The sequence below is a fragment of the Astyanax mexicanus genome, chromosome 10 (genome assembly GCF_023375975.1).
Source record: "Astyanax mexicanus isolate ESR-SI-001 chromosome 10, AstMex3_surface, whole genome shotgun sequence".
Classification (NCBI taxonomy): domain Eukaryota; kingdom Metazoa; phylum Chordata; class Actinopteri; order Characiformes; family Acestrorhamphidae; genus Astyanax; species Astyanax mexicanus.
In genome coordinates this window covers 10,754,219-10,898,397 of record NC_064417.1, presented here as the reverse complement: position 1 = coordinate 10,898,397, position 144,179 = coordinate 10,754,219, and the positions used below count along the sequence as shown (strand labels likewise).

The 144,179-nt window shown below is 39.3% G+C and overlaps 4 protein-coding genes across 7 annotated transcripts in view; 2 read left to right on the top strand and 2 right to left on the bottom strand.

Moving 5' to 3' along the window:
• wwp2 (WW domain containing E3 ubiquitin protein ligase 2) overlaps nucleotides 1-24,295 on the bottom strand; it is a 50,803-nt gene extending 26,508 nt beyond the window's left edge. The window contains exons 1-10 of the mRNA XM_049483806.1: nucleotides 24,209-24,295; nucleotides 22,544-22,625; nucleotides 21,239-21,395; nucleotides 19,746-19,867; nucleotides 15,292-15,426; nucleotides 10,364-10,442; nucleotides 7,100-7,221; nucleotides 5,908-6,109; nucleotides 5,159-5,248; nucleotides 1,698-1,872 (exon numbers count right to left, since the gene is read on the bottom strand). Of these exons, the coding sequence (XP_049339763.1) occupies nucleotides 1,698-1,872; nucleotides 5,159-5,248; nucleotides 5,908-6,109; nucleotides 7,100-7,221; nucleotides 10,364-10,442; nucleotides 15,292-15,426; nucleotides 19,746-19,867; nucleotides 21,239-21,395; nucleotides 22,544-22,613 (1,152 nt within the window). The 5' untranslated portion in view covers nucleotides 22,614-22,625; nucleotides 24,209-24,295. The remainder of the gene's footprint in view (nucleotides 1-1,697; nucleotides 1,873-5,158; nucleotides 5,249-5,907; nucleotides 6,110-7,099; nucleotides 7,222-10,363; nucleotides 10,443-15,291; nucleotides 15,427-19,745; nucleotides 19,868-21,238; nucleotides 21,396-22,543; nucleotides 22,626-24,208) is intronic.
• A 24,109-nt stretch (nucleotides 24,296-48,404) lies between these two features.
• frs2b (fibroblast growth factor receptor substrate 2b) lies at nucleotides 48,405-63,135 on the top strand. 2 transcript variants are annotated; one of them, XM_022683926.2, is made up of 8 exons: nucleotides 48,405-48,789; nucleotides 53,891-53,991; nucleotides 54,079-54,170; nucleotides 54,390-54,576; nucleotides 57,832-57,990; nucleotides 58,584-58,747; nucleotides 58,917-59,259; nucleotides 59,448-63,135. In XM_022683926.2, exons 3-8 carry the CDS (start codon nucleotides 54,105-54,107, stop codon nucleotides 60,134-60,136), a joined length of 1,608 nt encoding a protein of 535 aa, XP_022539647.1. In that variant the 5' UTR covers nucleotides 48,405-48,789; nucleotides 53,891-53,991; nucleotides 54,079-54,104; the 3' UTR covers nucleotides 60,137-63,135. The 2 variants fall into 2 exon arrangements, with proteins under 2 accessions (XP_022539647.1, XP_015459558.2); XM_015604072.3 differs by lacking the exons at nucleotides 48,405-48,789; nucleotides 53,891-53,991; nucleotides 54,079-54,170 and adding an exon at nucleotides 57,042-57,062 and having other exon boundaries at nucleotides 54,488-54,576.
• Nucleotides 63,136-66,739: 3,604 nt separating this feature from the next.
• nup160 (nucleoporin 160) lies at nucleotides 66,740-120,084 on the bottom strand. Its single transcript, XM_022684356.2, has 36 exons — nucleotides 119,968-120,084; nucleotides 101,960-102,116; nucleotides 100,896-101,004; nucleotides 98,238-98,448; nucleotides 97,781-97,985; nucleotides 97,153-97,228; nucleotides 95,366-95,480; nucleotides 93,868-94,107; nucleotides 93,541-93,638; nucleotides 93,248-93,332; nucleotides 92,780-92,848; nucleotides 92,604-92,687; nucleotides 92,134-92,304; nucleotides 88,916-89,018; nucleotides 87,873-88,038; nucleotides 83,920-84,056; nucleotides 83,512-83,672; nucleotides 83,143-83,279; nucleotides 82,511-82,581; nucleotides 81,146-81,305; nucleotides 80,749-80,818; nucleotides 80,570-80,668; nucleotides 80,216-80,335; nucleotides 76,461-76,556; nucleotides 76,285-76,379; nucleotides 76,059-76,155; nucleotides 75,793-75,898; nucleotides 75,371-75,531; nucleotides 74,788-74,848; nucleotides 74,093-74,203; nucleotides 69,949-70,072; nucleotides 69,237-69,338; nucleotides 68,680-68,821; nucleotides 68,428-68,553; nucleotides 68,146-68,241; nucleotides 66,740-66,954 (listed from the first exon to the last, which is right to left on the bottom strand). Exons 1-36 carry the CDS (start codon nucleotides 120,082-120,084, stop codon nucleotides 66,871-66,873), a joined length of 4,362 nt encoding a protein of 1,453 aa, XP_022540077.2. The 3' UTR covers nucleotides 66,740-66,870.
• LOC103034439 (transmembrane and coiled-coil domain protein 3) lies at nucleotides 111,932-133,930 on the top strand. Of its 3 annotated transcripts, none has more exons than XM_022683928.2 (4): nucleotides 111,932-112,177; nucleotides 127,757-128,658; nucleotides 128,795-128,930; nucleotides 132,347-133,930. In XM_022683928.2, the coding sequence occupies exons 2-4, from the start codon at nucleotides 127,757-127,759 to the stop codon at nucleotides 132,647-132,649; spliced, it is 1,341 nt and encodes a 446-aa protein (XP_022539649.2). In that variant the 5' UTR covers nucleotides 111,932-112,177; the 3' UTR covers nucleotides 132,650-133,930. The 3 variants fall into 3 exon arrangements, with proteins under 3 accessions (XP_022539649.2, XP_022539648.2, XP_022539651.2); XM_022683927.2 differs by having other exon boundaries at nucleotides 111,932-112,194; XM_022683930.2 differs by lacking the exon at nucleotides 111,932-112,177 and adding an exon at nucleotides 112,204-112,271.
• The last annotated feature ends 10,249 nt before the right edge of the window (nucleotides 133,931-144,179 follow it).

The window sequence follows — 144,179 nt, the reverse complement described above, 5'->3', positions numbered from 1 at the left end:
AAATTCTGTGGCATGATCTTAATTTATGCTGGAAAACTCACCAATGTGGCTGGATTAAAACAATGCTGCAAAAAAAAAGAGAGGATCAAAATTCTCTACAGAGAAAAATATCACTTCACATGACAAAAAAGCAAAATCAAAAGAAATCTGTAGGGGGGCAAATACTTTTTCATGCCACTATATAAACTCAATAACACACAAACACAGATCTGCTGCTATCAGCTGTGGATCACATCTAAAACAGGGTGTCTATCATTCAGCATACAGCTGAGAGGGCGGAGGCTATTCTCGTTTTGACCTCTGGGTGGAGCAGCAGGAGGCGGAGCTAGAAATAGCTCTGGATCAGACATTTAGCAAAATTTACAGTAATTAGCTCTCAACAACCCGCCCACAGCAGCTTATTATTCGAATCTCCACACCCACACAAACGGCACTGAGTCAGACACATGACAAGTGGAAAAGTACTGACACAGTCTGAGCAAATATGACAAAACAAATGATGGGGTCATTCAGACCATGCTCACAGAAAGGTTGCTAGGATCGGGTACAGGTGCTTCAGTGCTTCATTAACTGTTCAGTAAGTCATATATGTGTAGCACATTTTTAAATCATACACAGAACATAGCCAGTTGCACCAGCTGAAAAAAAGTTGGATCATAGGAATTTATAATTCTGCTTCCACCTAAGAGACTTAACCGTATGTCCATATTAGTACTAGTGATGCACCGGAATACATTTTTTTGGGCTGAAACCAAAACCGAAAAAAATAAACCATTTGGGCAAGTACTGAATGCCAAACAAGTATTGAAGTATTCAAGTATCGTTAATATTTAAATTCTGCCATCCTAAGAACCTTTTTTCTGGCTTTTCAAAGGAAAAACTAAACTAATAAAAATATTTAAACCCTTTTTTAACATCCCCAAAGACATGCCAACTAAGCAATAGTGTTTCCTCAGTGGTGAGGCTTTCAATTCTTTCAATTTGTTCTACCTTGTCAAACCATGCTAGAACACTAGATTTATTGGTCAAGCTGTCTAAATAAACTGGTAGATAGAATATTTTAATTATACATTAAAAACATTGCTTCAGAGAATGCTCACAGCAGACGTATAAATACATGGTATGTGTAAATCACTATATCAGATGTTCTTTTTTTGTTTTAAGCATAATTAATAACACTAAGCAAATTTTATTATGTAAAATTGAAATATCATTAAAAACACAAGAAACCATTCAAAATTTTGGGTCTGACCATGGTGCAGAGTCGTTAAGTAGATAATCATGACCCATTTATGTCAAAATATATTTGTAAACTATTGTGATCTACTGGCTTCTGCATTCGTCTTATTCTTCAAGGATCAATACCTTAAAAAATGCTTAATGTAGAAACTTTGTTGCATATGATTTTTCATTTATGTACACTCTGGAGGTCTGGAGGTCTGTGGATTGACTATGACTATGATATATTTAACTGAATTGCCGATCTGAACAACCAATGATTTATAAAGAAAAATCACGAAAATGATTAGGGGTGCACAAACCTTTTTCATACCACTGTAAAATGAAAGAAAAGTTACTTGGTTGGCTTGATTCAACCGATGAAATTTTAGTACCTTGTAAATTGAAAGTAGGTTCAGTAAGACCCAACTTATGTTTGGCTGGTGTTAAGACATGATGTTAATTATTCTAATGCATACTTGGTACAGGTATCTCTGGTTGAACTGGTGCATGGCCCCCTGTAGCTGGCTCTGCTGGCTCTGCCACTGCTCATAGTTCCTGACCGATTCGGGAGTGGGCCGCTGCCAGGTGGTCGTCCGGGTGTTGTGATCGACATAGTAGAACCGCCCACGCTGGTCCACACGCTTCTCCCACCTACACACACATAGGGATGAAGTGTTTAGATTAGTTTAATAAATAGCAGGGGGAAAGTGAGAAAGAATACCTGACTGTAGACACTCTCATTATTCATAATCTAAACCTCTCAAAGCTCCCTCGCAAGTTATTACACCAAATGATTATAAATACACAAGTTATTTGCGTATAAAATCTTAAGCAGCCAAGAGGCCCATGGTCACGGCAAGTAGGGGAATCTGTCTACCGACTAAAACTATTAGTCGTACACTCCACAAAACTGTCCAAGAAGAAAACCATTGTTGAAAGAAAGACATTTCGGCAATTTGCCTAAAACCATGTAGGGGACACAGAAAACATGTTGAAAAAGTTGCTGTGGCTAGATAAGATCTAATTTGAACTTTTTGGCCTAAATGCAAAGTGGAAAAAGTAACACTGCTCATCACCCAGAACACACCATGCTTACTGTGAAACATAGTGGTGGCAGCATTATGCTGTGGGGATGCTTTTCTTAGCAGGGACAGAGAAGTAGGTCAGATTTGATGGAGCTGAATACAGAGCAATCCTGAAAGAAAACCTATTGGAGTGTACAAAAGAGTTGAGACTGGGAAGAAGATTCACCTTTCAGCAAGACAATGACCCCAACCATAAACAGAGCTACAGTGAAATGGTTTAGATCAAAGAATATTAATTTATTAGAATGGCCCAGTCAAAGTCCTGACCTAAATCCCATTGAGCTTCTGTGACAGGAAAATTGTTGTTCACAGATGCTCTTCATCCAAGCTGGCTGAGCTTAAGCTGTTTTATAAAGAAGAATGAGCAAAAATCTCAGTCTAGATGCGCAAACCTGGTAGAGACATAATCAAAAGCCTTGCAGTGAAAGGCTCTACTAAGTATTGATATAAAAGGCCTGAATACTTATGTACGTCATACTTTTCAGATTTTTATTTGACAAAAATGTGGAAATCATTAATCATTTTCGTTTCACTTCACAATTATGTGCTATTATGTGTGTTGGTCCATCACTTGTATCCGTGTTGTAGTCATGTTGAACAAGGCCTGATCCAATTTAAGCTTTTTGTCTCTCTACAGTGAAGCAAATTTTTACAATAAACCCTCAGTGTGTTTCTCTCACATTTGGAAAAATGCTTTGAAACTGTGGATTTTGAAAGGTAAACAAGGGTCCCTTTTTATCTATATATTTGATCATCATTTTTATAAGATCCAAATGATACACACACACATACACACACAGAGATGGGCTTTTTTAGTCTGCCCCCATGTATGGAGCTTGTATATAAACACACGTAGTTGGGGTGGTTGGAGGCTGCAGCTATTCTCATACCTCTGACCTCAGCACAGCAGAATTTGGAAGAGAAAACAGTGGAGTTCTGTGAGGTTTCTCACACACACACAGGACATATCCCTTTCTTTGGCTCTCCCACAGAGCATGATGGATTGTGTGTATTTTTGCGTTTGTGTTTTCTCATGTACGTGTATGTGTGTGTGTGTATGTGTGCATGCCAGTTACAAAACTTTCATCTCATGTAGCTTAAACACACCACACACTCCACCACAAACCCCCATCGCTGCAACACCCCCTCCCCCGACAAGTGGACGTGGCCCTGGTGATGGTGTGTTCTCAAAGAGCTTCTGTTCTCCTCCGGCTCAAACTGCAGCGGAAAAAGTGAAGCTGGCCAACCTTTACACTTCCCCACCAAAAACACACCAATAAATGTCCAGTACTTTAAAGGAATACTTTAGAAAATAGGAGAATTCACCAAGTCCCCCTTGGAAGGTAATAAGGCACTAACTGCATGCATAAGATAACCATATGTCCTCTTTTAACGGATATGTCCTCTTCTTTAGTGATGTGAAAGCTGTGTACAGCCTTAAACATTTATTTTAAAGTTCCAACTTCTCACCATCATTACTGGCCTACATGCACTTGCATCCACATCAACAGAAGGGCCTGTAGTGGACAGTAAAAAGCCTACAACTGCCTAAATATAAATGTAATTGAGATAGTTTGAGTCTGTTATAAATGTATTTAATGTTGTTTTAGTTGCTTTTTTGCAGGCCCTGTATTATTACTTTCTAGGCATGTCTAGAAGAGGCATTTTTGCTTACTATCTGACTGAACTACACACTTTGTTGATATGCACATGGACTGGCTTTTGCCACTAAGCTGAAGACAAGAGGTAACGTTAGGTTACATTTATTCAGAAAGTTCCAGTCAAAATTCATTTTTTTGTCTTTTTATATATTTTTTTATGTTGTAAACATAATATTGAAGAGATTAACGCTATACAGGAACACATTGAATTATTTCGTAAACAAAAAGTGATAAACAAACCAGAATATGTTTTATACTTTAGATTCTTTTAGGTTCAAATAAGTATTTTAATCTCAGTGTCTTCATGAGGGAGAGTCACCTGGAAAAGTTTTCTCAGCTTCTTGAAGGAGTTCCTGGAGGTGCTGAACAATAGCTGCTGCTTTTCCTTGATACTGTAAAGCTCCACCTCATCCCAAATCACTCAAATCTCAGGTTTAGGTCAGGGGATTGCGGAGGGCAAACACATTTTTTTTTCACTGTTTACTACGTAATTCCATATGTGTCCCTTAACTTTCTATTTTTTAAATATTAATCTACAATGTAGAAAATAATTTAAATAAAGAAATAAAGAACAACACTAAATGAGAAGGTGTGTTAAATTTTTGACTGATACTGTATGTCGGTTTATGTTTTTGCTTGGAATATTATTGTAATGAAAAGTAGTGTGAAGACATAATATGACAATAATATGAATGCATTTGTCACCTCCGCTAATTATTGTGAATCATAAGAATATTCTTTAATTTATCATACTGCCCTCCCTCACTTAAAAGCTTAAGCTTCACCTCTTTGAATAAATGGTCTACTGCACTGTTTAAGGTGGAATGGAAAAGAATTAGAAAAGAATCGCAATTTGATGCTCTTTGATGCTCATTTCAGATTAAGGTCTGGTCCAGCATGGAGAGAAACAGTACAGTGCTCCTCCACGATGGTACAGGTGGTGCTAACACTCTGGCTGTGAGATAGAGAAAGAAGAAAAAGGGGAGAGCTGTAGCAGTGAACTTACTCTCTAATCAGGTTCTCCTAATATACACTGCACACCTGGGCAGCAACATAGCCATCAGCCACAATACCCGGCCCACACCAAGCTCAGGGCAGTGTAAGGTATAAATAACAATGTAATTAGTCAAGAGATAGATGGAGACAGAGAGACAGACAGGGGGGAGAGTGTGTAGGGGTATAAATATGTACCCTGGTGGAAGGGGCCGCTCCCAGGTTGTGGTTTTGGTGTTGTGGTCGACGTAATAAACTCGGCCATGAGACAAAACCCTCTGCTCCCATCTGCAGAACAGAAAATAAGGTTAAGATAGTAATTCTGATATAAATACAGATTGCAGCAGCACAAACAACATATATACTGCATATTTTAAAAATAAAAAATATCTAATCCCTGCTTTTAAGCGGTGGTGTAAACGTTGTTAGACTTACCATGTCTGATAAGCTAACCTGTATTCAGGTCAGAAAATATTGATTAGTCAAAGTATTGCACTGTTGTGTTATGCAATCATTTTGTGTTTAAACTAGTGGTGTAAATCGATTAACAAATTAAATCAGATTAATCATTAATCACACTTCTTCATTTTATAGCAGATATTTAAATGTTAATGTTAAAATAATGTCAGAAATGTAAAATACAATTATATATATTTATATAAGTGGTGTCAAATAAAAAATCTGGTATATACTTTTACGTTTGAGGAGACATAAAACCAACGTGGGGTGTTGAAATATAGAATGCATGACAAATTGAAAAGAGGAAATGTTTTTTTTTCTTTTTATATTTCTATTATATTATAGATTTTATAAATATATTTGATAGCTGGGTAGAACAGAATCACCATCCACAATTCTTTGGATTATAACCACTGTATTATAATAAATGTCATATTGCAAAATAAATGGCCGATACACAGCCCTACTGGCCTGACAGACAGACTCACCCTGCAGGTAAGGACTCCACCACAGGCTCTGTTGGTTGGTCATCAGCAATGGGTGGGGCTGTATCTGCTGGGGGCGGGGCTAAATTGTCTGGACCAGGTGCACCATTTCCTGCAGGCCTGAGAGATGGGGATGAGGGAGGAGGGGTGTGGCCCAGACTACCACGTCCATTCTCCAACACCTCTACTGGGAGTTCACCTTTACCTAAACACACACAATGAGTTTCAACTTAATACAAACATTCATATGTATTATATATGCCATAGGATACATAATACGTAATAATAATTATGCGCTCTGTACGTATAATTTCTCTGTTAACATTAATACATTTTAATAATTTATCTCATATCGTATTTTTTGCAATCCGTTGCACCTTATGTATAATCTTTACCAGTCAGGTTGTAAGGAGCACTAAAGCCACTCTACTGAAGTACAGGGGTGAAAGGTGTTCTTTGATAAAGCGCAGAGGGTAAAGCAGCTGCTAACCGCAGCTGGTAGCGCTGCAGCTAACCACGGCTAGAGCTGCTGCTAAGTGTGGACAGAGCAGCTGCTAACCACGGCTAGTAGCAATATTCCAGACCTTTTCCGAAGGAATTGTGCAAATTGTGCAAGTGCAAAAAGAACCATCCAGACGGTTATTAGAAACAAGCCCAAAGGCCAAGGTCTGGTATTGGATTTTATGATGGTAGCATTAATGCAAAAAAATACAAAAAAAGATCTTAGAGCTACATATGCTGCCTTCAAGATAACATTGTTTTCAGGGATATCCATGCATTTTTCCAAAATCACTTGCGGCACACAGTCAAAACTTGTTTTTTAATAAGTAATGTTAACATTACAAAGTGATGTTATCTGATATGCAGAAATAGATGTTTATTAGCAAATGAAAAAAAATCAACCAAAACATGTCTTAGGAGTGTCTGTACACATCTTCTAAATAGCAGTTTCACAAAAGAGAAGCAAAAATTTAAAATTTCAATATATATTTTGAAGCATTTCTATGGTCCAAGTGGAAAACAAATAAGACAATACAAGACAGCACTTCATAGCAAATATATGTAATACAAATGTACTGTGAACTATTTACATGTAAATTTAATGAATACATCAATAACAATATGTACTTGATACATATCCAAGTATTTATATGCATTATGTTTACAAACATAAAGGACATATTAGTAAGCGTACCTGTGTGGCGGGGTGTGTGTGAGGAGGTTTCTCCATTTAATTCTCGGTTAGAGATGAGAGCTGTTCCTCTGGAGCCACTGGGAGATTCTGCACGAGATCCAACCGCAGAGTGTCTCTGTGTTCTACACACACACACACACACACACACACACAGGTGTGTATATACACAAAAACACATGCAAAACAATAGATTAGTTAGATAATTAATTCTCAACTTCCTGTAATGCGGCATTTATCTTTCCCTCTATCCTGACGTCTGCCAGTTCCTGCTGCTGAAAAACATCCCCATAGCATGATGCCGCCACCACCATGCTTGACTGTAGGGATGGTATTGGCCTTGTGATGAGCAGTGCCTGGTTTCCTCCAAACATGACGCCTGGCATTCACACCAAGGAGTTCAAGCTTTGTCTCATCAGACCAGAGAATTTTGTTTCTCATGGTCTGAGAGTCCTTCAGGTGCCTTTTGTCAAATTCCAGACGGCTGCCTTGTGCCTTTTACTAAGGAGTGGCTTTCGCCTGGCCACTCTGCCATAAAGGCCTGATTGGTGGATTGCTGCAGAGATGGTTCTGCTCTCTCTCCACGGAGGAACGCTGGAGCTCTGACAGAGTGACCATCGGGTTCTTGGTCACCTCCCTGATCAAGGCCCTTTTCCCCCCAATAGCTCAATTTAGATGGCCGGCCAGCTCTAGGAAGAGTCCTGGTGATTCCAAACTTCTTCCATTTACAAATGATGGAGGCCACTGTGCTCATTGGGACTTTCAAAGCAGCAGAAAGTTTTCTGTATCCTTCCTCAGATTTGTGCCTTGAGACAATTTTTTTCCTCTGACTTCATGCTTGGTGTTTGCGCTCTAACATGCAGTCAACTGTGGGACCTTATATAGACAGGTGTACCTTTCCAAATCATTTCCAATCAACTGGATTTACCACAGGTGGACTCCATTTAAGCTGTAGAAACATCTGAAGGATTATCAGTGGAAACAGGATGCACCTGAGCTCAATTTTGAGCTTCATGGCGAAGGCTGTGAATACTTACGTAAACGTGATTTCTTAGTTTTTTTATTTTTAATACATTTTCAGAACTTATGTATGGTCATAATGGGGTATTTTGTGTAGAATTTTGAGGAAAGAGATTAATTTAATACAATTTGGAATAAGGCTGTAACGTAACAAAATGTGGAAAAAGTGAAGCGCTGTGAATACTTTCCGGATGCACTGTAAATGCTCTGCAACATTGTAAATAAGGGTCACCCTCAATGTTTACCCAAGTGAAAATAAAGGCTGATTGATTGATTGATTTATTGATTAGGCCTGCTGTAAATAAACACAACAGCTGGATTATGTGGTATATAAATTTCCAAAATACAGAAGAGCTTCAAAAACAGAAGGTTATTAGGCCACACTGATGGTTTTAGCCTTTCTGGAAGATGATGGGCTGCACACACTCACTTGGAAGGCTCAGTGTGTCATGGTAGAGTGAAAGGTCAGTGTAATGAGAAAACAGACAACACACGTTCTTCTCTAACAACCCCTCTCTAATGCTAAATGGCTAAAGTTGGTGAGAGAATTTATAACTCCCCAAGGTTATAAAAAAATCCCTCTAAACACACAATAAACATGTCATTCACCTTTCAGTGTACACTACAAAAACACACATTGAAAGTGTAATTAATTATTTAAAATGTTGTGCGTGTGTACAATAAAACTAAAACCTACGTTATGTAAAACTAAAGCGGTATAAAAAAATTTGCCACCCCTGATAATTTTTAGAAATTTTCTTTATAAATCATTGGTTAAATATATTATACAGCAGACAAACACGGTGATATTTAACTACTGAAATTAAGTGTATAGGATTTATAGAAAAAGTGAAATAATTCTTTAAACAAAATTAGGCAGGTGCATAAATTAGGTGTGAAAATTACATCAATATTTAGTAGATCCTCCTTTTGCAGCTTAAGCAAGCTTCCAATGAGAGTCTGGCCTCTTTCTGAAGGTATTTTGGATCATTCTACTTTATAAAACATCTCCAGTTCAGTCAGGTTTAATGGTTTCTGAACATGAACATCCCGCTTTAAATCACATCACAGATTTTCAGTAATATTCAGGTCTGGGGACTGAGATGATCATTCCAGAACATTGTACTCTTTTCTCTGCATGAATGCTTTAGTAGATTTTGAGCAGTGTTTAATGTTTAGGGTCGTTGTCTTGATGACGTATCCAGCCCCGGTGCAACTTCAACTTTCCAACTGATTCTTAAACATTGTTCTCAAGAATCTGCGGATATTGACTGAAATCCATGAGACTCTCAACAAGATTTCCAGTCCCTGCCCTGATCACAGGCCCACAGCCTGATGGAACCACCACCAAATTTTACTGTGGGAAGCAGGTGTTTGTCTTGGAATGCTGTGTTCATTTTCCACCATGCATACCGCCCTGCAAATAACTCAATTTTAGTTTCATTCCTTAGCACCTTATTCTAAAATGAAGCTGACATGTCCTAAAGTGCTTTAGCATACCTTAAGCGACTCTGTTTGGGGCGAAAAAAGTCTTCTTCTGCATTATTCTCCCATACAGCCTCTCCTTCTGCAAAGTGTGCTGAATAACTGAACAATGCACAGTGACTCCATCTGCAGTAAGATGATGATGTAGGTCTTTGGATCTGGTCTGCGAGTTGACTGCGACTTTTCTCATCATCCTTTACTTATCTGAGATTTTTCTTGACCTGCCACTTCAGATCTTAACTAGAACTGCGCGTGTGGTCTTCCATTTCTTCACTGTGTTCCTCACAGTGGAAACTGACAGCTAAAATCTCTGAGAAAGCGTTTTGTATCCTTCCACTAAACCATGATGTTGATCAATCTTTGTTTTCAGGTCATTTGAGAGATGTGTTTTGAGGCTTCAATGTTGCCACTCTTTAGAGAAGATGCAAAAAGGAGAAAATTGGAACACTAACCCTTTCTCATAATTGGATTCACGTATATAAGTCAAGGGTTAACAAGCTTACCAAACTAATTTTGTGTTCCAATAATTAGTGCTAGAATTTTTCAAATCAATAAAACGTCAAGAGCGCCCAAATTTATGCACCTGCCTTTATTATTGCTCACTTTCTGTAAATCCTATAAACTTCATCTCTCTTCTCAAATATCAATGTGTTCATCTGTTATATGATATATTTAATTGAAATTGCTGATCCAAAAAGAAAAACTTTGAGGCTCAAACTTTTTCGTACGACTGTATTTGTGGGTGTTTGTGCATTTCCTCACCTGTTACGGGGGCTTGCATTGCAGGGCGTTTCATCACTTTGAGTCCTGCGAAGGTTGGGCCGATCTGTGTGTAGGATCTCTGTGCACACAAAAACATTATATTTATTATAAAATTTTGTTCACTTTTCTTTCCCCCTGTTTCTGAATCCCCATAAATGTCAGCCTAAACTCTACTGAACTGACCTGACTACATAATAAGTGACAGGGTTGAAAGTGTGTGTGTGTGTGTGTGTAGAATATAGCAAATATTATAATACCAATTTATTTTATATAAAAATGGAAAAAGGAAAAGCAACTTTTGTGTAAATAAAGGGCAAAAATTCATCCTCTGCAGAATAATTCTTAGTGAATACTAAATAAATAATGGTAAACAAGTAATTCATGAATAAATTATTAATATCACTAAACACAATTACTAATAGATAATATTAATAAATAAGTATTATCTATAATAATACTAAACAATACTAAATAAAACTAAATAATTAACAAGGGACACTACGCATTTCATAGTGGACTCTAAAGATTTCATAGTGGATATTGAATACTTCATACTAGTTACAGAAAATAAAAAACTAATAGATATTAAATTTATAAAAGTGGATACACAGTAATTACTAGCAGATAATTGATAATGCATGGTAAATCCTAAATAACTCAGAACATACTATTTATTATATAGAAACATTTATAGAAGAGAGCAATTATTCAGTTGCATACAAATAATTATACAGTTAATTATAGTAATAAAATAAATAAAGAATAACTCAGTTTAGATTCTTTTTACAGTATATTACAGGAGTAAACTGTAAATAGGGGAGCTGGTAAGAAGCTGTGTGCGGATTTGCTTTGGGCTCAGTGGAGGAACGTTACTGAGTTTTTTCTGACTGCCAACAAAACAGCTGTGGGTAGAGAACAACCTCTCCAAGATACACACACTCACTCGCACACTCACTCGCACACTCACTCGCACACTCACTCGCACACTCACTCGCACACACACTCGCACACACACTCGCACACACACTCACTCGCACACACACTCACTCGCACACACACTCACTCGCACACTCACTCGCACACTCACTCGCACACTCACTCGCACACTCACTCGCACACTCACTCGCACACTCACTCGCACACTCACTCGCACACTCACTCACACGCTCACTCACACGCTCACTCGCACACACACTCGCACACACACTCGCACGCACACTCGCACACACACTCACTCGCACACTCACTCGCACACTCACTCGCACACTCACTCACTCGCACACTCACTCACTCGCACACTCACTCACTCGCACGCACACTAGCACACACTCGCACGCACACTCACTCGCACACTCACTCGCACACTCACTCGCACACTCACTCGCACACTCACTCGCACACTCACTCGCACACTCACTCGCACACTCACTCACTCGCACGCACACTAGCACGCACGCACACTAGCGCACACTCACTCGCACACTCACTCGCACACTCACTCGCACACTCACTCGCACACTCACTCGCACACTCACTCGCACACTCACTCGCACACTCACTCACTCGCACGCACACTAGCACGCACGCACACTAGCGCACACTCACTCGCACACTCACTCGCACACTCACTCGCACACTCACTCGCACACTCACTCGCACACACACTCGCACACTCACTCGCACACACACTCGCACACACACTCGCACACACACTCGCACACACACTCGCACACACACTCGCACACAAACAGACGCTCACTCGTACACACTCACACTGACGCTCACTTGCACACAAACTCGCATGCACACATATTCACACACATTCACATTCACACTCACTTTCACACTCACTTTCACACTCACTTTCACACTCACTTTCACACTCACTTTCACACTCACTTAGACGCTCACACTCACGCACGCACACTTACCCACAGGCAGACGCATTCGCAAATGCACTCCCACACACTCCCTTATTCTCACACACACACACACACACACACACACACACACACACACTTACACACACGCACTCATGCTTGCACGCTCACACACGATCACTCACAAATACACTTGATCACACACTCAGCTGTGAACAGATGTTCTCTTCTGTAATACTTAAAGTTTTTTTCTTTAGAAGGAGCAAATCATTGGAAATGACATTATTGATTTATGATCTCCGCCTCGGTATATCATCTCTTTCAACACACTCAAAACACACACTAACAGTGTCAGACCCAGGGCCAGGGTTAGAGCTAAGTTTGAATTTTAGGTTGAGGTTAGATTAAAAATGAGTAGATCAGATTAGATTTGAGGTTTTACGTTAGGCTTAGATTAGGCCTGCTGCATGGATGATAAAGATACAAATTCCAGTACAATTTGTTCAATGTTATCAACATTATCACTGTTCTGTGCCTAAGGATCATCATGAGGTGAAGCTGAAACAGATCACAGCATGTCTAGTAAAGCAATGTTCTGCAGAGTTTAGTAAAATTAGAGTGTAAGACGTGGTATCCACAAACACATGAATACACACACGCACACTTCAGGACACGTATTTAGGATCTGAACACTGCACTCACACACAAGGTGAGTGTGTTCTGTCTAAATCGGCTTCTGAAACTACAGAACAAAGGCCTGTTTATGTGAGTGTGTGTGCGCTTGTGTGTGTGTGCGCTTGTGTGTGTGTGTGTATGAGAGCATGTCAGAAAGACTGCCAGGGGAAATGAGGGAAAAACACTAAACTAACAGCAGTCTTCAGACAGAACACAGAGACCCTCACACACCTAACCCACACACATACACACACACACACACTCCATTTCCTCCTCAAAAACCCAGGAGAGCGGGCACTCAAGACCTTTATTCACTCTTATTCCAGACACACACACACAGTAAATTGCCTTCATTTTTTTGCAGCACCTCCCTCTCGCTTATTCTCACACACACACACACACACACACACACACACACACAAACACACACACAAGGCTAAAAGACATTACTCTCAATTATGCAATTTCTTAGAAACAAACTACAGACCTGCTCCCTGAACTAAATGTGTGTGTTACCTGATATGGTGTAAATCAAGAAACAAAAATTATGAGGAGAACTATTCATCCCTCCTTCACACAGCACACACTAGCACAAAGCAGCAGTTATATACACACACTTCACAGATGCAGCATTGAGTGTTTAAAAAGGGCTACTGAGCAACCCAGCATCACCACTGCTCTGTACGTGTCTATTAGCACTAACCAACAAGGCTGTCAGAAGAGGGTGCCAGAAGCAGCGCTGTACATTGAACTGGTTTTACGGGCAACAATTCAAAACCCATCTACCAGAAGCTATCGCAAGCTTTATTTCAAAAAGAAAGATTAAACCAACAGAATTTACTGAAAAATTACAGCACAAAGTCTGTAACTAATTAAGGCACTAGAGGGCACAACAAGTAGGACAGCAAAGTACATAATAGGTAATAGTACTGATCTAACAACGAGGTACAACACTGCTATCTAGTGGTCAAGGTTTACCCCAACACAAAACGAACCACTTTCTGACACCAATCTTGACTAATGTATACTAATAATTAAAAATCTTGTGTGAGAAACAAACAGTGTTTGACTGATAGTAGATGATGCACCTTGACATTATCCTGTTGTGAGAGCTATCTGTAGGTCTGTGATGATGTTTAGGATCATTGCCTTGGGGCCTGCCCTTGGGCCTCAACTTGCTTGAACGCCCTGACCTGGTCATGTTGGTAGCTATTTTAAAATGTTCTCTACTTGTACATCACGTTGTAGACAGTGGATCTTTTTACAAGAACTTTTTAAATCCCTGCCCAGACTCATCTTCATCTACAACCATCTTTCTGAAGGCCTCGGAGAGCTTTTTAGATCTCACCATGTTAATCCACTCACTTCAACCATCAAGATCAACAATCACTTCAGCAAACCAAACTAATATCTGTTATTTGAAAAAGACATGCCGCTCCTGCAAAGAAAATATCAAAAACCTGCTCAAGATGTGAAAACTGAAATGCTGATTAATGTGTACTGTCCCTTTTAAGCAAATATGAATAAGTAAGTAAGTAAGTAAGTAAGTAAGTAAGTAAATAAGTACGCTGATGAGTGCAGTTTATTTGATTTACAGCAGTTAAGGGTCCTGTAAAGATGGGGACACATTAAAACAAATTCTGGGTCTCCTAGATTATGAGCGGCGTGCATGTTTAGGTCCATGTTTGGCTCAGCATCGTGTTCATGTTGTGTAGTGTGTGACTCTAGTTGTTTACTGAATTATGTTTTTTGTGGCAAAAAAAAACATCAAAACTTTGTTATGGGGAATGTAAGATAGCCAGTCTTATAGAATTATCTACAAGTTACAGTTAAGCAGTGTTCTAGTACAGTTAATCATCCTGAAAATAGGTCAACTGTGCAGGACATTCTATGAATGACTTGACAGAACTAGTCAAGGAGGAGGAAGGGCAGCCTGCTGCACCCAGACGACAGAGGCCAGGCTTAGCCATCTGCACTCTGCAACTCTGGAGCTCCTGTTCAACAGTAAATGTGAACAGATACATCCGGGTAAAAATCTGCTACACACGTGGTCAACTGGAAATCAATGTCGTTGTTGGATTAAAAGCCGAATCGGGTCACTTTTTCCAGCCCTTCCTGTCTGAGCGTTGGGTGGAGTCCGTCCGTCCACCCACCCACACAATTTGACAGCAGAGTAATTTGAGCTCAGTGGTACAGATTTTTAAGCGTGAGCTTCCTGTCTTTCTACAACAGTGAAGTGCATCCACCAGCCCCTTAACAAAACACACTGATTTGGTGTGTGTGTGTGTGTGTGTGTGTGTTTGTGTATGTGTGTATGCGTGTGTGTGTGTGTGTGTGTGTGTGCGTGCGTGCGCACTGAAAGGCAAAACTCACTGTCTGTTGCTGATATGTTGGGCAGGGATCCCAAATCAACAACCAAACCGTCCAGACACACATTCAGCTCTCCACCCGACACAACACTGCCTTTATTCTCCGTCTGCAGAGCCAGACTGAGCTCCACATTCTCCACTGAGAGAGAGAGAGACAGAGAGAGTGTCAGAGAGAGAGAGAGATAGAGAGAGAGAGCAGAAATAGAAAGTATAGACAGAAAAAGAAAGACAGAGAGAGAGAACACAGTACGACAGACAAGAGAAAAGAAAGAGAGACAGTGAGTGGTGGGTGAAAAGATTACGGTTCACAGACCAACTCAGCATTACAGACTCCTGTATTTATTATTTAATTAAGCACTGAACTGAAGTGCTTATTTAAGAATTTTGTGTAAAACTGAAACATAAAAACTATATTACTACTTTTCTTCCGATGTTTAAGCAGTTCTGGTACAATGCTGCTTTTAAGATGCAGCACAAACTGGAAGACTGTTTTCATCATGATCGAATACTACATGAACCACAGGATCGTAAATAATAATAATAATAATAATATATAATTACATAAGTTAATAAATAATATACAATGTGTATGTTAATTTTAACACTAAGAAAATAATATTTATTAAACTAACACAAATAAAATATTTATTTGGCGCACGCGCACAGTGTGACTAATGATCATGCTCACATAGCTATACAAAATACTGCGAAGGCAAACACCCAATAAAAGTAACAAATTTTTTACTGTTCCAGTTTTTTTAATTGGTCTGTAATTTTCACCATGTGAAAATTAATTTAATACACCCGCGAAGAACAAGTGCATGTCCGCACTTCCACTTGTATTCAGTATATATTAATACTGAACGTTAATTGCATATTGGAATATTACTATAATTACTCAAATATAGTACAAACAAAGTTGGTAATTGAGATATAGATATAGTCTGATGAGGAATGCTCTAATTTTCTGAGATTATCGTTTAATCTTTACAGAGTTTCAATATGAAAATACTAATTTGTTCATGTGGTTTGTCTCATCTGCAAACTCATGCCCTGCTTCTGACAGTTTTATCTGGACGGACAGCCTTTATGGTTTGTGGTTTGGATTTAATGTGATTGTTGCCAGAGCTAGGCTTCATAAAAAATCTATAGGGTACTGATGGGTTACAACAGCTACTTTTAAGGAGAGCACTGGTCAGAGCAGCAACAAAGAGGGCCATGGTCACTTTAGAGAAGCTGCAGAAATCCACAGCTCAGGTGGGAGAATCTGTCCACAGGACAACTATAATAAGACCATGGGAGAAAGACATAAGAAGTGCTGTTTGCAGTTTGCCACAAACCATGTATGGGACACAGCAGATATGTGGAAGAAGGTGCTGTGGTCAGATGAGTGCAAAAAACGGAAACGGAAAGCGCTATGTGTGGCATAAATTTAACACTGCCTTGGAAACACCATCCCCACTGTGAAACATGGTGACAGTATCCTGCTGTGGGGATGCTTTTCTTCAGCAGGGAAAGGGAAGATAGTCAGAGTTGATGGGAAGTAGGATGGAGTTAAATACAGGGAAATCCTGGAAAAAAACTAAAAACTGTTGGAGGCTGCAGAAGACTTGAGACCGGGAAAGAGATTCACCACATACAGCCAGAGCTATAGTGCAATAGTTTAGATCAAAGAATATTCATTTGTAAAAATGGCCAAGTTAAACTCCTGACCTAAATAAATCCCATTGATTGTCTGTGGCAAGACATGAAATTTGCTTTTCCCAGATCCTCTCCATGGAACCTGGCTGAGCTTGAGCTATTTGGCAAAGAAGAATAGGCAAAAATCCCAGTCTCTAGATGCATAAAGCTGGTAGATCCATACCCCAAATACTTAAAGCTGTAACTGTAGCGAAAAGTGACTCTACTATGTATTTTTACAGGGGGACTGAATACTTCTGCACATGACATTTTTTCTTATTTTTATTTTATTACATTTTTGAAAACCATTAATCACTTTTGTTCCACTTCACCAGTATGTGATATTTTGTGTTGGTCTATCAAACAAAAAAAAACATATAAAATACATTTAAAGTTTGTGGGTGTAAGGTGACAAAATGTAAGAACTGCATGTTGGTACATGCATGTTGGTTTATTCTCAGGTGCTAAAATAACACATTCAGTATTTGATAATACACAATAAAAAAATTTAATGTTGCATACTTCCTTTATAATTTAATTTATGATTCAATTCAGTGATTACATCTGTATTTTCCATTACAGTGCAGAAACCATACAGTGATATGAAAAAGTTTGAGCACCCCAGATAATTTTCATGATTTTCCTTTATAAATCATTGGATGCTCAGATCAGCATCAATCTCAATCAAATGTATAAATATATCATATAGCAGACGAAGAAAGTGACATATGAGAAGTGAAATTAAGGTCATAAATTTAGGCACTCTTGTCATTTCGTTTATTTGAATACCTTTAGCACTAATGTTTTACCCTGTTTTTAATTTTAAATGACTACCCAAGCTCAATTATTCCAGTAGTCATTAGTAGTTATTTTTAGAAATGCCACTAATCCACAGAAAACTGCACTTATAATGCAAAGAGTAATCTTAAAAGTAAAAAAAAGAGAAAAGGTTTAGGTATAACCCAATAAATGTTAGTAAATAAAATTCTAGCTGCACAGTCTGATCCCGATATAATCGTTTTAACAGACACCTGGCTTAGACATTGTACCAATGATGAAGTTGTAGCTTTAAATAATTTGTAAAAAAAAAAAATCTCCCATAGAAAAGATAGAATTTCAAGGGGAGGGGGGAATTGCTATTTACACCCGAGTAAATATACAAACTACTGTTTTATGTGCAGTAGCTGAATTTACTTGGGTTCTTTGGACTGATGAAACTAAAATTGAGTTATTTGGAGGGCGGTATTTATGATGGGAAAAGAACACAGCATTCCAAGACAAACACTTGCTATCAGTTGAGAGTCACATGAATTCCAGTCAATATCAGCAGATTCTTAAGAACAATGTTCAAAAATCGGTGAGAAAGTTGAAGTTGCACTGAGGCTGGATACTTCAACAAGACAACGACCCTAAACACTAAACACTGCTCAAAATCTACTAAAGCATTCATGCAGAGGAACAAGTACAACATTCTGGAATGGTCATCTCTGTCCCCAGACCTGAATATTACTGAAAATCTATGACGTGATTTAAAGCGGGCTGTTCATGATTAGAAGCCATCAAACCTGACTGAACTGGAGATGTTTTGTAAAGAAGAATAATCCAAAATACCTTCAACCAGAAGACAGACTCTTACTGGAAGGTATAAGAAGAGTTTAGAGGCTGTTATTTCAAAAAAGGAGAATCTACTATATATTGATGTGATTTTTCTGTTGGGGTGCCGAAAATTATGCACCTACTTATTCACAAACAACCATTGATTTATAAAGGAAAATCATGAAAGTTTTCAGGGGTGCCCTAAGCTTTTAATATGACTGTATGTCTATTGCCGCCTCACTTAAGACTATTTTATTTTACTTATTTTATTACAGTAATTTTAGCATCAGTTCCCATTAGTCATGATAACATCTGTGCATACACAATCTGAAGTAGACTATTGCTTTAGCTGATACAGGCTGTCTCCAAACTCCAGAGCAGAATGTGTGAGAGAATACTGCTCTGGAAAGAAAATAAAGTGCCTGTGAAATGACCAAACTGAGACAACAAACCCAAAGCTGATAACTGAGAATAGTATTTACAGAACAGGGGAAAGAAAAACTAATTATACAATGAGCCAATTTGTGCTTGGGTTATTTCTCAACATAACTAAAAAAGTGAAGGTATGAACAAGTAAATCAGAGTAGGTTTGGTGTGAAATACTCCATTCTACACATATATCTAGAATTCTTCACGTTGGTGGTTAATGCAATCATACATCTGAACCTCTGACAGTCCCCTCGCAGAAATGCATTACACCAAATGTTTATGAATATGTTGCTTAATGCCTCAGCATGGTTTATAAAACTTAGAAGACATCCGTAGGTTCACTGTTGGGAATTAAAATAAAATATATATTTTCTAAATATATTTGTGTTCTGAATTTCTGGTTCAACACCAGTGTAAAGAAATCCATAAGTCCATAGGTTTCTTTACAATAATGCACAATTACACACAAACCTCTTATATTTGAATAAGTTCAATCTCAAATGCTGAATTATGCTCTGGAAAACAAGCTGCGATAAAATTATTATTTTGTAAGCGACTTTAGAAAAATTGTAATAATGTCCTGTGGTAAACGAGCACTCATTACATCTACAGAACATACAAATAAATAACGATGTGCAAAGAAGCATTCTTTCATTTAAGTTCAAGATGTGTCAAGTGTCAACACTGAAGTTTTCCTTTAATTATTCACCCTGCCAGTAAGTGTATCTGTGATCAGTGTGATGAGCTGCTCACTTCTGCCATCATGTGTTCGGAGAGTGTCCAGCAGGTCAATAGTGGCACTGCCCAGCAGCTCTTTTCTCAGAGTGTGACAGCTCCAAAGTTTCAGATCCAACTGACTGTGAGGAGTCACATTCCTGTAAATACAACACAAGACATATCCCACACACAAGCTCAAATTTGAATCATTCCAGGTCCAGATTACTGTTAATAAAACTGTAAATATTAATTATTACTTGTATTTTGTAGAATATCACTGCATTTCTAAACAGTCATGTAATACTGCAGATTTCAAGTATAAGCATTATTACAAAATAAACAAATAAAAAGAAAATATATGTACATAGTAGTAATAAAGTCAGTTCTTAATAATTAATCCAAACACTTTTGATTCCCACTAAATACAAAAAAAATCTTCAAATCTTATTGCAGCATCTAGTGCATGTGTTTAGTCAATACAAATGTCATCTAGACTCTGTCTCAGTGTAATGAGCAGTCAGGGTCTGCAGAGCTTCATCTGCCTGTGTTTCAGTTTCTTAACGGAATGGACAGATCTCACGAAACCTTCCATCAGACCAGCTGTTATTTTTCTCAGTCATTTTAAAATCCCATACAGAATTCTGCAGATTTCTCCCAGTTTTGCTCGTATTAATTCACTGCTAGCTTGGTAACTGTAAACAAGAAATTATGTCACTGGTTTCAGGTGCCACATGTTTCTGCCAGCTGTAAAACTGTCTGAATGGAAACAACACTTTTAAGTAAATTAAAACACACAAAAACAAAGGGTATTATATCTATAATTTTAGTACGCTTTAGTTAGTTTTATAAACACTCACTACATTTCTAATTGTTTTTTCTTAGTTTTCTTAGTTTCAATTTGCAAATATGTTTTTTTCACTTTTCATTATTATTCGTTTTAACCTTGCTTTTTCCTGGGGTCAGCAGGGAATTTACACTAGGAGCAATAACTAAACATTTGTTAACAAACAATCTAAAGTAAAAGAAGCACATGAACTGAGGCAGTAGAGTAATATTCCCAGAGTTTAAACAAATATGGCTCAGGTAATAAAGCATTACTCAGTTCTGTCAAGCACTGTCCTCCCCACTTCACCAAAGGGACACACTGCAATTTGCAGTGGTTCTCCTTTTTACAGCCATACACAAACAGTGTTTTGAATTTTTTACTGTAAGTACACAAAATCTTGATTTAAATACCCAGGAGATGGTACTGGCTTTCAATAAACTTCCAAATAAAAATAAACTAGCTAAGTACAGCACTGCAGTCCAGGAGCAAATAAAATGATGCCCTGGTTCGGACAAAACACCTACAATAACACTGAAAACAAAACTTTGAATTAAAACTAAACTTTTAGAAATAAATTAATTAAATAACAAATTTAAAAAATAAAAACAAATTAACAAAAACTATTTTGAGCGTGTAATATGCAATGGTGAATGTGGCTTCTGTAGAAGGAGTACAACTTTATAGACAGGAATAAGAAGCTCACAGTGTGAGGTCCTCGTTCCACTGCAGCTCGTGCTGACCGCTGCGTTTCCCGGTTTTCTTGGTCTCGCTGGTCAGGCCATCAGCTGTCACTTCCACGAAGGAGCTGAGGCGGGACAGACGGCCAGGAAGCTTTGGAGACTGCGGCCTGGCAGACACCACTGAGACAGACAGACACACACACACACACACACGTCAGAGAACAGAGCTAACAGTTGAGTTCTGATGATTGAGTTTAGCTCCTAAAGCTAAAATCTGACAGTAGATGGTGCTGTGTACACCTACATTAGACATTTCCACCAAAGCATTTGCCAGTGGGAGGAAGTTGTAAATTCTAAACACTCGGACGGTGTTTAGTACCTTTTAAATTTTATTTTTTTTTATTTAATCCCTTTGTATGTTAATAGAAAATAAATATTAGTTACTGCTCACTGCTCAGTCTGATTTTAAGGCACAAAATTAAATAACAGTAAACACTGCCCTCTAATGGTTAAAAAAAAACATGATTTCGTAATCTGGAACTTCATTCAGCTTAGTGAAGAAGTTTATTTGTCCTGTATCTTAGAGAAAAAGAAATTAATTAAATTGTTTTTGAAGTCTAGCTATGACTACAGTCTTAACTGTGTTAAGGATTAGGACCAGTACTAGGTTTTGGACCTGGATAAAGGTTAGGTTTAGGACTGAGAATGAGCTTGTGTAAGGACCAAGTTTAAGGGTAGGGAAAATAAACTAGAATGTAAACTTCTTAACCAAGTGTAAGTAATATTTTTACAAATCATTACATCATATAAAATATCCTAATGAAACTAAGGGTTTATTTGTTTGTGCTTTATGCTTATAAAGAAAGTAAAACCGTATTTATTTACCAAATTAGCAAAGAAGTGGAGAAGCTGAAAGACTAATGGCAAGATAAAGATTTGTGTGGGTGTGTTTAAAGCTATCAGACTGGGGCTTTCTTTAAATCAAGTACCTAGCATCCCCTGGTGAGAACAAAAGAAGCTCACATCAGATGCATTATATGGACAAATGTTTTCAGACATCTTCTCATTTATTGTTTCTTTAAAAAAAAAAAACATGAGAATTTTATTGCCTTTCTTGACAAGTGACACTGCCTTATCCCAAAAGTACTGAATAGGGCAACATTCCAGGGAACACAGGTGCCTTTGGTCCACAGCTCAATGCTGAGGGTCTTAATAACATTTTATCCCACAAGTAGCATTAGTCATGGTTGTAAAGGTTTGATTAACCATAGTGATTTATTTTTTTATGATCAATTAGCCCTTTAACATGTAAGTGAATGTGACTTTACCTTTCAAGATCAGCTGGGATTTTTCTATGCTCTGGACTCCTCCAGGTCTGCTCACACTGGCAGCTGCCATCACATCACAGCCCTACAATGCGCACCCACGCACAACAGAGATACAGAAACTATAAACAAAACATGACTTTCAACCTTTACCCTTTGGTGATTGTCACGTACATGTAGATTCTAATAATCCTAATTGGCTGCACTAAAAGCTGTTTAAGGGAATTGGTAATGCAGACTGGGTACTGCAGTCACAAAGCCCATAAGAGTTGATAAACCAAAAGGACTAAAAATAGTGAAAGATATCAAACTGAAGGACAAAATAATGCACAATAAACTATCACAACACTTATAAAACACTTATAAAATCAATGAATGCCCCTTTCTGGAATATTCGCCTTACTGTAGCACCTGATTCGTGTTGACTGTGTTTTTTATAAATACAGTAATGTGTACAGCACACATTCAGTAAATCACAAGCATGCATAACATGTGTTACAGCAAGGTATAATGAATACTCTTCATTACAGCAATACTTCTGTCAACAAATCCTCCAATGGTCTTAACTTCATCGACCCAGGCCAGACATGTAGGTTATTCCTTTACCTATAAGGCTAATGTTGCCAAGTAATGTAAACAAAACCTGTATACCTTATTAGTTAGCCTTGTGTCAACATGTGGATGTGTTCAGTAATATTTACCAGACTTGCTTATGTGGTTAACACAGTTGTTTAGCTATGATTATAGACTAAAACATTTACATAGCATACTTTTCTTTGATTAGTCACAATTAATCATTTTAAATGGCAATATATGATACCCATATTACAAGTATAGGGTACATAACTCTTCATCACTGCAGATGTATTGTGTGCGTTAGATGTGAAACACTGTAAAGAGATACTATATCAAATACACTGTGTTGTAATACATACAGGTGTTTGAATGTTTAGTGTGGTATTAAAAACATTAGCTAATGTACATATGTAAAGTTATACACATTTAAAATTAAGTACACAATATTATGCGATAAAAAATACTAACTATACATCAGTAACGTTAATGTTAGTAACATTTGAACAGACTGAAATCATGTTCAGCATATTATCAAAGCAAATAAAAGTAATAACTGAGGCGTTACGTTGTTATAAAAAAGACAAAAATGCACACTACATATATTCTAGGCTGAGGCTAACTGCTCGTTATAAATGTCCGTTCCACCTTAAACTACGCAGCAGTTACATTCTGGTGCCTACAGCTCCAAAAGGGAACGGCTGCGACCTTTAAGGTGGAACGGGAAATTCAAATACGAGGCTGAAAAATGGAAGAAAAGCCTGGCAACAAATAAAGATTTATCAAAGATTAAACAGCAACATTTGACATCAACGTCAGGGTTCCTTCAATTATTCCTAAATTAAATTAGCAGCGTATAATGCAGTATTCACCATTATTAGCTAACACAGATAGCTAACACCTCTGATATAGCAGCACATTAGCCACGTTAGCTTGTATTGTTTTTATTAGTATTCTGAATTTAGCTTCTCCTATTAAACTCCCAAACCGCCATGTCTCTAAAACCCACCCCCGCCGCTTATCTCTACCACCGCTCAGTCGCTCAAATCCACCTAAATTAAACTCTTTAAACACTTTAAATCACAAAAACGTAACCTTTTATCCGCGCCGTCCGCTAGCAAGGTTAGCCTAGCAGCACTTCCTCCTTACGGTCATGTGACACCGAGGAGAGGCGGTATGCGCTGGAGGTGAAATCACGTGTTTCAACTGTGTTCACAATAATAATAATAATAATAATAATAATAATAATAATAATAATAACAACAACTATTTTAACAGTTATTGTTATTGTTATTATTATTAAGCAGCAAAATATGACTTCAACTGTGTTCATAATAATAATAATAATAACGATAATAATAATAATAATAATAATAATAGTAATAATAATAATAATAATAATAATAATAATAATAATAATAATAATAATAATAATAATAATTATTATTATTATTATTATAATGTTAGCCTGATTCTGGATCTCTTAGACTATTCAGAATTGATTAACAAGGAAGCTGTTTTTTTCTGGACTTTTATAAGGCGCTCGACACAGTGGAACATAAATTCATTTTTGAAACTTTACGCTACTTTTGTTTTGGTTGTAGTTTTAGTAAGGTCATTCAAACCTATTATAAACCAATAAACAGTAATGTTTCCCTATCTAATGGTGTATCACCATGATTTGCAGTTAATAGAGGAATAATACTAGGCTGTGCAATATCTCCCTATTTGTTTTTCTTGGTAGCTGAGCTTCTTATTCGTTATATCCAACACTGTTCTAATATTAAGGGTATCACAATAGCAGATCAGATGTATATTGTTAGTCAATTATCAGACAATACCTGTCTGTTTCTAAAGGAAGATAGGTTAGGTCAGGTTAATAATGCCCTACAAACACTTCAGTTACTATCTAAGTGCCAGGTCTCACAGTTAATCAAAATAAATCTAAAATAATGACTGTACATGATAGAAACATTACTCAGATAAATGGAATCCACGTTAAAACACGGTTTGATATCTCGGAATAATAATTAGCAGATCATCTTCTCATAAAACTAAATATAACTTCCACAATCAAGTAAAAAAATACTAAAACTATTTTTGGATGTTGGCTACAAATAAATTGAAATCTTCAGGGATGGGTTTTATTGTCAAAAGCAGAGGGACTTTCTAGAGTGGTACATCCTGCTTTTTCCTTATATGCTGACACCAAAACAGGTGCAACTATAAACTCAAAAATATTTATATTTATCTAGAATAATAAACCCGATTACATAAAACGAAAGACAATGATCAGAGATTATAAAGATGGGGGCTTTAATGTTCTGGATTTCAACACTATGTTGAAACACTAAGTTTATAATTGATTACACTAACACTAAGTTTGTAACTGATTTGCTGAATTCAAATGGTGAACTGTATCTATACAAAGAGATTATAAGTATCTTGGGATAGAATATGCCACAGAAAGATTATAACATTCTATGTAAGAGCATATCACCTAAATTACTTCATCACATCAAGGCTCAATACAAATATCTTCCTTAATATTACCTAGTAAAATCCTAAAGCTCAAAATTGAAGGTATTGACATTTTAAATGAAAGATGTAACAACACACACATCAGAAAAGCATCAACTATTACCAAAGCTGTTTGCCAATTCTTAAGTGGAAAATCATTTGATAGAGTTTCAAGGTACTAACAGATATTTCACACACAACAGCACAAAAGAAATCCATCGCAAAATACTTTATAGAATGTATCCATTTACTCTTCCCTGTACGATGTTCTTTTTAATATGTAATGTGTAACTTTTCATTACTTTGAAATAAAGTTTGAAAAAATAGAAAAAAAGACTCACACCTCTTGCGTAGGGGTCTCTGCGTTAGCTACTCTGGTGGTCCTCCAGCATCATAGAACCACAATTACAGTACCAAAAAACACCTTATCTTTCAATGTTTTTAATTTATTTTCTACACTGTATATTTACATTGAAGATATGAAAAAAATAAGGTACACATTTGGAATTAGGTTATAAATTACGTAGTAAAAAGTGTATGCCATCCACAGTCCCCTGACTTAAACCCAACTGAGATGGGTGATTTAGGTTGAGCTGGAGCACAGCTTGAATAAAAGCAATAACTATTGTTCAGCACCTCCAGGAACTCCTGCAAGATGTTTTACGCTAACCTCATGAAGACAATCATAAATATGTAATATGGGATAATTTTCCTCAATTAATAAATTACCAACTGGCTATACTTTATCTACTTTTATGACTTCTGTCAAAGTCTGATGTTTTAGGTCATAATTATGCAGAAATATAGAACATTCTAAAGGTTTCACAAACTTCGCTGTACAATATCTGGCAGTTCTATCATCCTAATTTTACTTGTTATTTAGTTGATCTGCCATTAGTAAAATTGTTCTTCTCTACTTAGCCCTGAGTGTATACCCAAGAAACCATGGGTTCGCATACCAAGTGGGTGAATTTAGTATCTTCCCATCCCACATCCTTACTCCAGAATTAGGTTGCTGGCCTCTCTACTAAGCTATAAACACAGTGGCTACCAGCCTACTGCAGTCCTGTCAATCAGCCCTAATCTGCTGTGATGCACTGGCGTTGTACCAGAAGACTTTTCTGTTGAACATCATCATGACCACTCCAACAATTGTACATGGTCCAGTTTAAGGGTCTTTAAAATTGTCATGATTTATTAAATATTTAGTAATGTACCCTCTTTATATGTGCTCAATACATTTTTTTTATAAATTTATTTCTAATTTTCCCCATTTTCTCCCCAATTTACCTAGCCAATTACCCAACCCATTCATTAGGACTCCCCCTATCACTAATAATGCCACAACAGGGTGAAGACTAACACATGCTTCCTCCGATACATGTGAAGTCAGCCACCGCTTCTTTTCGAGCTGCTGCTGTTGCAGCATTGCCGAGTACCCTAGGAGTGATGTGGGGAGAAAGTGAGCGAGGCCAATTGTGCGCCGTTTGAATGTAGGCCAGAGACTGTAAAAAAAGATGGACGCCGTGTGGCCGTTCCCATTCATTCAATGAAAATGAAGCCAAAATCTTCCTCCATGTTGCCGATCCTGATACCCGAGTCTGCGCAGTAGAGACCAGAGGAGGGAGAAAGACTGTGGAGAGACAGCCTACTCATTTAAATAACCCCGCCCCTGAGGGCTGCCTCGCAGTCACAGGCTGCAGAGCGGAGCTGACAGTCTGTAATTGGTCCTGCCCATAACCAGCCTTTTTACAATAACCACACCTTTTTTGAATAGAGCTGAATAACGTTTTTGAAAATCAAATTCTGTGGGGATAAAAAAATTTAACAAGGTTACGCTAGCTGTTGCATTTAAATAATGGAGGTAGAATTACAGTATATTAGAAAAAAACGTGTTTGAAAGTTGACTGTTTTGCCATTGAAACCTATGGCAATGAGTGAGGTCACACAGCTTTCTGAAACCGAACAGCTGGGTGCGCCCGACCTGGGGTGGCTTCACTTTTGGGAGACGATGCTCTGTCCAGCTATACACAGTCTATGGTGTCGGCAGCTTGTTTGCAAGTGTTCGGACCTGCGACCTCCCGCTCATAGTGGCAGCGCTTTAGACTGCTGGACCACTCAGCACCCCCTCTATGTGCTCAATGAATTAATTTAATTTAATTAACGGATGTGTCCACCATAATTATTAAATGCTCCCATTGTTGGTGTGGCTATTCACCTGAATAAGCTAAATGAGTCGCTAAATGACGTCAACAACTCATTTGCATAATACATGTTTTTAAAGCTGTAAAGGATTAAAGTTGTGGGAGTGAAAAAAGTGTGTAAAAAACATCCTAAATATGTCAGAAATGTTACAAATGAACAACATCTGTTGCTTTTTAAATAGGCCGTCACTTTTGATCTGTAAATACGGGGCGGGGTCAGTCAGCGGTGGCTGTGGGCACGGTGTTGGTGGAGCGGTGTGTGAGTGTTGTGGGCGGGGCTCACGGCAGGAGCCGCTGCAGCGCGGCTAAAGAGAGATTGTGTTCATCTCAGAGTCGCCAAAAGTCTCCAATAACACCACAAAAACTCTCTAGATTTGTCGGTAGTCGCTTTAGTCGCTAAATTGGCAGCACTGACTGACAGTCACACTGTCTACATTCTGATTAAGAACTGGGCTGCTCTCACTGACGCGACTCAGGGATTATGTCACACGCAGCACTGTGCGCAGTGCCCTAGTGCCTGTATATTTTATGGTCCAATAAAGATAATTTAAAAACCAGGACACCCTATATAAACAATTTTATTTTATTAATTTATTTCATTTTGTATCAATATTCAGAACTGGGTCTGGGCTTTTGGGTGCAACAACAAAAGCTGGTGCAGATTTGGGAAACACACTGCAGCTTCTCATATGTTCCTCCTCCTCCTTAAATAGAGCCTAAACATTGGGCATTTCAAACAAGAAGCAAACATTACCACATTTAAACATAAAGCACATTTTTTCACTATTAACAACTAAACTTCTGAAATGTTTGCTTAACATATACAATGTGCATAACTTTTAGTAAATTAACCAAGACAGCTAATGCTAGGTAGGTTATCTAACTAGCTAGCTAAACACACTGGCTGCGTCCGAAATCGCGTACTTCCATACTAAACAGTATGCAAAAGCAGTATGCGAGATCGGGTAGTGTGTCCGAATGCGCAGTAGGCGAGTTTGAGTACGCGAAAAGTTCCCGGATGACGTACTGCACCTGGAGAGATTTTTAAGTATACAAGCCCAGCACACTTCACCCGCTAATATTTCCCACAATCCACCGGGAGCCGCGCTGAGCTGAGTGACCCGTCAGTGAGCGGCGGAGCGGCGGAGGAGAGGAGTGGAGAGAGAGAGAGAAGTTTATGAGGTGAGGAGATTCAGATATATAAACTGTTTTGGTTGTTTGTGATATCAGGCTGTAAATGAAAGATTTATGAGGGTTAGTTTAAGTTAAAGTAGCGAGTTATAGGGGTGTGGGTTTGTTATTAATGCTGTTGCAGACAGAACATCTTTATTTTCGTATCTGAACTGCTTTACTGAGCAGCGTTAGCCCTGTGCTACTGAGATCAGTTAGCTTAGCTAGAGTTATCAAACTTATCACAACTCTTTATTAATCTTCTGTTCTACAACACCAGCGTTTACTAACTCACTACAGCCCTGTATACTGCTGCAGTGCTGAAGAGCTGGGGCAGTTTTAACTTAATACTGATCAGTCTGTATAAACTCATCTGAGAAAAAAGGCTGCTGATATCAGAGAGGCTTTTCAACAGACAGACAGACTGGTTGCCAAAAATCACATTAATAAATTATAACCAAAATCTGACCATTTTATTTAGTTTTATTAAATAGCTAGCTAACCAGCCAGGATGGTAAGACTTTTATGTTGTTCAGAATTTATATTATATTTGTTTAATGACCAAGCTAAACTGTTTTAATCTGTGTGTGTTTCAGATTCAACTATCCTTCCTACTCGAGAGGATGAAGATGAAGAGAGGGAGAAAAATGAACAATGAATAAAAAAAATAAATAAAGCTACTTTAAAGACTTGTCATTCTTGTATTTTGTGAGAAATGTATTTGTGTAAATATGCAAGTGAGGGAAAAATTATATTAAATAAAATAACTAAAATATTTTTTTATTGCCAAATATGATCCCCAGTTTTCCAGAAACTGACTGGTTCTAGCATATTTTATTTACATCAGTAATGCATATATGTTGCCTTTATGTTTAATGCAGTCAGTAAAAGATAATGTATAACAATAAGGATCATGTGTTTAAATATTTAGGCTAGAAAAGGAAATTCTGAGGTGAAATGGAAAGGCAGGAATTAATTAACATTTTGGTATTTATCTTTGAAACTTTTTGATAATTGTTTTGTTGCATAAGCTAGTATTATTAATATGCTTCATGAATATTAAACAGTCTGTTCATATTTATTATTAAATATTTCATATTTGAGGAAATATTAATTTTAAGTTTTATTTAGTCAGTGTTTATTAAATAGGACAGTTTGGGGGTTTATTTATTAATAAGAGCTGATTAATGAGGGGATTTTAATGAAATTAATTAGGGTAAAGCTATGTAAAGTGTGCCGCTGGTTAGGAGGGGTGAGAGGTGAAAGGGCGTCAGAGGTAAGATGGTGGATGTAGTGCGTCCGAGGCTGCGTGCGTACTGCGGTCTGGCGTACTGAAAAAGCGTACTGCTTTGCTCGACAAGCAGTGCGTACTCACCCCAATCCAGTACGTACTGCTTAAGTACGCGATTTCGGACGCAGCCACTGTTTACATAACCTATGTTAACTACTGTATAAATGCTAAAGCAAATGCTTTAGTAAATGAACCAAGACAACTAGGTTATCTAGCTAGCTAACCTACATAAAGAGTGTGTTTATATAGCTAAATAACCTACCCAGCTAGCTACTATTTATATATCACACTACATAACCTAGGTTAGCTAGCTAACCTAGCTAATTAACATTAGCTAAATGTTTAGCTTGACGTCATACCTGTTTCCCTTGCATTCAGCTCTACCTGCGATCTTCAGTCAACAGACTACAATACCCAGAACGCACCACACATGGACTACACTTGCTCATATTTTCACGTGACTCTGCAAACGCACATCCAGTGAAAAATCAATGCAAATAGCCTCACCTCTTTTCCCCTGTATACCCCTTAAGCCCTCACTTCTGAATATTGTTTTGGTTCATCCTGCATTACAACGCATTTTCGTGACCTTTTTTCCGTTTACTTCAACTCTGCCTTTTTGCCTGCTCTACATTGCTGTTTGCCTGTGCTCCAAAACTAGACTGTCTCTCATTTAAGGTATGTAATTCCCTGTTGGCACCTGTTCACCGGTATTGACCCTGCTTGCCTTGACCACCCTTTGTATCGCCCCATTTAGCAATAAAGCTGTTTTTGAGCATCCATATTAGCCTAAATCCTGCCTGATCATGACAGAAACAAACCAGGTAGCGGAAGCGGAGCTGATTAAGTCTGGTTTAGCTAACCAGAAGTAGGCTCTTAGGTCAGCACAATCAAACGCTCACTGGTGTGATCCACGCAATTGATGAGCTAGCCCATCAGCAACTGAGCCAACAACAGCAACTCGCCCAGATCCAAGAGTGTTTATGTGCGCTTCCTTCCAGTCCTCCAAGCCCAGTGGCACCTGTAGCTATGCTCACAGCTGCCTCACACACTCCTGACCACCCTGTTTGAATACCTTTTCTGAATTTTTGACACACTTTTGTGAGATTATTGATCATACCCATTATGGTCTCACTAGCAGTGAGCTGCTGCTAAATCTGAGGCAGGGTAAATGCTCTGTGGCTGCTTACGCACTCCGCACCATAGCAGCTAGCAGTGGCTGGAATGAGCCAGCACTGCTTAACATGTTTTGCAATGTTGTCCATCCAGACGTTGTAAAAGAACTGGCATGCAGAGACAACGAACTCACCCTGGACAAGTTAATCTCTTTGTCCATCTGCCTAGATCAGTTCCTGTCTTGAAGCAGAAGGGCTTCAACCTCTCCTGCTACAACACCAGTTCCTGGTCCAGCTCTGGGTTCCATCCCCACCTTCACTGTCACAACACCAGTTCCCACGGCTCTTGATCCATTTCCCATGGAGATTCAGAAAACCTGAATCAGTGTGTCAGTGCTGCATCTGTGCCTGTATTGTGGAGATTCTGGTAACGTGAAGGCTGACTGCTGCCTTTGTCCACAAAAATTCAAGATGTCCACCCTGGGTAATCCGGTATCTATTCCATGCAATAACGTGGTGTGTAATTCTTCCACGGGGCCACTTCAAAAAACTATTGACTTCATTGATGTCACTATTACTTGCCCAACTGGTGTTTTCTGTGTTTCAGCACTTATAGATTCTGGTTCGGAGGGGATCCTGGTCCATGAGTGAGGAATCCCTACCAGAGTTCTACTTTGTCGCATCCCCATCCATGCTGTTGATGAGAGAACCATCTGATCCAAGCCAATCACTCAACAGATGCCCTCAAGAATCCTCAGAATCCCCTCAAATAATTTTTTTTGGTCTCCCATGCACTGAACATCCCATTATTTTAGGTCTCCCCTGGTTAAAAACCCATGTCCTAGTCATCTCCTGGAGCCAGGGAGATATTCTTTCTTGGTCTCCTCACTGCTACACACACTGTTTAGCCCTAGATAAGCTTAATGTACATTCCACCACCGTAAAGACACATCCATACCACTATTTCCCCTGAATTGACTTCCGTCAGTCTTCACCAAAGCTAATGCCACCAAGTTGCCTCCTCACTGTCCCTATGATTGTGCCATAGACCTTATAGAAGGTGCCACCTTGCCCAAATTCCGAGTGTATCCACTCACTCATGGGGAGGAATAGGCCATCGACCGTCCAGATCACCCGTAGGCTCCCGATTCTTCTTTGTTAAGAAGAAGGACGGTGGTTTTATGCCCTGCATACACTATTGCAGACTCAACAACATTACCCACAAGTATGCTTATCCTCTGCCCCTCATTTCAGTAGCCCTAGAACAACTTCAGGGAATCAGATGTCCTTATGAACAGCGACAAGTTCTACTAGTCACTAGATGGGCAGTACCCTGTACTATGAAAGAGCTCCAGCGGTTTTTGGTGTTCGCTAACTTCTACAGGCGCTTCATTCATAACTTTAGTGTCAAAGCAGCACCACTCACAGCTCTGACTAAAGACGCAGCCAAGACCCATATGGTCCTGTGAAGCTCAAACCGCCTTTGATAAGCTACAAGCTGCTTTTGTCTCAACTCACATTCTCAAAAAACCCAATCCAGTCTTACCATTTATTGTCGAAGTCGATGCTTCAGAGACAGGGGTTGGGGCTGTCCTGTCCCAGCATAGTGCGTCTTCTCCCAAGTTGCATAGAGGATAGAGAGCTGCTTGCAGTTAAACTTGCTCTAGAGGAGTGGCATCACTGGCTGGAAGGGGCCGCACACCCATTTACTGTTCTTAACGATCACAAGAATCTAGAATATCTTAGACGGCTAAGCGTCTTAACAGCAGACAAGCTTGTTGGTCCCTTTTCTCCTCGTGGTTTAACTTCTTGATCTCCTTTCGTGTTGGAGAGCCCACACAAAGGATAATGCGCTGTACCGGGTCTATAGCACCCAGGATAGCATATTGGACTCTGTTACGGTGAAGCACATTTTTCCTCCCTCTGTATTGCTCTTTTTCGTTGAATGAGCAGATCAGTGGGGTTAATCCTGGCCATCCACCTCCGGAGGACTGCCCTCCTGACAAGACGTTTTTCCCACCTCAGTTTAGAGATTGGCTTATCACTTGGGCTCATTCGTTGCTAGCCTCTGGTCATCCTGGTAAGGCCTGTACCCTGCATCTTCTCTCTGCACGTTATTGGCGGGACTCTATGAAAGCTGATATATGTCGCTTCGTCTTCTCCTGCTCCATATGTGCACAGTGTAGTACCCCTAAAACCCTCCAGCCAGTAAACTTTTGCCTCTTCCCGTTCTCATCCCACTCTCATGCCTCAGGTTTCCATCCCACTTCACTGGTCTCAGTTCCTCATCTGGGCTGAAATTGCACAAAACTCAGTAACCAACTCCACATCTGGTCTCACTCTGTTTCACTGCATTCTGGGTTATCAACCTCCATTGGCTCCCTGGACAGCCGTATCCAGTGATGTTCCTGCCATAGATGACTGGATAAAGCACAGTGAGCAGGTGTGGGAGGAGATGCACGAGCAGGTGTATGCTGTTATACGCCGTTATAAGGAACAATCTGATCGGCACCGGAGTGACACCCCTCACTACCAGCCTGGGAACCGTGTGGTTATCGACCTGGGATTTTAGGTTTGAGGGATGTTGCAGGAAACTCCTACCCAGGTTTATCGGTAATTTCCATATATAATCTTAGAACAATTGGGTGTGGGGGTACTGTCACACCTGACCCCAAAAGTGCACTTCTCTTCCCTGCACTCAGCTCTACCTACGATCTTCAGTCACTGGACTACACTACCCAGAACACACCACACATGGACTACACTTGTTCACATGATTACATGACTCTGCACAAGGCTTTTCCATTAAGCAGTCAGTGTAATTAGCCTCATCTCATTTCCCCTGTATATATACCCCTTCGGTCCTCTCTCTCACTGCTGAGTATTGTTTGGGTTTGTCCTGCATTACAATGCGTTGTTTACAACCTTTTTCCATTTACCTCGACTCTGCCTTTTTGCCTGCTCTACATTGCTGTTCAGACCCTGGACTGATTCAGAGGAAGCACAATTGGCCCTGCTCCCTTTTAATGGGTAGATGGCGCTTTCTCCCCAAATCACTCCTACGGTGATGTCTGCAGCACAGGGCGTCTGTAAGCTGATGTACCGGAGCCGAGCCGCTGCACTTTCCTCCGAGCGCACTGGCTGCTCGGTAATGCTGCATCAGCGGTGGCTGGCTTCACATGTATCGGAGGAAGCATGTGTTAGTCTTCGCCCTCCTAGTGTGTTGGGGGGAGTTCTAATAAGTGTGTTGGGTAACTGGTCGTGTAAATTGGGAAGAAAATGGGAAAAATTTGAAATAAAATTATATATATATATATTTTTATTTATAATTAATTTTCTGATTCACATACAGACTAGCTGTGAGAAAGCCTTAATGTTTTGGCAAATGTTTACTGTCACTCTGCACCACACCGGCTGGGGGCGCTGTTAAGTTGGAGTACTGAATTTGATTTATTCAAGCATTACAGGGTGCAGAATGATGACTAAAGTTGTGCGTCATTCTGTAGTCCTCATAAAGCTTCCGTGTCTCAGCGTTTTTTCCCTATTAGGAAAATGAATGGGCTTTTCAAACACCACACCTCTGTCACATTCTGTGGTAAATAAATCTGTTCAGACCCCTGTATGTTTTATTATGTGTACATTTTACACCTGACCTGAACAAAAAACTGGATCCTCTGAACTACGAGATCATTTAAGCAGGGGCGGATTTGGAAGTTCTGGGACCCTAAGCAATGTTTTTTTTTGTCTGGGGCCCTCATCAAATGGATTCTTTTTGTATAGCAAAATGCAATATTAGGGTTTCATACACCTTTTACAAGGTAAAATTCAAGCACTTCTCAAGCACTTTCAATGACCATTTTTAAATTTTTCCAGCACCTTTCAGCTGTGGTAAATTAATGGTAACGGTGATATCTCAAAACTGCGATTCAGCGATAATCAATATATCGCAAAACTATTCTCCACACTTCACAGCTAGGATGCTACTAAGAAACAAAATACTTCTAAGTAAGTAAATAGCAGGAGTTATGGATTTATTGGTGTCAGTTTCACACAATTTAAATACCAATGTTCTTCACCGCATGTTTACCTTATTGATTTTGAGAGCATTTATACATTCATATACTCAACATTATTGATTTGCTTTTTGTCACACTGCAAGAGACGGCATTATGTTTATGTAAACACAACCAGAATTGTGTTAATAGCAGAAGGAGATTAAGTTAAAGCAATGTGAGTTTTATGACTCTAAATGTATCACCTATCTGTAGCTCTGGAGATCGGTTTGTTCCACAATGCTAATGGTGGGCAAACAGCCCCGGAGATCGGTTCGTTCTCCCGTGCTGCCGACGGGCAAACAGCCCCGGAGATCGGCTTGTTCCAGATGTTCCATATCTTGCGGCTGCGAAAAAAAATTGGTGATCTTTGTCAAGCGTTCTGTGCTGGACTTCCTTTCCTTCATTTTCTTTCTTTTTTGGGCACCGCTGGGATAAAACCGTTTCATGGTTGTGCCTAAACTACCTTAGTCTACCTCGCCTAGCTTAACTGGCAAGTACGGTGTCTCTTTGGTGTCAAACAAAAAAGAAATAATGGCTGCGTCCGAAATCGCGTACTTCCATACTAAACAGTATGCAAAAGCAGTATGCGAGATCGGGTAGTGTGTCCGAATGCGCAGTAAGCGAGTTTGAGGACGCCAAAAGTTCCCGGATGACGTACTGCACCTGGAGAGATTTTTAAGTATACAAGCCCAGCACACTTCACCCGATAATATTTCCCACAATCCACCTGGAGCTGCGCTGAGCTGAGGGACCCGACAGTGAGTGGCGGAGGAGAGAGAGGGGACAGAGAGAGAAGTTTATAAGGTGAGTAGATTCAGATATTTAAACTGTTTTGGTTGTTTGTGATATCAGGCTGTAAATGAGATATTTATGAGGGTTAGTTTAAGTTAAAGTAGCGAGTTAAAGGTGTGAGGGTTTATTATTAATGCTGTTGCAGACAGAATAACTTTAATTTCGTATCTGAACTGCTTTACTGAGCAGCTTTAGCCCTGTGCTACTGAGATCAGGAAAAAGGCTGCTGATATCAGAGAGGCTTTTCAACAGACAGACAGACAGACTGACTGCCATAAATCACATTTATAAATTCTAACCAAAATCTGACCATTTCATTTTGTATTCATTTGCCAGTAGAGAGAGGATGAAGACGAAGAGAAGGAGAAAATGAACAATAACGAATAAAACCACTTAAAAGACTTGTCATTCTTGAATTTTGTGGGGAATTTATTTAATTAATGTGTAATATGCAGGTGAGGGAAAAAATCTATTAAATAAAACAAATAAAATAATAATTTTTGAATTTACATTTAATTGCCAAATCTGATATCTGTTATCTATTGATAACATTTTTGGTAGCATATTTTATTTACATCAGTAATGCATATATGTTGGCCTTTATGTTTAATGCTGTCAGTAATTAAATGAGGTGTTTGGGGTGCTGCCGGCATATCCAAATATATGGACTGTACTGGAATAACAGCATAGAGGATGGGTCCAGGGAGTCAGGTGCCGGTGCAGCAGCTGAGAGAGAGAGAAAGAGTCGCTGAAGTCTGAAGGCGACCTCACAGGAGCAGCCCAACTGGGCCGAGGAGCCAGGAGAGGAGGCGCCAGCCGCGGCAGTCGGGGAAACACACCATACCAGGGAATATGCCGGGAGCAGTCTTTGTGTAGGCACAATAGGTTTAAACATTCTTTTGTACCACTGTCAATTAAGATTCTAAATAATAAGGACGTCTGACTGTATTTGGTTGTATAGGGGCTGTGGGGTTCTGTGAAAGTATGTAATGTAATGCACTTTAAATCCTTAATGTATTGTAATGATATGGTTTTGGTCACATGATTGTCTGTATGTGTTTGTTTTGTGTTGTAGTGCAGTATGCCCTCAATCCAAGAAAAATTTCTCCTTGGGAGATAAATAAAGAAACTAACTAACTAACTAACAGTGGTGGTAGAGAAGCCAGGGGGGCAGAGAACGGCCGGAGGCAGGAGACATACAGGTGGAGGACCATCGCGGATCGGGTAAGGAGCGGGAGCCAACGTCACATGCGAGGTTGTTCGACATGCAGGTAGAGAGGAAGTGACGGTTATATAGGTCGGAGAGTGGGAGGAGTGGGGGCGTGGATCAAACTCCCAAAATTACGTTATTAACTCCAATTTGGGTCAGGTGTTGTAATTAGTATAAACTAATGACCGTAATTAAATACAAACTTCGACTGAGTCAATTGGGCCAGTTCGGTCAACCCAAACTTTGACTTCTTTCTGTAATAACTACACAACACAATACTTGTACTATTACTTTCAGTACTTGAGTAGAACATTTTAAAATAAACTAATTGCAATACTTAAGTACCCTAAATGTTGAATACTTTATCATGATGCTTAAAGAACACTTCAATTTCTACTCAAGTCACTTTTTTGATAGAGTAGTTATACTTAATTATACATGCCCCCAAAGATCCCAAGCGCTTAGAAGCTTAATGCTATGAGATACAGAAATTGCAGACTGGATATGTGACAAAAATAACGCCTAAACAAGTTGATCAGTCTACTGAGTTCTGGCACGATGCATCGCTATTTAAAAATGTAGCAATGTGCATTGTAGAGATTGTGAACAGGTAGGCGCTAGAGATTACACTCATGCTGTCGTTATTTTGTGTGTAAATAATGCTTTATCTTTGTATTTCACTCAGAACACAGCAAGATATAAAGCCAAACAAAACACTTGCAGTGCTAGTTTAGTTGTATATAACAAAAGAAAGGCTTTGCCATCAAGCTGCCTGCGCTCAGAGGGAGCACAATTGGCCCTCCACCCTCCGGGTGGGTAGATGGCGCTCTCTCCCCACATCACTCCTAGGGTGATTTTCACAGCACAGGGCTTCTGTGAGCTGATGTACCGGAACCGAGCCGCTGCGCTTTCCTTCAAACGCGCTGGCTGCTCGGCAATGCTGCATCAGCAGCAGCTCGAAAAGAAGCCGTGGCTAGCATCACATGTATTGGAGGGTGTTAGTCTTTACCCTCCTGGTGTGTTGGGGCATCACTAGTGATAGGGGGAGTCCTAATGAGTGGGTTGGGTAATTGGCTAGGAGAAAATGGGAACAATTAGAAAAAAAAAATTAAAATAAAAAAATATTAGGAGAACATGTTAAACACAGCTTTAATCATCAAGTCTGGGAGGATAAGTTCGCATCTGAATACCTGATACTTGGCCGTTTAATTTTTACAGATGCTGAAATAATATTCCCCCTCTGATCTCAGCACCCAAAAGGTAATAACTTTATCCTGATAGCAGGTCTTGGTGAGAGAAACAGAAATAGTAAACATTGGTACAATTATTCATTTGCAAGGTAATAGAGCATTAATATGGTTTACATGACAAGAGCGCACGCAAAGGGGAGTCGGATTCTGCAGGGAAGTCAGATTTTGACACAACACCTGCCACATGTGAAGAGTAATTTTTGCTAAAGAGTGGAGCAGTGTCAGAAAATCCACAACCAGCAACAAGTTCCAAAGGCTGGACTGCTGCATGATGAAGAGCACAGCACAGTGGGTTGCTACTCTGGAAGTGACGTGTGTTCAGGAAAATTTCTGTTGTGTCTCTATCTTAGCAGCGGGAGACAAAACATAAATTTATATCATTTCACTTTGCTATTATTTAAAGGTACATTCTGTAGGAAATGAGAGTGCACGTGTAAAATAGATAATAGTTAATAACAGTTGTCTGTCCGGCCCACATCCTCCCCAGACGCAACGCTAACTCGGGTTGCCAAATTCAGGAGGCTGAATCTACACAATCTACACGAATTTTGACAGGTCGGAGAGGAGGAGAACATAGAGAACGAGCGAGAGGAGAGTGGAGAAATACAGCAATTCTAAATTCTTCTTAAACCTCGCTAAGCTAACTAGCTCTCTCGGATACCCCCTGTCTTCTTGTCCCAGCTGCACACAGATCACTGATATTAATGCGAACACTCAATTTTTTTTATTTAATCACCAGTCCCTAGTAAGCTAACTTGGTGGTTGTGATAAATTACTTGACTAAATTAGCTAGCCAGTTAGCTCACCTGTTCAGGAGAAAAGTAGCAGCTCTGTGTCGGCCTTGTAGTCTATTTGAGCTCTAAGTCTCCACCGTTCGAACACACTGCCAATATTCACTTGTTATATTCCTTCTTTGGTCGCTGAGCTTTTTTGAGACATGCTGAGGCTTTTTAAGCTGTGTAGCAGCTGAGATTTAACTGAAACCTGTCCCACCAATAGCTTGCTGAAAAATATCAAAGCACATTCCCATCACACTATCGCGTAAGTCAATTTTTTAAACCTTTTTCTTATCACCAGGTCACATTTATTAAACTATAAAATATATTAATTGATTAACTAAAGTCTTGTCCAGCTGAGTTCAGAGCAAGGCTGCTGATAATACTCAGTTCAGTTAAATAAACTTAAGGTAAGTGAGGACCTGTAAAGTTAATCAAATATTGTAAAATATAAAGGAGCATTTTTGGTGCACTGTTTCCTTTATTTCAAATTGAAACTAATGTCAGTTAGTCAGTGTTGCAAACCCAGTTTTTACATAAACAGTAAACAGAATAAATAATAAAATAACATTACTCTTCCCTTATATGAGCTGCTGGATTACGCTCACAGCGTGAAGGCTCAGATTAGTATCCTCTACTAAAATGCACAAAGCGCAGCGCTCTTTAGATAGGAACCTACAAAAGTCAGAGGCACCTGTGTCTTAAAGGGGAAGACAACTGACACCATGGTTTATTTCATGTTATGCCCAAAACACACCCATTAATAGTCAAGAGAATTAGTACAAGCCTTTTGCATTTTAAGCTGCAAAATAAAAGTATGGCAGAGCACTGTAAAAATAAAAACAGTTGACTTCGAGAATAAAGTCATAATATTATGAGAATAAAGTTGTAATATAAAATAGGAAAAGAAGGCTAACTGCTTGGGCTGCCAGTTTCAGAAGCTCGGAAAGGAGAATTTTGTGCTCATGATCTGTTACAGGGCTGCTGAGATTATTATCAACTATTTACATTTCTAACCCGCTGCTTATTAACTCTCTGTTGTTACAGTTAAATTATACAGTGTCCAGATTTTGCCATAGAGGCCTAGCCTTCAACACTCCTGCTGTCACGTCTGGTGCTGTAGGCGCTTCTGTTCCTCTCACACACGGCTCTAACAGAGGTTTTCAGTTAGACAACTACACTACCCAGAACGCACCACCCGCTGACATCACACACACACCCACTCACGTGACACCTCACCTGCTTCCTCCAGGAAGCCCTGAATACTGATTACCTGCTGTATAAAAGGACACTCCACGCACACACCTGTTCCGCGTATTGTTTGGTTCATCCACTTTACAAACCACGGTAAAGTTAGTTTCATTTTTGATATTCGACTTTTCGGCTCTAATAACTTCTGAACGGAGGATGGTAGCCAGCAGATACTTACATAATCAGGACAGTACGACCACAGAGAGTGACGCACACCCTTCCTTTTACTGTTTGGGTGAAATTTGCGCAACGCCCTTTTAGCGTTAATACCGAAAAACTAAGCGCACTTTTCCTGTCAGAATAAAATGCATGTACTTCTAGACCACCTCTACATCTGTACACACTCATTTATTTACCTCCAAATCACTTCAGTGCATAAAAATGCCTATTAATGTTCCCACATAAGAATAGATGGCTTTAAAAAAAAAAACACCAATAGCTCCATATCCTTAGGGTTCATACACATCAGAATAACGGGGGTGTATACTTTGAGTCATGAGGAAAATTGCACACCCATTAATATTTTGCAAAATGCTCTAATTTTTTATTATATTTTATATATTCACAAATTCAATAGCATTTCAGCAACTGTGTATGTCACAGCTAGGTGGCAGCAGACATGCACACCATTTATATTTTGGATACAGTGCCAATTCTAGTGAATATTACATTTTATATATTTAAAAAATCTATAGAATTTAAACCGAATTACACAGAACACTAAAAATAAGTGTGTATGATACAGCTAGGTGTCAGAAAACACACACACGCTTTGAAATTTGGATACATTGCCAATTCTACTAATTATTAAATTATATACATTTTAAAATGTAATAGCTTTCAAATCGAATTACACAGAACAATAAAAACAAGTGTGTATGATACAGTTAGGTGGCAACAAACACACACACGCTTTATATTTAGGATACACTGCCAATTCTACGAATTATTAAATTTTATATATTTTAAAATGTAGTAGCTTTCAAACCGAATCACACAGAATAATAAAAACAAGTGTGTATGATACAGCTAGGTGGCAGCAGACACACACACCATTTATATTTTGGATACAGTGCCAATTCTAGTGAATATTACATTTTATATATTTAAAAAATCTATAGAATTTAAACCGAATTACACAGAACAATAAAAACAAGTGTGTATGATACAGTTAGGTGGCAACAAACACACACATGCTTTATATTTATGATACAGTGCCAATTCTACTAATTATTAAATTATATATATTTTAAAATTCAATAGCTTTTAAACTCAATTACACAGAATAATAAAAACAAGTGTGTATGCTACAGCTAGGTGGCAGCAAACACGCTCACTCTTTATATTTATGATACACTGCCAATTCTACTATTTATTAAATTTTATACATTTTAAAATTCAATAGCTTTCAAACCGAATTACACAGAACAATAAAAATAAGTGTGTATGATACAGCTAGGTGGCAACAAACACACACACTCTTTAAAATTTGGATACATTGCCAATTCTACTAATTATTAAATTTTATATATTTTAAAATTCAATAGCTTTTAAACTCAATTACACAGAACAATAAAAACTAGTGTGTATGATACAATAAACACACACTCTTTAAAATTTGGATACACTGCCAATTCTACTAATTATTAAATTATATACATTTTAAAATTCAAAAGCTTTTAAACTCAATTACACAGAATAAAAAAATATTGGATACAGTGAGCCATAGTATAAACAACATAGTATAAACCATAGTTTTAGCCATAATATAAATAACGCTAAAAATAGCTGTGTATGACACAAGTCGGTGTAAAATAAAGGGTGTTATGCAAATTTGGTTATGTAAAACCAAAACATCAAAAGAAAACTTTTTACTCTCTGTGGTCATTTTGTTGTCATTTGCTAGCTACCATCATCCATTCAAAAGTTCTTACGGTGACTCATGGGCAGAACTGCACACCCTTTAATTTTGGAAATTGACCAATAGCTTACAATGTCCTTGGCAATATTTATTCTAACAGAGAGCATACAGTACATTTAACTGTACATTAATAAAAAAGTTTAAATGTAGTTGTATTTGTAACAGTTTTATGTAATTATGTAATATTATGTATTATATGTTTGTATAATGTATAACATTCAGTTAGTTAAATGGTATACCTTAATCATTACATGACCTTGTTATTAAATAATCCACCTATTTATTTTTGTCTCAAATATCAAATTAATAATACATGTATTATGACCACAGAGAGTAAAAAGTTTTTGGTTTTACATAACCAAATTTGCATAACACCCTTTATTTTACACCGACTTGTGTCATACACAGCTATTTTTAGCGTTATTTATATTATGGCTAAAACTATGGTTTATACTATGTTGTTTATACTATGGCTCACTGTATCCAATATTTTTTTATTCTGTGTAATTGAGTTTAAAAGCTATTGAATTTTAAAATGTATAAAATTTAATAATTAGTAGAATTGGCAGTGTATCATAAATATAAAGAGTGAGCGTGTTTGCTGCCACCTAGCTGTATCATACACACTTATTTTTATTGTTCTGTGTAATTCGGTTTGAAAGCTATTGCATTTTAAAATATATAAAATGTAATAATTAATAGAATTGGCAATGTATCCAAATTTTAAAGAGTGTGTGTGTTTGTTGCCACCTAGCTGTATCATACACATTTATTTTTATTGTTCTGTGTAATTCGGTATTAAAACTATTGAATTTTAAAATGTATAAAATTTAATAAATAGTAGAATTGGCAGTGTATCATAAATATAAAGAGTGAGCGTGTTTGCTGCCACCTAGCTGTATCATACACACTAGTTTTTATTGTTCTGTGTGATTTGGTGTAAAAGCTATTGAATTTTAAAATATATAAAATTTAATAATTAGTAGAATTGGCAGTGTATCATAAATATAAAGCGTGTGTGTGTTTGTTGCCACCTAGCTGTATCATACACACTTGTTTTTATTATTCTGTGTGATTCGGTTTGAAAGCTATTGAATTTTAAAATGTATATAATTTAATAATTAGTAGAATTGGCACTGTATCATAAATATAAAGCATGTGTGTGTTTGTTGCCACCTAACTGTATCATACACACTTGTTTTTATTGTTCTATGTAATTCGGTTTAAATTCTATTGATTTTTAAATATATAAAATGTAATATTCACTAGAATTGGCACTGTATCCAAAATATAAATGGTGTGCCTGTCTGCTGCCACCTAGCTGTGACATACACAGTTGCTGAAATGCTATTGAATTTGTGAATATATAAAATATAATAAAAAATTAGAGCATTTTGCATAATATTAATGGGTGTGCAATTTTCCTCATGACTCAAAGTATACATCCCCGTTATTCTGATGTGTATGAACCCTAAGGATATGGAGCTATTGGTGTTTTTTTTTTAAAGCCATCTATTCTTATGTGGGAACATTAATAGGCATTTTTATGCACTGAAGTGATTTGGAGGTAAATAAATGAGTGTGTACAGATGTAGAGGTGGTCTAGAAGTACATGCATTTTATTCTGACAGGAAAAGTGCGCTTAGTTTTTCGGTATTAACGCTAAAATGGCGTTGCGCAAATTTCACCCAAACAGTAAAAGGAAGGGTGTGCGTCACTCTCTGTGGTCGTACTGTCCTGATTATGTAAGTATCTGCTGGCTACCATCCTCCGTTCAGAAGTTATTAGAGCCGAAAAGTCGAATATCAAAAATGAAACTAACTTTACCGTGGTACTTTACCAAGCGTTATTATCTCTGTGATTGTTTTTCTCGTGTACGACCTTGCTTTTTGTTTATTTTGCCTTTGCCTCTGATTGTGGATTTTCTGTTTGACCTGGACTGTTTATTCGTTTACCTGTTTTGGATTATCTTTACTACTGGATCTATTGTGTCTCTGGACTGTCTCACTGTTTATGGTATGGTTTATTCTACGTAATTCCTGATTGCTGGTATTACACTGCTCCTGTTTTTGACTACCCCTGTGCCATTCAAACTTTTAAAAAACCCCAAAAACTATATCTGCGAGTGTCTGTGGTGCTCATTAGAGGTATTCCGCTGTTACCTGTTGAGCTTATGTTTTCTTTGTAACTGGTTTTAAAGAAATGACATTAACAACACCCTTTTTACGCTACCATAAATTTATGTTAGGTGTACAAATGAATTCTATGAAAAGCATAACTGTTTTTAGTGTAATATTATGATATTAATGTCCTACATCTTACAATTACACATTAAAATATTGGAATTAATTATGATTTTGATTAAAATGGCAGTGGAATTCCCCGCTCCAATAAACATCTTGTATTATTTGAGAACAGATTTGAATTTTATGTAGTGTTTCAATTTATAGGAGGTTTCATATGAGCCATTAATGTACTGTCCCAAATTCTAGTATAAACATTTTTATAAGTTATATTATAATATAATGATACGAGCCCTGTTGGAGGCTCTGGGTTATACTGGTTGAGTATATGAAGTTATGGAGCAGTGCGATTCCGGTTAGAGAAGCGCGGAGAGAGTGCCAGTTCACAATTTATTGTGCAAAAAGAAAGTTGCTGTTGAAAGTTGTTCAGTTTCAATTTGCGTGTGTGTAGTCTATAACAAAACAAAAATATACATGAGGCTAAGACAAGTAACAGCTGAATTATATTTAACATCACTCACATACATGTGTTGCAGAGTTAAGTAACCTAACCACATATTAGAAACATTATCTGGGTCTCTCTAATCAAAGAATTGCATTTAATAATAAATTCTACACACAGATATATCTAGGAGTCATTAACTACTTACTTGTAGACAAGTTACAGCATCTCACGCTGGGGGTGGCGAAGTTGAAGGGCAGTAAAGCCTCGGATACCGAAAGAGACGCCTCTCAAAATCTGGACACTATTATTTAACTGTAACACTAGAGTATTAGTAAGCAGCATGTTATAAATGTAGATAATTGATTATATAATAAGTAATAAATCTACATTTACCTTTTAATATTACAATTTTCTCGTAATATTATACCTTGACCAGCCATGTCGCAGCACTGTTCACGGTATGTAACCTTACTTGTGTACATACTCTGTTACAGTAGCATCATTTAAAGATAATTCTTTATTCTTTTAATTGAAGACAGCTAAGAGGTAAAGTTATGTTTAAAGAAAAAAATAATAATGTTTTCACTTGGTTATTTAAGGCCTCGTCCACACGAATCCGGGCATTTTTAAAAACTGAGGTTTTTATGTAACCATACTGCCTCACCGAAAAGAGTCCCCTCCCTCTAAGCTAATGCATAACAAAAAGCAGACATGTGACCGAAAAGGCAGTTTTCATGTGGACGGAAGCCAGAATAGGGCATTTTGTTTAGAATACTTATTTATTTATTCGATATATCAGCTCACAGACGCCCTGTGCTCTGGACATCACCCTTTTAGTGATCTGGGGAGAGAGCGCCATCTACCCACTCTGAGTTTTGTTTACAATATTAAACCACTGTTTCTGGTATTTACCAATTGCAGGGGACTGAAGTATTTTTTAGGAAATGTGCATTGTTTTACATTTACACTTCAGAAAAAATAAATCAATTCTTTTTATCATTTTTTTTATATCGCAATAAAATCAAATCGTAATCTCCGTAGCGTAAATCAAATGTACACCCCACGGTGTAACATAATGGTAAGGACAGGATTGTGTTTAATTGTTCCGTCCAATACAAGGAGAGTCACTAAATAAGCATCTCCTTCCTGGACCTACACTTGGATCATCCTCACTTGGAGTCCTTTTTCGATTCCGTAAGTATTCAGTGGCTGTGAGTGGAGATGTCAGAGGCATGTTCCACCGAGTCTACTGCCAGTTGATAAGCCCCTCCTCAGATTTATGTGGAGGAATATGGAAAGAACGGAACAACCTAGGATTTATGAGTGGCAAGTTTGGCCATTCGGCACAACATGCAGTCCTTGTTGTAGATATGCACCACAGAGGCTTGTCCAAGACCATACAACAGTGGATTCAGACCTGATGAAATCACTAGAACAGTCCTTCTATGTGGACAATTGTCTTCAGAGTCTTTAGTCAGCAGACCACGGCAAAGCTCTTGTGGATGGTCTTCATCATCTGTGGCTTAAGGGACGCTTTGAGCTCCGCCAGTGGGCGAGCAATAGACCTGAAGTAGTACAGCAGCTTTTGACAGGAGCTAGATCACAAACTAGTGAGCTTTGGCTGTCCCTCACAGATGATCTTATTGAACCCCAAGGTTTGTTGGCTAGGTGGAATACTTAAAAACAAGAGCTCCCAGAGCTGGAAGAGCTGACAGTTCCCAGGTGCTATACACTATCACAAGCAGTCATGTAGCAGGGACCTGAATATATTCTGAATAAGCATAAGGATGAGTGGCCTATATATGGGCCATGGAGGTAGGTCAAGTGCATATGTCCTTTGTATTTGCAAGATCAAGAGTAGCCCCCAAGAAACAGGCGTCAATGCTTCGTCTTGAGCTGAGTGCAGCACTCACTGGGGCTCAAGTAACCAAGCTGCTTCTTGCAGAACTCACTGTTCGACAAGTAATTCTCTGGTCCGATTCCACTACTGTCCTCCACTGAATCCATTCTGATCCCTGTCAGTACAAGGTATTTGTCGGGACTTGAGTCTTGGCATAGATCAGGAAACATTATTGGGTTTTGAGGTGTCGTGAGGCCATCAAGAAGCTTCAACACACCTGCATTGATTGCCAAAAATTACATGCTCAGCCACAGATCAGATGGCAGATGGCAGCCACAAGATGGCAGATACTCAACCAGCATGACCCAGAGCATGTATTCTTGGAAAAATACAACTGAAGAAATTACTTAGGTCTCTAATATTATTTTTTTTATTGAATGTAGTATACATTCTCCAGAGGGTGTTTGAGAAAGTTGAGACCATCTGTTAAAAAACTGAAACTGAATTGCAGGCAAAGGCCAGTTCTTAATCCTATTGAGTGGGGTTATTTGAAATAGACAGTACATGCAAGAAACCCGTCAAACATTACATAGGTGAAAAATTCAGGATGACATATGTTTGAAAGTTATCCAATTTTAAAACAAAAGACAAAGGTTCTTATAGGGAATTCTATTTTTCACATGACTGTATTTTATATGATAAAAAATATTAGTCATTCCCTCTTTAATCCCCCCATCACTATTGCAATATTGTCTTGTGTCTTTTGTCTCACGTATGTCTATATCTGTAAACTTGTTGTATTTTGCTGTACTTGCTGTAACTTTGGGAAGGAGAGTAATGTAATTTCAATTATCTGTATATCCTGTACATGTGCAATATTGACAATAAAACTATTTGACTTTGACTTTTGAATATATATTGAATATATATATTGCCATTTTTCTGGGAAAAAAAGTTTTTTTTAAATGAGTGTTTATTTTGAAATCCATTTATTTAATTTGTCTATTATTTTTGTCGTGTATTGAAATGTAATGTTTGTACTGCTGGTTCTGAGTTGTAAACAGCAGGATGTTAGGGATGTATTCCTGGCTGTAGGCTGTCTGCGCTCTGTACGCGGAAAGAGTTCATCGATTTGCTTTGGCTTTCATTGTCCGCTTTCGCCACTCCAGCAAAACCCTATCTACCAATCTCATCGCCAGTTCTACGCATGCGCTGTGCGTGGGTTAGCGGTTAGCCTGTTAGCTGCTAACAGCGCGACCCGCTGCGGATCGGAGAAACCCAGAGAACTGTACCGGAGCGCCAACCGCAGTAAACCTTCCCGCCGGAGCAAAGAGGCGACTTTACAGTCTGGGAACCTATATATGCTTTTATCGGCTCGATAAATGCCGGAGTGTGCCGCTTAGAGTTAGTTTAAAAGTGTTTTTTTGCTCGGAGGAGGACTAGCATTAGCCATAGCATCCCGATAGCTGTGGTGGTTCAGCTTTAGCTTTAGCTGTAGCCGTTCCTCTGACCCGCTCGTTAACTGCCTGGATTCCGTTCGGTTAAGTTGGTTTTGTCCTGCGGTTTGTGACCATAATTCGCATTTTGACTCGTGTAAGTATTTTCTGTCTCATTTTTAATTTATAAATTCTACAGTTAGCTTCGTAACTTCAAGTTGGCTTTTCTGTTCCACCTTAAAAACTGCTGCAGTTCTATTCTGGCGCCTCAGGCGCCAGAATGTAGCTGCTGTAGTATTTAAGGTGGAACGGAAAGTTCGAAACTGTTCCAAAGTTAATCAGTCTGTGCTAATGTGTTTTGTTCTCATGAATGTAAGTGTAATATTATTGTTAGGATTAATGGTTTATTTTAAACCTGAAAGAGTTTTCACATCTAGCCGCAAATCCGGCGTATCGACTCCTAGCTAAATTGTCTAAAGGTCCGCGGCTGTGCCCCTACTGCCTATAGCAGCCAACTAACGCTAACCACTGCCCTTAGCGTGGTTTGTTTTGCTAGATCTTACTTACCTAGCTTTAGTTATCTAACGCTGGATAATTTACTGTTTTTAAAACCAATTCCTTACCTTAAAGCAGCGAAACTGTCTGTGTGTTTTACCAACACATGGGCAGGCACAGATGTGTACCGATTATAACATTTAAAGTTATTTTGTTTGCTAACTAGTTAGTCATATATGTCGTAACGAACCGTAAAGTTTTCCTTAGCTAACCCTTTATAATAGCCCTTAGTTTAACTAATCCAGCAACCCCATGTGTTAAGTAAACTCTTTAATTGGATGGGTTTCAAGTTTTTAATAATTGTATTTGCCTTTGCGTGTTTATATAAAGTTATAATCAGTGTCTGTAACAAATTTCTAGTGAAGCTAGCCAGGTTACTGAAGGCTATAATGGCCGTGTTAGGCGGTGGGATCCGGGCTGCGCCCTCACGCTTTGGGAATGCAGTGTGGATTTATTTGGGATTAATTCTACAACATTCTCGTGCTGTTAAAGTTTTTTTTTTCGGAGACCGATGAAGGCAGTGAGCGGAGAGGAAAAGACAGTGAGCTGAGGGGAGTGTTGGTGTGAGCTGTGGGCCGGAGGGAGGGGCGTTTATGAAAATATTTCAGGAATTTTTCATTCTCCAAATCCATCCTGGTGTTCTGAAAATCTGTGCTACCTTGTCACATCTTCAAAGCGCGTGTTTACAGATCTGTTTACAGATTCTGCTAGTGCGTCAAACTCTCCATCACACGCATTTACAGATGTAGAGTAACACAGATAAAACAGCACGTTTTTGCTTCTTTTTCTGCTTATTCCATTAATTACATTGGTAATTTTTTTTTATCCAAAATAGTCTGTTGATAAGGTCTTTTTTAATGCCCCATGGGGTAAAACGTTGCCAAAGTGCCCTCTAGATTCATCTTGTGGGGGGAAAAGTGATTGAGTGTCTGATAAGATTTCGGTTCTTATGATAAATTATTTTGTGGCCCTTATAGTAAATAAAGGATGTCTTTATTAAGCACCTTCTGTGCCACATCAAAGATAGTAGAGTAAATGGGATGTGGTGCTCTGTAGTGCTCCTCTAATGAAGAAGTAACCTGTGTTGCCCTAAAGGTGGCCATCATAATGGGATACACTGAATTTGAACAAAAAATCTAATTTGTATTATTAAACATCTATTCCACCACGCTAAAATGTGAGGGCTGTAGGTCGTGCAGTAGAGAGAATTTTTTCAGTGACACTAATGTCCTGTAACAGAGGTGTAGCAGTTCCGATCAGATTCAACTACATTAATGCCCTTATAAGGTCAAATATCTAAAGTCTGTTTACATTTGGATTTAATATTAAGACCTGTTACAGTCTGTGATATCCTAAAAGTAATATCAGGCATGTGTGACCATCTATAAGTTCTTTGCTACTGTTAGTTGAATAAAGGTACATCAAATATTTCTAAGAGAGATAAATTAATTACAGCTTCTGTCACTGAATGATGTTGTTTACAGTGTGCACTCAAGCCAAGCTGAAACAACAGAACAGCATAGGCTTGCAAAGGCACAGCATAGGCTTGGGTAGACTGACAGAGCCAGTGTGTAAGACTGTACACCCCAGGCAGTTTATTTAATATTGTTTAACATTGTTTAGTTATTTATTGTAATAAAATATATATTGAGAAATATATTGTGATATACATTTTGGCTATATCTTGACTATATATATTTTTTGTATGTATGTATGATTCGTATAGGGCAAGTGTTGGAAAGAGCAGCACAATTATACCATAATTCCATTTTTTTTTTACCCTGTGGAATTCTGCTTGAGTGTGGTAGAGCTAAAGAACAATGAGCTTGGGGCTCAACTGGGTATCAGTTAATTGTTGTAATAGGTTATTTTTGTGGGAATCCTGCTGTCCCTCTCTACTGCTTTGACAGCAGATTATATATTCACAGACAAAGATTTTACAAACGGTATACCTGCAAGTTGCATATATCCAGCTCATATTCCAACATAGATAATAATATATCCTGCATGTTACTTTAATAAGATCACTTTCGGCATGTGCATGATGAAACAAGCTTAACTCACTTTATGTTGCTTGATTTAAAAAAAGGGTACATTGTAACATATGCGTCACAGACGCTTAATATGTTTCTTCTCTGACATATACCAAAATGCTTCTAAGTGACATATACGAAACATCCTGAAAGCATCATTACAGGACAGTGTGTGGTTGTGTGATCATTTTACCTTATTTACAGAATGGTTATTGCTTGAGATACAGTTAAGTTTGGGCAACCCAAATCATTTCCATCTTTTTCTTTATAAATTGGTTGTTCGGATTAGCAGTTTCCGTTTAATATATCATATAGCAGACGAACAGTGATATTTGTGAAGTTAAATGAATTTTACAGAATTTACAGAAAGTAAGAAATAATTCTTTAAAGCTCACCTTCCGTCGTTTTTTCTTTCATTTTAAAATGTCTAGTTGTGGTCTCTAGTATGAATGAATGACATGTGAGCCGTTTTTGTAAAAAAAAAGTGCTCAGGTGTCTCTGTATAGCTCTTTTTTAATGGACTGTTTTAGGGGTGTGTCCAAAATGACCGGATTCCAGCTTTGCTCATGAATATTCATACATGCAAACAGCATGCAAATATCTCTCCTCTGATTGGCTAGGAGCACTGCGACGACCCTCCACCACTCTGCCGCTCACTGCCTCCCACCTCCTAACTGATGAGCGGTGATGTTGCGTCGCTTCAGCTCCGCCTCTGGGAGTTTCTCGAGCCAAGGTGGGCTGGTCTGTGAGTTTCTGCCTACGTAGGCAGAAAGATAATTCAAAATTCACCCGTTTTTCGGAGGGGGGGAGGGGGGATTTCTTTGCTTAGCTCCTGCAGACAATGGGGGCTGCAAAACAGTTTAATGTGCAGGTGTACACATTCAACTCGGAGAGACCTACTGTATTCCACAAAAAACAAGAAAAATCGGATTTTCGCGGAAGGTGAGCTTTAAATAAAATTAGGCAGGTGCATACATTTGGGCACTCTTATTTCATTGATTTAAATACCTTTAGCATTAATTATTGGAACACAAAATATTTTTTGGTTAGTTCATTGACCCATGAACTAGATCCGAATTATGAGAAAGTGTTAAGGAGCCAATTGAAAGTTTTTGTCCTCTTTGCATCTTCTCTAGTGGCCACATGGGAGCCTCAAAACAACTCTCAAGTGACCTGAAAACAAAGTTCACATCATGTTTTAGGGGAAGGATACAAAAAGCTCAAATCTCAGATTTCAGCTGCCAGTCTCCACTGTGAGGAATATAGTGAGAAAAGAACAACACAATCACAGTTCTTGTGAAGGCCTGAAGTGACAGGCCAAGAAAAATCTCAGATAAGTAAAGAAGAAGGATGGTGAGAACAGTCAACCCACAGTCCAGCTCCAAAAACCTACAACATCTTGCTGCAAATTGTGACACTGCATCGTTCAACTGTTCATCATACTTTACACAAGGAGAGGCTGTATGGGAGAGTAATGCAGAAGAAGACAACAATGACTCTAAACACTGCTCAAAATCTACCAAGATGTTCATGCAGAGAAACAAGTACAACATTGTGGAATGATCATCTCAGTCCCCAGACCTGAATATTATTATAAATCTGTGATGTGATTTAAAGCGGGATGTTCATGCTCATAAACCTTTGAACCTGACTGAACTGGAGATGTTTTGTAAAGAAAAATGGTCCAAAATACCTTCAACAAGAAGCTAGACTCTCATTGGAAGCAATACAAAGCGTTTAGAGAATGTTATTTCCGCAAAAGGAGGATCTACTAAATATTGATGTAATTTTCATGCTGTGGTGCCTAAATGTATTCACCTGACAGAATTTGTTAGAATTTTGACTTACTGCACACTTTCTCTAAATCCTATACATTTAATTTCACTTTTCAAATATCACTGTGTTCATCTGCTATATGATATATATAACTGAAATTGCTGATCTGAACAACCAGTGATTTATAAAGAAACATTATAAAAAATATCAGGGGTGCCCCTGAAATATCATACCCCTTTAAAGCTATTAACTATAAGTGTTTTTAGTCTTTTATATACAGAACTAGATATGACATTTTGAAGTTTTTAAGTTGTCATTTGTTACATCAGGATTTTAATCTCAAAATATAGTCATGTGCCCGCAATAAAATAAATAGTAGATTGAAATTTTTCTAATTAATTTAGAAATTTTGGCATCAACATTCAGACTGTGTCCCCAATGCTTGTACATACTGTGGTGATTAACCAGTTTTACTTTAAAATCGAGTCAAAACATGATGAATGCTGTGTAATAGAGGATTATCTTCAAATACTGTTATATAATATTTTGCCAAATCTATCAGTGCATACTAAAGGCATTGGCTTTTATACTGTTCTTATTGAATAGCAGAATTATATTTTGTTGACTGAAATTAAGAAATATATTGTGAAATTAATTTTGTCAATTGTTCAGCACGACATATAACTAATTTTACAACACACAATCTTGGCTTTTCAAAAGAGCTTTTATCTCATCCTCTGTGCTGGATTTTTAGACAGGAGAGCGTTAGACTGAAACCCTGGATCTCCCGGGTCAACACTTTTTAAAATCCTGTTCCTAAGATCTAAGAGTAAAATTAATGTGCTAACCAAATGCATTGTTTAAGTGAAACTAACAGTCTATTAATCCCAACAGGCTCATCATTGTCATCGTCACAGTCAGCTGTATTGCATATAAAGAATGACAGTATGTGTGCTGCTGGGGAATGAGTCAGGAACCCTGATGGCTGGATCTAGGTAAGAATTTAGTGCTGTGGTCCAGAATCATTTTTAGCTTAATCACTTTATAAAGATGTAACATAATTGTGTGTGTGTGCATATTAGGCATCAAATGGTCCTCTAAAGAAGCCATGGGAAGCTGCTGGAGTTGTCCAGACAGAGAGTCAATTCCTGACAATCACCAGAGTAAATTTAAGGTAAGCATTTGTGCACAAGCTCACGTGCAACATCTACTCAAATAATGATAATGATTGTTTATTCTAATAGTTTAAGTAGTAATTGTGTAGTTTTAAATCTGTGGTTTTGTGTAGAAGTGGTGAAAGTTTGTTTTGTTTACGGGTGATGAGTAAATGTTGTTTTGTTCAGAAGCAGTGAACGATGTTTGTTTACAGGCAGTAAATAGTATTTGTTTATAGGTGGTGAATGTGGATGATGATGGAAACGAGCTGGGAGCAGGAATCATGGAGCTGACGGAAGAGGAGCTGGTCCTCCGCACACACAAGTGTGATGCAGTCAGGTGGCCTTACCTGTGTCTGCGTCGCTATGGTTACGACTCTAACCTCTTCTCTTTTGAGAGTGGCCGGCGTTGTCAGACTGGGCAAGGTAAAAAATAATTAACACCATGTTACCAGTGTTGCATTTTGCTTTTGTAATGGTTCTCCAAACACAATCTAAAACCTGCCTCACCACACCATCGTTATCTGTCTGTTGTCTATTCTTTGATAATTAGGGTTTAGCCTAGGAAGCTGTTTTTTTTGTTGTTGTCTGTGCCATCTTAATTTATTTGCATCTAAAATATGTGTATACAAGCTCCGATAAAGCAAAATGGATTGACCTTATTTTCATTTTAGAGTCAATTGTAACCAGTGTTGAACAGATGCCGGTACTGTATCTCTTGCTGCATCGATACTGACACACACAGTACTAGATCTGCAGTAGAGAATCGATGTTCAGGGTGTGGGATTATTATGTAGGGACCTATAATTTCAGCAATGTGGAAAACATAGATGGAATCACGGAATTGAGTGATCGAAGCGGGATTCAGCTAAAAACACGGAGACCATCTAAAAATGCAGTGTAGCCTGGTGCTGGTGTTCTAATCTTCAAAACTAAAGACCAGAATGAGATGTACGCACATACAGTTGTTGTAAAGTATGTTTATTCTTTGATCTCGCATTTCACAACTTTTTCATCCACAGCTGAACCTGAGAGATCTGCGTGTAAACGGAGAGCTTTCAGCTAATCAGAGCGCTTTATTTTAAACCTAGTCACCCCGCCCGGCCTTGCCTCATCTAGCTTCGCGCCTCAGCCAGAGACCTTATTGATGATGGGATTGATGAGTTTGTGCTTGTGGCTGCTTGCGCTGTTCGTCACGTTTTCAGTTAGCAAGTTTGCTAATTCTGCGCGCTACCTAAAAAGCCATCTGCTACTTTTTTTCTGCGTAATTTTCTTTCAAACTGTCGACACACAGTCACTCTGCTGAATACTAAGGCTTGTTTCTCTCTCACATACACTCGCATAAACACACAGCTGATGTCACAAGCTACACTAGTGATTTTCCCCATTAAAGCTCTCAGTTAAACTCTGCTTCAGCAGATTACAATATTAAAATTTGAAAAGCATAAAAACTAGCCCGAGATATTATAATACAAAAAAAGCTCTAGTCTAATGCTGATTCTTTTATTTACGTTTAAATACCCCTTGTGGGTTACACACATATGCATTGTTTAATATTGGCACTAAAATGCCTTAAATATGTTGGTGCATTAACATCATTAGTAAGCAATTTTTATCATAATTAGACATGCAGGCTAGTACAATATAAGAATTTTATAAACATTCTTCTAATGTAACTAGCACAGTGCCATCCATCTGTTATTAAACCCCAGGTTATCAATCAAACAAGCTTATTATATCTTATTCGGAATGCAGAACACAGCTTTTACCAAAATAACCCTGTAAAAATGTATGTATTTATTTATGAGTATAAAAACACTTTAAATATGAGTATTTATAGTCAGCTATAGCGTATTTAAGTCAAAATTGCTAACTGTACTGGATATTGACAGTTCCTTATCAAAAGGAAAAAGGTGGTATCTGCATTTCTGATTAGTGATAAACCGATATGGGTTTTTCTATGGCCAATGCCGATATTTACACACATTTTTTTGCAACTAATAAAATGCAATAATAATACTAAAAAACAAGACACAAAACTACTAAACATTTATTTAGCACAGTCTACTCTTCTTTGCTCTTTTTTGGAGGGGGGGTGTATAATTGCATTATTCCATACACATTCCAGTTCATTGCTATCTTGGTCATAAATAATAAATGATCTTGATCACAGTTATGTGATAAGTGTGAATATTATGCCCCTCCAATATTTAAGACAACCAAGCTGGTAAGTAGCTAGGTAGGGGCAGAGAGACAGAATATGTTGAAACCAAATGCCCAGTTCAGTCATGTAAACTTTTTGGCAAGTTTATCCTGTTCACGCTCAACAGAGAGAGAGACACACATACGCAAAGGCGGAGGAGTCAATAAAATTTGTTTTTTATTTGTTCAGTTAATCATGTTATGCTAGCATTTGCACTCCCGGCAATGTAAGCTTAGCGAGCGTACCCATCCTGGAAATAGTAAATAACGCAGGGTATCTAAGTTACAACTATAAATAAGTGAGAGCTGAAGGAGAGAAAACTCTTACAATTTTCCCTGCATTTAGCTAAAGGTTGTAGTTACAGCTTGTGTTTCTGTATTTGTGAGTTCACTGATATCTGCCTGTAAGATGCCAAAATTGACTCAAGGAACGCTTTTGGTGGTAGGGTAGCTTGTTTTTTGGTTAATTTGAAGAGCTTAAGGTACATTAACATTAAACCTTCACATAATAACCAGTCCGTGTATGTTAGTACTGTATTAATGACTTGTTTTTATTTTTCCGTATACAGTTCTTTTCTCATATCCAAAGTCACATTACTGTAGACTGTTTAGGTAGCCCAGTGATTTGGGATTGCACATTTTCAGCTATTAATGCAAGATTGTTAACTTTGACCCCATGCTTCCATAAGGATGAGCTCAAGCTCTGCAGGGTGAGTAAAGGAGGCTTGCTGTGCCCCCCACCCCCACCCCTAAACGCCCCCTAAAAGCTGCAGTACAGTTCACAGAGTGACCTTTGTTTGTGTAATGTTGCAGGTTGTGAACTGTTTTGTTTGTTACAGTATTGGTGTTTTTGATTTCATCATCAGGTTGTGTTGAGTATAGTTAGTGAACATCACTGGGTGTTGTTTTTGGAAGGGCTGCAACTGATGATTTGTATCTGTAATTAACCAGATATTAATTACATATATTAATGTGATTAATCTGTCACATTATTAATAAATTATTGTATGTACTTAAATTCTCAATTTTTCTTTGGTGCAGCATACACATCTTTTTTAATGATGCTGAAAAAATGTAAGACTGGGGTCTTGTTACGTGTGCCAGATAAGCGTACGCTGATCAGATCATTATTATAGAACACAATGAGGGTGTATTTCATATGAACATTATAGTACACCCTTATGCTTTGCGTATGCTTTGTATTAATCAAATGAGCACTGTAGCGTGCCCCCTAATGACCCAGTCTTTTAATATGCAAAGAGATCGAACAGTGTAAAAATCGCCTGTGGAATTTAGAACATAAATACTAAAGAACATCTAAACATTTATGGAGAATTATATGATGCTTTTTGTAGTCATTGTTAAAAATTGTCATTGTGTTGACTTTTCTAACCGACTGTTGCAGCCCTAGTTATTGCTGTTGTAATTGAGGCATGCTGAGATCTTGGCTGATGTGTAGCTGTCTGTGCTTTCCTGCAGGGATTTTTGCTTTCAAGTGTGCACGTGCAGAGGAGATCTTCAACATGCTGCAGGACATCATGCACAACAACAGCATCAGTGTGGTGGAGGAACCTGTGTTTGAGCAGGCACTCACACACACTGAGCCAGAACTTCCACTCACCCCTCGCACTCCCACCAGTAAGAACACAATACATGCTTTGTTTTTATCAAAGTATTGTCAGAGCATTTTTAAATCTGTTCTCTAACAGGGTTTTTTGTATGTTTTGTAAATGATCTCTGTTCTGATTGACTCCTTTATTACACTCTGTGTAAAAATAGTCTCAGCTGATGCACTTAAAACTTCAGTGTGGTCAGGATTGAATGGGTGATTCTAAACATGCTGGAGGCTTAATGCCTGGGTAGGTCCGTCATGCGGGGAAAAAAATCATTTGAACAGTAGTGAGATATGAAGTTAAAACAAATAAAAATAAATAAATAAATAAATAAAACTGAAGAAACTGAGGTTAAAAACTGAAGATCAGACGAAACAGTTAGAAATGTAGATTTAAACCTGGCAGATTACCTATGTATAATGTTTACTTTTTTCTATTCCAATTGCAAGGTTTGAATCATCTTAATCAAAAGGTCTATTGCACTTATGCTATTTAATTATATTGGGAGGAGCTTACATTCCGTAGACTAATTCCGTAGTGTGCTTGGTGCTTGCTATCACCTTATTGGGAGGAAATAAACTGCTGTTTTAAGTGTAAGAACTTGTGTGTTGTGTACAGGTGCTGCCCTCCCTGCCTTACCGAATGGAAGTCTGCGGTACCCATCTCTGGGGGATGCCTCCTCTCACCCCTCAAGCAGACACCCCTCAGTAGGCAGTGCCCGTCTGCCGTCTGTGGGGGAGGAGTCCACACACCCTCTGCTGATGCCAGACGACTCTGTGCGGGTGAGTGCTGCATGGGATATCATGATCCATTAACACAAATACACCACTAAGACTGGACAACTGCCTGTCAAAAAAAAAGAAAAAAAAAAGAGGGAGAAACCCATGCTTTCTGAGAGATTTCCTGCAGCATTTATTCATGCGCGCACATGTATGTGTTTTTTGTTTTTAGGGTCACACATATGTAAACACCACGGGCCTGCTGGAGGATCAACATGGTGCTTTAGATGTCCCCCCACCCCATAGCCCCACAGTGGTGGAGGGAGAGGAGGGTCCCCAGCCTCCCGAACCTGGCCCACGGGTCCAACTAGAGACGGAAGGGGTCCGTTTTGTCCTCGGTCCCACACCTGTCCAGAGGCAGCTAATGGCCCGTGAAAGGCAGCAGGACTCCACTCAAACAGCCGAGGGGGCAGCCGGCACCGCCCTGAACAGTAATGCTAGTGCTAACGGGGATGTGGCATCGCAGCCCAGGCCAGGCACCTCGGAACAGGACAGCGGCCCCACACTTATAAAAGGTGATACGTTTTCATTATTATCATTATTATAGTTAATATTAGTGATAGTAGTAAAAGTAGCAGCAGCAGCAGCACTTGTTGTAGTGTAATCATACTGTAGTCTAATCATACAAATAAACTTTGTCCTTGGTTACTGTAACCAATCTATTATGAACTATTTCTCTAACTGTAAATTGTTTATGCTGCAGAGAGAGGTCGTCTGGATGACACGCCGGATCACTTGAATGGTCCTGTTACTGTTCCCACTCCTGTCCCGGCTGTATATGGTCCATCCCGCCGCAGAATGCGTCCACCGCCCCTCAGCCCGGATGCCAACGTCAATAATTCAGCCCAGCGCAGGACGGCTTTGCTGGACTACGAGAACCTGCCGGTGCTGCCGCCACTTCGAGAGGACCCTAAAGCTGGCTCCGAGGAGGACGACGAATCTCTGCGGGCTGGCAAGCAGCCGCAGACATTAAACGGCTATACACACAACCACAGGGGGCAGTACAGTCCGGATCATGCCCACCTCTACATAAACACAGAGAATGTCACAGCGCCCCCTAGTTCGGGGAAGCTGGAGTCGGCCCGCTGGCGCGATCGCTCTGCACCCAGTGTCTTCAGTTTCGACTTCCGCCGGCCCTGTGAGTCACATGTCCTCAACTACATTGAGGTTGAGACAGAGCCGGAAAGGGAGAGGGGATCAGACTCCAGCGCCCCGCAGACCCCCAAAACCCCCACATCGCCCCTGCCGCAGACTCCCACGCGGCGCACCGAGCTGTACGCCGTAATCGACGTGGAGCGGACGGCTGCCATGTCCAACCTGCAGAAAGCACTGCCACGCTACGACGGTACCTCCAGGAAAACGCGCCACAACAGCGTGGACCTGCCCATGTGATCCCACACCCCAAACTGCTCCATGACTTTTCCCTCTCATACAGGGGACAGCGCTAATGGTCCTGGGTGGTCAGAATGCAGCACAGTTTGATCATTTTCCCGCTCAAAACACCAGCTAGAGTACTCTATATAAATCATGTACAGAAACAATCATTTTCCCCCAATCCTGTTGCATGCTGTACCTGTGTAGTGAGTATGAATGCTTTTTTTGGGAGACTGTAATTAGGGCTGGGTATCAGATGGCACTACTTCTATATGACTTACTTACTTTCAAAAGGTTTGTGGTCGAGACCAAATTTGAATGCGTTGGGTATGCTTGTGAGAATCTGAGAGGATAAAAATAGGGTTATTCCAAAATGTAAACTGCTGTGTGGCTTTCCACATAACTGTTAATGTTAGTGCTTTTTGATTACTCTGTAGTCCATAGCAGTATGTCTTTTAACTCAATCGTTTGTTTTTTTTAAACAGAGGTTTGCATCAGTATTTAATGGTTCATATCATGAAACACTAAGCTTTTAAGTAAATCAAAATATATATCTTTTAAATTACTGTTTTACAAAAAAGTGTATTCACATATACTCTCCCATTTAGCCTACAGCAGTTTAACCTCTTCTGTGCAGTTACAAGGAGTTTTTTGGCTCCCGCTGCTTTTATACATTTTACAGAGCTAACAGCCAAAACAATACATTAAACTTTTTAGTCACAGGAACTTTGAGTTGTGAGGGATAAAAAAGAGGGTACGAAAACATAAGCATATAATGTAAAAATGAATTATGACAGTTTTTAGTACATAGGACACACAAAGATACTGTCAGTGGAGCTCTACTAACTAGAGAATACGATGAATGTAGTGAAATGGTGGTTAAATTGAATTATCTTATATTGGGACAAATCAGGAGCGATACCCAGCCTTAACTGTAAAGGTACGATATTTACCTCCACCAGCACTTTTTAAAAGACACTAATTGTACATGATTTTCTGAACTCCTCATCTTTAAAACGGTACTGTTCTCTATATGAAGAAATAATCTGATACCAGGTATCACTCTCAGTCTGCAATCAGTAAAAATGCTGTATGGCATATAGGAAAATGAACCCAGGCAGATCCTGAAACAGGACACATTCACACTGCTCCTTCCTTTGAGGAGATGCAATCAGAGACACTTAAGATGTCAGTTTTAGTATTAAAAATGTAGTATAATGTCAGCTCTAATTTAAAGAAACATATTGGGAAAAAGTGTAGTAGTACACATTATTTTAACCACCTGTGCTAAAGAGCATCTAAATAGTTAAAATAATGTTTATTAAGGGTTAATGTTTATCAGTAGCTAATATGTTTATTACTTATTATATTTTTAGGTAATAAACAAATAATTAATTTGTAATCTGTACAAACATAAATGAAAGGCCACAATGATCTGCTGCTTTCCAAATAGTGACCCACATCCCTGCACACTGTTAAAGCTCAGATGTTACTGGTTTCTGATCTGTGGGTTCTTCATCAGTCAGTGCTCTGTCTCTCAGCTTCAGCAGAGATCTGTTAATAACTTACAGTTTAACATTAATAGGAGCTTTTATTAATCACTAATGATCAACATTTTGTTTTACACTATACAGTGTGGGTCTTTCTGGTGGTGATAACTGATAAAAAAAAACTATTAATAATTGTACATTTGGGATGAAGAAACATCAAACTAAGCAACGAGAAGGTGATGTGATTGATAGTGAGTAAAAGACTAATCCTAATTAGGATTTAAAGATCTGCTGAAGCTGAGAAGCTGAAACATTTGAGCTTTAAATGAGGTGAATTAGTGCCACTGCTGTGTAAAAGACGGGTCACTGTTATAGGGAGGCTTCGATGCAGATAGCTGATATCACACGTATACAATATTAATCTGCCGATGCTGATATTACACATTTATAACTTGCAATGAGACTTTATAATCCGGCATAACTTTAATACATAATTCAGTTCAATTCATTTAAAGTAGAGCAGCCAATGTAATTTGGCCCTTTTCCAGCATACAGTAAACAAGTCAGCAAGTATTGGTTTGAAATAACGGTCAAATCAGCCAATGCTAAAAAAAAAAAGGTAATTTCTGTTCAATACAGATACAATTGCGTTATTGTGCTTCTCTGCTTATGTTAGAACTGATTATAAATGTTGGTGTTGACGTAATTAATAACAATAAGCAAATAATAAACCAGTCATTAAGCTTTACGAGGGTAGATATTCTTTTCACAGATGAATTTTGTAAATGCAGAAATCTCCTCTACCATATTATTTCAGAAGTTTACCAGTTTGATATAAAAGTGTCCTGGCATCACAGTGCAGGTTTTTTGTCTGTGGATGCAGTCTGCAGTTGTTAAGAGTCCATTTAGGCGTATTTGAGCAGAAAAATCTCCAAACTGTGCTGAACTGAAGCCTCCAGGACTGGACTTAAGACCTCATCTAAAAAGGACGCACCTGGTCAGAAAAAAACTTGAGGCTGGTTTAAAAGGAACTACGAGGGAGCAGTGCCCTCCACAGACCCAGCCCACGCCGCACCTTCTTATATAAAAAAAAATGTAAAAAAACTCCAGAGGCAGGTGGGTTCACACCTACGAATGTCTGCTTTGTTTCTGAACACCTGTAAAACTTTTTTTATGTCGTCGCTCTGTGAGAGGTGCAGGCCGGCAGCACGGCTTCACCACACGCAATCATTTTATTCCTATGGTAATATAACTACTACTCCCCTTACACTCATTTTCCAGTGCCTGTGTATTGTGGTTTTATTATGTTAATAACAAGGTTGGACTACAGTCCTTGTCCATTCCCTACAAATCAGTATTACTGATCTCAAAGCATTCCTGTTTTTTGCCTTTGTATTGAAATGACACTACAGGTTGTTGTAATATCAGTATCCAGGGACAGTACGGTACACAACAGCTGCAATGTTTTCTGACTGCATATAGATTTCACTACTCAGCACAATAAAAGTCTATTTTGTTTGATTCATATTTGTTGGTGTGAGGGATGTGTGATGATCATACTGTTTCATTGTGCTGGAGAAGAAAGGGAGGGGGGGGGGGGATGGCTTTGTGCCGTTTTTCACGCCACCTTTCACAACCCTGGAAACAAAGCTTCAGAAGTCTAAACATCCCCAACATGATCCCATCACCTTTCTCATGGCAGAATGTGGTTGAAATGCGTGGCTGTAGAAGTACAACTTGCTGGGCATGAGTGAGATTCCTAACAAAACTGAGCAGGGAAAAGTGCTGGATAAACGTGTCCTTTATTAATGCTGTAAAAGTGAAGCGGAGATTAAACTGGGGTACCACTCCCAAAGAGAAACAGTAAGAAATTTTTCACCCTGAATACCTGGCTTCTGAGGCTGGTAACTGATGAAATTTAACTGTGCAACACAGGTAACGGTCTTCCTTTGCTGGGGTGTTCCTGATGAGAGCGTTTCATTGTAATGTTTTTGCAACTGCACCTGAGGATAGTTCTTGAAATGTTTCATATTTACTGCCCTTCATTTCTTTATTATTATTATTTTCCTTTACTTAGTTGAGTAGTTCTTGCCATAATATTAGGGGTGTGACGAGACACTAATATGACGAGACGGGTTCACGAGAACGAGACGGAGACGAGATGAGATTTAAAAATAAAAATTTAAAGAAAACGTCAAAAATGAAAAATGGCTTGAAAACTAGTTTTATTTGACAAAATCATACGCAAACTTAAGACTGGTTTCTCTCACACATTGATTCTATAAGAAATAGAAATAAGAATAAAAAATAAAACTTTTCTTTCTTATATAGTGCAAACAATAAGTGCAAACCACAATCAGTCATATTAAGACTATGGTTTGTGCTTTTTTCTCCTAAATCTCTTGTAATTTAACTATTCATAACCATAACCAGTCATATTAACACTATGCTTGAAGTAACAGAATTTTTTTTTAATACAGTACAGAGCTAAGGGAACTGCCAAACAGTCACGTGTAGGATTTACTTACAGTATTTGCATATGATTTGTGTCTTGTTGGTCACTCTGTTACCGTTTATTGTTTCCACTGGAGCCAAAATGCAGACAGACATACAACTTAAAAGTAGCAGAAGCATCTTCTATGCAAATGCCAGAATTTTCCTCTTCTGCTGAGAGCTGCTCTCACTGCTCAGCCATCATACTCTATCGATGTCGCTACTGGGTTGCCAGATCCCTCTTAAAAACTCCACATTTAACTGTTTTTTTGCACCGCGAGACCTGACCAGAAATATCGTCCGTTTTAATATCGCGCCACGAGATCTCGTCACAACCCTACATAATGTGTATTAGAACATTACTCAAATAGGGCTATTCACTGTATATCAACTCTACCTCTTTACAACTTTACAACTGATGCTCTCAAACACATTAAAAGACAATAAATTCAAATAAATAACTCAGCAAGTTCAGCACAGCTGTTAACTGAAAGCAATTAAAGGTAACTGCCTCATAAAGCTGACTGAGAAAATATCCTGTCATCTAAGCAACAGGAGAAGAATCGGACATAGAAAACATTCTGGTTTGTTTAACAGTTCGTTTAAAAAAAAAATTTTCTTCAAAGTTTGGATTATATTCATATTTTTCGCACTATAAGGCACACTTAAAATCCTTTAATTTTCAAAAAAAATTACAGTGCGCCTTGTGTATGAATTCTACAAGTCAGGTTGTAAGGAGCATTAAAGCCACTTCTCTGAAATGCAGCGATGTACAGGAGTAGTGAAGGTTCTTTAGCACGGAGGCTGGAGCAGCATTAGTTGTAAACCACAGTGCTAGCTCTTTTAGTGATTAGAGGTGAGTATATCGGACTGTAGTCTGCGCGTTTACCGTGTTAAAACAAGCTAGGTGGTTAGCTAGCTGATATTTCCGGGTTACAGGAACACTCAGGGTAGGGCTGTCGAGCAGCATTTACTAGTGCTAAGTGCTAAAATACTGGAAATCTAAGCTTACTGTAAAGTAAACAGAAGTGCTTTACTCACCCAAATAAAGTTTTCAAGAGAGAAATCTGTGCAGATTAATATCCAGCGCTCTTTTGACTTTGAAAGAATTTTTTTTTTTCTTTTACTAAAATCCACTTTTTCTTGTCTGTGAAATACAATAGGTCAATAGAGTTGTATATGGTGGTGCGTGCGAAACTCTTCCTCAACCTCCATTGTCTGCAGAAGCTAATAAAAGAAAATGTTCAGAAAAATGAGTTGATCAGGAAAAGCACTGTGTCTACGTCAACCCATGAATATTCATGGCCTCGTCCACCTCAACTTCCAACCGCCCACAGGCAGAGCTGAAGCCGGGCATCAACATCGTCTCACCGGATACGAGTTAACAGCGCTTGGCAAGTTCGTTCCTGTGTTGTTTATGAAAATAAAACATCAGTATTACATGCTTTACTCAGTAATTTAGAGCAAATATTTAGAAGTTGTGTATGGAACACCACCAGTGAAGTACAATTGAGATAGGTAGATTTATTTCAAAATACTTTTTTACTCTCGTTAAAAGTACAAATTTGTAATTTTTACTTTCTGGACCTGGACTAACCGTCTCTGTATGTTTACATGAGATTTATAAAGGGCACATTACAGATGTAAAGTAACATATGACATTTCAAAGACTGTTATTAGTGTAAAAAATGTCTTTATTTTAAAACGTTTCTAACAGTTGTCTGTCTCACTGCTTTGCAGTGCTATTTGGCCAATCAGAGGCGATACGTTTGCATGTACAAATATTCATGAGCCAGAGCTGAAAATTTATTTAAAAGATTTCTACTCAAGTACTGAAAGTAAAAGTATAAGTACTTAGAATCTTTATCAAACCGGTGACAGTGCAGATTATGTCCCGCGCTGGCTTGGAATGATTCCTAACATTATCATTGTAATGAGCTGGGGGGATTCTAGGATCAGAGGTTTAGGGGTGTTGGGCACACGTCAGACCCAGCCACACCGCCTTACATGGTTTGTAAATAAACTCCATGAGGAGTGAGTGTATCATGAAAAAAATATATAATCATTTAGATTCAAATTGGACAAACAAATTAATGTCCAGGGAACATATTTTCAGATAAAGAGATAAAACATTTTTAAATATTTACCAAAAAAATTATCCTAAATCTTTGTTATCTGGTTTAATTAAATAGTGAAAAGCTACTCAAATTCAGTATGGATTTTTCAAGGCATCTGTTCATTTGCACACTGAGCAATTATTTTTTTAAATGTTTTTCTCACATGAGGCTGAATATCCTCCCCCACACAGAGTATGTATCGGGAGGGGGACATAACACCAGACAATAGCAGAATAAAGAGGAGGGAAAGCAGCTAGATCATCGTTTATGGTTTCTGAGCCCCTAAAAAAGGACGGGCGACTGCTCCTGGTAATGAGTTTTTATGCAGCACGTAAAAAAATTATCGGAGTAAAAGTGTTTAACTTAGGGAAAACATGTAGTGAAGTAAAAGAAGTATGAGCAAAAAAATACTTCAGCCGTAAATTCCACCCTGTAGCTGCTTCCTATGTTAAACATATTTGCTTGAATCTGGTTTCAGACTGACATGCCTGTCTTTCCATTTAAGCAGAAATACAACCAAATTGCTCTTAATACAAACCACATTTTATTGCATATAAAATAGTTAACAAAACTGCTTATTAATAGAAAAATGAAGTCCAGCGAGGAGGTGTGGATCTACAGAGGTGAAGCACTGTGCTGAGACAGGGTATGTTCAGTGGGCCTGCAGGCGGTGTTGAGTGCTCTGTTCCACCAGTCTGTGGTAATCTGTGAGCTTCACATTCAGCTTCTCATAAACCTACAGACAGACCCACAGACAGACCCACAGACAGACAGAGGAAAAGAATACATTCAGCACAGAACAACATGCACTAAACTATCAATCTGCTAATTAATAGAAAATTGTGTAACCTGCTTCTGTATATAAATGACTGCAGTATTTGGATGGAAGTGCTGCTATTTCATGACCCGTAAAAGAGCACTATATAGGTAATAGGGAGTGATTTGAGATGTGGCCTCAGGTGAGTAAACAGTGTGCTGCTTTAAACAGATAAAACTAGAGTTCTCACAGCTTAGACACAAATTCACTTTAAAAGCAGTTTAAAACACCCGGTAATACTGAAGATCTTGCTTGATAAGCAGATTAGTTGAATTAGGTGTTTTGGAACACTGACTAGGCCTTGGATCCCCTACACGACTTTTACAGTGGGAGCAGATTAAATAAACACACTAGACATAGTGTACTATACAACTTTATAGATTTTATAGAATCTGAACCAATATACACACAGTGCACACACTAAATATTACAAAGAGTTTAAGGTCAGTAAAACACTCAGCAACTCAAATGGTGCAGCCGTAGCGACTTTAGCTGCTGCAATAGTGCTAAAGGAAAACAGGAAAAAAAACATAACTCATACTGTATCCAGAGTAATATATTTACTGTGGAAGGAAACATGTGAAACTTTTGGAATTTCACAGTTTTCTGCAAGAATTGCTCATAAAATGTGATCTGATCTTCATTTAATTCCGGAGTATTTGTAAATATAATGTGCCCAAAATAACACAAATGTGATCTTGCAATCATTCAACACTTGAACAGTGTAAACCCCTGGAATCAACAGCTGGCTGACTTGGATGAAGATCAGATCACTATGAATAAATTTCTAGAAATAAATATATAGAATATATAGAAATCCATGGAAAGGATCACATGCTTTTTCTTTCCACTGAATGTAAAATTCTCTAATATTACTCTGCCTCTTCAGTGTTTATTTCACTTTCACTGACTGTCCGCAGGTTCTTTAGTAGCAGCTCAAGAAGTGAATTACAGTTCCTGACTGTAGGAGGAGCTCAGACCGAAACATCTGCTGGGGCCAGATACCACAGATACTCCATTAAGAGGTCTTTTCAGTGGCTTTGGGAAATATAACATTTGCCTGTGTGTGTGTGTGTATAGATTAGTGCAGTGGTTGTGTTGTGTACGTACCTTGCTGTTGGCCTGGCTGTCCCTCAGACTGTGGAGCAGCTGGTCGATCGAGGTGTACGGCAACCAGACCAGCGGAGCTGTAGCAGAGAGTGGCATCTAAAACACAAACAAACACTTCGTCTAAATTCAGTTTGTACAACTGTAACATTAAGGGAGAACTGGTGACAAATATGCACTTTACAACACTTTAATATGAACTTTACAGTTATCCAACCTTGACTGCATAACAGAATCTCTTTTCTCCAACACATCCTCCTCCTGTATTCAAGGAAATCATCTTACCTCTATTCCAAAATACTGGTGTCCCTTTCCCAGCAGAGCATCCACATATTCCAGAACCAGCTCCGCTGCAGGCTCCAGCTGATCGTAGTTCAGATACAGACGCAGAAGAGCTGCAGCGTCCACCTCCTACAGGAAAACAGAAACACAAAATAAAGACTTTATACAAGATGCTCATCTACCAGAGTGCTGCTGAATCAGCTGAGGGGAAAAAAGCGTGCAGAATGGTTGGTGTGTGTGTGTGTGTGTGTGTACCTTATAAGCATTAACCAGCCAGTCAGGTACGGGCACCCCGTGTGACAGCAGCCTATTGATGACACAGCGATGGTACTGAGCATTCTGGGATTGATGCTTTTCCAGGTATGAAGCTAACAGTCTCCAGGCTTCGTCTGTAGCGCTGCAGAGAAGAGCGGAGTTCAGAGTTATAAACATTCACTCCAAGGGTCAGACTATGCCCTGCTCTGTTTATCTCTAGAGCTATTGAACTTAGTTTTAGATTTTTTTCTGACACTTTTTACAGTTGTGTGACAATTATTTATCAATAATTTATAAAAACAAACAAAAAAAAAATAAACACAAATGTAAAGTTGAATCTCCTACAGCCTTTACTCGCAGATCCCGATTTCCTCTGCTGTCAGTAAACTGATCTCAACATGTGCAACAATAATGCCCTTATAATCTTTACCTTAAAAAGGAAAGATGTTACATCAATTTATTCTCTTAACAATTTAGGTGATGTCTTCCAACTGCCTTCGTTTTTATTAAGCTTTTCTTTTGTTGTTGTCATTCTGGAGACCCCAGCACACACCGACCTGCATTCTTTAGTGGTGATGAGACTTGGGAGCTGATTGGCTGCTAACCAGTTCCACGCTTCGTTTTGACTCTGCTCCCCTCCATACTGCAGCTTTACACACCTGCAACACAGATTAACACAATACTAACCATCAGCAATTAGAATAATAGGTGGAAAATTATTCAGTACATATTTGGATCAAATATTTTAACTGCAAATGAAAAACAGATTTTTATGAGACTGTTGAGTAGTGCGTGCTTATAAACTACCCAGTCTTAATCTTTGGAATTAAGAGGGTGAAGATTAGCACATGCTTCCTCCGATACATGTGAAGCCATCACCCCTCCTTTTCGAGCTGCTGCTGATGCAGCATTACCGAGTAGCATCACAGTGTGCTTGGAGGAAAGCGCAGTGACTCGGTTCTGATACATCAGCTCACAGACGCACTGTGCTGTGGACATCACCCTTTCGTGATGTGGGGAGAGAGCGCCATCTACCCACCCGGAGGGAGCAGGGAAAATTTTGCTCCCTCTGAGTGCCGGCAGCTTGATGGCAAAGCTGCATGAGCCGGGGTTCGAACCCAGAGAGAGAGAACATTTAAACCTTTATCACATTTAGCTCAGCTTCCCACGTGAAACTACACAGCATAACTACCTACATCTTACTTATGCAGATACTAAAATACCCTCTAGAAAACGTTTGATATCCAGCTTTATTTTAAACAGACTTACTTAAAGGTCAGACCCTCAAAGACAGCAGTGAGGGGCAGTTTGAACGTCTGGCACAGAGAGAGCGCTGTGTCGAAGAGACCAGCCTGGACCAGAAGAGCCACCATCTCCACTGCTGAGGCACTGCCTGAGGGAGCAAGTAAACTTTATTTTTACAGCACATTTAAAACCTGCTTTACAGTGCAAAACAAGATTTTCAAACACAGTAATTTATACACATTAGCAGTAACAGAACAGTACAATCCTGACACCACAGTTCAACAGTTGCTGAAAACTAAACAATACTAATGTCACAGTTAGAGTGTGAGCATCACTTTAAAGACGTGACTGACCAAGGAGCAGCCATCACACAAACAGGCTGCAGGTCAGGACACTACAGTGCATATACAGTGTGGAAAATAAGTATTTGAACACCCTGCGACTTTGAAATCATGGAGGGTTCTGAGAAGATCTGTGTGGAGGAATGGGCAAAGAATCCCTGCTGCAGTGTGTGCAAATCTAGTGAAAAACTACAGAACACGTTTGACCTCTGTAATTACAAACAAAGGCTCCTGCACCAAAAATAACATTGTATTACACAGGTGTTCAAATACCTATTTACAGCAGTAACACACAAATCAATTGGTAAAAAAATGTTAGATTCATGTCTCTTACAGTGGACCTAAGATAAAAATTTCAGACCCCTCCATGATTTCTAAGTGGGAGAACTTGCAAAGTCACAGGATGACCAAATACTTATTTTCCTCACTGTAGTTGGCATATAGAACTACTTCTTTACTGTACTTAAGTAGTAAAATGCTGTATTTGTACTTTACTGGAGTATTATTTCCACCCACTTTTACTTCACTACATATTTTGGGTGAGTTTCAAACCTTTTTTTAGTGCTGTATCGTCACTTCTTACAATTATAAAAAATGTAAGGAATCATTCAAAACCTACATTATGTCTTGTGAAACTCATTATTGAGTGAATATAGAGATGAGCTGATCTTATAAGAAGACTGTTCTTGCCTTTACTCTGATAACTGTACACTGCTTTCTGTAATAACTACACAACACAGAACTGTACTTTTACTTTCAGTACTTCAATACTAGTGCTGGACGATATGGCCAAAATTTATATCACGATATATTCCTTAATTTCGGTCGATACGATATAATTTCGATATCGATATAAATACTTTGAAGGCCTCAGAAAAACTGCTAAGAATCCCTGCAATGGAAATCTGTACACTAATGTCTGAAATTTTAAATTGAAGTCTTTAAAGCCTCCTCTCACAAAAAAACTGTATAATACTTTATAAAAAAAAAATGATCAGAATAAATCAATGCTCACTTTTATTTGCATGTAGCAAAATAAAAACATGACATCCCTGTCAAACATAAACCTATAACCTATATACAAATTACCAATATAAATAACTTTACATAACAACAGAGGCAGAGATTCTTATTCTTTTGTAAACATTTTTAACAGATCAAAACAAAAGTGCTTCAACCAGAATAGGGAATACAAAAAGCCTTCACATATACACTACCGTTCAAAAGTTTGGGGTCACTCAACCAATTTTGTGTTTTCCATGAAAAGTCACACTTATTCACCACCATACTTTGTGAAATGAATAGAAAATAGAGTCAAGACATTGACAAGGTTAGAAATAATGATTTGTATTTGAAATAACATTGTTTTTACATCAAACTTTGCTTTCATCAAAGAATCCTCCATTTGCAGCAATTACAGCATTGCACACCTTTGGCATTCTAGCTGTTAATTTGTTGAGGTAAGCTGGAGAAATTGCACCCCACGCTTCTAGAAGCAGCTCCCACAAGTTGGATTGGTTGGATGTGCACTTCTGGCGTACCATACGGTCAAGCTGCTCCCACAACAGCTCAATGGGGTTCAGATCTGGTGACTGCGCTGGCCACTCCATTACCAATAGAATACCAGCTGCCTGCTTCTGCTGTAAATAGTTCTTGCACAATTTGGATGTGTGTTTAGGGTCATTGTCCTGTTGTAGGACGAAATTGGCTCCGATCAGGCGCTGTCCACTGGGTATGGCATGGCGTTGCAAAATGGAGTGATAGCCTTCCTTATTCAGAATCCTCTTTTACCCTCTACAAATCTCCCACCTTACCAGCACCAAAGCAACCCCAGACCATCACATTACCTCCACCATGCTTAACAGATGGCGTCAGGCATTCTTCCAGCATCTTTTCATTTGTTCTGCGTCTCACAAACGTTCTTCTTTGTGATCCAAACACCTCAAACTTGGATTCATCCGTCCACTGTCCAATGTCTGTGTTCTTTTGCCCATCTTAATCTTTTTCTTTTATTAGCCAGTCTCAGATATGGCTTTTTCTTTGCCACTCTGCCCTGAAGCCCAAAATCCCGCAGCCGCCTCTTCACTGTAGATGTTGACACTGGTGTTTTGCGGGTACTGTTAAATGAAGATGCCAGTTGGGGACCTGTGAGGCGTCTGTTTCTCAAACTAGAGACTCTAATGTACTTATCTTCTTGCTTAGTTGTGCAACGTGGCCTCACACTTCTTTTTCTACTCTGGTTAGAGCCTGTTTGTGCTGTCCTCTGAAGGGAGTAGTACACACCATTGTAGAAAATCTTCAATTTCTTAGCAATTTCTCGCATGGAATAGCCTTCATTTCTAAGAACAAGAATAGACTGTCGAGTTTCAGATGAAAGTTCTCTTTTTCTGGCCATTTTGAGCGTTTAATTGACCCCACAAATGTGATGCTCCAGAAACTCAATCTGCTCAAAGGAAGGTCAGTTTTGTAGCTTCTGTAATGAGCTAGACTGTTTTCAGGTGTGTGAACATGATTGCACAAGGGTTTTCTAATCATCAATTAGAATTCTGAGCCAATGAGCAAACACATTGTACCATTAGAACACTGGAGTGATAGTTGCTGGAAATGGGCCTCTATACACCTATGTAGATATTGCACCAAAACCAGACATTTGCAGCTAGAATAGTCATTTACCACATTAGCAATGTACAGAGTGTATTTGTTTAAAGTTAGGACTAGTTCAAAGTTATCTTCATTGAAAAGTACAGTGCTTTTCCTTCAAAAATAAGGACGTTTCAATGTGACCTCAAACTTTTGAACGGTAGTGTATAAAGGGAACATGATATCCCCGTTAAATAAACAAACCTATATAAACTATAAATAACTAAATAAACTACAAGTGTTTTAGCCAGAATAAGGAAGATATTGTGTGTAGTGAATCTGCTTGAGGTGGAGGAACGGCTGTATTACTGTTGCTGGTCGGCTCCACTCTCCAGAACAATTTGGAGCAAGCTGAAGTCTGAAGTTTATCAAACCTTTGAACGCCGAAACACTGAATTAGACCTGCCTCCCTCAACTATCCGCTCAATCTTCATCTAAAATGTCCTGCGATGAAAACGAACGGGTTAGGGTCGGTTTCGTTTCATCGCGGGCGGGTTTTAGGTGGGGAGCGGAGCGGAGATCCGCTCGGTTAGGTGCCTGTATGATTGCGTCATCACGCACTGACGTAGCCCGGCTATGTTCAGGGCTGCAGTGAACTGACGCCGCTAAAAAACGCCTGTCTGTAAATAATACATATCGATATATCACAAAAATGATATCACCGTTATTGAAACATTTCTTATCGCGATAAATACCGATATCGAAATATTGTCCAGGCCTATTCAATACTATATTTTACAATAAACTACTTGCCGTTCTTGAGTACAGAAAATGTTGAATACTTCAGTAACTCTACTCAAGTGTAAAGCTTACAGAACACTCTAGTACTCTCTAGTACTTCATACATTTCTGGTTCTCACACTGCAGATATTATGAGGTTAATTTACAATAAACATTCATTTTTGGAGTAATTTTCTTAATTAAACAAGGCTTTCTACTAGATGTTGGTGAATTGGATTTGATTGCATTCAGCAACAAGAGCATTAGCGAGGTCAGGTTGTTGGATGATCATTACATCACCTCATTTTAGACACATCCCAAAGGTATTAGACATAGCACATTCACTCCAGACAGTTTTTACTGCTCCACAGCTCAGGGCTGGGGGCATTATACCCCTCCAGTCCATGCCTCGAATTACACATTGTTTCAATAGGCTTGCGTGCGTGTGTTTATTTTTTCTGTGGTACCTGCTATAGCGGCTGACGGAGGATGTTGCTGGGCGAGAGTGAGGCGGCAGCGAGAGAGGATGTACTCTTTCTCCAGATCAATCAGCTCCAGAATCTCTATCTGCCGGTTCACTGTGGAGAACACACATACAGTATTGTGCAAATGTTTTAGGCACCTGTAGGAATTTCAGTAAAGAATAAGTGTCTTATCTGTGAAGTTTATTAGCTCAGTAAAACACTAACATTACAACAGTGCTTTAACATCACTGTTTTTCTTAAAACATCTCCTAATCTCTCCTCATGGGAGTTTAACCTCATGGGAGTTATTTCTCATCATGTCAACACCTGGTTTGGTAAATGGGTAAATGTGGTAAATCAGGTGAGCTGCTGACGGAACTGAACATAATATACACATGCTGGCTGAGGAGCATCCAGGGGAAATCTGGAATCTCTACACTTTGTTCTTCAGCTCGGCTCACAGGATATAACATACTTAGTTAAAAATTAGAATTCCTTGTTACGTTTTGCTGCATGTATGTTTATTTGCATCTGTTCAAATCATATGTGGTGCTTTTCTCAGGTAAAAACACTCATATTGCTGAGATAAATGGATTAGTGTAATTTGCTTTGGTGCCTAAAACATTTGCACAGTACTGTACATTACACACAGAACAGGCAGGAGAACTCGATCATTTAAAAACTAAAGACTTTCTTACCTGGAGCTGCTGCCAGCTCTCCGTCATGAGTCCGCTTGGGTGAAGCTCCAGGTCGATCAGACTGCGTGACAGAGTGGGAGAAAAATTACCGTATTTTTAATAAGATTAGTTCAAGATAAGCTGAGCCAAAGATTAAATAATATAATAAATTTAATTAAATTAAATAAATAATAAGACTAAATTAAATTAAATGATACTGGGTACTCTGCTACACTGTTCTCATTTAATTAGTAGCTGATACAACATGTATATTTAATTGAGATATATTTCAACACATTTAAATGAAGAAAAAAGGTTGAATTATTAATGTTCTTCAGGAAACAAACGTGTCTCTGCTGATCAGCTGCAATAAAAGTAGAAATCCAGTGTGAAATAGACTTGGGGTGTAGTGAAACGTGATGAGTATGATGATATGAGCCTGATCAGAGCATCGGTTAAAGCGCTGTACTTTGGAGGGCTAGGGTGAATGGAGGTGGCCATATAAAAAAAGTTTGCACTCGTTAACACGTTTCACTACAACTCAAATACATTTCGCACCGGGTCTCCTTTATGACAGAAGAGTGAAGGAATGAAAGGTGCTTACAGCAGGTCCGGATGAGGGCTGGACTATCCAGGCGTATTCTGGACGAATGAGGCGGAGGCAGTTCAGAGCGGCGAGGAAACAATTCACCTGCTTCTGCAAACCTCGTAGTGTCCGCACCTCACGTCCCAAACGCATACCATACTCAAACATCACTGTACCAGCTGAAACACACACACACACACAAAACTGTAACTCCATATTGCTCATCAGCCAGCCCCATGGCAGCAGAACTAATAAACATTCATTCATTACAAATTGGCAGTGTCTGATAGACCTTTTACTTCAGTCTTGTACACAAATCATGACCTTTAATCAAATCAGAACTGAATCATGACCAGTAAACCAATCACACCCGCTCCTTAATTAACCACAGCAGGGGAACTAATGCAGACTGACTGCTGAGTGCTTTATCTGGTCAGTACCTTTCCTGTAGTTGTGGCGGTTGATGTGGAAGGCGTACAGAAGCTCATAGTAATTATGGGTCATCAGGTCCACTGCCCGAGCACGAGACTCAATAATACTGACCACCTATAGCAACAGAGATTAGGACAGTCATTATCGAGACAAAAAACTAACAATAACATGGACAGAAATACAATACATACTTTGAAATCATATATCACCCATATAAAACAGATTCTAAAACACTTAGAATAGACTAGAAATTTTAATAAAAAATAAACCTGACCTCTTCATGCAGGTTGACGTAGGGAAACTGGACAAGATCCTGAAGCTGAGCGCGTTCACACAGAACCACCACCAGCTGTCGCAGACAGTCCAACTGCCTACACACACAATTATTCATTTAATTATTAATAATTGTTCATATTAAATTACTCTAAGGTAAAATATTTGATATGTGCATATGTTGTTTTTTAGGGCCACAGCAGAGCAGAGGATTCTGGGATGTGTACCTGCTGGAGTCCGGGTTCTGTGTCAGGGCTTCATAGGCCTCTTTGTTGTGCCCAAGGTCCAGATGGTGCTTAAAAATCCGTGTCCACAGAGCAGCCTATAACACACGCACACACAGTAAGATTAAGGGACACAGCATTTAGTGATGACTCACCTGAATGTCCCAGTGTTTTCCTACCTGACTTCTCTCATCATTCACCGCCTCTGATATGGCCAACGTAGCCAACTGAATCACCAGCTCCGGCAAACCAACATCTTCCAGCAGTCGAAGAACCTACAACACACGCACGCACACACGCACGCAGACAGACAGACAGACAGAGAGACAGACAGACAGAGAGACAGACAGACAGAGAGACAGACAGACAGACAGACAGAGAGACAGACAGACAGACAGACACCTTAGATTTGGCTCAAAACGCTCCAGACTGAGCTGAGATTGTAAAGTCAAGTCAGCAATCACTCAGAGTGAGGTTCCACGCTCCAGCTGCGAAGCGCATCTAAAGATGGAACTGCAGCTTCCTGTGACCCAGCAGCTTTAACAATAATCCACACACAGCACTGCTTAACTGTATAACCCTTAACTCCTGAATCGGATCGGCTAAATCAGAGGAATATTGGTCGAACTTATATTTTGGTTGAAAATACAGATAAAGTAATGTTTAAATTAATAGCAGTCCAATATGACTAAAAAAACATAATTAATTAACTGAAAGGGGTGTGTTCAAAATAACAGCAGCGTGGAGTTCAATTAGTGAGGTCAATAATTCTGTGAGGAAACTGGTCTGAATCAGGTGGCCCTTATTTAAGGGTGAAGCTAGCACATGCTGTACATGCATTTCTCCTTGAAAGCCTGAGAAACATGGGTTGTTAGAGACATTGTTCAGCAGAACAGCAAACTTTGATTAAAAAGTTGATTGGAGAGGGTAAAACTTAAAGAAGTGCAGACAATAATATGCTGTTTAGCCAAAATGAGCTCCAATGCTTTAAAATGGAGAACAAAACCAGAGAGACATGGAAGAAAAAACAAGACTACTAATCGAACGGATCGAAGAATAGCCAGAATGGCAAAGGCTCAACCAATGATCAGCTCCAGGATGATCAAAGACAGTCTCATGTTACCAGTGAGTACTGTGATAGTTAGAAGATGCCTGTGTGAAGATAAGATATTAACAATAAGTCCCTGCAAAGCCCCACTGTTTATATATATATATATATATATATATATATATATATATATATATATATATATATATATATATATATATATATATATATATATATATATACACACACACTGCTCAAAAAAATAAAAGGAACACTCAAATAACACAATATAACTCCAAGTAAATCAAACTTCTGTGAAATTAAACTGTCCACTTAGGAAGCAACACTGATTGACAATCAATTTCACCTGCTGTTGTGCAAATGGAATAGACAACAGGTGGAAATTATTGGCAATTAGCAAGACACACTCAATAAAGGAGTGGTTCTGCAGGTGGGGACCACAGACCACTTCTCAGAACCTATGCTGTCTGGCTGATGTTTTGGTCAGTTTTGAATGTTGGTGGTGCTTTCACACTCGTGGTAGCATGAGACGGACTCTACAACCCACACAAGTGGCTCAGGTAGTGCAGCTCATCCAGGATGGCACATCAATGCGAGCTGTGGCAAGAAGGTTTGCTGTGTCTGTCAGCGTAGTGTCCAGAGGCTGGAGGCGCTACCAGGGGACAGGCCAGTACACCAGGAGACGTGGAGGAGGCCGTAGGAGGGCAACAACCCAGCAGCAGGACCGCTACCTCCGCCTTTGTGCAAGAAGGAACAGGAGGAGCACTGCCAGAGCCCTGCAAAATGACCTCCAGCAGGCCACAAATGTGCATGAGTCTGCACAAACGGTTAGAAACCGACTCCATGAGGATGGTATGAGGGCCCGACGTCCACAGATGGGGAGTGTGCTCACAGCCCAACACCGTGCAGGACACTTGGCATTTGCCAGAGAACACCAGGATTGGCAAATTCGCCACTGGCGCCTTGTGCTCTTCACAGATGAAAGCAGGTTCACACTGAGCACATGACAGACGTGACAGAGTCTGGAGACGCCGTGGAGAGCGGTCTGCTGCCTGCAACATCCTTCAGCATGACCGGTTTGGCAGTGGGTCAGTAATGGTGTGGGGTGGCATTTCTTTGGAGGGCCGCACAGCCCTCCATGTGCTCACCAGAGGTAGCCTGACTGCCATTAGGTACCGAGATGAGATCCTCAGACCCCTTGTGAGACCATATGCTGGTGCGGTTGGCCCTGGGTTCCTCCTAATGCAGGACAATGCTAGACCTCATGTGGCTGGAGTGTGTCAGCAGTTCCTGCAAGATGAAGGCATTGAAGCTATGGACTGGCCCGCCCGTTCCCCAGACCTGAATCCGATTGAGCACATCTGGGACATCATGTCTCGCTCCATCCACCAACGTCACGTTGCACCACAGACTGTCCAGGAGTTGGCGGATGCTTTAGTCCAGGTCTGGGAGGAGATCCCTCAGGAGACCATCCGCCACCTCATCAGGAGCATGCCCAGGCGTTGTAGGGAGGTCATACAGGCACGTGTAGGCCACACACAATACTGAGCCTCATTTTGACTTGTTTTAAGGACATTACATTAAAGTTGGATCAGCCTGTAGTGTGTTTTTTCACTTTAATTTTGTGTGTGGCTCCAAATCCAGGCCTCCATTGGTTAATACATTTGATTTCCATTGATGATTTTTGTGTGATTTTGTTGTCAGCACATTCAACTTTGTACAGAACAAAGTATTCAATGAGAATATTTCATTCATTCAGACCTAGGATGTGTTATTTGAGTGTTCCCTTTATTTTTTTGAGCAGTGTATATATATATATATATATATATATATATATATATATATATATATATATATATATATATATATATATATATATATATATATATATATATAAAAACAAACTAAAGCGGATACAATTCGCCAAAAAACACATCCACTAACCTAAAGACAAAATGGAGAAACATTGTGAACTGATGAAAGTAAAATTGTTTTTTTTTTGGGTCGAAGGGCTGCAGACAGTTTGCTAGACGACACCCAAACTCTAACAGTGAAGACTGTGAAGCATGGTGGTGCAAGCATGATCATAGACCAGTTTGTATATATCAGAATCCTTGAACAGGTCATGTTGCCTTACTCTGAAGAGGAAATGCCCTTGAAATGGGTGACCCTGAACACACCAATGAAAGAGCAAAATCTTGGTTCCAGTCCAACAAAATTGAGATTATGGAGCAGCTAGCCCAATTCCAGACCTTAATCTGACATCGAAGATGCCATTTCTGAAGCAAAACCAAGAAATGCAAATAAATTGTGGGATGTCGTCAAAGCATCCTGGGCTGGAATAGCAGTTGACAGGTGCCAGAAGTTGGTTGGCTCTATGCAACACCGTGGTTATTCAACTAAATATTAGCTTAGTGATTCACAGGAATGATAAACCCTATTGTATATATATATATATATATATATATATATATATATATATATATATATATATGTTTGTAAAGACAAATGCAGACACTGCTATTGCTTTTTTGTAAAGTAGTTCAAAATTATATACATTTCTTCATGTTTTGATTTGGAACACAGTATGCAATGTTCCCAATGTATGGAAATAAAAACTACTACAAAGAGTTTCTGCTTAGCTAATGTTTTTAAACACACTGCTATTATTTTGAACACAACTGTACCTAGCTAAACAATCTTCCCATCTATAGTTAAAAAAACATCGTCAGTGAAATACTAATGGCAACTGTCTGTTATACTTTGTTAGGGTTGTCATCAAATTAAGATATGAGAATTAGTCATATCACAGTTTCTATCACTCTCAATTACACACACCTTGTTTTAGGAAGAACAGTTTAATACCTTGTTGTAATAAAGTAAGCGCGGTGCTGTAGATCCCGCCTCCTCCTCTGATCCAGTCAGTTTCATCAAAAACTCCTCCTTCTCCACTTCTGGGGCCGCCTCCTGAAAACACTGCAATGCCTGAAATTAAACAGAAAGAAAAAAAAAACTATGATACTCGTGATCCAAAGAACAGTAATACATCAACTGTTCAGGTATCGTTATGTCTTAGTGTCAATCTCTAGTGTGCAGAATTATTTTCCTGAAGAATGTTCTTCAAATGTTTTCAGCAGAGGATGTGTTCTTCCCTTTACTGATTAGCAGTCACAAATTTTAAATGTGCTCATTATTGATCTAAACATGCAGGTGTTTTACCTTCTGCCCCTCTCCACTCGCCAGATACGCCTGACCCAGGATAAACCGGCAGGAGCCTACATTCGCCTGACACCACGGACGAATCAGACGCACATACTCCTACAAACAAACACCATCAGATACAGAAACTACAGCACAAAACCCTTACACACATTATTATTATATCATGTTCTACTCACCTGCAGCTGTGTGTACTGACAATTTCCCATCATGCACTCTGGGAACATGAAGTTGGGGTTACTGGGCCAACTGAACACAACGATGTAAAGAATCAAACATACAGAGCCTGACAACGCACACTACTATACACTTCCACACACACACACACACACACACTACTACACACTGCCATACACTACTAAACACTACTACACACTTCCACACACACACACACACACACACACTACTACACACTGCCATACACTACTAAACACTGTCATACACAACTAAACACTACTACACACTTCCACACACACACACACACACACACTACTACACACTTCCACACACACTACTAATCTTAATCTACTGCACTGCAACACCTCCCCTGAGGAACATGTGTATATATTAGGATACAGCAGCTGTCCCAGGACTGTGAGCACACTGGAGCTGAGCTGAGGCCAGTGCAGCGGACTCTGTGCTGCACGAGCATCACTCTGACCAAACAGCTGAGAGATGATGACCTTACGGCCCACATTCTGATAAAACAGCTCCACCACCGTCTGAGGATTCAACACTGAGAGAGAGAGAGATAGAGAGAGAAATAGAGAGAGAGAGAGAGAGATAGATCATTTTATACACATCACAATACTTTAAATTAAAACATTAATAAAACAGCTTCAGTCTAACCATCCAGCTGATACTATTCCATTACTATTCACTGTTGGTGGAGAAATAGACTTAGTGGTGGTTTAGTTAACCCTTGTGTGGTGTTCGGGTCTGTGGGACCCGTTTTCATTTTTCATCAAATGATACTAAAAAAATATTTTTTCTAACTCAAACTCATTGGCATTGGCTCATTTTTTGTGAAAAACATATATCAAAACACATTTTTGATAATTGCCAATTTCATTGGCTGTGAACCATAATCAACAACAAAAGAAATAAACCCCTAAAACAACTCACATTTTAACCCCTTAACAGGACTGGATTTTGGTCTGCCTGACATTACACCACTAAATCCTGAGGATTTTTTTTCAAGCTTTACATTAAAAGCTTTCATGTTTGATACGGAACATTAATAAAAAGCATAATTTTAATTGTAATAGAAAATTTATAGAAAAATATTTAAGTACATCTGCTAATGTCAAAATATAATTAATAAAATTATAAAATTGGCTCTTTTCTCAACTTCATTTTAAAATCAGCATTTTTCTAAAAATATAAATCAAACAGGTCATGTCCTCCAAACCTTTAGTTTCATTACATTTGTCTAGTTTTACGTCTATTTTCAAACCTGCAGAATTTGTGATTCCTGTTACTGATCTGGAATTATTAATGTGAGTAGAGAGAAAACAGGCAGCTTCTCCACGTGTCCTGTAGGAGATTTCAAAGCTCTCAGAATGTAAATAAGTTATTTTACTGCAGAAAAAAAAAATCAGGTGTATCACCTACACCTGTAGCCCGTATACAGGACAAGGTATTTTAAGGGGTAACCATATTACTGAAATAAATTTTTTATGATATTCTCATTTTTTGAGATGCACTAGGAAACATTATTTTTAAAACAGATTAAGTCCATCACAGCTTTAAACATTTGTCCTCTGGGCAGTCAGTGACACAACAAAGTAATTTCCTGCTAAACAAATAATAATAAAAAAAAGCTTGATGTTTTATTGTCTTAAAATTTATCAGCATTAATGTTTGCAAATGCAAACAAAAAAAGGCCACCCCTGCTCTAATCCCACTGTTTTAGCACAGGTCCGTATGTTGAGTTCTGACCTGATCTGTTGGGCGCCAGCGCTGCTGAGTCCGAAAGCTCCAACACAGAAAGGTGCTGCAGGTTAGCATCTCTATAGACAGAGAGGGAGGGAGAGAGAGATTCAATAGGAGAGAAGTGTATTTTGCCAGTTGAGGTTCTGTGCGGCTAAAACTACGCCAAAAACATAATTATTCAGGGTGTGAACGCGGCCGCCAACCAAGACTATGGTAATCTGACACCAGCATAGCAAGCATAAGAGTCTTCGTTGTGGGGAACAAACCCCCCTTTCCTGCAGCACTTAATAGGGACAGGATAAACAAGCCTTAAACTTGACCTGCAGCGTCAGCTGTGTTTAATAGTGTTCTCAAATAATATGCCTATTCTTCCTCCGTGTTAGTCTGTTCATTAACATCATTCTTAACAGATTTGGGTTATTTAAACAGTTCAGAATTAAAACAGCAGTTTTAATGACCAAGTTACAAAATGTGTTTAGTCATACTTTAAGAGAAAGTGCACAGGCTCTGCGTTACACCCCTACAACAAACCATTTGCAGCCTGTCGGACAGTAACAGCAAACTATATTTAATGCCTAAAGGAAATGCGCTGCTGGCTGAATGAGTGGGGCTGAACTGCAGGATGTTTGTGTACTTACAGTGTATCGACTGGCACAGGTGAGGCAAGTGTTTGGCTGAGCTGCTTCAGCAGGTAATAACAACAGAGCAGGTGAGAGCAGCGGGGGATCAGATCTTGTTGCAGTTGTAGAGACTGGGCACTGCCTGCAAGGAGCATCTGCATACAGACACACACACACACACACAAACACAAACACACTTTTAATTTCACTCCCCAATAAAAGATAATCAAATGTTTTACCTACACAAAAGTTAAAGTGGTTCTTTAAACATTCTTTACTCAATGCAACGGTTTTATAGAGAACCAGGACAACTCAAAGAACCATTTGAAACTTTTCTAATCGTCTTATTAACTGATTCCCTGACCAATATAACACATCCCCACTTACATTGTCTCCAAGACGGAGGTAGAGGTGCTGGAGGATGAGCAGGTCTCTGCACAGCAGTGCCCTGGTCAGCGCCATCTGACACACTGCCTGGCAAATCACACTGACCGCTACACTGCTGCCATAGAGCTGGGAGAGACTGATCCGCACACTCAGAGACTGACCTAAAAAACAGTTATCATTGCAGTGGTGAATGTTTGAAAATTTCTGACAAAAACATTGTATAAGCATTTAGCAGGAAGAACAATAAATACTGCACGTTCTCTCCAAAAAACTCTCTCTCTGCTTGTTCTTACTCTTCCTACTGAGCATTTAGTACAGCTCTACTGGTTTTCCTGTACCTTTTTTTTTTCTTTCAATCACTGACAGATTATCCATGTATGTATACATGCAACAGGTAAGTGAGCTGACCTGCAGGGGGAGCTGTTGGCTCTGGCCCCATCTCCACATCAGTCTCCAGATCCAGCTCTCTGAGCAGAGCAGCCATGGCAGCCAGGGGATTGCCCACATTCTGCAATTTATTGGTAATGTCCTCAATCACATTATCACTGCAAAAAGTGGAGAGGGTACACATTATTCACATTTACATATAAAAAAAATAAAACTAAATTAAAAAAAATTTGCACAATATAGTTTCCATATCAGTCAATATCGATATGTATCACAATACAAATAAAATCACTTTCTGTCACACCTAAAGGTTTCTTATTATTTATAAGTGAGAGAATAACGGAGTTATGGCCAAGCTCACTGACAGGCTCAAAGCCTTGTGGACAGACACTAGGATGTCAACATCTTGCCAGGTGGGTAGAAGGTGGTCAGGCAGCTTTTAAATGAATTTTAAATTAATCTTATACGTCCTATTATAATCCGTTGTATAGCAGCACTAGCAGTGGAAGCAGAGTTGTGATCGGTAGTGAAGAATGAACAACTTGTCTCAGGCAAAACTGGATGCTGGGCAGCTGATCTTTGGTGGGTGATTGGGAAGGCTGACTTCAGAAATATGTATTATTTATGTTAATACAGTGAGTCCAAGAAGTATTTGATCCCTTGCTGATTTTCTTTGTTTGCCCACTAATAAAGACACTATCCTTCTGCACTTTTAATGGTAGATATATTCTAACATGGAGAGACAGAATATCAAGACAAAAATCCAGAATATAATTTTAAAGAATATATTTTAATTAATTTGTATTTCAATGAGGAAAATAAGTATTTGATCCCTCTTGCCAAACACACTCAATACTTAGTGGCAAAGTCTTTGTTTGCAAGCACAGCGGTGAGACGTTTGTTGTAGTTAACCACAAGTTTAGCACACACACCAGGGGGAATTTTGGCCCACTCTTCTTTGCAGATCCTCTCTAAATCATGAAGGTTGGTGGGCTGTCGCTTGGCAACTCTGACCTTCTGCTCGCTCCATAGATTTTCGATCGGATTGAGGTCTGGCGACTGGCTGGGCCACTCCATGACCTTAATGTGATTTTTCTTGAGCCAATCCTTTGTTGCCTTTGCTGTATGTTTAGGGTCGTTATCATGTTGGAAGACCCAACCACGGCCCATTTTCAGATCCCTGGCAGAGGGGAGGAGGTTGTCCCTCAGGATTGTGCGGTACATGGCTCCATCCATCTTCCCAGTGATGCGGTGAAGTAGCCCTGTACCCTTGGCAGAGAAACACCCCCAAAACATTATGCTTCCACCTCCATGCTTGACGGTGGGCACAGTGTTCTTGGGGTCATAGGCAGGATTTTTCTTCCTCCACACATGGCGGGTGGAGTTGAGGCCAAAAAGTTCAATTTTGGTCTCGTCTGACCACAAAACCTTCTCCCAATAACTTGGTTCATCTTTCAAATGATCATTGGCATACTTGAGGCACGCCTCCACATGTGCTCTCTTCAGCAGGGGTACCTTTCGGGCACTGCAGGATGTGAATCCATTGTTGCGCAAAGTGTTGCCAATTGTTTCCTTGCAAACTGTGGTCCCAGCTGCCTTCAGGTCATTTGCTAACTCCTGCCAAGTGGTTGCAGGACGATTTCTGACCGTTCTCAGCATCATTGCCACCCCACGAGGCGAAATCTTCTTTGGAGCACCGGGCCAAGGTCTGTTGATTGTCATGTTATACTCTTTAAACTTTCTGATAATTGCACCAATAGTTGTTACTTTCACATCCAACACCTTACTAATCTTTTTGTAGCCCATTCCAGCTTTGTGAAGGTCAACAATTCTGACTCTGAGGTCCTGTGACAGCTCTTTGGTTTTACCCATGTTGGAGACTTGAAATCTGTGTGATCTGTCTGATTCTGTGGACAGGTGTTTTTCACACAAGTGATTAGTGAGAACAGGTGGCTTCAGGTCAGGTAACAAGTTGATTGGGAGTGTCTAACTGGTCTGTAAAAGCCAGAACTGCTAATGAATACTAAGGGATCAAATACTTATTTCACTCCATGAAATACAAATCAATTAATATATATTCCTTAGATTTATTTTCTGGATTTTCTTTTTAATATTCTGTCTCTCCATGTAAGAATACATCTACCATTAAAAGTATAGAATGATCATGTCTTTATTAGTGGGCCAACGAAGAAAATCAGCAAGGGACCAAATACTTCTTGGACTCACTGTATGTAGTCATTATTGGACTCATTTAATTTAATGTACTCCTGGGTCCAAAATACCAAGCAGCCAACCCTCATTGATTTAGTTTTAGTCATAGTCTTTTGACTAAAATGTAACAGTTTTAGTCACATTTTAGTCTTTTGGTTATTATTAGTTTTAGTCTATTTTTTTTGTCAACTAAAAACAACCAACAATCTAGTTAATCTAGTTTTAGACTAACACATTGTAGTCATATAAAAAGTATGTATTATGTATGGTTTACTGTTTTTCTATTTATTAGATTTGTGTTATTTTAAGATTATTTACAGGGAATGTTTATTAAAATAACTGCATTTAAATAATGCTAACAATAAAATGTTTTAAAGCAAGTGACCTGTAAATGTGGTGGGGCGAATAAAGCCAAGTTGAGAGTTTTATCACCCAGCATTATGCCTGTCGCGATAACCATGTTATCGACTTATCGTACGATAATTTTTTATTATCGCGATAATTTTGCAGATGTCGATAACAGCCGCGTGCCTCTCTCGCTGGCTTTCGCCGGATCTGTCTGTTATAGCAGGAGCTCTGGCCTGCTGAGCTATCTGTGTGTCTCTGATCATATGGACTAAGCTAATGTGTGTTTTACAGCATATACATAAATGATCAGAAAAATGAATCTGTAAGTGCCAATGTGTTAAGAGTAAAAAAAAAATTAATGTAAACGTTACTTTAATCTCTGTTGTTACTTAATTTTTGGAATAAGGGTCTGTTTAATATTAAGTGCAGTTTTTCAGAACCCAGGGTGGGTGTAATTTATTTGTTTTAGTTATTTAGGATATTAAAATATTTTATAATATGATGTCTGCTCTTAATAATAGAAAGTTAGTTTCACTGTAAAATGGTGTAATAGTATTATGCTAGTATGTTATTAGTGTGGCACATTGTCTTACAGCACCTTTGGGAGCCCCGAAGCAGGAAAAAGCATTTTCTATAGTGGCACTTTAAAATGACAATATTATCGTTTATCGCAATCATTTCTGGGACAATATATCATCCTGAAAATGTTGTTATCGTGACAGGCCTACCCAGCACTACATGCTGGCTTTTGTGTTGGTTATATAAGTACTGTGCAAAGGTTTTAGGAAACAAAGCAAACTACACTACTACATTTATCTCAGCAATATGAGTGTTTTACCTGAAAAAGCACCATATAGGATTTGAACAGATGCAAGTAAACATACATAGTTTAAAATGAGAATTCCTTGTTACATTTTACTTCATGTATGTTAAACTGTAAGATGTTTTAAGGAAAAGAGTGCTCTAAAAGTGAAATTGCTGTGTGTATTTATTGTAATGATAGTGTTTTACTAAGCTAATAAACACTTACTTCACAGATAAAACACTTATTCTTTACTGAAATTCCCACAGGTGCCTAAAACTTTTGCACAATTCTGTATAAAACAGGGATGATCAACAGAAGCTGGACTCCAGCACAGCTTGCTGATTTCACTATGCAGACCCACTAAACCAAGCTATTAAACAGTAGTGGGTTTCCCAAAAGGTTCTTAGCACCAAGATGATTCTAAAACGGTTAAGCGAGATTCCAAATGAGCACTCTCTCTTTATGTTAAGATGTTCTTAATGCTAAAGAAGCTTATGGGAAACTGGGCCCTGATCAGATGAACCTGGTGTGCTTAAGCTGGAAAAACACAAACCTATGTGATAGGACCTGCCCACATCTGGTATAAAACCATCTCTTATTCCATCCTAACCTGTCGTTGGCGAGCAGGCTCTCCAGCACCTGTTCTGCAGCTCTCTCTGGAGACAGCAGCAGCTCCAGCGCCTTCTCCATCTCGAACGCCATCTCACCCTGAACACAGTCACTCACCATCCGCAGACACTGCACCAGCTTCAGGATATCACTGCCCAGATCAGGGTCTTACAAAAACACACACACACACACACAAACACACCCAGAGACAGTTAAAACTTCCAGCCAACAATTCTACAGATAATAGATACTAGGGGTTTAACAGTACAGAAAATTCACGGTTCAGTTTACACCTCAGTTTACACACGGTTCTGTACGTTTTCGGTACGGGGTTTGGTTGCGGAAAAAATAAAGAGGCTGGGCATTCTGTACAGCCGCACCTTTATTAACTTTATAAAAAAAAACAATGGATCTTCATTATAATCATGTTTTGTTTTTTGGGATGGACGTTGTAACAGGGCTCATGCTCTTTTATTATTAAATATAAATCTAAACAAATAAAAAAATATAAATACAAAAAATGTTGAGCATGATTGTGGCGCTTTATTAAAAACAAAAACAGCAGAATTACTTTAACTGCTGAAATTACACATATTTCCTAAGCATATTACTAGAGAGAGAGAGAGAGAGAGAGAGAGAGAGAGAGAGAGAGAGAGAGAGAGAGAGCATAAGACACACACAAACACACACACACAAACACACACACACAAACACACACACACAAACACACACACAAACACACACACACAAACACACACACACAAACACACACAAACACACACACACAAACACACACACACAAACACACACACACAAACACACACACACAAACACACACACACAAACACACACACACAAACACACACACACAAACACGAGACAGAGAGAGGCGTACCGTGTATTCTGTGTGCGTTTACGCAAACCGAATCGTGACCCCCCGTCCTGTGACGTTTTGTAAAGAATACACTGTACATGTACTGTTACACCCCTACTAGATACACACATTTTATTTAATTAACATTCAGCTTACTGCTGGCCGCTTACCTCCTTCAGCCACAGGTGTTTCCTCCTCCGAGGTCAGATACTCATCAGCAGATAGGTACAGGTGATCCACAGCAAAACAGGGCAGCAGGAACGAAACAAAACCCTACACACACAAACCTTACATGATCACAAGCATCACAAAAAAAAGCTAAACATAAACCTAACTAATGACAGTTAACCATTCAGTTTAAACACTACGGTGAACCAGACCAAATACTAACCTCTCAAACAGGGCCTTAAAGGGCACGTATTAGGGCTCTGCAATTAACCTAAAGTAGGGTTGCAGCGGTAACCGGTTTCACGGTATACCATGGTATTAAAATGCACGGTTATCATACCGTGTGTGTTTGCTTATTACCGGTAAAAGGCAAGCCAGCGGAGAAACTCACCCGCGCATGCGCAACTCTGCTCCGCTTCAGCTCCTCAGCACACAGCGGTGAGAACAGCAGAAAGTGCATCAGACTAAACAAATCTCCGTCCGCCTAAAAAAAGCTAAACTAAAATCAGCAGTGTGGGACTATTTCAGATACCCGCCGAACGCACCCGAGGATGGTTATCCGATTTGTAATCAATGGGGCCGTAAAGTCACAGCTAAAGGTGGAAACACATCAAACCTGTTCTCCCATCTCCATGAACACCACCCCGCCGTGCAGCGCAAAGTATGTGTTTAGTTTATAATTTTAATCTGAACCTAAATAAAACCTCTTTGTAGTCGTGCACAACCCATGCGGTAAGCGCCCGGCAAAGCGCTGAGTTATCCGAAATTCGGGCACGCAGGTACAGGCGTGAAGTGCGTGCTGCGACGGATTCACGTGTCCGTGTAAAGGTCCTGGCCGGACTGGATGTGAAAGACGCCGTTCATTTACATGCGTTCATTTTCTAATTCTGAAGTGCCTGTTTTTCATGTTAAAACCAGACTCGGTGTGAAAGCCTTAAAATAGAAATCTCTATTGTGAGGATCATGTCAGAAATAAATCCCCTCTTTCTGCAGTATCTGGTTATATACCAACTTGGCAGTAAAACTGACGTTTACAATAGTTGTTGATCAGACACTGACCCAGGCTCAGTTTATCAGATATTAAATAACTGATGTACTGAATATTTTAAATACAGGATCTTTACTTCTTAGAGGACATGTAATGTGTGCAACGTGTGTATATGTGTGTATATATATATATATATATATATATATATATATATATATATATATATATATATATATATATATAATTTTTTTTTTTCTTTATACACTCTTAATGCCCTTAAGAGTAGTGGAAAAACCTGGTTTCCTTCACCTGATGGTGTACAGCTTATTTTTTTAAGGAGACATTATCTATATAGTTGTTCCAGGTTTCTACAATAAATAGTTAATTGAACAAAAAACCTTTGTTGTAATTTCTTTAAGGGTCAGTTTAATAATATATGTAACAAACTGTGATACCGTGATAACCGTGATACCGCGGTATTTTCTGAGACGGTTATCATACCGTGAAAATCTCATACCGTTGCAACCCTAACCTAAAGTAAACATTAACTGACCTGACAGGACCACTTACTGACGTTATTGTGGTAGTGTGAATCTCCCATTTAACGTGTTTATTGTGATGACCACAAAACATTAGCACCCAAAACAAAATGAAACAAAAACTAAATATAAAATATACACTTACTGGACACTTTATTAGGTACACCTTGCTCCATTTTGCCTTTAGAACTGTCTTAAGCCTTCACGGCCTAGATTCAACAAATACTGGAAACATTCCTCAGAGAGTCTGGTCTATATTGACATGATAGCATCACGCTGTTGCTGCAGTGGCCCAAAGTGTGCCAGAGAAATATCACCCACACTATTGCACCACCACCAGCCTGAACAGTTGATACAGGGCAGAATGGATCCATGCACTTTATGTTGTTAAAGCCAAATTCTGACCCTACCATACAAATGTCGCTGTACAAATAGAAACTCATCAAAACAGGTTATCTTCTTGCCAATTTTCATTCGTCCAGTTTTGGTGATCCTGTGTAAATTGTTGCCTCAGTTTCCTGTTCTTAGCTGACAGGAGTGGCACCTGGTGTGATCTGCTGCTGCTGTAGCTCATCCACCTCAAGGTTCGCTATGTTGTACGTTCAGAGATGCTCTTCTGCAGACCTTGGTTGTAACGAGTGGTTATTTGAGTTACTGGTGTGGTTCTATCAGCTGGAACCAGTGTGTTCTCCGTTCTCCTTTGACCTCAGGCATCAACAAGGCTTTTACACCCACAGAACTGAAGCTCACTGAATATTTTCTCTTTTTCGGATCATTCTCTGTAAACCCTAGAGAATGCTGTGCATGAAAATCCCAGCAGATCAGCAGTTTCTGAAATACTCAGACCAGCCCTTCTAACACAATCATACCATGTTCAAAATCTCAACCCCCCCCCCCCCCCCCCCTTCTGCTGCTCGGTTTGACCTGCAGCAGATCGTCTTGGCCATGTCTACATGCCTAAATGCATGGATTTGCTGCCATGTGATTGGCTGATTCGACATTTGTGTTAATGAACAGTTGGACAGGTGTGCCTAATAAAGTGGCTGGTGAGCGTATACACTTTAAACTATTTACACTGGCATGATTTTTGGAGCTAACTATCTTAAGTAAAGTAAATTCTAACCTCATTTCCTTCTTCCCCTCCTTCACTTCTCTATCCTATTATTTCCCTTCGACCTCCTTTAAGCCCTATCTAAAAATGTTTTACCTCTAATTTCTATTACTTTTGAACTTGACTATTGTAAGTTGCTTTGGACAAAAGGGTCTGCCAAATGTAATGTAATGTAATGTAAAAAGCTAAGCTTAGTGAACAAAACTGTAATAAAAAATTCTTTCTTACGTCAAACGAGATTTCTCTTCTGAACACTGTTTATTTGAGTGATTAAAGCGCTTTCATTTATTTATGGTAAGCTTAGATTCCCAAATTTCTTCAGCACTAAGGCCCGGAGCATTAGCAGGTCAGTACTATGTCAGTTTTTTTCAATGTCTGTGTTGCAATTATAGAGAACTTGTTGGGGCAGTTTCCCAGACAGAGATTATGCCTAGTATTGGACTCCACAGCGTTTTGAATAGAGAATTCCCACTGAAAGAAAATACAGTTGACAAATTGGCTAAATCCCTGTCTGGAAAATCAATCCATAGAACTGTTTAATATACTTGTACATAACAATCAACCTGCAAACAAATCTGATACCTTCTTGAGCAGGCAGACCATGGAGGTGGCTTGGTTGATGTGCAGGGCGAGAGGGGTGGACAGTGCCTCCTGGTACTGCAGGCAGCAGGCGTAAAACTTACTCCAAAACTCCATTTGCAGCATCCGGTAATCCTCCTGAGAGAACTCGAACTCCGTCACACTGCTCTGTAGCTACACACACACCAAGCAGAAATAAAATATAGATTTAAATGCTAATCTAATTAGGTTAATCCTAGTTACTTCATTTTAATAAAATACATTTTAATACAAATTATATCATATTAAATCAAATTAGTTATTAATACACAAATCAATAAATATTAAATATACGTACACTAAACTCATGAATTCTTCAAATAAAACTAGAATTAATAATTATAAAATGTCTCACATGCTAATCAAAATGAATAACTGACATTTATATCAGACTACTGATACATCCTAAAATTACCCATCCAGAGGGTGTGTACCTCATTTTCCACTGCCAGTGTGACCTCCATCTTCAGCTCGTTCCACGTCACGTCTACGAACTGATCTGTACCACGTTTATAAATCTGCCACCAAAAAACACACATTAAGGTTCTGAGACGAACAGTGTATGTGCGCGCGTGTGTGAGTGTGTGTGGAGGCAGAATGTTGATGGTACCTGCAGAGCTTTCACAATGGCCTCAGCTGTGAAGCGCAGTGGAGAAAACAGCACATCCAAGTACGTCTCCTAAGAGACAGATAGCGAACAGGCTGTGAGGAGCTTTAATGGAGATTTTTTCTCATTTTAACTTCCCCCTCCCCCCCAATTTATAACACCAACAACCCACTCAGCCCTTCCACTTTACTGTCCTTCCCCAATCCCAAGCAACGCTCCCAGCACTAGGAGGGTAATTAGTAGCACTAGCCTCTTCCAAGGGCAATCACCCAGCCATGTATGTTGGAGCGGGAGGGTACGGCGTGTTGGAGCGGGAGGGTACGGCGTGTTGGAGCGGGAGGGTACGGCGTGTTTGAGTGGGAGGGTACAGTGTGTTTGAGTGGGAGGGGTAGGCCTGAGTGGACAGTATTGTGTGGGAAAGCATCGTTTCACCCTCAACCTGAACATGCAAAAAACGTTACAATCTCTCACCCTGGGGTCCTGCTCTGGACCGATATTGACTTCCTCCTCTGGAGGCGGCTGGACAAACACCTGGTTCCACAGACCCCCTGCATTACTACACACACACACACACACACACACACACACACACACACACACACACACACACACACACACACACACACACACACACACACACACACACAGACACACACACACACACACACACACACAGACACACACACAAAAACTTACTTAACACTTTAACACAAACTACATTCTATTAATGTCAGTGTCCAGTCCCTCAACCCCTCAATACTCACTGCTCAAAGTTAATGTACTTCACCACGGCCTGATTATCGTCATCCACCCAGAGACCCCAAATGTCAGTGGCAGTCAACATAAAGTCCACCAGCGTCTCCTGCTCAAAACACACACACAGATCAGAAGGTCAGTGTTTAACTGACACAGAGAGGACTCGCACAGTAGTCTCAGAATCAATTATCATCATTTCATATTAGATACTAATCCACTCATAAGATACTGAAAACGTAACCATGAATAACTAACATTATTATCACTCTTTCCGCTCCATGTATTTTTAAAAAAATTATTATTAATGCTAGACGTGTGTGTTTTTTGTGGGTTACCTGTGTACTGAAGCTGGTAGAGATGTGCTCCAGGCTGTAGCGGCTGTTTTCACTAGCCACCAGCTGCAGCACACAGAATTGGCCCCGATTGGGTATGGCAAGGTAGACGGAGACACACAGTCCTGTAGAGCCAGAGAAACACACACGCAGCCGGTGGGCCTGACCAGGAACAAACCGCAACTCATTGCGGCCCACAGGCACATAGTCCAGCAGATCCGTCACCAGCACACACTGCTGCTCCTGAAGAGAAGCAAAGCATGTCATTCCACCACCCAGTCTGGGTCCCAGACTACCCAGACCTGCACACTTTTTACAGTATTCCCAGGTTCTAGGAACGCACCAAATATTCAGCAACTATTGATCAAAAATAAATAAATAAATAAATATTACAGCTGGAAGACAAAAAAAAAACAAAAACACATAGGCTGCGCCCAAAATCACGTACTTCCATACTTAACAGTATGACAAAGCAGTATGCGAGATCGGGTATGCGAATGCGCAGTAAGCGAGTTTGAGGACGCAAAAAGTTCCCGGATGACGTACTGCACCGGGAGAGATTTTTAAGTATGCAATCCCAGCACACTTCACCCGATAATATTTCCCACAATCCACCTGGAGCTGCGCTGAGCTGAGGGACCCGGCAGTGAGCGGCAGAGGAGAGGGGACAGAGAGAGAGAAGTTTATAAGGTGAGGAGAGTCAGATATCCAAACTGTTTTGGTTGTTTGTGATATCAGGCTGTAAATTATAGATTTATGAGGGTTAGTTTAAGTTAAAGTAGCGAGTTATAGGTGTGAGAGTTTATTATTAATACTGTTGCAGACAGAATAACTTTAATTTCATATCTTAACTGCTTTACTGAGCAGCGTTAGCCCGGTCCTACTAAGATCAGTTAGCTTAGCTAGAGTTATCAAACCTATCACAAATCTTCTGTTCTGCAGCACCAGAGTTTACTAACTCACTACAGCCCTATACTGCTGCAGTGCTGAGGAGCTGGAGCAGGTTTAACTTAATACTGATCAGTTGCCTGGCAAGAAGCGCGTACTTACCCCAAACCAGTACGTACTGCTTAAGTACGCGATTTCGGACGCAGCCATAGTTGTTACTAAATAACGAATAAGAAATACTGCAGTATTTTTATTACATTTTAGAAGGATTTTCAGTAACATTACTTTTATTAAACTGCCTCTAATGTATGTAATACTTAAGCAGAAAATATTAATAAAGATGACCCCCATATTAATGCAGCCGGGCATTTACAACGTAAATGGATTTAAACTAAAACGTATAAAAAAAAAATCTAGAAACAAAACAGTAAAATAAAATAATGGGTTCAATAAAACAAACAAAAAGATTTAATCGGTTGGAAAAACAAATTAAGAGAATCATGTAGTGAATTCTAAAAGATAATTCAGTATAATTCAGTAAGAACTCACTAGAGAGGGTCTGATAATTACTGTTGTTTTAAGTTTAGTGCATCTGTGCTACAAACAGACCCACCTTGAATGACCACACTCTCAGTTTATGATCTTGACACAGAGCGAAGATAAAAGTGTCGTCCTCCAGAGACGAGGCAGCCAGGCTAACCGCCAAGTCACACGGACTCTGCTCCCCCCTGCGCACACGCACAAACACGTTAAAATCCTTAATGGTCACATCTTAATGATCAGTAATATGGTCGCAAGTACAGCAACAAAGCAGTATCTTTCCAAGAGGAAATGATCAGACAATAAGAAATCAACAGTGCAGAGATCATTTCAGCTCATTTGTGCTTTAGGTCTCACATCACCTCACTGGAAATATTTTGAACTACAGTAACGAAAAGATTTCATTATTTTTTTGTAATTAATATTGATGCTGTCCAATTAAAACATATATCTAACTTGTATATACAGTGCATCCGGAAAGTATTCATAGCGATCCACTTTTTCCACATTACGTTACGTAATGTTACGTTACAGCCTTATTCCAAATTGTATTATATTAATCTCTTTCCTCAAAAATCTACACAAAATACCCCATTATGACCATGTGAAAAAACGTTTTCTTGAGAGTTCTGAAAATGTATTAAAAATAAAAAACTAAGAAATCACATTTACGTAAGTATTCACAGTCTTCGCCATGAAGCTCAAAATTGAGCTCAGGTGCATCCTGTTTCCACTGATCATCCTTGAGATGTTTCTACAGCTTAAATGGAGTCCACCTGTGGTAAATCCAGTTGATTGGACATGATTTGGAAAGGCACACACCTGTCTATATAAGGTCCCACGGCTGACTGCATGTCAGAGTGCAAACACCAAGCATGAAGTCAGAGGGACTGTCTGTAGATCTCCGAGACAAAATTGTCTTGAGGCACAAATCTGAGGAAGGACACAGAAACATTTCTGCTGCTTTGAAAGTCCCAATGAGCACAGTGGCCTCAATCATTCGTAAATGGAAGAAGTTTGGAATCACCAGGACTCTTCCTAGAGCTGGCCGGCCATCTAAATTGAGCTATTGGGGGGAAAAGGGCCTTGGTCAGAGAGGTGACCAAGAACCCGATGGTCACTCTGTCAGAGCTCCAGCGTTCCTCTGTGGAGGGAGAGCAGAACCATCTCTGCAGCAATCCACCAATCAGGCCTTTATGGCAGAGTGGCCAGGCGAAAGCCACTCCTTAGTAAAAGGCACAAGGCAGAGCATCTGGAATTTGCCAAAAGGCACCTGAAGGACTCTCAGACCATGAGACCATGCAGTCCTGGAGTGGCCCAGCCAGAGCCCAGACTTAAATCCGATTGAACATCTCTAGAGATCTGAAAATGGTTGTGCACAGACGTCTCCCATCCAACCTGAAGGAGCTTCAGAGGTACTGCAAAGAAGAGGTGTGCCGAGCTTGTGGCATCATATTCAAAAAGACTTGAGGCTGTAGTTGCTGCCAAAGGGGGTTCTACAAAGTATTAAGCAAAGGCTGTGAATACTTATGTAATTATGTTATTTGTTTTTTTTTATTTTAATACATTTTCAAACCTCTCAAGTAAACTTTTTTTTACATGGTCATAATGGGGTATTTTGCATAGAATTTTGAGGAAAGAGATTTATTAAATAGAATTTGGAATAAGGCTGTAACGTAACAAAATGTGGAAAAAGTGAAGCGCTGTAAATACTTTTTCGGATGCACTGTAAGTAACTAAATTACTTTATTTACACTAAATTCCGCGGAAAGAAGGCTGCATCTCTCCTGTTGCTGTTTCGGAGATACTTGTTTTTCATCTCTACATAGAAGCACTACAGAGAGGATAAATTTTCCTTACCTGATTGCTGAAGGCATCCAGCCAGCTAATCTTTGCATTACTGAACTCTGCTTCAGCTCTAGCAAAGAAGCAGACCCTACAAAAGCGCGCACACACACACACACACACACACACACACACACACACAATAACTAACAAGTTTATTTAAACCAATTATTTCAATTTTTGTTGCAAAAACAAGTAGTTGTGTGACATTTAAATTTAAAAGACAATGCTTTATCTCAATTTTGTAGGTTGTAATCATGTCTGTAAACTTGTGAACAGTGGTTTATACTTTCATTAAACATGACAAATTTAGTTTGAATTAACATATCAATAGAAATAACATATTTTTGAGTGACTTAAAAAATAAGAGGAAATAAAACTACACTGGTGTCACATACTCAGACTAATGTTGTAGAATTTAAAATAGTTAGTAGCTATAATCCTAAGCTAGTAGTATTTGCCCGTTTGCACATTCATGGCCGAGACTCGGCACATTTAGTAATGTAACTACACTGATAAAGTGTGAACTCACACACCCACCCACTCCCTCACTTACCCACACACACAAAATTTGCAGAGCTAAAATCTATGACTTTTCCAGGGTGTCAGGTGGTATAAGTGTTAGGTAGGCATGATGTGTTACCCTGCTGGTCATGGGGTGGTAAGGTAACCACAGTGATGCCCCCAGTGGGTGGGGAGAGGGCGAAGTGTGCATGTCCATTCGGGCTAATCCAAGCAGCAGATGCTGTGGGGCTCTGGGGAAGAATGAAACTGTGAGACTCATCCTGAACACTCAGCTTCCCCACATCTGTAAACACAGACTGCATCTGCAGCTCTGTGACCAGCTCCTAGAGAAAGAGAGAGAGTTTTCTAGATCAGTAAAACAGTATACGTGATCTGAAAATGAAAGCATTAAAGTTGCTCTAAGTTTTTACTGCTTTATATGTGCCCACAGCCCTGCAGTCCCAGGGATCACATATAAATAAGTTGGTGTACGTCACACAACACCACTCTTAAACAAATGTGGCTGGAGCACACAGGGCTGGAGCACAGAAAATTGGATTTTAAGAGGATGACTGGAGCAGGTTGCCATAACTTACGCTGTGGTACATGCGTGTGGGGTGTGGCAAAACCAGCCTGTGCACAGACAGGTTGGTGACAATGAGGATGATGACATTGTTGAGGGTTTCGTGTATATGGACTCCTCTGGGTAGAACTGAGCAGTGCAGGAACTTCAGTCTGATCGCATTATTCAGGAGGTTAGTGTCCAGAGACTGTTCCACCAGCTGGACTGTGTCTCCAGACGTAGACCTGTCTCACACAGAGATACATACAGAGGCACACAGTTTAGCTTCAATCACACAAAATGGAGTATGTGAACCTTTGGATTTAATAACTGGTTGACCCTATTTTGGCAGCAATAACCTCAACCAAGCATTTCCTGTATTTGCAGATCAGACCTGCACAACCGAATTTTTGACCATTCCGGTTTAAAAGCCTTTATTGAAACATAACACTTTTTACTACTTTGCCATGTTTCAATCAAGATTTTTTTATTTTTTCTAAGATAGTAAGCCCGGGAGTTTCCTTGTTCTGGGTAATTCTTTACCTTTTTCCCTCGTGGATCAATCTTTTGGATCACTTTTGTGGTTGCTTATGTATGACATAGCCTCCTCTACTCCAAGTGCATTATCTTGTTTTCACATTTAATGACCAATTTATGCAGGAATTCAAGTAATCCCAAAGTGTTCACATATTTTTCCTTGCAACTGTATATATACACAGTGCCTTGCAAAAGAATTTGGCCCCCTTAACTCTTCAACCTTTTGCCACATTTCAGGCTTCAAACATAAAGATATGAACTTGCCATTTTTTGTGAAGATTCAACAAAAAGTGGGACACAATCATGGCAAATCGTGGCAAAACATTTACTGGATATATAAACTTTTTTCAAAAATAAAAAACTGACAAGTGGGTGTGCAATATTATTCGGCCTCCTTGTGTTAATACTTTGTAGCGCCACCTTTTTGCTGCAACTCACTTGGGGTTTGTCTCTATCAGTTTTGCACATCAAGAGACTGAAATTATTGTCCATTCTTCCTTGCAAAACAGCTGGAGCTCAGTGAGGTTGGATGGAGAGCGTTGGTTTGTGAACAGCAGTTTTCGGCTCTTTTCACAGATTCTCAATAGGATTTGGCCATTGTAACATTTATATGGAATATGTTTATTTGTGAGCCGTTCCATTGTAGATTTTGCTTTATGTTTTGGATCATTGTCTTGTTGGAAGAGAAATCTCCGCCCCAGTCTCAGGTCTTTTGCAGACTCCAACAGGTTTTCTTCCAGAATGGTCCTGTATTCGGCTCCATCCATCTTCCCATCAATTTTAACCATCTTCCCTGTCCCTGCTGAAGAAAAACAGGCCCAAACCATGATGCTGCCACCACTATGTTTGACAGTGGGGATGGTGTTTAGGGTGAGGAGTTGTGTTGCTTTTACGCCAAAAATATCGTTGCATTGTGGCCAAAAAGTTTAATTTTGTTTTCATCTGACCACAGCACATTCTTCCACATGTTTGGTGTGTCTCTCAGATGGCTTGTGGCAAACTTTAAACGAGACTTTTTATGGATATCTTTGAGAAATGTCTTTCTTCTTGACACTCTTCTATTTGAGCTGAAAGTTTAGAGGGACTGCCGGATCTTGGTAGATTTGCAGTGGCCTGATACTCCTTCCATTTCAATATTATCGCTTCCACTGTGCTCCTTGAGATGTTTAAAGCTTGGGAAATATTTGTGTATCCAAATCTGGCTTTAAACTTCTCCACAACAGTATCTCGGACCTGCCTGGTGTGTTCCTTGGTCTTTATGATGCTCTCTGCACTTTAAACAGAACTCTGAGACTATCACAGAGCAGGTGCATTTATACAGAGACTTGATCACACACACGTAGATTCTATTTATCATCATCAGTCATTCAGGTCAACATTGGATCATTCAGAAATCCTCACTGAACTTCTGGAGTGAGTTTGCTGCACTGAAAGTAAAGTGGCCGAATAATATTGCACGCCCCACTTTTCAGTTTTTTATTAAAAAAAAAAGTTCGGTCCCACTTGTTGTTGATTCTACACAATAACACAAATATATATAAACATATACATATATATATTTTTTGTATCAAGAATGAAAACATTGCAACATGACGTGTTTGTTTTCTTTGCCTTAGGTGACACTGTCCCGCAATGTGACTAATGTGCATGCACACATCATGATGACGATGCTTAAGCGATTTTTTTTTATTATATATATATTGTGACAGACCTACTTATATGTAAATTTTTGTTCTAGAAATTAAACACATTTCATTAAAATACTTGAATTGTAAACATAGTTGGAACAGAGTTGTCAAAGCACAAAATGCACTTTCAAAAGGAGCTGGTTTTATCTCCAGCACTCCTACATGCTGTAATTACACAGATTCACACACTGACCTGTAGCGATGCTCTTAAGTTGTTTATTACACATCACTTATGAACTTCCTGAGTTAAAGTAAAGGACAAGGTATTTTGGGAACTTTACAAGGCTTTTAAAAGGTCTATGACACATACAAATGGGTTATTTTGGATTAAAATACTTTCCATATTTTCCAATATTTGCCATTATCCAACTTCTGTCAGCACCAACTAAACCAGTACTAAAACTTTAGCATGTCCTGAGACAAAGATACTGCGGGAACCCTACTCTGCAGTGACGTTCTTCACTTACCAGTAGATGAACCTGTTGCTGGTGATGGACAGCAGCGTCCCGCTTTCCTCATAGGAGAACCCGCCAGCGCTGTCCGGCAGCTTCACTCCGCCAGGGGGCGCACTTACACCTGCACAGATACAATACACCTGGTCAGGGGGATGGGGGTCTGTATCGATACAGTAGTAACAGTGTAAATCGCACTGTGGTTCTGAGATCAGTAGTTAATGCTCTGTATCAGTACAGTAGTAAAAGGGTAAAGCGTGCTGTGGTTCTGAGATCAATAGTTAATGCTGTATATCAGTACAGTAGTAACAGAGTAAAGCGTGCTGTGGTTCTGAGATCAGTAGTTAATGCTCTGTATCAGTACAGTAGTAACAGGGTAACGCGTGCTGTGGTTCTGAGATCAGTAGTTAATGCTGTATATCAGTACAGTAGTAACAGAGTAAAGCGTGCTGTGGTTCTGAGATCAGTAGTTAATGCTCTGTATCAGTACAGTAGTAACAGAGTAAAGCGTGCTGTGGTTCTGAGATCAGTAGTTAATGCTGTATATCAGTACAGTAGTAACAGAGTAAAGCGTGCTGTGGTTCTGAGATCAGTAGTTAATGCTGTATATCAGTACAGTAGTAACAGAGTAAAGCGTGCTGTGGTTCTGAGATCAGTAGTTAATGCTCTGTATCAGTACAGTAGTAACAGAGTAAAGCGTGCTGTGGTTCTGAGATCAGTAGTTAATGCTGTATATCAGTACAGTAGTAACAGAGTAAAGCGTGCTGTGGTTCTGAGATCAGTAGTTAATGCTGTATATCAGTACAGTAGTAACAGAGTAAAGCGTGCTGTGGTTCTGAGATCAGTAGTTAATGCTGTATATCAGTACAGTAGTAACAGAGTAAAGCGTGCTGTGGTTCTGAGATCAGTAGTTAATGCTGTATATCAGTACAGTAGTAACAGAGTAAAGCGTGCTGTGGTTCTGAGATCAGTAGTTAATACTCTGCAGTAAACGCGCCCTCACGCGACCGCGCCGCTTCACTCTGAGTGAATAAGTCTCCAGCTCCAGCTCTGCCCGCTGCGCTGCGGGGATTATTTACCGACAGTAACGTTGATAGTACGGAATGAAGCCTCCCTCTCCCTCTGGAAGCCCTGAATCTCCGTATAGCTCCGCTCCAGCGCCGCCATCTCACCCGCGCCTTCAACCCGGATATGGCGCAATTTGAAAACTATGCGCGCGCTGCTGGATGGTGCCGCCTGCAGAGCGGGAGCGGAACCGCCGTGTTACTCTTTATCGCATTTCTAAAAGCCCCTATACCTATGATATATGTAAAAATGTAATGTTTTTTACGTAAAAAAAGTGGCGACCACCTGATATCAAGTGGTGAGCACCACTTACTACGTGGTCAGCACCAGATAATGGCAGCTAGCAAGCTATCAGCTGCCTTGCTGAGTATTTTCACTGTGGAATGTTTTAGCTAGCTAGGTTATTTAACATTAACTATTTTATTTCACTGTGAAATGTTTTAGTTAGCTAGGTTATCTAACATTAACTATTTTATTTCACTGTGAAATGTTTTAGTTAGCTAGGTTATTTAACATTAACTATTTTATTTCACTGTGAAATGTTTTAGTTAGCTAGGTTATCTAACATTAACTATTTTATTTCACTGTAGAATGTTTTAGTTAGGTAGTTATAAGCCCAGAGCTAATGATAACCAGCTAACTCGTATTAGAAGTGCACATGGCAGGAAGTATAATTTTGTAGAAACAAATTTTGGGCACACACACAGGATGAATACACTAACTGGTGCTCACCACTTAGTATGTGGTGCTCACCATTTGTCTTACAAAAAAATACACCATGTCCTTTAGGGGCTCCATAATAATGTTATATTACAATGGTAATGTTGAAAAAAATGGGGTCCACTAGGCTTCCTGTTTCAGCCACATACAGCTCTAGAAAATATATAAGACCAAAAATTATTATTTTTTTTTTTATTTTACCAAATTGAACACCTCTGGAATATAATCAAGAGACAGATAAATGATCACAAGCCATTATTTTTGCACAAGGAGTGGCATAAAGTTATCCAAAAGCAGTGTGTAAGACTGGTGGAGGAGAACATGCCAAGATGAAAACTGTGATTAAAACCAGGGTTATTCCACCAAACATTGATTTCTGAACTCTTTATGAATATGAACTTGTTTTCTTTTCATTATTTTAGGCTTGAAAGCTCTCTTTTTTTTTTGTTATTTTAGCCATTTCTTATTTTCTGCAAATAAATGCTCTAAATGACAATATGTTTATATGGAATTTGGGAGAAATGTTGTCTGTAGTTTATAGAATAAAACAACAATGTTCATTTTACTCAAACATATACCTATAAATAGCAAAATCAGAGAAAATGATTCAGAAACTGAAGTGGTCTCTTAATTTTTTTCACAGCTGTATATGCTCATTGAAAATGAATGCATTTTAGTACAATGCAAATATGGTATTTATAGTAACGATTATTTCTAACAATTACATTATGTTATAATTACAAAACTAAATTGTGCTGGCATTTAAATTGTACATTTATTAGAAAAAAATATTCACTATTCATATCAAATCAAGTTTCTATATATAGTACATTTTACAACTGATGTCTAAACTGTAGATTAATTAAAATTAGTAAAGCTAACTTCTGCAGAGTATGAAGTATGTAGTTTAGACAAAAGTGGCAAATCCCAGTGTACTCAAATATATTTTACTCAGAGCCTCAGAGTCATTTTTTGCACTGCTGTGCCAGTATGCAACACTGCACTTACTGTTGCCTACACTTGCATCAATATGGCTAGTTACACATGTGGCATCATGCTCCTTGGCTATAAAAGGAAGGTGCACATGTCACTCAATCTCGGAGAAGGTCTGCTAAAAGATAAGCAACTCTGGAAAACATAAGTTACCTGTGTAATTAGCATTTAATTACTTGCCTAGTGACCAACAGAGTGGTTAGGTAATGGTGCCTCTTGCCCTGTAAAGTTATGAGTTTCCCTTCTCCGAACATGTAAACCAAATAATCAGCTCATTACAGCTCATTACATCACCACAGCCTTTCAGAGTTACAGCGGTTGTGTTAAAGAAGATAATCTTATAAAATGTTCTTGGCAGGGGGCGCTAGGACCAGAATTGAAGAACACTGAAGACTGGATGAAACTGCTGCATAACTAAAGTTGACACAAAGCTGCAAGCTTTATTTTAAATTGCTACGTTGCCTTGTTTTTCTTCTAATCCACCTTAAGTTTTGCAGTTGTTATAGAATTAGTATTTGCGAGCTGCTTATTAGATTTTTCTGTTAAACCTTTAATATTAAAGGAGTGAAATTCAAATGCTATAACTTGGTTACAACTTGGTTTCTTATTGATTAAGTTATTTTACTTTAATTTCAACATCTGCATCAGTAAATGTGTTGCGTAAATCTCGAACTTGAAATTAAACTCTGGCACTTTAAAGCAGTGACTCTGTGAGAAGCCGTCTAGAGCAAGCATATGGATATGATTGGGGATTACTCTCCCCCTATATCATTTAAAAACAAGCCAGTGTTGATATAGTCTCTCAGGCTTTAGTTGTAGACTAGTATAGTTACATCTAGACCTAAGATGGAAAGTAAACAATACTTAAATGATGTACTTAAAAAAAGATTAAATAACTGAAAACATGTTTTATATTCTAGTTTCTTCAAAATAGCCACCCTTTGCTCTGATTACTGCTTTGCACACCCTTGGCATTCTCTCAATGAGCTTCAAGAGGTAGTCACCTGAAATGGTTTTCTAACAGTCTTGAAGGAGTTTCCAGGGGTGTTTAGCACTTGTTAGCCCTTTTGCCTTCACTCTGCGGTCCAGCTCACCCCAAACCATCTCGATTGGGTTCAGGTCCGGTGACTGTGGAGGCCAGGTGATCTGCTGCAGCACTCCATCACTCCCCTTCTTGGTCAAATAGCCCTTACACAGCCTGGAGGTGTGTCAGGTCATTGTCCTGTTAAAAAATAAATTATTGTCCAACTAAACGCAAACAGATGGGATGGCATGTCGCTGCAGGATGCTGTGGTAGCTGTGCTGGTTCAGTGTGCCTTCAATTTTTAATAAATCCCCAACAGTGTCACCAGCAAAACACCCGCACACCATCACAGCTCCTCCACCATGCTTCACAGTGGAAACCAGGCATGTGGAATCCATCCGTTCACCTTTTCTGCGTCTCACAAAGACACAGCGGTTGGAACCAAAGATTTCAAATTTGGACTCATCAGACCAAAGCACAGATTTCCACTGGTCTAATGTCCATTTCTTTTGTTTCTTGGCCCAAACAAATCTCTTCTGCTTGTTGTGTTTCCTTAGCAGTGGTTTCCTATCAGCTATTTGACCACGAAGCCCTGATTTACGCAGTTTCCTCTTAACAGTCTAGAGATGGGTCTTCTGCTAGAACTCTGTGTGGCATTCAACTGGTCTCTGATCTGAGCTGTTGTTAACTTGCGATTTCTGAGGCTGGTGACTCGGATTAACTTGTCCTGAGAAGCAGAGGTGACTCTTGGTCTTTCTTTCCTGGGTCGGTCCTCATGTGTGCCAGTTTCACTTGATGTTTTTTGTGACTCCACTTGGGGACACATTTAAAGTTTTTGCAATTGACTGACTGACCTTCATTTCTTTAAAGCAATGATGGCCACTCGTTTTTCTTTAGTTAGCTGATTGGTTCTTGCCATAATATGAATGTTAACAGTTGTCCAATAGGGCTGTCGGCTGTGTAGTAATCTGACTTCTGCACAAAACAACTGATGGTCCCAACCCCATTGATAAAGCATGAAATTCCACTAATTAACCCTGATAAGGCACACCTGAAAACCATTTCAGGTGACTGCCTCTTGAAGCTCATTGAGAGAATGCAAAGAGTGTGCAAAGCAGTAATCACAGCAAATGGTGGCTATTTTGAAGAAACTAGAATATAAAACATGTTTTCAGTTATTTCACATTTTTTTGTTAAGTACATAACCCCACATGTGTTCATTCACAGTTTTAATGCCTTCAGTGAGAATCTACAACATAAAAAGTCTTAAGATTTCCTGCAAAATGTATTGGTAAACTGATACCCCCTCCACCATATTTCACAGTTGGGATGGATTTCGATGATGGTGTGATGTGCCTTTTTTCTCCACACATAGCGTTGTGTGTTCCTTCTAAACAACTTTAGTTTCATCTATCTACAGTAAAACCAGGAGTGCTGTGGAACATCCAGGTACTTTTTTGCAAACTTTGAACGTGGAGTCCTCCTATTAAATACATTCTTGTTTAATGTTTTTCTTATTGTAGATTTGGTAACAAAAATGTAAGCATGTGCCAGAGATTTATGTAAGTCTTTAGCTGACACTCTAGGATTCTTCTTCACCTCATTAATCATTCTGCACTGTGCTTTTACGGTCATCTTTATAGGGCGACCACGCCTAGGGAGAGTAGCAGCAGTGCTGAACTTTCTCCATTTGTAGACCATCTGTCTTTCCGTGGCCACTTCACATCAGAGCTTTTAAGGTAGAGATATACTTGCTGTTAACTACCTGTTCACCTACGCATCATGGCTGCTTGCGTATCCTGCGTCTGTTTGGAGTGTAGGTCGTGCATGTCCTTTAAAAATTAATGTGACGCGTATGCAAGATGCAATACACACAAAACTGCTAGGGGCAGTGTGGGCTTATCTCCTTGAGTGATGCCATGTTTGCATTGGTTAAATCCGGAAGCCCTCTCCACATTATGCCCTCTAGTGGAAGCCTCCAGTTACACATGTTGCACATAGGCTAGTATGTTTTTAGTCACATTCAAAAAGCAGCCGGTTGTCTACATGAACGCATGGGCAAACAGCAAGTATGTTTCTACCCTTAGAGATACTTTTAACCCTTTCCAGCTTCAAGTCAAAAATTCGTAGGTCTTAAACGTAGGTCTTCTGAGAGCTCTTTTTTGTAAGGTATGATTTACATCAAGCAATGCTTAAGAACAGCAAACTAAAAACAGTTGTGTGTTTTTTATAGTAAACCCAATAAACCCGCCCACGAGGGCTGCAAGATGCAGGTTCTGCTGATGGTCTGTTATTGGTCCTACCCATACAGTCATTGGTCCCACCCTGGCTAGGGGTAACCCAGCCCTTTTACAATAACCACATCTTTTTGAATAGAGCTGAATAACGTTTTAAAAAATGAATTCTGTGGGGGAAGGGGGGGATATACAAATTTGACAATATAAACAGAGGTTACACTAGCTGTTGCATTTAAATAATAGAGGTAGATTTACAGTATATTGGAAAAAACGTGATTGAAATTTGTCTGTTTTGCCATTGAATCCTATGGGGGTGGGTGGGGTTACACAGCTTTCTGCAACCAAACAGCAGGGGCACTTTTGAGAGACGATGCTCTGTCCAGCTATACACAGTCCATCAGTGTGTCCCAATTCAGGGGCTGCATCCTTTGAAGGATGCGGTCTACAAAGGTGTGTTCTTTGAAGGATGGGTAGGCTGCGATGGCAGTACTGAAATGGGACAGCCTACCCTAAGGAGTATTTCCTGTTTCCTGTTTGAGATTCTACCCACCACAACCAAAGTCAGAGCTGAGAAATGAGCCAGAGATTTTGATTCTAGTTATGCTTCAGACCACAAAATATCAAATTAATTAAGTCCAGGTTAATTAACTGTGCAGTTACTTAAATGTTTTAAATGTGAACGGGTGGAACTGAACATAAACAAATAAAAGGGCGTTTGAAAATAAGTTGAAAAAAAGTATTATGTAGTTTATAGATATATAAATACTATATATATATAAACTAAACAATACTTACAAATAAACTAAATAATACATTAATATATTTAATTTATATTATTTAGTTTATGTTAATAAATATATAAGTATTTATATATCTATAAACTACATAATACTACATATACTACATAATACAGCCGACTCCTCTGCTGGCACCGCCCTTTTTTTGCTGAAATAAGCCGGCACGCAATGACTCTTGGGAGACTGTAGGCTGTGAAGGATACACCCGGACAGCCTAGTCGCACCGCAGTGACGTAATCAGCTTTCAAATGAGTCCTTCAAAGGATGCAGTCCCTGAATTGAGACACACCTTATGGTTTAAGCAGACTGTGTTTGTCTATTGTTGTGACTTAGATGAAGATCAGAAGATATTTAATGAGCAATTTATGCAGGAATTTATCCAAGTAATCCCAAAGGGTTCCCATACTTTTTCTTGCAGACACCACAATTTTAATTTATTTGGCACTTATCCTTCATCAACACCTTACTTAACTCCACAACCTGCACTTTATAATTCAGTGCAGCAGTACACCACCTACCGAACAGATTTCTCCAGAATAGATGGTATAATTTCACCCTCCATCATAAACCTTTCTTGTGTCAACTTCCCTTGGAGTTGAAGTTGATACATTTAACATTATTGTATTATAGGGGTGTAACAGCACACTCTGCTTACGATTCGATTCGATTCGTAAAATGTCGATTCCATTTTACCAAATTCTCATTCGAGCTAGTGCTTTTCTACAGTGGCCGAGAAAGCCCAGCGCAGTGCAAATTGAAAAGCGCTGCAAAAGCACAAAACACATCCATCAAAATTACAACACAGGCGCAGCAAATAGAAAAACGCGCTGCAAATAGAAAAACGCGCTGCAAAAAGAAAAACGCGCTGCAAATAGAACCACAACACAACGGAAGTGAGTCACAACACAACGGAATTTTCCCGGGGGACCTTAAAAGATGCTGTACCAGCTGTATACAAAGGACAATAAGTGGCAAACAAACTTCTGAAAAGTAAGTTATGTTTATTACCTGTGATTACCACGGTTGTGTGCATATTATTAAAAGTTCTGCTTCACAAAACGCCTTGTTTGCCACTTATTGTCCTTTGTACACATAGTGAAGTCCGAGACGTTACTGAAGACGCAGCTTAGCTGGTACAGTATCTTTTAAGGTCCCCCGGGAAAATTCCGTTGTGTTGTGACTCACTTCCGTTGTGTTGTGGTTCTATTTGCAGCGCGTTTTTCTATTTGCAGCGCGTTTTTCTAGTTGCAGCGCGTTTTTCTAGTTGCTGCGCCTGTGTTGTAATTTTGATGGATGTGTTTTGTGCTTTTGCAGCGCTTTTCAATTTGCACTGTGTTGGGCTTTCTCGGCCACCGTACTTTTCTCCTCTTCAGTCAGTGTGCTGAGTCAGAGGAGGAATATAATTTTGGCAGGTGTAAAAATTAAACTGCCAGATATCAGATATTTAGATATGAACTTGGTTATCGATTTTCGATTATCGGGGTAATATTCGATTTTTAGAATCTTCACAAATGCCAAAAATCGAATCAGACCTGCCAATGTGCTCATTTTGGGCACGTATTTTGACTTCCTATTACGCTCGTATGATGTTCTGAAGTATGCATATAGTTTCTTGAATTTTCCTCATGTTCTGACAATTTTTTGTTTGTGGGTGTTTTTGCGGCTGCACTGTTTATCAATGCTGTTCCTGTATAGTTTAATGCTAATCCAGCAAACTACCTATTAAACCATCCCCTCCTCAAACACACACATTCACTTACACAGCTGAAGGCACGAATATACAGGCACACTTTATTTAGTTTAGTTCCTGCATTAAAGCTTTGAGTTAAACTCAGTAACTCAGCACATTACAATATTCTAATTTAAAAAGCATCAAAACTACCCAGACTATAGACTGTGTATAGCTGGACAGAGCATCGTCTCTCAAAAGTGAAGCCACCACAGGTCGGGCGCCCCCTGCCGTTCAGTTGCAGAAAGCTGTGTAACCCCACCCATACCAATAGGTTTCAATGGCAAAATGGAAAACTTGCAATCACGTTTTTTTCCAATATCCTGTAATTCTACCTCCATTATTTAAATGCAACAGCTAGAGTAACCTCTGTTTATATTGTCAATTTTTTTTTATATCTCCACATAATTTGTTTTTTAAAACAAATTCTATATTGCAATATAAGAGTGTACCAGTTAGGTATGATTGAAGATTAAAAAAGTAATAACAGTACCAGTACACACAGAACCTGTATAAACAGTAGTGCAAATATAGAGGTTTTAAAACTTAAGGCTGGTAAAGCATCCTCACAGCCTGGTGGATGGAGCTATCGCTCGGTCTGCTGGTCCTAGCCCCACACTCCACAGTCTCTTCCCTGATGGCAGCAGGCTGAAGAAGCTGTGTAGTGGTTGTGTGGGATCTCCTGCCAGGCGGAGGGCTTTCCGTGTGAGGTGGGAGCTGTATAAATTCTGAAGGGAGGGGAGAGAGGTGCCAATGATATTCTAAACTCCTCTGAAGGGTCCTGTGGCAGGATGCTGTGCAGGTCCAATACCACACGGTGCTGCTCACCCTCTCCCTCTACAGTTGATGGACAGAGGAGAGTTCTCCTGAAGTCCACAACAATCTTCTTGGTCTTTTCTTCAGCAATAGTACAATTCATCTACTGCAATGCACTGCCAAGCAAACCAAACAGTTGCTTAGGGCCCCAAGGTGGCCTGGGGCCCCCAGAAAACAACTGGTTATGAACGAAAGGGCAGTACAAACTGTGTGAGCCCCGTTTAAATTTTGTGATGGTCAATGCACTGTTATCAGAATAACCCTCAAAGAGGACCCTCCCACTATTGCTGACAGTAGCCAGCCAGGTTTGTGATTCCAGGGTAAAATATGAAACATCAACAATTACTTTACATCAACATTACTTCTAACTTCATTCCCTGCTCCCTTCATCCTCTCTTCCTTCAACCCAATATTGCCCTTCTGGCATCTTTCAGGCCCTGCTAAATGTTTTACTTTCTTCTTTGGCTTTTTATGCTCTATTTCCTATGTACCTCATTTTTGTAAGTTGCTTTAGATAAAAGTGTCTGCTAAATACAATGTAATGAAATGTAGTGTAATGCAATGTTACTAGCCTCCGAAAACATAAGCTAACAGCACCTCAGATAAGAGCTACCTAAATGCATTACAGAGTATTTTGGTTTGTTTAACACTTTTAAGTTACAACCTGATTCCTTGTGTTGCTTCATAGTCTGGATTACTTTATGGAGTCAAATTGGGGTCTTTAATGCTGACGAGAAAATAAAACTGTCACAAAAAAAAATCTCCACGAATTGCAAAAAAAATCTAATTTTGCAAACAAAGAAGAGAACATAAGTTACCTTTTTTCAATTGTAATATTTTTTTTAGAATTAATCTTTTGCAAAAACACTTTTTCTTTGCGTTTTGCACCTTGCGTTCCTTTTTTCTCTTTGCAATACTTTCCCTCCTTTGCATTCCTCCGTTTTGTTTGCGAGTCTATTTTGACCCCTTTTTGACGTGGGGGCGTGGGGAGAGGGGCGTGGCTATGGAGGAACGCATCATCAGCTGGAGCCTCTGCTCAGCCTAGACGCTAACCAGGCTGAACAACAGCTATTTAACAGTTATAATTAATAAGTTAATTCTAATCATTTATTTTACATATACCTAACTACTGAATTATATAATACTGTAAACGTTCTGTGTTTTTCTTTTTATTTAGATCGTTTTTGCAGCGTTGTGTTTTAATGGCGTTTTTCACTGTTAAAATCCACCATCTACAGGCGGCCGCGTGTAACTGCAGCAAGAACGCTGGATAAAAAAGAAGCTAAAATTCAGCGTTTTGCTTAATTTAACTGAAAACAACAATATTATATAATTCAGTAGTTAGGTATATGTAAAATAAATGATTAGAATTAACTTCAGTGTTCATTTACAATGTAGGGAAAAATGATACAAACATTGAATGAGAAAACTTTCCAAAGGTACTGTGGAACTAAATATTGTGTAGTATCGCACACCACTAGGTGAAAGTATCAGTAGTTAACAACACGCAGTGCGCTGAAGTTCAGGATCTGCATGAAAACACAACAGCCAATCAGCGAGCTGATAACCTACAGCGAACATGAACTATTGACCAATTAAAGCACGGGGGGCGTGGTCTGTCGGAATATGGGTGGAAAAACGAGGAGGATTCCCGCTGTTTGAGAACAAGGAGAGAGAGAGAGAGAGAGAGAGAGAGAGAGAGAGAGAGAGAGAGAGAGAGAGAAATGAGTTTGGTTATTTAGCCAGCAGTCGTGTGTGTGTATGTGTTTGTTTGTTTACTCCGCTGGTTGTTTGTTTGGTTGTTGGTGCTCGTGCTGCTGCGGTGTGTTCCAGCTCCGCCCAGGATTTTCAGTTTCAGCTGGAAAAGAGAAAAACTGCAGCAGAAAGAGAAACACGGAGCAGCGCCCTCCGCGAGAGTGAGTCCTACACCACAGTGAGTGCTCTGATCTGAAGAACCCGTGACTGAACTGAAGTGTGTGTGCGCTGTGTGTCTAAAAATGTGGGTCGCAGGTATGGAGTTTTGTGTGCGCGTGAGCCTGTGTGTGTGTGTGCGTGTTTAGCCTGGTTTCTGGTGAAGGTCTGCTGTAGTCTGGTTTCAGGCTTCGCTCTGTTTTCTGGGTTGAGGATCTGAAGGCTAAGGGTCAGTGTGCTGATTAGCACTTTTGGTTTCAGCTTTAGTGAGAAATTGTGAAAGAAACACTCTGATACCAGGCGATTTACAGCAGCTGTTTAAACTGGTTTTGCTGGATGAAACCTGAAACTCTTTTAGTTGTCAAAAAACTTCTCCACATCACAGATACCCACCGTTTTACCCACCTTCTTTATCCATCTCATGCACTCACAAACCCCACATAATCAGTATATGGTGTTTGGTTTGATAAATACACAGTTATATACTCTTCCATTTCTACTTGTGTACCCCATGTACAGTGGTGTGAAAGTGTTTGCCCCTTCCTCATTTCCTGATTTTTTGCATGCTTGTCACACTTAAATGTTTTGGAACATCAAACCAATTTAAATATTAGTCAACACAGGTAAACACAAAATGCTATTTTTAAATGAACCCAAGTTCGTTTTTAGCTTGAGCTCAGGAACATATGGTCGGACATTCTCCTTCATGATCTTTTGGTAGACAGCAGAATTCATAGTTTCATTTATCACAGCAAGTCTTCCAGGCCCTGATGCAGCAAAACAGCCCCAGACAATCACACTACCACCACCATGTTTTACTGTTGGTATAATGTTCTTTTTCTGGAATAATATTTATTTTACGCCAGATAAACTGGGACGCACTCCTTCCAAAGAGTTCAACTTTTGTCTCATCGGTCCACAGAATGTTTCCCCAAAAGTCTTGGGGATCATTAAGATGAGTTGAGACAAGCTTTTATGTTCTTTTGTGACCTCTTAGATGAGTCGTCGCTTTGCTCTTGCTGTAATTTTCCTGGGAAGATTCACCACTGTTTCATGTCTTTGCCATTTGTGGACAATGGCTCTCACTGTGGTTCGCTGGATTCCCAAAGCTTTGGAAATGGCTTTATAACCCTTTCCAGACTGATAGATCTCAATTACCTTCTTTCTCAATTGTTCCTAAATTTCTTTGGATCTCAGCATGATGTGTAGCTTTAAAGGCTCTTTGCTGGACTTCATTTTGTCAGTCAGGTCCTATTTAAGTGATCAGGTGTGTCAGTAATCAGGCCTGGGTGTGGCTAGAGACACTGTACTCAGGTGTCAGAAACCACAGAGACTGTATGTTTTAACAAGGGGGCAATCACTTTTTCACACAGGGCCATGTAGGTTTGGATTTTTTTTCTCCCTTAATAATAAACACCTTAATTTAAAAATAGCATTTTCTGTTTACCTATGTTGTCTTTGACTAATATTTAAATTGGTTTGATGTTCCGAAGCATTTAAGTTTGACAATTCAAACATGCAAAAAAATCAGGAAATCAGGAAGGGGGCAGACTTTAATGGTGTAGTGGCACTATAAGTAAAGAGCTCAAGTCTCAGCTCTATGTGTGTTTGCGATATTGAAAGTGATAATAAAATTTACAGTTAGCACCAGATTTCACCAGGAGTCTAAAATCCAACATGAGATAAAATAGTGTAATAAATAGAGGTAAGAAGGTTAATCAAATTTATTTGATTAATTGAATTACTGTTTAATGTGATTTTTTACAATGGGAATTTTTACATTTTTTTGGAAGCTGCCCAAAGGAATTTCAGTAGATAGACATGTGATTCTGTCAGAAACTTTTCTAGAGCTCTTTTATGTTGCATTGAATATTATATTACTGAAACACAAGGAGGTTGTGTCTGCATCATGTTTAAAATAAATTATTGAATAGGACAGTTTACTATTTGTAAAAAAAAAAAAGAGTAAAAAAAAATGTAAAGGAAACAGTAGCTTGAGCATCACTTTAAATGGTGTTGTTTACTTACAAAAAAACTGAAGTAGTTATGTAAGAACTAAACTGCACATATATTAAAGAATATTTACAATATTGTGCAGCCCTATTTAAGATTGAAGTAAAATAAATTATATTAAGCCTCAGGTTGATCTGCCAAAACAAATGAGAAAAGTGTAAACTTAGCTTAAAAAGTAGCTTGAGTAGTTTAGTGTTTGATGCAGTTTGTGAACTTGCTCACTGTTAAAGTGTGTATACGAGTCTAAGCATGTTTCAGAAATGCAACCACATGTCAGTGATGTGCTGAAGTGTGCGCGTGTGTGTGTGTGTGTGTGTGTGTGTGTGTGTGTGTGTGGACACGCCTGGCTGCTGGCTGTTACAGTTCAGTGTGTGTGTGTTGTCCTGACACAGAGTATGCTCACATTATCATGACACTGCAGCTGTGTCTGTGTATCTGTGAGCTCGTGCGGGCGTTTCAAATGACTTTATACCCATGTGGTGCAGCATGAGTATGACCACCAGGGGACAGTACCTTAACCAGTATCCAACATGCTGAAACTAGTCTGACATATTCTCTCCTCTGTGTACAGCTGTGTCTGCTCTAATCATTTAAACATCTGGATCACCTACATTTTTCTTTACATCATGGTGCTTCCTCCTGGTGTTATTAATCAAACAACATAGAATCTAATTTAAAGTGTTTTGAACATGCTACAGTATTATTGTAAGATTTCAGGGCATAAAGCTTGAACTGTGCAGATGAAGGCACAGAATAAACAGTGCTGCAAAAAACAGCATTATACAGAGTAAAAACTGACATAACAAACACCATGTCCTGCTAGCTGGCATAGTTAGTGTTCACATGTTATTCTGTTATTCTGACTAATCGTTTTTATCTTATGATACAACATGTCATCCCAATGTGTGTGTTCTCTTACTGTCTGAAATATAAATATGAACAGTCACCAGACCTCAGCTCAGTTAAAACCAAAGAGAAAAATTCAGCCTGTGGTTGGCCTCCTGTCATAACTGATAAAGGACTTGAGCAGGCGTGGGCAGTTTCAGGCATGGAGGGCTGGATTCCTCAGTGTATGTGTTTGCTGCTCACGCACACCTGATTGAACTTACCGGTTAAATGCCAGGTGTAGTAGTTGTTTTGGAGCCAGGAAATGTCAGCTAATTCCAGTATTGCCCATTGTGTTTTCAGAGCCCATTTCTTTGTTTAAATCAAGGCTATTCAAGAATTTTTATATTACAGTTTATATTACAAAAATGTCTAATTATACTATTTGTTATTATATGTGTGCCAAATTTGCTATTAAAATGGTAGTAATGATTTCTAAATGTCCAAAGTCAGATGAAATCTGTATTCTGAGTGTTTACTGAGGGAGCAGCTCCACTGATGATAAACAAATGACCAAATAACTACACACACACACACACACACACACACACACACGCTGCATCTGCATCATCCTTCATACTAATATAATAATCTGCAGTGGTCTGCTTCTCTGTAACGCTTAGATGGCAACAATGCAGTCTTTTTGTACAGACTGGTTTCTGATTTAACGATCAAGATTTCCATACATTTTTACTATTTTTAAAATAAATATATAACACCATATGCGGCCCTAAGCCATGCTAATTCTGTCCTGTGAAAACTACGTCTCAGTAGCCAGTTTGTTCACACATTTAAAATAAGGATTTGTGGTTATGTCATCATGGGTGAACATCACATGATGACAAAGAGGCATGAAACTTTTCTTCAAATAAATAAATTAAAAATAATTGTTCAACATTTGAAAACAAACCCTGTACTAGGGTCTTCACTTCCCTATAGGCTGGGAATCCTGGGGTCTATACTGCCGTGGTCCCCATGTCGTTGTTCTGTACCAAAGAATCCTTTGTTTGGTAGTGTTCTATAGAGCAGACCAGCCCATACCTGCTTTCCTCTGCTCAGCAACTGCTCAGATGAAGGTATTGATTTATGTTTCTGACCACGCTGAGTGAAGGTTTAGTGTTGAACTGGTTCTGCTTACAGCAGGTTTTGTTTCTCACTGTTTTCCTGTACGCTTTACTTGGGTCAGGCTGTGCATGCAGCATTCTCCAACACCGAACACACCCCAACTTTATCTGCACTGATAGAAGCAGCGTGTTGCTTCCTGAGTGAGGGAATGTCCTTTATGGGATTTTCCAAAAGCAGCTCCGTAAAAACACAATGAAATTACTGTGTCTAAAGAGCAGCAGAGAGCGGCTCTGTTTCAGTATGTAGAATGCTTTTTGCTGAGTGGACCTGAACTTAGTTGTAGTTAATATTGTTATGGGACATTATGTGACCTCGAATGATCATTGAGCAAGTCACACATACATTAAATTAACTAAGGTTGTTTTCACACCTGACAGTCCAAACCAGAATCTGCACCAGAGTTTGTGTCTTTATTACATTGTACATACTATATTTGGTCCAGTTTGTTTAAATTTCACTGCAGTGTAGTAAATAGACTAAAGAAATTTACTACATCCTGTTGTTATCAGGTACTTGATTGGAGTCTTTTACTTCATATAAATGGGCTTTATTCACCTACGTCAACATCGTCTACCAAAACGAGGCTGTGGGGTATGAAAGTAGCGTTGGATCACTGAGTACTAGCAATGGAGCCTCACTGATGTGTTTTTAAATGCACTTCTTCAAAAAGAAAGACATATTATAAAGATTAAATCTTCCATAGTTTCCTCAAAGATCCCATACTTCACTGTGAATGGATTAACCAAATCAGAAGAGATCACCATTATAATGTAAGATGTGTATTACTGTGCTACCTAGCTAAGGCTAGCCATATTAATCTTACCCAGCAAGTGAATCTAGCCTGATTAACGTTGCAGAGAGATAGCAAGCTAGCTAAACCTGATTCTTTAACTATGACTTAATTTACCCTGAACTGGTTATTTTTTTGGTTTAATGTCAAAATGAGTGAGGGGTAGCGTTAGTCCAGCCATAGCTCTTTAGAATAGCCTGCTTAGCTAGCTAGCTAAACAATATCCTACTGTGGGGAACCTGATCTTACAGGCGTGTACACTTGCATGCTTAGCTGGACTGTATTTGGCATTTCACGTTCATGTTAACAATAATTTTATGTCTGATTTGATATTACAGATTAACGGTGGAAACAAAAGTAAGGTTAAAAATACTTTATGAAATAGTGTTTCTTTAAGACACTGGCTGGCATGCGAAAGTTTATAAAGTATGCTGTGCCCACCTTATTTGCCTGGAAAGATCAGTGAAGCCTGTCAGGAGGGCTGTAGTTAGACATACTGCAGGGTATTTTTCACCAGTCACTAAATTATTTACTAACTAGCTAGCAAACTAGCTAACACATGAGTTTTTATACAGCAAACAAAGGCGATTACCTAGCTTCCACATCATGAACCTAACAATTAATCCAGTTTCTGGAGCCTTTTATTGAAACAACCCAGGGAAATCTTGCACTCATTTTCGGACTATTTCTGATTTCACCGTTAATTCAGGGAGGTGTGCAGGGTTAGTTGTCCACACAGGCGCTGCCATTTAAACTGCTGGCTCCGTTGCTACCTTGGAATTTCCGGTTTAGGAGCGAACCCACAGCCCTTCTTTTGTTTCAACATGGCCGCAGAGTGAGTAAGGTGCATTGGTTTGTAGAATTGTAGTAAAGAGATGGAGCGTTCCTTTGTCAGGTGTTGTGATGAATTCTAGCTCTTTGTCAGAATCTGACTCCTCCTCACATCCTTTCAGCACAGCACCAATTGTTTTTTTCTGGTTTGTTTACAGTCTGCCTTATCTTCCTGTTTTTGGTCTGAAAGTCCAAACCATCTAGAAAAGTGTTCATATTGCAGACAATCCGGACCATGGTTAAGATGGCCACATCTTTTGCATCTTTTGATTGAACAAAACTTTGTGGCTTATGCTCCCTCACCCATTACTTGTTGAGCTAAGTGTGAATGCACCCTAAATACAGTATTGGGACTAGTGGTGCGAATCTCTCAGTGACTGGCGATTCGATTCAATTCGATTCCGATTTTTGGGGTCACAATTCGAAATTCAGAAACGATTTTCGATTCTTGAACGATTTTTTTATTCAAATGGCCTATACATTTTGTGTAAATTATGTGAGAAGATAAAAAGATGAAAGGACAATTAAAAAAAATAGAAGTTTTTTTTAAAACAATAAACTTAGGATCCTTACTGTATTAAATCTTTTTGCAACATACCGTACTGCGGAGCTCATCTACTGTTGCACAAAGCTTTTTAACTGTACCGCGGAGCTCACCTACTGTTGAACGGAGCTTTTTAACTGTACCGCAGAGCTTTTTAACTGTACCGCGGAGCTCACCTACTGTCGAACGGAGCTTTTTAACTGTACCGCGGAGCTTTTTAACTGTACCGCGGAGCTTTTTAACTGTACCGCGGAGCTCACCTACTGTCGAACAGAGCTTTTTAACTGTACCGCGGAGCTTTTTAACTGTACCGCGGAGCTCACCTACTGTCGAACGGAGCTTTTTAACTGTACCGCGGAGCTTTTTAACTGTACCGGGGAGCTCACCTACTGTCGAACGGAGCTTTTTAACTGTACCGCGGAGCTTTTTTACGGTACCGCGGAGCTGACATACTGTCGCGCTGAGGTTTTTAACTGTACCGCGGAGCTCACCTACTGTCGAACGGAGCTTTTTAACTGTACCGTGGAGCTTTTTAACTGTACCGCGGAGCTCACCTACTGTCGAACGGAGCTTTTTAACTGTACCGCGGAGCTCACCTACTGTCGAACGGAGCTTTTTAACTGTACCGCGGAGCTTTTTTACGGTACCGCGGAGCTGACATACTGTCGCGCTGAGGTTTTTAACTGTACCGCGGAGCTCACCTACTGTCGAACGGAGCTTTTTAACTGTACCGCGGAGCTTTTTAACTGTACCGCGGAGCTCACCTACTGTCGAACGGAGCTTTTTAACTGTACCGCGGAGCTTTTTAACGGTACCGCGGAGCTGACATACTGTCGCGCTGAGGTTTTTAACTGTACCGCGGAGCTGACCTACTGTCGTGTGGAGCTTTTAAACTGTATCGCGAAGCTGACATACTGTCATGCGGAGCTTTTTAACTGTACCGCGGAGCTCACCTACTGTCGCTTCACCCCCAAAACATTTTTTTGAAAACGAGAAACGATTCTGAATCGTTCAATGTTGGAATCGCAATTCGAGCTCGAAACGATTTTTTACTGCACCACTAATTGGGACATTAGGTTATTTGTTGTCTCTTTAAAAAACAAGTGTATTAAATAAGAGTTCATCTTTTTGTTGGATGAACTGATTTGATTGTATTTAATGACGAGTGTTGTTAAGGTCAGAAGGATGCAGGCTCACCCCAACTCATGACAAAAGTATAATCATCACTGCAGTGCTTCTTTCATTTACATTTTCATTTATATACATCCATTTCTGCATTTCAGGCCTGCAACACATTACAAAGAAAGTTGGGACAATCCAATTTGGGTCTAATAATGAGGTAATAATAATATAATTAAACCCAGGAGAAATTCTGGTGTTAAAGGGCAAGACCACAAGCTTAAGCTTTAATCATTAAATACACAATGCCACTTTACTTTGCAAAGCAGTCTGCTCCAAAAGTTTTGGAACCAGTCCCTTTATTTCTGCTGTAGACTAAAAAATTTGAGGTTGACATTAAACATTGGGATTCCAGTGTCCTCTTTAGCAAGTAAAATGCATGCAGTTTGGAGATTGAATATGTCAATCTAAAACCTTTCACTACTTGCCTGCCGGCAGCTATTTTGCATAGCATATTTGTCACTGTGCTGTGATGAGGACAGGTCGTACTGATGCGGGTAGTTTCGCATTTGCTCACACAGCTGCTCCTTAAAACTTTTTGCCATTTAGGACCTGCTGAGTGTTGCACTGCCTCCTAGTGGTTGTGTGTGTACTGCACCTCCTGAACGCATCACATTAATTTCTGAAGATGCTCAAAACCATCGCTCCAAGCGAACGCAGAATATGTGAGGCAGCCATCATGTGTATACATTAGAGATGGGATGATCGATCGGCGGTGTATCGGTATCGGCCGATTTTCAGCCAAAATACGGTTTCTGCGTATATTCCTCAGATTTTAGCCGATCCGATTCAGGAGTTTAAGGTTAAGCAGTTAAGCAGTGCTGTGTGTGGTTGGGTGGTGAAACTGCTCGCTTACTAGTCGGAGCTGCAGCAGCAGCACAAACCCCGCTCTCTTCACTCAGTCAGAGCTACAGACCAGCCACGGGCTACAGAGCTCAGCCAGTCTGGAGTTTTTTTCAGTTTTCTTAAGATCATCTCTGTAGGAAATAAAGGTTTTAATCCCACTAACCAGATTATACAGCTCTCTACAGTCCATCTTTCTGCCCAACCAGTGAGCTCACAAACTAACAGCAGCAGTTTAGAGCATCCGTCACGGAGTCACTGCTCGGATTACATTATAAATTAGTGCGCTGCTCACCTCAGGATGTTTATAACTACGGAGTTTAGTGGACACGCCGCCAGGTTAGACTGTTGAAGGCTACTGAAGACTATTAAAGGCTATTGGAGGTTATTGAAAGGGTTATTGGGGGCAGAAATCAGTAAAGGCTGGTTAGATAAGTAATTCACGTCTTCGCCCCTCGCTGCGGTGAAACTGTGACTAGCGCTGTCACTGTGATGTTTATTAACATCATTAAAACAGATTTTGTTCTTTCCAACTATTTGTGAATTTAGTTAAAAGCTCTGTTTTATTGCTGTAATGTTACTTACTAAGAATATGGAGTTTAAATCAGGTCTGTGCTCTTAATTACAGTTTATGAGGGCAGACAGAGTCAGGCTGGATTTTTTTTCCCAATCTAAGCTCTAGCTGGAGCGATGGATTACTGTTGTTCTTGTTAAAATATTGTATTATTATCTATATATTAACAGTAAGTGAGATATTTTAAGCAGTAAGCTGACAAAACAGGCTGAGGCGGCTGATGTTGGGAGACACATTCCTGCGGTATTGAAGTATAAATATAAAAATTTTGGTGTCTTTTAAATATTTACACATTACTTGTTTCTCTCCTGAAAAGTGTTTATTTTGGTCAGTAACACTCTTGTGTTTATTTACTATCAGCGTAAATTACCAGTGTTTGCTTAGGTAATATTAGGGGAATCTGTACCAGGTTTGCCTGGCACCTGTGTGGCATTAATGTGGCATTTGCCTCCGCCCAATATGGGTATCAGCGATCGGCGATTGGAATCGGCCCCAGAAACGCTTATCGGTCCATTTCTAGTATACATAAAAATAACAGCAAGTATATCTCTATAGCCGAAGCCTTATGTGGACCATGTTCAGAAGCGTGTTGACTACTCTGGGCTGAGAGGCATCTGGGATGGTCAGGGGAAACAATTTAAAATCTTTTCTTGAAGAAATTATCTGGACAAAAGGATACAAAAAATATGATTTAGATGATGTAATGAAATGTAATTATTCTGACAAGGGTACTGCAGTCCTGACCTGTCCTCAATAGAAAAACGTGTGTAGAATAAAAAAAAAAAAAGAAAATACGAAAATTGTCCTGTGCTGTTACACACCTTAAGGCATGTTTACAACTGTGCTTAATCCTTAGAAACTGACCCATTTATAAATCAATTATGTAAATTAAAACCATATTAGTTGGAACTGTATGAGGCACTGAATCATTTTCTAAGGAATCAAGAGTTGAAAGAAAATGAAAGAGACTCAAACCCTTGACATACATGTTTGTTAATGAGCGCCACAAGCTCAACACTCTCAGTTCCTTTATTTAACACGCACGCACGCACACACACACACACACACACGCACTTACTTACTTACTTATGCTGTGTAAACATTTTAAAAAGTTAAAAGTGGTGTTATGAAACAGGGTAGGATGAGAGTCGGCTAAAGTAATGCACTCATCATGCCTAGTGCCTACTGTACAAGCCTGTGCTATGATCTGGGGTTGATGATGTTGTTGGTCAGATTTAGTTTCAACAACAGTATGTGCTGAAAGAATGAGGTCAGCTGACTGCCTGAATATACTGAATATAGACCAGGTTATTCCATCAATGGATTTTTTCTTCCCTGATAGCACGGGCATATTCCAAGATGACAATGCCAGGATTTATCAGGCTGGAATTGTAAAAGAGTGATTCAGGCTGAAATAAACTTTTAAAATTTTATACCACATAATATGTAAAAAATTAAATAGCTTTCTTGGAACTCATTGTGGAGAGATGTGGACAGTTGTCAAAGTAGGGGATTTCACTTCAACAAGGCTTTCTAGCAGCTCAACACCGTAACACTGTTACACGAGTTAAACAGAACAAAGTAAATTGCGTTATTATAATAATTTAAAATATCAGTGTTTATTTCCAGACCATCATTAGAGAGAGCTGTGTGGGCAGAATATGCCACGCCTGATTAGTGAGGCCATTCATTATTCTCTGTTGATATTAGACTTTCCCAGTATTAGCCTCTCTCTGCCTCAACCAAGAAAGGAGGAATATATAATTTTTTTCAACATGAGAAACATTTTGTACACTTTGTCTGCAAGATTAACCTAATTACAGCGATTTAGTCCCCTGCTTTAACCTCGACTGCAGCACTATGTTGATCCTCAAGCAGGAAGAATAAAACAGGTTAAGAAATGTGCATAGGCATGCATGCAAGTGTGTGTTTGTGCTTGTATCAGCAGTTTGATGATTTAAAGATTTCATTTTAATTTAAAATGGTAATTCAGGTAAAACTCTAATCACAGCCCAAACATAGTTAATCAGAAAATAATTCTGGAGAAAATAATACTATATTAACCATAACTATGCTGGGCACAGATATAATTTAATCCGTCTGTGCAGTGAGCACACCAGTGAGTACCCTTAAAACACACACGCGGTGATTAGAGCTTAGATTGGGCCCAAAAAATAGACCTATTATTTAATAAAAATGTTTATTAAAAACAGCTGCACAGCCCTACAAGTCAAAGGCGGACAAGTGGAGAAGCTTGCGTGTGCCCAGAGCTGCGTGATTATGACGTTCTAACTGGTGCAACTTTTTTAAAACAATTTGATTTGTTACTTACAAGGTTATAAATGTTTAGAATTTTTCGTTGTAGTTTAATTTTATTTTGTTTCCAATTCCGTTAGTTTTAATTAGTTTTTAGAGTGGGGTTTGCTATTTTTTATTAGTTTTTACACATCACACCAGAGAGATCAATCTGAGAAACACATAAACAAACTCAAAAAATCAATAAACTTTACAGGTTTCACTAATTTTTCAAAATGATCAACTATGAGTGAGTGCGAGAGAGAGAGAGTGAAAGAGAGAGAGATTTATCAGTTCATCCTCCCACGTGGGGTGTTGTGGTGTATGAGCTACTCACAGGTAAAGATACTCTCAGCTGCTTCTCAAATGTACTTTAGCTGTGTGGAGTTTATTCCATATACTCTATCTCCTGTTTCTCTACGAAACATCTGCTTTTATCTCCCTCACGCTCATATTCTAATCCCATACTGAATTCTGCAGTTTCCTGTTGTTTCCTGATGTCAGGGTTAACGTAAGCGCTGTAAACAAGAACTAACGCCATGGACCGCGAGGTGCCGCGCGCTGCCAAAATTTGCCTCCTGCAGAATCCGGCTTCCCTTCGCGAACAGAATAGCCCCAACACCGCCCGTGGTAAAACTGCTGAAGTGGAAACAATGCTTATGAATACACAAAAAACAAAGGGTATTCTATCAGTAATTCCAATTCATTTTAGTCAGTTTTATAAAAACACAGTACAGTTTCAGTTAGTTAGCTTTTTTTCTTTAATTACTGTTTTTATTAGTTTCAGTTAACTAGAATATTTTTTTCATTTCAGTTTTTGTTATTTTTCATAATTTTTCATTTGGTTACTTAGCTATATTGTGATAATCACGCCAGAGCTTTATATTAAAAAATAGCATTAAAAAAACAGATGCCTACGTCTCAGACTATTTTCTGGAGCCCGACCCGACCCGGCCTGAGAAAAGTGGTGGGATATCTCAGGCCGACCCAGCGCGGGCAGAGAAACTAAACTCTAACAGTGATACAGTGAGCACACAAACCTGGAGCAGTGGGCTGCCATCATATTGCCAAGAATATTGTTTTAGGTCATTATTGCATACCCCTAAATGTTCTGAAAACATTTATAAACATTGATTTAACTGATACAAATATACACTGATATATAACATTTAAGTATTATTAATATGTCTGAAAAATGTTTTGATAATGTGCCAATGTAGTTATCATATTGTTGCTGCAACAGTGTACCCAGAGAATTTAACAAACTAAAGATTTTAAGAATCAAAGTCGAGTTGATAACATTCAGAAAATGTTTTTAGTAGCTATGAGGACAAGGCTTAAAATTGGACAATACACATAGATAGCCAGTCGATTCTTCCGTCTGTAATAATGATCAAACGTTTACTGTGTCACCCAGTTCTGTGACTTTCAGTAACTCAAGTTAGACGCAGTTTCTGTTTTCTATAAACATGAACTAAAGGCACAGTTCCAGTCTGATCTAACTGCTGTGTTGAGCTGTGTGGTCTGCTTTAGTTTGTGGGAAATCGGTAATATTTTGCTGAATAGTTTTTCTGAGGGTTGACCGTTGAATCAGCTGGAAAAAGCAGAAGCTGCTCACTCTCAGTATTCTTAGTTATTTCATTTCAGATAAAGTTTCAGAAGTAAAGCAGCTCTCTTTCTTTTTGTCTTCTCTCTCTCTCTCTCTCTCTCTCACTCACACACACACACACACACACACACACACACACACACACACACACACACACACACCCTGAGAGGAGTTTTGAAATCAGAGCTCACTGAAGATCCTGAAACAGAATAGTCAGAACAGCCTGCAGGTGTGTTCAGTCCTGCTCTGTCCGCCCACTTCAGAGCCACTCATACTCAATACACACACACACACTGCAAAAAAATGTAGGGCAGTATGTAGAGTAGGAGTATAAATCTCATAACAATTTAATTAGGATTCTTCAGGAAATGATTCAGGGAATCATTGAATTTTGCCATGCCAGCCTTCAGTTTTCAGTAATGCTAATTTCTGCAGTCCTGCCTGTTATATTCTAGTACCAAGCTAACAACAATGCACTTCAGCATTAATAATACCCTGCAAATGTTCCATCCTTCGAAATATAGTCAAAATGTCTATTATATTTATTTATCCCTGACTGAGTGGAGAGCCTTGCTGTGAGTGAGTGAGTGTGTCTGTGAGTGAGTGTGTCTGTGAGTGAGTGTGTCTGTGAGTGTGTGTGTCTGTGAGTGTGTGTGTCTGTGAGTGTGTGTGTCTGTGAGTGTGTGCGTGAGTGAGAGTGTGTGCATGTGTTTGTCTGCGTGAGTGTGTGTGTGTGTGTGTGCGTGTGTGAAGGAAATTTCTGGAGGCGAACAGAGAAATAAGCAGGATGTTTTTTTTTTTCAGTGTGCTGCATCCTCGTGATGTTTCTGAAAGGAGGCTCTCGGCCTCCAGGAACCGAAGAAACATCAGTCATTGTCAGATTGTCGGTGCTAATGCTAATCTGGTAGCTCAGTTTTACATGTTTTAAAAGAATAGACAGGGAATTGGTTTGAACAGGAACCTGTCCTGTCTGAAGTTAAAACCCTAAACAAAACCCAAAATATATTAAATGTGTACAAAGATCTATACATTGATATTAAAGAAGATAATATAACTATGCACTGTAGTAGACGTTACCAGTTTCAAATGCACTTCAGTACCGAACATTTTCTTTTAGATGCGACAATTGTTTACACTGCCCAGACTGAAAACTGTATACATATTTAAGCAAATACAGTATCACTCAAAAGTTTGGATACACCTTCAATTTAAAAAAAAGTTTTTGTCATTATTTTAAAATGTTCTGCATTGTAGAAATTAATACTAATGTCATCATTGTTAAGTAAAAAAAAGTGTTAAACAAACCAAAATAAGTTTTATTCAGTAGGCACCTCTTGTTTAGATGTGAGCTTTGTACATTTTCCCAGTCAGCTTTATGAGGTAGAGTCACCTGGAATTGCTTTCAGTTAACAGCTGTGCTGAATTTTTAAGAGTTAATTACTTTTAATTTATTGTATACAGTGAAAAGCCCTATTTGAATAATGTTCTAATCCATAATATGGCAAGAACTACTCAACTACGTGAAAAAAAGTTCTTTAAGAAATAAAGCGCAGTAAATCAAAAATAGACCATCAAATATTATGACGAAACTGGCTATCATCAGGATCGCTCCAGGGAAGGAAGAGTAAGAGTTACCTTTGTTTTACTGGATAAGTTAATCAGAATTACCAGCTTTAGAATCCGCAAGTTAACAGCACCCCAAATAAGGAGTATTTTGGTTTTCAGAGGCGGCCTGCGCCCTGCTTTCCAACCTTTAGTTCTAACAGTTCTACATTGACTATTGGTTCATTCTTTACAAACTAACATACAGACATTCTGGCAGAAGCTGGAAAGAGACAGAATATGTCTGTGAAAGCCAGAAAACGAGAAAGAGAAACTAATCCGCCTGAAACATTTATTACACTCTACAACTGTAAGGGGAGCCCACGAGCACAAAGTCTAATACATGATTCCTTATGTAGTCATAGTCTGGATGACTTTAGGGTTCATTTACATTGTAGGCATATACACATACAACAACCTGTACACCCATGGACATACTGTATATGGTAGGAATGGACAGAATGTTTAGCATTTGAATATTTGTCTAAAAACGATAAAAATAAATACATTTTAACACCCCTGATCCACACCATCTTTGTCACAGACTGTAATACACTACCAGAGGTATAGGTTAATATGATGCACACCATCATATTAATAGGAGGTGCTCTGTAATGCTCATATAAATCACTTTCTGATTCTCAGACTGTAAATTACTACATAAGCAATAGGAGTTGCTCTATAATGTAAAAAACAATTGTCTTTGGGGACATAAGTAGGGTGTTGCTGCAGTTGGTCTGCAGGTTTAGGTTCAGCAACAGTATGTGCTGAAAGAATGAGGTCAGCTGACTACCTGAATATACTGAATATAGACCAGGTTATTCCATCAATGGATTTATTCTTCCCTGGTGGCACGAGCATATTCCAAGATGACAGTGTCAGGATTCATGGGGCTGGAATTGTAAAAGTGATTCAGGGAGCATGAGATCATCATTTTCACACATGGATTGAGAGAGAGTTCACCAGAGTCCAGACCTTAACCTCATTGAGAATCTTTGGGATGTGATGGAGAAGACTTTGTGCAGTAGTCACACTCTGCCATCATCAATGCTGCAAGGTCTTGGTGAAAAAATATTGCAACACTGAATTAATAACAAATCTTGCGACATTGCAGAAGCTTATCGAAACAATGCCACAGTGAATGCATGTCACAATTAAATCTGGTCCAATGAAAGATTGGAGTGTGTGACCTTCTTTTTTGGTAATTTAATATCTTTGGTTTATTAGATTATAGACTGTATAATGTATATTGTTTTCATTTTAAATTAAAGAGCTGCTCTTTTTGTTTCTGCAGATGGACCATAATGATGGCTATGTACTCAGTATTCCAGTGCCCATCCTGCGTGGGAGCTCTGACTCCAACCTGAACACCTCCAGTGATCTGCTACTGGAGCTGCCACGGGGACGGTTGGAGGTAGACAGCCTGCAGCGGAAGATCCTTAAGTTGACTGAGCAGCTGAAGGTGGAGCAGATGGAGCGGGACGACAATGTGGCTGAGTTCCTTAAGCTGGTCAACATGGCAGACAAGCAGCAGGTGGGGCGGATCCGGCAGGTCTTCGAGAAAAAGAACCAAAAATTAGCCCAGAGCATCAGTCAGCTACAGAAAAAGCTGGAGCAGTATCATCGTCGACTGAAGGACAGCGAAAACAGCAGCTCCAAACACAGCAGCCCAAAAGATCTGTCCAAAGAAGTCTCTAAAGATTTGACCAAGGACTTAACCAAAGAGCTGTCCAAGGACACTTTGAACATAAGTGGTAGTGGACGACACCCCTGCCTGGACAAAATCAAAACCATAGGCCCAGGGGTCTCGCTCTCGCCCCCCTTCTTCTTTAACAAACCCAGGGAGTTTGCAAACCTCATCCGCAACAAGTTTGGCAGTGCAGACAACATTGCCCAGCTCAAGACCAGCTTGGAGGACAGCGGCGGTGGAGGCCGGGCACTAGGGGGGAGCGCCACCATAGTGGGTCAGACCAAATACCACAGCGATGATGAAAGCTCCACAGGTTCCTCAGCCTCAGCTGACAGCAACGGTAACCATTCTGCACCTCATCAAGACCACACCATCACTATGGTGCTTGAAGAGCTCCGGGAGATCCGGCAGTCTCAGGTCAGATTGGCTGAGGAGATGGAGGCTCTGAAAGAGGACCTGAAAGGAGATACTTTCCTCACGCAGACACTGGAGGAGGAGAAATACAGGTTAGCGTTGGGTTTTATATAGTTTCTAAAGATTAGTTTAAGATTTGGATACTTTAATGTGTTTTTAATAAATTATTTGTTTGGCAAAAAACTTATTTACATAATTATCATTATACATACTATTTATTTTTCTTAGGGTGGAGCGTCTGGAGGAGCAGCTTAACGACCTGGTTGAGCTTCACCAGCATGAAATGGCCAACCTGAAGCAGGAGCTCGCCAGCATCGAGGAGAAAGTAGCTTACCAGGCTAATGAGAGGGCCAGAGACCTGCAGGTACCTAAACTAGGGGGCAGTCCACTTTTTACATTGTTATCGTTGAATCACAGAAAACATCTTTAAATCTGTAGCTCTGTCCAAACTGCTTCCTATTCACCTCCTGTACTCTATTTTGGGGATATTCTGTTTTGTAGGGGTTTGTGTGAATCTGTGTCTGTGTGTGTTGTTACGACTTAGCTCGTTTCAGGATAACAACATAAAGAAAGGGAGGGCAACAAACTAGTAGTGATCATAAAACTCTTTTATTTATTATCAAAAATAGAAAAGGTCAAAATATCTAGGAGATAAATATGAAAAAGAAGAACTGGTCAGCTGTTTAAACATGGGGAATCCAGGACTTCTTAGAAGAGAGACAAAAGCAAACAACTTTGAGGCATGGTGGTGAAGGAGAAAACAAAAGAGAGTGAGATCTCAACTCCAGAGACTCCAAACTCTTACTAACTCCAGACTCTTACTAATTGCTTCTAGTGCCACCAATTAAAACCCACACCACGCAAGCCTCTCTTGGTCCAACCTCCGGGACAAACCATTCCAAATCCTGAAACAAAAAATTGTTCTACACCCGTGACAAACAATCAGGGATTACATTCTCTTTACCTGGCACATGTTTAACTTCCAAAGAAAAAGGCTGAAGAATCTGAAAGAACTTCAGTGCATATTCCTCTGGTTTTGGTTTCACATTCGATCAAAAAACGCTAAAGGATTATGATCAGTGTACACAATGATTGGACTAGATGAGTAAACCTCAAAATGTTGGACAGACAGGATTAGGGCCTAATAAATAGATAAGTGCCTTCTTCTCCACAGTAGAATAATCTCGCTGATGACGATTTTTCTGGTTTCTGGGCTCAGGAAAATTACAAATTGCTTCCACTTTTTCACCAACGGGACATACTTGTCCCTGCCCCACTGTCTTACCCAAATAAGTAACAAGTAACCTGTGCCAAACATGCAAAAAGTTATTTTATCTGACCTAGATGTTTCGTTCCAACTATAACTGTAAAGGACCACCTCATCTAGGTAAGCCTCACAAACCTTTAACCCAACCAACACCTGGTTCATAAGGCATTAAAAGGTAGCGGGAGCATTCCGAACCCCACAAGGCATAACCTTGTACTGAACAGTGTGCACAAAGACAAGTTTATTGGGACTAAATCCCATGTTCTGAACTACCTTATGAATGGACAGCAACAGCCAAGGAAGACCTGTCTCCATCAGGTTTAACACAATAGGAACTCAATAGTAACTTCAAAGTCTGATGAAATCTCTCAAGAACTCCCTGACTTTGTGGGTGATATACATTAGAGATATTGTGTTGGACTCCAAGTTGTTTAAGAGCCTCAGAAAACTGCTGGGACATAAAATTGGACTGGATGACCTTTGGGATTCCAAACACAGATATGAAATTTGTCAAAGCTTTAAGAATATTTCTAGCAGTTATTGAGCGCAATGGATAAGCTGCAGGGTACCGTGAGGACTGAAACATGATAGCCATTAAATTAACATGCCCTGCCTTAGAACGGGGCAGAGGACCAACACAATCTACTACTAAGTGTTCAAAAGTAGAGAAGACTGGAATAGGCATTAGGACCCTCTAGGACAGAACTCTGATCAGATTTGTCCAACTCTGGCTTTATAACAAATCCCCTACCTCCATGTTCCTTAGAATCCATAGCAAAGAATGTATCTGCAAGAGATAAATCTACATCCTCACCTACCACCTGTTGTCTGGCCATCTTCCGAGTTACAGCACAAACTAGGAACACATTTCTGCACACAATTTCTGACCACACTCATCCAAATAGTCAGACACAGTAGGCAAAGAAGTCACAATGGGCAAAACCCCAACATCAGACTTCTCACAAACACTACCCCCTGCCAAATCTGTATGTGTGTGTGTGTGTGTCTGGGTGTGTGTGGAGGAAACCTGTGTTCAGCAGTATTGCTAAAGGTGCTGTTATGTAACTGTTTAGAGTCATGTGTTTTAGGTGGACTCTCACACTGCAGTAAAGCGATCAGATCGTAAAGCTGCTGTGGAGGGTGCAGTGTTCTGGCAGTGACCTGTGTGGGAGTGTTTCAGAGCGTTTAAAGCTACATTTACAGAAACTGCACATGCTGAGAGTGCTCCAGTGCACTGTAATGGTTAGTGTGTGCAGAATGCGGCAGTCTGTGTTCAGTAGGACAAGAAAGATGCACTTTATATCTTAATGTCTGTGGACACTTCTTCAAATAAAGGCATGAAGCTGTTAGAAGTTACACCCATTGCACACAGCACGCCTAGTATCAGGTGTGGGCTAGAGGGCAAATAGTGGACCTGTGTTCTCTGAACACAGCTCTGTCCTGTAATTCTGAGATAACTTAGGGAGTTGGGATGAGGTGAGGTGGTGAGCATTCAACATTTAAACATAATTTCCCTTTAGAGCATAGATAACTTTTTCAACAATACAGTGAATGAGCAGGGGTCCCAGTACTTTTCTCCTTAAAATGTATTAACATGTTACAGCTGTGTAGAATTCTGCACAAATAAAATGAGACAAAAACGACATTCTAAAAATCAGAATGCTAAATCCTGCTAGCACAATAGTATATTTGTGCCGTGCTACACTGCTTATGGTGCAAACAAACATGTTTCTTTTGGTGTATATTAAACAGGCACATTCAACTCCAGAGTCACTAGAGTTGACATTATTTCATCTCACTCTACCTCCCACAATACCTCTGTACCTGAAACCTCCAAAAACACTGCTTTCAAATGGTCAGGATAGATTGTTCATTGTAGGTTTTATTGATGGTTATTCTGATGGCCTTCAGTTTTACCAGTGAAGTCCCAACCAGTCTGAGACTCTGAGTGCAGGTTTTTGAAGCAGTGAAACACGCATAAACTGTAAATGTTGTGTTAATCTTGCATTAGACATACAGAGTACAAGTATACAGTCTCAGTCACCCCGACTTATAAATCTCGTTTTGAAGAGCTTTGTTTCCTTCCCCTTTTTGTCATGTTAAGTTTTGCATTGGGTGCAAACTCTTTTTAATGACATTCACAGCTTTTAACAACAGTTCCGAGTTACGGTTAATTAATTGTGTTTGTTAATTTCACTGCCATTCATAATACAACTACCAGTGGAAAAAATATTAAAATTTTTATTCTTCGAAAAACAATACATGTATCAAAAAATATTACAACAAAGTTTTTGAAATTTACATTAAAATTCAAAACCATCACAAGAAGGCCATAAGGTTGTGCTGGGCCACTTTTAGTTGGGGAAGTTTTCTTTATTGTTATGATGAGCACTTCTCTTTATCTGTGCCTTATTTGTGTTTGTTTTTTTGGTTATTTTGTTGCCTTTGTTAAATAGTTGTTATTTTTATTTCTGTCTTTTAAACTGTTCGCCCCTCTCGTCTGTATCCACCAGGAGGCGCTAGAGTCGTGTCAGACACGCCTGTCTAAACTGGAGGTTCAGCAGCAGCAGCAGCAGGCGGTGCAGGTGGAAGCGGAGACGGGCCGGATGTTGTTGGGGAAGGGGATCAGTGTCCTGCTGGCCGTGGCCACGCTGCTGCTGGTCTGCGTTTCCACAGCGGCCAGATTTGTCTCCCCTGTCCTGCGCAGCCGGCTCCACCTGCTGGCCACGGCGGTGGCCGTCCTGCTGCTGTCTCTGCTCTGGAGGAGCTGGGAGCATCTGCAGCGCAGCATGGAGGGCACTCTGAGCGACCACTGAGAAAACAAACACTCTTGAACCTGAAACTGTGACTGATACTGGAATGCTGAAAGCAAAACCAGAGCACCGAACCCAACTCCATACCTCAAACCTGTACCCAAAACAGAAACCAGGAACCCATACCCAACCCCAGCCAAGCCAGAGCCTGGAGTTCAAACTTGGACTCAAACCAGGAACACAAAAGTCATCCCAGAATTCACACAGGAACACAAACTGAAACATTATCACAACACACTAACACTAAACACCAATATAAACCTTGAAACCAAATCCAAACATGGAACCAACATGGAATCCAAATCTGGAAACTGAATCAGAAACCCAAAACTCAACATCCAAACTTAGAATCCAAATCTGGATAAAAGCTTCAGCAGCTGGTTTGTTTTAGTGTCTGTTTCACAGTTTCACTTTCATTATACTGAGCAGAACTCTTCAGAACTGATACTCTTCATACTGATACTGAGATTAAGTGCCTTCTGGACCTGCAGCTCACTGCAGGAGCAGAGTAAGAAGAGGAGATTCTAATCAAGAAAAATGTTTTTAGTGTGTTAGCACTGCTGGAAAATGGTATCTAAGCATCTCAGTTGGTCATCTTCATCATTTTGGTTAAAACATTTACTGGCTCTTGACCAGCACTGTGTATGCTGTCTTTGACCAGCATAACCTGCAAGACCACAGTCAGTCAGCTTGGTGGTGCTGGTTGTTTAGCTTGGTCAGGTTAATTGTGATATTAGACCAGCTAAACCAACAAACTCAAACAAAGTGCTCCCTGTGCTGTTTAAGAGCTAAGCTGATCAACCAGCTTAACTGTCTTAACCAGCATAGTCTGCATAACCAGCTTGAGCTGTCCAGTCTGTGTTTTCAGCAAGGAATTAAGCTTACCTGTGGAAACATAGTTAATCAGGTCTGCTGTTGACAAGAAGATATTAAGATCAGTATCTATATTAATTGACTAAATCACTTTTACCTTAAACACTCCTGGAACGATTTTTATTTCAGCCTGTTCTGGTGCCTAAACTGTTGAACTGAACCACGTGAGCCTTAAGTTCTGAACAAAAGGAGTGTGTGGATGTGTGTGTGTGTGTGTGTGTGTGTGTGAGAGAGAGAGAGAATTTGAACCTTCATGCTGCAAAAAGGAATTTGGACCACTGTCTGTGTTTTAGCGGATCTGATTTGTAAAACTGTTAAACTGTTTTTTTTTTAGCCTAATTGTTTTATATGATAATCTATGAACTGGTTTAAATTTCAACATGTAATTAAAAATAATGCTGTCTAAAAGAACTTGGTATTGCTAATTGACTTTATAAACACACCTGTTCAGATCACAAATGATGTTACTTGAACATATTGTCGCTGTCCTGTGAAAAACACTTATCTCCATTTTTGTCGATTTTTAGTTTACTACATAATTTGAACAGACAAACTGTCTCTTACACTGTGCCAACATTTCTTAATGAATGGAGCCAATAGAAACACTACAGCATTTTCTGAAATAAATTCTTTTTACATTGATTTCCTTTGAAAGCTGAAAGGTTTTTTTCTCTCTCCTGTAAAGTTGCTGTTTTTGAGATAAATGTTTTTCATTGGACAGCAATGATATATTTTATAGAAAAAAAAGTATTGCAATACCACCACATTCATTTATGTAATTTATACCCTTCCAGTACATGTATGGCATTCGACATGGTTCATCTGTTTCAGAGAGACCTGTTCTATTGGCAGTACTTCTTCTCTTCATTTACCTGACAAGCTGTGTGTATGCAATGGATGCATAGAGTAGCACTATGCCTTCATTGCAAGGGGTGTTCATGAACATTTGGACACATGTTCCTCCCAGGGTCACTGATAGAGAGCTAAAGATACAGTTTAACTATAGCTTTGATATTTGTGACTAAAATCATGTTTGTTTGTGTTTGAGTAGGTACATGTTCAGCACTGTAGTTTAACACTAAAGTACCACCCTCCTCTACTGACATAATTTCTGAAGACTAAGTTCTGAACTCATCCAGCAGGTGGGGACAATGTAACATGCATTTTTTCTGCACAGATCTCTGGTCCTTAGTTTAATATTCTCATTTCCGTCATAAAATAAACATCTGGCTGCCGCAATTTTACAAGATTGTAAATCTATTATTAATAAGGACAGTACTGTAGAAAGTACACAGTTTCTGTAGGGCTGTGTAATACTTACATATCACATTTTTCTTATACTATTACTGTGTAATTGTACTTGCTAATTATTGGTAACTACATTCTTAGTTTATTATTCTAATCCCTGGTATTTATTACCAAGTGCTTAGTTCCACTCACATCACGAGCACAACCAGGTGTTTCAGTTCACAGGAGTTCAAGCTCTGAACAGAGAAACTTTTATCATCTGCCCTCTGTGATTTCATAGTTTTCATAGATTTTCCGTACAGAATCATCCTAAACCAACACAATTGTGACTTTCAGAAAATTCTGTATTGTGTATATGCAAAAAAACAAACATTGTGAAGCCCTGACATATGAGCTTATTTTAAACAGTATTGAGAGCTGAAGCTTATAAAGGTAAAACAAATATAACTGAAGAAACAACTTATTAAACATACAGTTTAATAACAGTTTCCTCACAAGAAATTAGCTTTATTATATTTAATACATTAGGTTTAAAGGCTTTTTTTAGTTATATAACATTTTTACTACTGACTACTTCACATGTAACTCAAATGTCTAGATTATTTTTGGGGTTTTATAATATATTGGGGGTAGAAGTTGTTGCAGTGATGGCTTGAAGAGTAGGGAAGCTGTGAAGGTTAAAGGCCTTCCGCAAGCGCCCAACAGTGGGTATCTGCCAACTGCCAAATGTGGTTATCAAACCCACCACCCTGCTGTCGATGGCCTGGTTCTCTACTCACTGAGCTGCTACTGCACTGCACCACTGCAAAACTGATGTGCACATGAACATAATGTAGAAGGAGTGTACATAAGTAGTGCAAAAGGAAGAATTAAATAGAAAGGCAATTAATGGAATAAATGTATATACATACAGGCGAGTATAATAAAATAATATACAAGTGGTAGGAATTAATAGAGCGATAATGCTAGGAACTAGAGGTGGGCGATACCGTGAATTTTGGATATCGATCCGATACAGTATTGCCGATATCAGTACAGATACTTTTTAATATTTAAGCTTTATAGATCCAAAGGCTCCAAAAGACCTAGGATAGATTTTCTCCAAACAAAATACTTTATTATCAAAATCAACATTTTTGTTTAGAAACAATGGAACCATAAAGCAATCTGTGTGCGCAGATATTCTGATCGATCCGCCCACCTCTACTATGAAGTGTATGCAGTGAAAATGACAAGACTACAGATATAATGTAAATGCAATGGGTATAATCAGACATGTATAGTACTAGTGTAATATAATAAAAGTATTTTAATAAACAGTTACTTGAGTGTTTTTAAACTCCACACTTAACTACTAAAGTATTCAACATTTTTTGTACTTAAGTATTGTACAAAGTTTATTGTAAAATGTAGTACTGAGGTACTAAATGTAAAAGTACAGTACAGTGTTATGTAGTTATAACAGAACGCAGTGTTATCAGAGTGAAAGGCTGAATGAGAGCAGTGAGGTCTTCTTATAAGATGAGTCTCTGGTGTCACCAGAGGAGATACAATTGTACTTCCCTTATACAAAAGAATATGTTAGTACCAGGTGTACACAGGATCCTGATGTTACAGGAAGGTGAGGTTGACAGCAGACGTAATGCTCTCCTGATGGGGAGTTTTTTTTACAACACACTGAGGGGCTTTCTGTTTGGAGATTTTGGAATTACTGTACCAGACAGAGATGCAGTTTGTAAGCAAGTTCTTAATGGTGCAGAAGTAGAAGTTAGCTTTCCTCAGCCTCCTTAGGAACTAGACAATATATACATACAGTGTATCACGAAAGTGAGTGCCCTCCACACATTTCTGCAGATATTTCTTTTAATGGGACAACCCTGATAAAATGACACTTTGACACAATGAAAAGTATAGTCTGTGTGCAGCTTATATAACAGTGTAAATGTATTCTTCGCTCAAAATAACTCAATATACAGCCGGTAATGTCTAAACCACCAGCAACAAAAGTGACTAAAGTCCAAATGAGACTAAATGTCCAAATTGATCACTGCTTGTCATTTTTCCCCCCAAAATGTCATGTGACTTGTTAGTGTTACTAGGTCTCAGGTGTGCATAGGGAGCAGATGTGTTCAATTTTGTAGTACAGCTCTCACACTCTCTCATACTGGTCACTGAAAGTTCCAACATGTCACCTCATGCAAAAGAACTCTCTGAGGATAATAAAAGACGAATTGTTGCGCTACATTAAGATGGTCAACACCCTGAAACTGAGCTGCAGCACAGGGGTCAAGTTCATCCAGTGTTTTAAAAGAGCAGAGTCCACTCAGAACAGACCTCTTGTTGGTCATCTTTAAAAGATGGTGCAGGAGTGCTGTCAGCACTGCTGCTAAGATTGAAGAGGTGGGATTGAAGTATTTCAGTGGCAACCTGTAAAGCTCTGGTAAACTTCATGCCTAGAAAAGTTAAGGCAGTTCTGAAGAATAATAGTGGCCACACGAAATATTGACACTTCAGGGGTGTACTCACTTTCGTTGCTGGTGTTTCAGACATTAATGGCTGTATATTGAGTTTTTTTGAGGGAAGTATAAATTTACACTGTTATATAAGCTGCACACAGACTACTTTTCATTGCGTCAAAGTTTCATTTTATCAGTGTTTTTCCATGAAATGATATACTTAAATATCTGCTAAAATATGAGGGGTGTACTCACTTTTGATGCACAGTATGTAGCATTCTTTTTTGCCTTAGACTCATCCGTGCAGTGAATAGTGTATAGTTAGCCACTGCCCAGGGAGCAGTATGGGTTAAGGGCCTTGCTCAGGGACCCAGGAGTATTATTAAAGTTCTCATTCCATTGTTGCTTCATTAATTTTAAACAGTCTAGTTGTGGTCTCTAGTTTGAATGAATTAATGCCATGTGAGCCATTCACTGAATTAGAGATCTCTGAAGAAAGACAGGATTTTGGCTTTTGCTCATGAATATTCATACATGCAAATATATCACCTCTGATTGACTTACAGCACTGCGGCAGTGAATGCCTACCTGCCCCCGCCCCCACAGTAAATTTCACAGCTCTAAAACTCAAAGGACAAAATGTTTCTAGAGATACAGCCTTAGTTGTAAAGATGTAGCACTGAGTGTTAGGTAAAGCTAACCCTTAAACTTCACTTAACTTCAGACTTGAGCGGCCCCATGGCCGAGAAATGTTATCAATGCCATGATGCGAGTGCAAGTAGAGATGCGACGCTGGTCTCTCTGCAGCAGCGCAAATAACCCCTGCGACAGTGATGCCGCTACCCCCATGGCAGGATGATCTCCGAGGCAGGATGATTAACCCCCCTCTCCGCGGCTGTGCGAATAACCCCCGCGCCAGAGCAAATAACCCCTGTGGCAGTGCACATAACCTCTGCGGCCGAGACGCCGGTCTCCCCTCGGCAGCGCGAATAACCCCCGCGACCCACTATCCCCGGTGATCTGTTGAACTGAGCTGCCTTGCTTCCCTAGTGTAAACCTATAGCTACTTACACAAGACAGCTAACACTAACTAGCTCTGTAAACACAGTAAACAGAGCTGTAAGAACTGCCTGTAGGTGGTCCTGAGCCGATCTGGGCGACACCACCCTAACATCTCTCTGATCAACTCATATTTTTGAGTCTTTTCTTTAACTAGCTACTGCAGACAATAGAGGCTGAGAAACAGTTTCATATGCATATTGACGCTGGACACCTCCGCTCCATTAGTACAGATTGTTATGTGAGCGTGGTCTCTTCTGGTCTTTAGTGAGAGGTTGCTACTGGTACACCACTGAGCCACATGCTGCACCTCCTCTCTGTAGCTCCTCTCTGTCTCATCACTGTTGCTTATTAGTTTATCCACTATGATATGTAATGTAAATTTGATGAATTAATAAAATGTTATCTTCAAGTAATGAAAAAGCAACATTCCATGCAGCTTGAAAATTCATGCAGTCATGTCTTCAAGGCAATCTCTTACACAATGAATTCAGGTTCTATTTGTGACGGGTTGGAGGCCTTGCTGTGGAGCAACACGTTACCCCAGCTGCTGGTGTGATGATCTGATGGTCGCCCGTAGCTGTGAAAAGAGAGACACCAACAGCTCAGCGATATGTACAGGATATCCTGCAGCCAAATGTGTTGCTGGGTTGCTTGGATGCCAGCTTTAGAAGCCTTGGGTGTCGAGCAGGATCTACAGACCCAGCTGCAACATCTGTGGGTAAGTGTGCTGCAGGACTCCATACAGAACCTGAATACCTTCATTCCCTACGGTATCTCATCTTCTATCCGAGCTTGAGGCACTGACAGAAGGGCCTCCTTTCCATTGTACAGTTTTCTCCACTTTAATATTGTAATCACCGGCACTGAGTGGTCCAGCGGTCTAAAGCGCTGCCACTATGAGCGGGAAGTCGCAGGTTCGAACCCCCGCTCATGCAGCTTTGCCATCAAGCTGCAGGCGCTCAGAGGAAGCCTTGCTTTCTCCGGGTGGGTAGATGGCGCTCTCTCCCCACATCACTAAATGTGAAGTCCACAGCACAGGGTGTCTGTGAGATGATGTATCAGAAGCATGCTGCGCTTTCCTCCAAGTGCGCTGGCTGCTTGGTAATGCTGTATCAGCAGCAGCTCGAAAAGAAGCAATGGCTGACTTCACATGTATCGGAGGAAGCATGTGCTAGTCTTCACCCTCCTGGTGTGTTGGGGCGTTACTGGTGATAGGGGGAGTCCTAATGAGTGGGTTGGCTAATTGGCTGTGCAAAATTGGGGAGAAAATTAAAATTATTTAAAAAAATATATATATTGTAATCACTTACATATATTAAAATGAAATGAACAGATATGAATTTTAAATTTATTTCCTGCAACCCTGTCTTGACGTATAAATTTTTGTCTTTTTTTTTGTTAATGGGTTCAATTTAAATTAGCCAAATGCAGTCATTTGAAGAAGGGGGAACAGCAGATCAAGTTTGAATATGATGGTCAGGTGTCCAGATACTTTTGTTAATGTAATGTAGATTTTCACATATAGGTATTTATATAAAGGAGCGTATGTATGTGAAAATAAACAAATGTGTGCTGGCTATCGTGTAGGATAAATACAGCTGCTGGGGAAGAAGCTTGTGTGTGTGTGCAATTAATGAGCGATTTCTCTCTGATTTAGCGTAGGAGTGATCTGCTTCGCATTGGCATGACAACCGAAAGAAACAAGACTGATAAAAGGAGAGGAGAGAGACAGTGTTTTTTGTATTATAAAAGTGCAAATACTGAGATTTGATTTGTGTCTGAATCTTTTGTAACAATTTAGTGAATCATGGAATTTCAGCAGTCTGGTTGAGATTACGGTTAAGAATTTAATATACAGAATAAAGTAATATCACTGTTTACAGTAGATGTACAGGGGTATGAAAAAGTTTTGCAACCCTGATTATTTTTCAAGATTTTCCTTTATAAATCATTGGTTGTTTAGATATATAGCAGATGAACACAGTGATATTTGAGAAAATAAATTAATTATAGAATTTACAGAAAGTGTGCAATAATTCTTTAAACACAATTAGGCAGGTGCATACATTTGGGCACCCTTGTCATTTTAATGATTTTAATACCTTTTAGCACTAATTATTGGAATACAACAGTAGTTTGGTTAGCTCATTGACCCTTGACCTACATACACAGGTAATTCCAATTATGAAAAAGGGTTAAGGGGCCAATTGCAAATTTCTGCATCTTCTCTAAAGAGTGGCTACATGGGAGCCCCTCAAATAAAGATTGTTTAACATCATGGTTTAGGAGAAGGATACAAAAAGCTATCTCAGAGATTTCAGCGGTCAGTTTTACACTGTGAGAAACAGTAAGGAAATGGAAGAACACAGGCACAGTTCTAGTTAAGATCTGAAGTGGCAGGTCAAAAAAAATCTCAGATAAGTAGAGGAGAAGGATGATGAGAACAGTCATAGTCAACCCACATACCTTCAGAGCTCCAAACACCTACATCATCATCCTGCTGCAGATGGTGCCACTGTGCATCGTTTAACTATTCAGCGCACTTTGCACGAGGAAAGGTTGTGTGGGAGAGTAATGCAGAAGAAGATTTTTCTGAGAGTCGCTTGAGGTACCGCTCTGGAAAATATTAAGAGACTACTTCAGTTTCTGAATCAGTTTCTCTGATTTTGCTATCTATAGGTAAGTAAAATGAACATTGTTGTTTTATTCTATAAACTATGGAAAACATTTCTCCCAAAGTCCAAATAAAAATATTGTCATTTATAATCACAGTTTTCATGCATCTCGGCATGTTCTCCTCCATCAGTTTTACACGCTGCTTTTGGATGATTTTTAAGTGGTTCCTTATTTTTTTTCCAGAGCTGTATGCTAAAGCACATTTGGACAAGCCAGCTTCATTTTGAAATAAGGTGCTGTGTGTGGACTGATAAAACTAAAAATGAGTTATTTAGAGGGCGGTATCTATGGCAGAAAAACAACACAGCATTCCAAGACAAACATCTGCTTCCTACAGTAAAATTTGGTGGTGGTTCATCAGGCTGTGGGGCTGTGTGGTCAGTGCAGGTACTGAGAATCTTGGTAAGGTTGAGGGTCATATGGATTTCTGTCAATATCAGCAGATTCTTGAGAACAATGTTTAAAAATCAGTGAGAAAGTTGAAGTTGCACGGGGCTGGATACTTCAACAAGACAACGACCCTAAACATTAATGCAGAGGAACAAGTACAACGTTCTGGAATGATCATCTCAGTCACCAGACCTGAATATTATTGAAAATCTGTGGTGTGATTTAAAGCGGGATGTTCATTTTCAGAAACCATTAAACCTGACTGAACTGGAGATGTTCTGTAAAGAAGAATGATCCAAAATCCCTTCAACCAGACGCAAGACTCTCATTGGAAGCTATAGGAAGCGTTTAGAGGCTGTTATTTCTGCAAAAGTAGGATCTCCTAAATATTTATGTAATTTTTCTGTTGGGGTGCCCAAATTTATGCACCTGCCTAATTTGTTTAAATAATTATTTCATACATTCTGTAAATCCTATAAACTTAATTTATCTTCTTAAATATGTTCATCTGCTATATGATATATTTAACTGAAATTGATCTGAATAACTAATGATTTTTAAATGAAAATCTTTAAATTATCAGGCCTTCTTACATTTTTTAAACCACTGTATATGATTTTATTGTATTATACTCATAGGTAGTGTTTTAAAGCCCAGCTGCTGGGTTACTAACGGTCACAGAAATGGACCAACCCAGCTTATTGGTCAATGTTAATTAACAGCACTAATAACTGTGTAAAATAGTGAGAGTGCAATGTATTTCAATAATAAAGCAAAAATATGTCTTTAGAGGGTATGCACACAGTTGAGGGAGTCACTGTGGTTAAACCCACTGAGTGTTGTGTGATTAATGTACAGATTCAGAAGAAATCTGGGCTATCTTTTTACAGACTGTCACAAGCAAACCTGGAGTGCTGCATTTTACAGAACCAGCTGATATCCAGGCACCAAATCTGATCCAACTTGTTATGGCAGCAGAAAATACTGCACATCCAAAGGGTTTGTTTTTCTTAGATGCTCCCCAAATCCTTCCATCTCTCATCTAGTGCTCTTCAAGCCCAAAAGCATATTTTCATCACACTATCAGAATAAAAGTCCCAAATGTAACATTTCTACTAACATTATTGTTACTTTCACAAATAATACAGAAATTACAAAAATACTCATACACAAATAAAACAAATATAAAACCTCTCTAACACAATTAATTAATTCAATGATTAATTAACACTTGCCAAGATGAACTGGGTGAGTTACAGCATGAAAACATTAAAACAAGCAGGACAGTGCTACTCCAGAACAGGACTGAGAACCACTAGTTTAATGTATTTCCCCAGCATTGAACAGAATACCAGGTACAGAAAAAACAAAAAATTATCCAAACCAATCTGGCCCTTTTGAAAAAGAGTTTGCCCCCCATAAATTAACTGTGATTAATCACACCAAACAGTGTGTTCAAAACAGAAAACCAGTAATGATGTTATAATGCACTAATTTATACCTGATTGATGTATAATGTGTGTGTGTGTTCATGCTCGTTTCTGTTGTGTTTCAGTAATACACTGATGGAGGTTCTGTGGAGTATAATCAGCTCACTGCTCTATTTCTGATCTGCATTTCTCCTCCTGTTACCTAGCAACGGCCTGCTGCCAGAGCAGCGCCTGGAGTTAAGTGCTGATGCGCTTTCATAAGAAAATGTGTGTTACATGTGTGTGCGTCTGTGTGTGTTATGGTGAAAACCCTCAGTTAGAATTTTATATTAAAATAAAACAGTAACTAGAATCCCACAGTTTATCAAGTAACAACTCTAGTCCTCTAGTAGCGCTCTAGTTCTTCTGAAGGACCTACACTGTAAGGAATCTTAGGGACTTCAATTTAAAAGTGTTGTAAGGAAATTTCAAGACAAACAACTTCAAAAATTCTTGTATTTTTCAATATGTCAAGTTAAATCATATAAAATAATGCAATTTAATTTTCATTTTGTTTCAGTAACGTATTCTTAAAATAATTTTATAATTTTTTTTTTGCCTTGCCTTGCCTTTTTTTACATATCGCCCCTACTACCGTGGCATGAGCATGGTGGCCTCACCCAACACCATTACTGCAATGTTAACACATGGTTTCCAGCATCGATCAACATCAATGCTACCCTATTGTTAGACCTATTGGTTCATCCAACATCACTATTGCTCATCACTTACTAAAACTTTATGGGTGTGCTAGAACTGTGCTAGAAGAAGTTGCTGTCTCTTTTTGTTTTATGCCAGAAAACCCAATGGTTTTGTCTTTTACAATGGTCACTGTGTCAGATTACCTGTGTATTTACATTTACATTTAAGGTATTTAGCAGACGCCCTTATCCACAGCGACTTACAACAGTGCCCCTTTGTTACTTACAAATATCCACAGCTAGTTTGCAGACTAGGATCAAGAGATACACAGAGCTTAATCATGTTTAGAACCCTAGGAGTAGTGACTCTGCTGTTCTGACATGTCTGTGGGTTTTGAGGGATGGTGGTTCGAGCTGAGCTGTACTGAAAGCTCTAAGAGCTCTTGATAAAGATCTGGCTTTGACCTTTGCCATCAAGTATGAAGGAGCTGGTCCGTGTTTGGCTTTGTAGGCCAGAGTCAGTGTTTTGAATTTAATGCGGGCAGCAACAGGAAGCCAGTGAAGGGAACGTAGTGAAGGAGTCACATGACTGAACTTCGGAAGATTGAAGACGAGTCGTGCTGCCACTGATTCTGAATTAGTTGCAGGGTTTGGTAGCGCACAGTAGAAGACCAGCCAGTAGAGAGTTGCAGTAATCAAGTCTTGAGATGACAAGAGA

Excerpts from the sequence above, each read along its gene's own strand:
- frs2b (XM_022683926.2), top strand. The coding sequence starts at position 54,105 with ATGGGAAGCTGCTGGAGTTGTCCAGACAGAGAGTCAATTCCTGACAAT. Across the intron at positions 54,171-54,389 it reads ATCACCAGAGTAAATTTAAG|GTGGTGAATGTGGATGATGA; the intron begins GTAAGCATTTGT and ends ATTTGTTTATAG. Across the intron at positions 57,991-58,583 it reads CACCCCTCGCACTCCCACCA|GTGCTGCCCTCCCTGCCTTA; the intron begins GTAAGAACACAA and ends TGTTGTGTACAG.
- LOC103034439 (XM_022683928.2), top strand. The coding sequence starts at position 127,757 with ATGGACCATAATGATGGCTATGTACTCAGTATTCCAGTGCCCATCCTG. Across the intron at positions 128,659-128,794 it reads CTGGAGGAGGAGAAATACAG|GGTGGAGCGTCTGGAGGAGC; the intron begins GTTAGCGTTGGG and ends TATTTTTCTTAG. Across the intron at positions 128,931-132,346 it reads AGAGGGCCAGAGACCTGCAG|GAGGCGCTAGAGTCGTGTCA; the intron begins GTACCTAAACTA and ends TGTATCCACCAG.
- nup160 (XM_022684356.2), bottom strand. The coding sequence starts at position 120,084 with ATGGCAAAAAGTTTTAAGGAGCAGCTGTGTGAGCAAATGCGAAACTAC. Across the intron at positions 76,557-80,215 it reads GCTTACTTTATTACAACAAG|GTTCTTCGACTGCTGGAAGA; the intron begins GTATTAAACTGT and ends CGTGTGTTGTAG. Across the intron at positions 70,073-74,092 it reads TCCGTCAGCCGCTATAGCAG|GCAGTGCCTCAGCAGTGGAG; the intron begins GTACCACAGAAA and ends TTGCTCCCTCAG.